Source organism: Labeo rohita, chromosome 6 (genome assembly GCF_022985175.1).
Source record: "Labeo rohita strain BAU-BD-2019 chromosome 6, IGBB_LRoh.1.0, whole genome shotgun sequence".
Classification (NCBI taxonomy): domain Eukaryota; kingdom Metazoa; phylum Chordata; class Actinopteri; order Cypriniformes; family Cyprinidae; genus Labeo; species Labeo rohita.
In genome coordinates this window covers 10,504,486-10,648,664 of record NC_066874.1, presented here as the reverse complement: position 1 = coordinate 10,648,664, position 144,179 = coordinate 10,504,486, and the positions used below count along the sequence as shown (strand labels likewise).

Below are 144,179 nucleotides of genomic sequence, written 5' to 3'. Positions count from 1 at the left end.
GGAGGTGTAGATTATGTACCCCAAGGATAAAGCTGACTGAAGTGACAACTGTTTACAGCTGTAAAACTGTTAATGTTCTGTGTTCACCATTATATATGTATATTTTTCTTATTATTTTGTTGTGGTATTATGTACAAGAACTTTAACCAGAAGTAATTACTCAGATATTTAATTTAGTTAAAAATGCCTGATAAATGAGTTAAATACTCAGGAATGTAAAAGTTTCCCCTTGCACAAGACAAGCACTCATGTTATTGTCCTTTATTTCTTTAGGGCACCGTGATGATGACACACAGAGCATGCCTGATGTGCGCAGTGAGTACACAAATACATTCATGGTGTTGCGAAGGAAACAACAGGAAAATATAGCTGGTGCTATCACAGAGCAAAACTGTGGGCAGTTGGCCAAGCTTTGTTAACATTTATCAGTATTGAAACTATGGAAACCCTTTATATAATATGCTTTATTTTTAGATGTGTATAATGGTCACGATGAGGAACATTTGGATGCATCTGAAGCTCAACGCTATAAGCAGGTAGACTAAATTTTGTAATGCTTTTGAATTTACATTTCATTTATGTATTTCAAAGGCTTTTTTGAGGCTTTCCCCTTGGTGAATGAATTTAGTGGCTCATTATTTTAATTCTGAGTCTGTTAGTCTAGTGGTACAGTTTTAGTGTAATTGGTAAAACATTAATCATAACATATTATGTTTATCATAACAAAAAATATGTTAATCATAACATAATTATGAAATAAAAAGTCAACTCTATAAGACATTAAGTCATAAATATAAGATAAAAATTCTAAACTATGACATGTCAAGTATTAGTTATGAAATAAAAGTTGAAATTATGACAAGTTAAGATATAATTATGAGATAAAAGTCAAAATAATATATTTTGAATTTATGAGATAAGTTTATAAGTATGACATAAAAAGCTAAAATTATGAAATAGACTATACTAATTCATAATTATGAGATAAGTCAAAATTATAAATAAATTAAACATATTAGGTCATAACGACATAAAAATTTAAAATACAAGTTGAAGCCATAACTATGACATAATAATTATGATTTACCAAAGCACATTTTTTTCTTATGTGGAAGAAATGGGATATACTATATTGACAACATACAGATTTTTTTCTTCCTAAAGCTTAAATCACCGAACCGTGCCACATCATTTAGACCAACACTTTTTCTTAATCTGCAGCTTAATTGAGTTTCATTTAAAATCCTCTACCCAACTGTACTCAAGTAAATGCACAAGTACTTATAGAAATAATTACTCACGTAAAAGTAACAATCCTAATAGTTGAGTAAAAATAATAATAAAAAGTAAAATCTAATCAAGTACTAGTTACTAGTTCTCTGCTGTGACAAATCAAACCACCTCTGATTGGATATTGCATTCATAAGCTTAGCAGAAACATGTGTGATTGGTTTTAATGCTCAACACTGCAGACCGTGCTCAAAAAGAAATCTGATGCAATGTAATAAATCAAATCTACTATAAATGAAATGCTGCTTTTCATTCATTTCACTTCACACATTTCACATGACAGTCGATTCAGCTTACTGTTACTTCAAAGTATTAAATGAAATCAAATGCATATCTGTGGAATCGTTCACAGTCACAGACAGCACACAGTGTTAAACTAATAAGATCCTCATCGCAGGCCAACAGTTAGCAGGTTTAACTTCAACTGACTGTAGGTCTTCATGTTCTCAGTGATCTTAAATTTCCTGGTTCAGTGCATGCAGGGAACTAAACAAGCCATATAAATTAATTTGAGAACCAATTCAGACCATTTCTTGAACAGAACTGACTCAAAAGAGTGATTCATTCGCGAATGGGCATCGTTCATGCCCTACATAAAAGAGATGGTGCGCTTGGAATAAATTACATGTTTCTTAAAGGAGAACTCCACTTCCTGAACAAAGATTTACAGATAATGTACACACCCGCTTGTCATTCCAAATGTGGTTGTGAACGATCCCAGCTGAGGAAGAAGGGTCTTATCTAGCAAAACGATCGGTTATTTTCGTAAAAAATATTATAATTTAAATACTTTTTAATCTCAAACGCTCGTCTTGCCTTTCTCTCCCTCAAGACAGTTAAGGTATGTCGAAAAACTCGTATTTTCTCCGTCCACTTCAAAAATCATTTAAAAAAATCAAAATCCTACACCGCTGCAGAAGTACCGACCCAGTCTATGCAAAGTGAACATGCAGAGAAGATCAAACACCCTTAAAAAAAAGGTAAAACAGTGATATAGGGCAATTTTAAAATTGACGGAGAGCATGAGATGGGAGTTTTTCGATATACCCTAACTGTCATGAACCGGAAAAAAAAAACAGTTCAGGCAGAGCAAGACGAGTGTTTGACATTAAAATGTATATAAATTCTATTATTTTTATGAAAATAACCAATCGTTTCACTAGATAACTTCTATAGTTCTACCTCGGCTGGGATCATTTACAACTGCATTTGGGATCGTTTGAAGCCACATTTAAACTGCATTTTGGAAGGTCCAACTAGGGGCACCATAGCAGTCCATTATATGGAGAAAAATGCTGTAATGTTTTCCTCAAAACCCTATTTCTTCACAACTGAAGAAAGAAAGGCATGAACATCTTGGATGACAAGTGGGTGAGTACATGTATTGAATAAAACTTAAATAATGAGAGGAACGTCAGCCAGTGTAGTGAAGTAAAAGTACAGTTTTTTTTTTTTCAGAAGAAATGTAGTACTCAAGTTAAAGTAAAATTACCCATCTTTAAATCTACTCTTAAAAGTATAAATTTTTCAAAACTTCACTCAAGTAAATGTAACAGAGTAAATGTACTTTGTTACTACCCACCTCTGTCAAACAACACTTTATATGTCCTTGTCACTTATATCTTATATGAGCTTAAATCATCTTCTCAGATGCGAAAGACCAAGCGTCTTCTCTCTGTCCACCCCATGGATCTTGACATGGATGACTATAGCACTCACTCTCGCAGACAGTCTGTCCAGGTATTGGATTGGCTCATATTGTTATAAACATACACTCTTTAAAAGGGCACTCAGGTATTTTAGACACATTTTCTCTTCTCCAGTACATCCATGAAGACAGAGGTCAACGGAATGATGTAGAATACAACGCTGACATGTACCATCACCATAATCATCGCATGAACCGTAGGAAAAGTCTTGACAGGTTCTCGCGTCCAGGTGAAGGAAACACATTCTGTTTATTCATTTTGGTTTTCATTTCTTTTGTTCTTTCTTTCTTGCTTTCCCTTCTTTTCACAAATGCACATTTTCCCACAAACTTATGCTGAATAGCGGTAAAAAAAGATCAATAATTGGGGTGTTATCTGTAACTGGAGTTTTAGATTTCAGTCTAATGGATTTGCATATGCAGAAAATTGTTAAGATTACACCGAAAAAGTTTACACAGTTTTAGTTTTAGTGTTTTTTAAAATTGTTTTCAGAGAATGTATTGCAAATATTTTAATGTTTTCAATGAATTTTACTTAAAAAATATTTTTGCTTATTTTAAAAAAAATATATTTAAAAATTTTGATGTATTTTAAATATATGAATATTATTCTCACTCCAACATACATTATTTTTAATTGTTTTAATATAAACAGAAACTACAATTATGTAATTTTGCACCATTTCATGAATGTTTTTACTGAAAAACATACTAAATGGGAAATTAGTTTTTGTGATGCGACATCAACAGATCACTGACCTTACATTTTGAAAAAAAAAAAAAAAAAAAAAAAATCATAATATACTAGGGTTATAATGTGGGTGAGCCGAGGTTAGTTGCATAATATAGGATACACTATTCTGGACAGTCACCAGGGGACCTTTGATAGATTTGCATTTTTAAACAGCATTAAACAGATTAACTAATTTGTCCCCTTTGTTTTTGTTTTAGATGATGGCATATACTCTGAACACAGAATGGTACGCACTCGCTCTCTGTCTAAAATCAACTCCTCTGTAGCCCCGCGTCAGATCTATCTGGATACTTCAGAGGAGGAGGATATGTTCCGTTACCCTGTCTACCAGCTGCCCCCACGACGCCGCAGTCGGGCATCATCTCAGGAAAACATTCATCAAGGTGCACCACCGGTATGATTAGAGATGAAGGGACTTTCTACACATTTGAAATATAATTATACAATATAAATATATAAGTACACAATCATTTTTTTTGTTGAGCTGCAATCGTAGCAATGTGCCATTCACAGTTAGAGTAAGTATTTAATGAGAGGAAGTTACTGAGGCAATATGAAGAGTTTTCAGCTTGTCATGAGATTTCAACAAGCAAACCCCTTGACTGATACTGATATTTTTATTGACTGATGATTTTTTTAATTAATATTTTTATTCAGCAAGGACACTAACTGATCAAAAGTAACTGTAAGAACTGATGCTGTTTGTTTGAACGTTCTATTCATTGAATAATCCTGAAATAAAAATGCATCTGATATTAATAAGAAAAGTTGGTAACACTTTATTTTAAGGTGTCCTTGTTACATGTTACATGTATTATAATAACAAATAATTAACCATAATTACTTGTAAGTAAAAAAATCAATCCCTAATCCTAACCATATAGTAAGTACATGTAGCTAACTAATATTACTCAGTACTTAAATGTATAATTACATTGTAACAAGTGCACCTTAAAATAAAGTGTTACCGAAAACCTACTGGAACACCATATCAGCTCATTACAATGATTTTTGGAGGATCTGCATGTAATTACATCTGAAATTAATTTCAGTTATTACATTTGTAATTACACTGTTGATCCATCCCTTCCACCTTAACCCACCCTAAAACATACTCATACAATCAAAACTGTCCCTAACCTTACCCATATCCCACCTCAGTAGTGCCAAAGGGTTTTTTTTTTTCCAATACAATACGAACAAAATAAGTACATTGTACTTTATTGTTATTATTATTATTTTATCTAAGTACATAGTAGATAAGGCCACCTAATATAAAGTGGGACCAAAAAATCTTACCAACCCCAGATTTTTGAACAGTGATGTTTTTTTTAAAAGCACTGTTTTCGTTGTACCTTTTAATAATTGTAGGTTAGAATATTTTGTGTTACCTTAAGTTTTGTCTGTTATTGTAGTATGAATTATGATGAATGATTCACATCTGAATGGTTTCTTTCTAAGTTGACATAAAGTAAAAAAAAAGTCAAGGTAGTCACAAGGTAGTCATAAAAGTCTGACTACCTTGTGTTCAGTTCAGTTTGATCAATCTGTAACTTTGTGTTTTTCCCCCCTTATCTTTTACCTGTTGCTGTGAGGTAGATAAATGAACTGACCAAGAGAATGTCTGCCATTGAGAGTCTCTTAAATCGACTGGAAGAGAAAATGACTTTGCCTCCCGATCAGGTATGAATAAAGTCTCAAAACAGGAACACTTTTATTTATTCCAGAATGCAATTATTAGGCTACAGCAGAACTGCCCTTCATATTACAAAGTTTGGGCTAAAGATTTTATAGGTCTGTCTCTTGATTATAATATTAAATGGATTAAACTGTAAGACCTGTAAGTTCCATTCATCTTCGGAACACAAATTAAGATATTTTTGATGAAATCTGAGAGCTTTCTGACCCTGCATAGACAGCAACACAACTACCACGTTCAAGGCCAAGAAAGGTAGTAAGGACATTTGTTAAAATAGTCCATGTGACATATTTACAAAATATAGACATGCGTTCAGGGCCACAATGCATGCCAGTGCTCTGATGTAGAACCTGGATGTGCTGCGTCTTATTAAAGGGGTCATTGGATGCCCATTTTCCACAAGTTGATGTGATTCTTTAGGGTCTTAATGAAAAGTCAATAATATACTTTGGTTAAAAATTCTCAATGGTAATGTAAAACAACACCCTTTTTTTACGAAAAAGCTCTCAAAAATGATCCCATTTTGATCGAGGCTGCTTTAAATGCAAATGAGCTCTGCTCGCCCCGCCCCTCTCTTCTCTCTGTGGAGTGACAAGCCTGTTTACTTTAGCTGCATTTAGCCGCTAAACTTGCTAACTAGCACATTATTAGGAAAGGCGATCGCAGAGATTCATAAAAAAACCCTTATACTCATTTCTGCTGTAAGTTAAGCTTGATCACGAATGATTTGCACGAACATAGACGGATATATGTAGATCGGGAGGCGCATTCCCTTCACAAACAAACATAGTCCACTGCATCTTCAGCAGCTCAGATGTCGGGAGTAAATGACGACCACTACGTTCATTATTACATCCAGCAACACAACATCACAATCGCTCAATTCTTGTCTAACTTACATCCCTGCTCCGGCATCAAAACATGGAGGTTGGACTGTTACAAATGAACTTAGGTAAGACGCTCATGTTAATCAACTATCTTGGGACCCCACAATGACAGGCATCTGAGAATGACTCGATTTGAAATAGGGAATATTATTTTTACAGATTAATTAAAAACCACTGCATGGATTTTTATCATTATAGGGTAGATTTGTACATACACTGCCAACACACATTAATGTTCAAACAACATGTAAAAGTGAACTTAGCATCCCATGACCCCTTTAAGAAGCAGAGAAATGCACACATGTGTGAAGACGGAAGAGAAGAAACTGTTAAATAAAGGTGTTACTTGTGTTTTCTTTGCACTCAAAAAGTATTCTCATATAGCGTTATAAAATTGTGGTTGAACCACTGATGACACATGGACTATTTTAACAATGTCCTTACTACCTTTTTGGGCCTTGAACATAGCAGTTCAGTTGCTGTCTATGCAGGGTCAGAAAGGTCTCAGATTTAATAATAATAATAAAAAAATCATAATTTATATTTTGAAGAAGAACGAAGGTCTTACGGGTTTGGAACGACATGACGGTGAGTAATAAATGACAGAATTTTCATTTTTAGGTGAACTATGCTTTTAAGTTTTAATTTTGTATGTCTGTAGCCTGTCCAGTCCACAGCAGGGCAGATGGAGGAGGAAAAGCTGAGGAGAAAACTAGATGAGCTGATGAGTGACAAGGCGCTTTCCTCTGACGAGGATGAGCCAAAGAGGCCCCCTCAGTCCAAAGGGTCTGCTATGAGGGGGGACCAGGCACCAATAGCCCCTGCAACCCAAGAACCCTTGAGCTCCTCCAGTGATGAGATGCCCACTGAAGCACAAAAGGTGAGAACTCAGACAACACACACATCCACATAGAGGTCAAAAAATACTATATTTGTCCAAGGTAAGGTTTTCCTTCTTTGTAGAACAATTAGTGCAAATTCAGGTATCTATTATCAGACTACTAAAAGTCAAGCATATTAACACAAGCTTCCCATATTATCCGTATAACATTTCATAGAATGCCAGAGCACAAATCAATAAAATCTTTATTAGCAAAGCCAAATAAACAGCTGAAAGAAGTTCGTAGTTCCCCTGGGTTATTTATATAACTAATCAATGTCTTATCTAAAGACCATGAAGCATTAGCAACACATGCCTCATTTAGCTATAACCTTAGCAGTGTTAATACCTGACTGCAGTCATTTTTAGGGTTTTATTGCTGATGAGGCTTTTCTCGGTTAATTGCTTTCAGAGATCCACCGCGGCGGCCCTATGCGACATCACAACTGAGATTCTAAGAACAATTAATGCCACTGAAAGCGCTATGAACGAGTTGGCCCCCTCAAATCCTAATGACAGACTTCAGTTAGAGGGCACAGATCTTAAGCAGGCTGATGATGCATACAGGGAACTTGAGGAAAATGTAAGGTTTTCCCTCTAATAGATGCTGTTATGTTTGTTTGAAGGAAAGAGATTAGACACTTGGAATATCGATGGCATGACCAAGTGGTTTTATTTCACTAAAGTTTACAAGCTATTTGTTCAGAACTCTGTATTTTCTTTCTTTCCTTTTTACTGCAGGTCTACATGACAGCAGGGAAGTCTTTCGATATGGCGAAAAAGTTGCAAATGATGGAGCAGAACGCCAAGAATCACTATGGCGGCCCGTTAACTGATTCAGAGCTCTCTGAACTGGAGGACCAGGTTGCTTTGGCAGCTGCCAAAGTTCAGAGCACAGAAAGTGAGGTAAGCTACTGTCTATTTGTCCATTTGTCTATCTATCTATCTATCTATCTATCTATCTATCTGTATATATTTTTATGTATTTATCTTATCAGGTCTCAGACATTGAGGGCAAGATAGCTGCTCTAAGTGCTAAAGGATTATCATTTGATAAAGCCAAGAAAAAGGTGATCTGAACTGAACAAAGTTTGTAAAATGTTATTTATTTTCTCAGTTTTCCTACAGATTTGAACTAATTGGATGTTTTTGTTAATATTTTCTTTCAGGCCCTGAGTATACAACAAAAAAGGAAGTTTTCTCAAGACAGAGTACACTTTTAAGTGTAAACAGGACATCATGTTAACTTCTTTAACATCTTACATATTCCCTATGGCAAAATATCTGTGCCTATATTTGACTATACTTGACAGTGTGCTTCATAATACGTGAAAGATTTTTGACACTGATCTTGAGTTAGAATCACTAAACTCTTTGTGTGTTGTGTAAATTGTATTAGGCAACTTCATCAAATCCCAATCTAACTAAAAAATTAATAGTTTACAGACAATAGATGTCAATCAAGTATTCATGCCAAGAAAAATAAGATTAACTTCTGTTAATGTATTACTTTTCCTCGCATGTTTTGTTCTTCAAATTGCCTTTCTAACTTTGAGATTTTAATAATAAAGTATATGACAAATAATGTTATCAATTTAATATTAATTAAATGAATAAAATAAAATTTATATTAACAATTATTAATAATTAATAATATTGTTATTTTTTTATTTTCCTTTAGTGCATTGTTTGTCTTTTTGGAGATACGCTAAATATGTCATTTTTTAAAGCTATAAATGTTAAATTATTAAAAAATCTGACACATCTACCCTTAGAAAATGCATTGTACAACAGAACATATTTGAGATACTTTCCCTACTTGAAGAAAAGAAAAGAAAAGAAAAGAAAAGAAAAGAAAAGAAAAGAAAAGAAAAGAAAAGAAAAAAGAAAACAAAAGATATTAAACTGCTCCAAACAGGTTTGCTGGTCTTAGCTGGTCTCCCAGTCTGGTCATCCGTTGGCTAGTTTTGAACATCAGTTTGGTGAGGCTGAGAGACCATCACATTTTCAGCAGAGTTTTAGTCTTTTAGTGAACATTAGCAGATGCTTTATTATAGATAATGCTACCCAAGAACGTCTATTATGCATGAAGAAAGTGATCCATTAGCATTGTCATAGAATCTCGCATTCAAGGCGGTGAAGTGGTACAGAGAAAGGCAGCAGAAAAGGAAAAGTTCATTTCAGGCTCCATTACAAGAAGGGGATAATTGTTGGATGCTAACGAGCCAAAACTAACCTTAACCCCCATAACGTCATATTTATCCTGTGAAATACGAATTTACCAGGGGAATCCAGACAAAAACGGGACCCCCTCGAAACGCCAGTGGCTAGTTTTGTCAGTTTTGTCATTTGGGTTTTGTTGTAAAAACCTGGCAACCCTGCTTGCTGTGTTCACGTTCCCCTTGGGATCAATTGTCGAGGAGTGTACTGCCCTCTAGTGGATATATAAAAAGGCTAACGAGTTTAATCAAATACTCCATGAACCTTGCCATTGTAGTTGGGAATATTTAATTCTTCCTAAAACTAGACTTAAAATGGCTATATTATAGTCAGAATTATGAGACTACATTATTAGACTGAATAAAGTGTTGAAACACAGCGATTGAGACAATAACTAATAATATATTTTTGAGGTTCAAAAAATAAACACATATAGTCAGATGTAAAAACGGTGTATACAATATTTTTACAACATTTTTACAATATTTTTTTACAACAACCGTTAAAGTTATGACATGAAACGCTGCACCAGCAGCAACATAAATTGTAGTTGTCTAATAAAGCCTCTTGATGGAGCTAATGCACTAGCCCAGACCACACTGTGATAAGTCGTTCCATCTAATAATTAAAATAGGAACAATGTGCAGTAGACAGACAGACAGAATGATAGACAGACAGACAGACAGACAGACAGACAGCTAGATAGATAGATAGATAGATAGATCCTTTTCACAATTATATTCTGAAGAAAAGTCCTAAAATGAAAGAAGACGGAAATAATTAAAATACAAAGGTCAGGTCCCGCCCACAGGCCCCGCCCACTTTTCGCGCAGCGTCCAGCACAGACTGAAATCAGACCGTGTGGCATTGGGCTGCTGTATACTCTCATCCCAGGGCCGCTTATCATCCGGGTTCGATTTGCCCTAGAAACAAATGTAGCTCTGGACCGATGACTTTATTCTTCATTTGCCTGGTTTGACGTACCGAACTAACGCAGGGAGGAATATTAAGGGATGACCGGCTATATTCTCAGGAGTGCCTATGGTCTTTCGAGCTCATGGCTAATCAGCAAACTGTCATCTAACATCCTATCCGTGATGTTTTGACATATCGATGTGTCGTTTGAATGTGCAACAGGCTCGCGCCATATATTCATGCGGTTTATGGAGACGATGGGGGATCAAAGGGATGATGTGTCCTAGTGCTCTACATATTTTTGCTTGTCGTTGCAATATAACCATTTATTAATATTGTTCACTTACGACCATGACACTTTGAATGGTGCTCTTTGATCTGTACACAACTGGACAGCACTTCAGTTTGGCGAGGTCATTTTTGTAGAGGTTTGTGCCAGAGTATAAGGGAATTTAAAATGGCAACGCAAGTAACAGGGAGGAAAAGAATTCCCAACCGGGAGAAACTATCGGCGGAGGATGATGCTCTCAGTCAAATAGCTCGAGAGGTAAGACAGATGACCAACATTTCACGTGCTCCCATAGACGTAGCTCTATCATGCTGCGCCAAATGTCGTCCTTCTGCTTAAAGTACTGGAGTTCTTAAAATGTAAGTCTTAATGGGAATCCCCAATGATTTTGCTGAATAATAAAAAGGGGTTTTGTCGGTTGTGCGGTCCTTACTCCCCATTTCCCGCATGCAGAAAAATGTACACGGATATGATGACGCTCGTGTCCTTTAATAATGTGAATGGGAAGCATTGTACCCCTTCCCCTCCCAATTATTAAGCGCTTGTGAATGACAAAACCACATTATTCGTCGCAGTCTGAATCAAGGCATTGTTGCTAGCATGACCTACATGTTTGAAAGACTTAAGTTGTAGGTTAATCAATCCACATACAAATAGCGTTAGTGCAGTTGAGCAACAGCATCTTCATGTTTGGATACCTGCACAGCGGCGTGACGTCACGAAGCAAAGATCAAACGAAAAAGCTGAGAGAAGTCGTCCCAGACTGCTGACGTCAGAAGCTGCTCTGATGCGGCACATCACACCCAGTAAATGGCCTGAATGGCCTCGGGGATGTATTTTAAAACACACAGAGCTCAAATTTTGCTGATCGCTTAAATACTCTGCCATATGTGATCCAGCATTGTCCTGCAATCGTTCGGTTTTCAGTTCTTAATGAAAAGCAGACAGGGACAGCTAGGTTTCTTATTGAAAGGAGAATGTGTGTCATAAATGCATAAAACAAATGGTGCATGGTTGTATTTGTACTCATCTATTATTATTAAACAGTTAATTGATATTGTTTTATTGGTAAGTGAAGTAATCTTATACCTTATGTTTCAAAAGGTTTGTGTTTAGTGGTACTAGTTCTTTACAACAATATTCAGGTTTTCTGGTTCACTTAAATTCCTCTGTGACCTTTTAGATTAACTGACCACAAGCATTTCCTCACTGAAGAATCCACACTTTTTACTAACACACTTCTTTCTTCTGCTTGACCTTGACATTATCTTGATGCTTAGCTGGTGCCCTTAATAGGGAAAGTCTTTGGGTGTGGTGTGGAAATGCATCATAGATATTTAGTCTCCAGCTCCAGCAAATGATGGAAAAATTAATGATACTTTGCATCATTTGCCCTCTGGTGCTTGTGTTCTTGTAAAACTCTGTACCCACCCACTATTAAACTCACCACCCCTCTTACAGGATGAATCAGTCCCTGAAGAGTAGAATAAACTCAACTTCCTCAAATGTTTTTCCTTTCTTCTTGTTCTGCTTCCTCATAGAAACTGCACAATCAGTCATGATGCTAAAGCTAGGGAGTAATAAGTCAAAGTTAAAGGAATAGGTTAACCAAAAATTAAAATTTAGTTATTATTTTCCCATCTTCGTGCCATTCCAAACTTACGTACGTTTTTTCTCTTCTGTTTAACACCAGAGGTGAGTTTTTGAAATATATACTGGCCACTATTTTCAAAATAATGAAAGCTCAACAGGCTCCATGTTGATTTGTGAACTTTTTTCCAATTACAGGCAGATATTTAAGCTGTCATTTATTGAAAAACATTACATACACATTGCCTATCCGATTTATGAACAACTGAAGCAATAATGCACGTCGGTTAAAGTTTTTATTGGCACTGAAATGATTTAAGAATGCATTGAAGTCTCATCTTTTCAGTGACTGACTTGATCCAGTTCACAAAACCTAAAGGGTGTCCTATTTGTTCACTAGACTGATCTGTGCTCCATTTCTCAAAAGCATTGTAAGCCTAAGTAGATCGTAGAAACCAATGGTGCAAATGGTTTCTATGATCTGCTTAGGCTTATGATGCTTTCGGGACATGCAGACTCAATGATCCAGTTGCAACAGCACACTTGAGACTATCAAAGATTTGCAATTGAAGCTTCCTCTCCACAGTCATTATAATTGATGGAAAAAAGTATGTTATTAAACATTTTTTTTTTGTGTTCCCTGGAGAAAAGTTCGGGTTTGGAAATAATGCTTGGGTGAACTAATCTTTTAAACATATACCTAAACACTTTGTATTTGACAGGAGAGACACGGTCACATAGCAACCTATTAGACAGCTGTGTTTAGGCATGAAGTAGGTGTGCAGTGTGATATGGAGTCATTAAGATGCTGGGCCAGTCAGATAGCTATGTAGCACTTACAAGGTTCGTCTGTAATGAGTATAATCAACATCTCTGCCAGCAGAGCTTTTTTTATACACCAGGCATTAGGGAACAACTATGCCAAGGAAAAAGCATTACAGAACAGCCAATCTCTGTAGAAACTTGACCACCTTTCTTTCCTCTGTTTGTTTGCAGCAGAAGCGGGGTTCTTTAGTACTTTATTTCAGTGTGATCGGAATGGAGCTTTCGTTTTTGCCTTGGCAATCATGTGAAAGTCTTTCCATAGTCTTTCCCACACATATTATAGTTAATTCAATGGTTTTATTTCCTTGGTATAATGTGTCAGTAGACTTTTTGGCTTCTTTGTAGCATGTGTCTCAGCTGCTCACTCTCTCTTTTAATGTACAGTGATGGTTTGGTCTGTTCATCACATTGCAGTCATAAAAATGGTACAAACTAGCGTGGGGAAGACGGCTGGCTCTAAAGTCATTTACTGGGCCCAGGGGAGACGGGCCCACCCATAAGAATTTGGGCTATGTGAATTTTAGCAACATTTGTGCCTATTGCTAATGTCTCAGTTGAACAAATCAGCAGTCCAGAAACAAAACTTTTTTTTTTCTTCTGGATAATTGCTGTACAATTACTAAATGTCAGTAAAGCTTTTATTGACGTTCCACAAATATCATTGACTTTTTTATTAAGTTTTGAGCCCCAACAAGTGAAATAAAACTGATGTTTCTTTCTAGTAATGAAAGATGGCAAATATGAGCAGTATCACACTTGTAGCAGTGCGATATGGCTGTATATTGGTGCAGCTGTGATTATGCTGTAATTATGTAGTAATCACAGCCTGCAAGTGTGATATTGCATTTATACAACAGTTCAAAGGCATGAGTATGTAAATACATAGGAAACAACAGCAGAGTGTTTTTAAAAAACCCTCTTTTGGGCAGAACTACTTCTGCCACAAATTCAAATCTAAGTTTGACAAGTTAACAGCTGAGCCCAATCCTCCATTACTAATTTTAAAACAAAAGAATGTTGAGTTGCTTTATTGAAAACTTATTGTATTACTGCATTAAAAGCTTACTGTATTATGTAGAGTATTAGCAGATGTACATGGACTGAGTGAGTGTCATTACCTGCATTTGATTCAGCATTCAACTTCAGATCAATCTCATATTCACAATAAAACATTAGTTAGAATGTCCACTGAAGAAAGCGATATCTTTGTTGTACTATCCTTTCATCTGTTAAGGGTGATTTCTGATGACAGCGCTGCTTAGTGCATTTTTTGGCTGCGTCGTACAAGCTGTTGTTGAAAGTAAAAATAACTTCCTTGTTTACAACCCTGTTTTAGTCTCTTTCAATATAAAAGTCTTTACTGCTGAGTCACACATAAAAACAGTCTCTTGTCGCCATCTAATGGTGGAATAATATAACTAAAATCAGCATAATAAAAGTTGCTAGGCAATTCAATCAAATTACAAAGGCAGCACTCTGATATACAGCATTAATGTTACATCAAATATAACGTGATGAGATTTTGCCCTCAGCCAAATCTATTTGCTCTGGAACAAATAATCGATTAATGAGACCTAAGACTGCTTGTTAGATTTACCCAAAACAAATTACATCTCATGTTTAATCACTATAGAGCAGAACATTTGCTCCGTTACACTTACTTGAGTAAATTTTTGGAAAATGTGTACTTTTAAGAGTAGATTTAAAGATAGGTACTTTTACTTTAACTCAAGTACATTTCTAATGAAAAACTATTACTTTTACTTTGCTACACTGGGTGGTGTTTTCTTTTTATTGCTTAATTTTTATGCAATACATCTAGAAATGCATAGTTTATTCCAAGCACGCTGTCTCTTTTATCTCGGGAATGAACGATGCTCCATTCATGAATGAATCACTCTTTTGAGTCGATTCTTTTCAAAGCCTTGAACAGACAAGCTTGCAAAACAGTCTGAATTGGTTCGCAAATCACTTTGAATGATGTGTTCAGTTCCCTGCATGTAATGAATCATCTGAAGTGGTTTCTCATTCGTTCCAGGTAATTTAAGAACACAGAGAACATAAAGATCTACAGTTCAATGAAGTAAAATCTGCAAATTATACTGTTGGCCTGCAATGAGGATCTTTATTAGTTGAACACCGCGTGTGCTGTCTATGAATGATTTCACAGGTATACATTTGATTTCATTTAAGTAATATTGTAGTAGTGGTAAGCTAGATAGACTGTCACCTGAAATGTATGAAGTGAAATAAATGAAAAGTGTCGATCCAAACGGATATCATGTATAATAGATTTGCTGTATTACATTGCAATCCTTTTTTGCAGCGTTGAGCATTATAACCAATCACACATGTTTCTGATGGGCTTATAAATGCAATATCCAATCAGAGACGTTTTGATTCGTCACTGCGGAGAACTCCGGAGTTTTTCAGTGTTCAGAGTTATGCGCATTCATTGACTGAGTTCTGATGAATATGTATTCACTAATTTTCTCATCAGCATAAACAACAAACTGCCATTGCATGACATTGCAGCTTCAACCTTTAATGAGTTACATGAGTTAAGGTAGTTATAAAATTGCCCTCAAGTAAGAAATGAAGAAATGCGCCTGTGGAAATCAGTTAATTTCTATATCCAAAGTAACTAGTAACTGGAGCTCACATCACTTAAAACTCTGAAGCAGATGTTCAAATAGACATTATCTTTATTAAAAAGCTGCATATATAAAGTCCAAACAAGTACGTTTTCACCTAAAAAAAAACTCATAAAACCACATTCCATGACACAAAAACAGTATTATTTTTAAAATTATAGTGGATTTGGGCATTTGCCAAAAAATAATAACACTAGTTACAAAATGCCACTTGAGGCCTTCTTTGCCAATATTGGTGTGGCTACTTACCCTGTCTTACCCCTCCAGAAGAATGGAGCAAAATGCATTTTGATTGCTGATAATCAAGTGGATGTTATTTGAACTCTATGACCAACCTCTTTCTAAGTGGAAGATCTTCCAAGTGGAAGACTGTGTCTTAGTTGCACAGAAGCAGAAATCACATCTCATGATCCAAATTTAACGTCTACCTCAGTCACAGCATGTGGAGTCCATTGGAACCTTGGACTCCATTCACATTCGTCTCTTTTTCCACTTACTGCCGTTGTATTTTCCGACTCCCGAGACAGGAAGCAGAAAGCCTTTAGGGCTGTACGTCTTAGGCTTTGTTCCAAATGGCGCTCTTGATATGTACTTATGGTCTTGCGGACCTGCCATGGCTCGTGTGCCTGTGAGACCGTGGAACGTCCAATTGGATATTTTAGGGATCTCACGACCGCCCACTTTGCAGAAGCACGATGCACACTCCAGCAAACTTTTACTGGACAGTTAATGCAGCGTTATATCAGCAATGTGTGGATTTGGAGGTAGACCACAAAGGTTTAGGATAGTATTTTTGACAGTTATTGTTGCAGAAAGGTGCGGTTTTTCGCTCACCAGGGGAGGGAATTTAGCTGACCTAGTAGCAGAGGAGTACTTAGCCCCTGCCCCACTGCAGCAACAGATTGGCCAGCCACCACCCACTGACCTGCATCCTTTAAGCCTTTCCACAACATCCTGTGTTAATCGCCCCTCGAGGAGCCTCACTACTGTGTATCATTTTGGCTGCTTTCATTGAAACTCCACAGTCATCCGAAATGTATTCCCTTTCAGGGCTACTGATGACAGTTTAACAGAGAGAGACCTCCAGTGTGAAGTGCCAGGAATGCACAGGCAGTTTTTTTGTTAGTCATGCAAGGTCATATATCAGCCTATTCTGCTCTCTGTGGTGCAGCGGGAGGCGAAGCTGATGTTGTAGGCCATTGCGAGTGAGCGTGTGAGGGGGGTTGCAGTAAGCCTGCGATTAAGTTGCTGGGTAGACTGAGGTGAGGAGCAGACAGGAAGTGATGTGTTATGAGCCTGCATTGCGCTCTAAAAGCAGATTAGTCTGGAGCTACTCTCCATGACCATCTAGTGTCCTGCACTGTCACCTGGAAAACAAAAACAACTCGTTACCTATAATTGTTTATTACATTTGCTCAGAATCTCTGTCAAACCAGTTTATGTGACCACATAGTTTAATGGTTGTTTATTTGCTAACTCTATTGTTTTAGAAGTTGATTTACCAACAGAATTATGCAAATCAGGTACTGCCACAGATAATCAGATGACTTTAGAGCTGTACGCAATTTACGCAGTGTAATTTCCCATTTTGCAGGCCAATTCTGAGTGCTTAGTTGCAGAGGACTACTGCTGTCCAGGCACCTTAGTAGGAATTTGTAGATATATTTTCTCATCAGTATTATTTGATGAACAGAGCTGGGCAGTAACTGATTAACCGCAATCTGGATTACATAATCATATTACAAAAAAAATAAAATAAAATAATCGTAATCAGACTACAGTTACTTTTTTATTACATGATTACATATTATTCACACATTAGTAGTCAATTATTCATAATTTATTGATTCTGTCTAATTCCTCTTTTTTATGTTTTAAATGTTCCTTTCTAAATAATCTTCCACTTATATACACTCAGAAAGTCATGTGTGTTGACATTCACACAGACTAGTCATTAGTCAGGTGGCTTTTGATCAGTGGATTTATAAAAATCATTTCCGGTTTAAGAAGTGTTTCAACATTGCATCAACTGCTGATGAAAACATTTATTTGTATTTGAATTATCATTCAGTAGATTATTTAACCATGTATTATTATGTATTATTGAAAGGCTTTTGTCTTTCAAACTCATTAAAATGCACAAATTCTCGTTATTTCTTATTTGCAGACATTCTTAAACTTTTTGTCATCTGAACCTCTTTCACCTAATATATTTACTTTAAAGGGGTGGTCAGTTAGCAATTCTGTAAAAGACAATATCTCCCTTTGCATTGAACTTTGAGCGTTGTAACTTTGCAGATGTTGTTTACGCTCCAACAGCAACATTACACACTAACTAAAGTTAAAAAAGTAAAATCATAATCAGTGACTCCTTTAAGGAACCCCTGAGATTTTAAAATACATATTTTAATAATTATGTATCACATTTGCATGTTCATGGTTCTCTGACCTTGGTTAATGGTCATATGGCTTGCAGATAAACATAAACTATATCTTTTTTATTAAGTGTATTATTCTGATTGTTATTTTAAAATGATTTATTTTAGTTTGACGTTTTTATGTTTTAATTGCTTGTTAGTCTTTCATTAAACTCACAAACCCCCTGCAGTTCCTTTACAAACCCCAGTTTATTTTTACATCATTATGGTACAAGATTATCCTGTTTAAATCAATGTGATAAACAAGTAAGGTCAAAAGTAGTCTCAGCCTCAGACATCACGCCCATGGACTGTTGGCTGAACGTCTGATGCATACGGCACACAAAAGTGGTAACACTTCAGGAGTTTCTGAATCGTCATCGGATTTGTTAGATTGTACAGGATTTCTGGAGACGTGTGTGTTGCGTTCTTTAGCGTTCCACCTGGAAACCAAAATGCTGTGGTGCCAAACTCCCTCATGAAGGAAGAAAGCTGTCGTGTTTACTACTGTGACAACAAGCACTTATCAGGATCCAACTAACGCTGGATTTTCAAAAGTATGTGAAAAATGTAAAGTTTGCGGCATAGAATCTTTCAAATATGTCCGAGAGTTTTACACACCAGTCTGTAATTTCCACGCCCCTAAACATGACGCGACTCAAAACAAACTGCGATTGGTTGTTTTACCTGGCCTCTTGGGCGGGCCTTGGCCATTCAAAGTGGCCAAAGTTCCCAGACCTTCTACCGTAAATCTGAAGGTCTGGCTACACGAGACTAGGTCAAATGTAATCTAAGAGTAATCTAAGAGTAGTCTGATTACATTACCTAGAATGTGTAATATAATGCATTACGTTAATGACTACAATTTTTGTCATGTAATTTGTAATCTGTAACGGATTACAATTTGTAAGTAATCTATCCAACTCTGTTGATAAATAACTGATTAAATAATCAGCTGAAAACAAGAACAAATGTTTGTCTTATAAATTTGAAAATATTTATATATATATGGATTTAGAGGCTTTTGCATCTGAAAATCTTCATATATACTTTTTGTATAAATGTATATATTTATACTTTTTTTACTGTTTAACACACACACACACACACACACACACACACACACACACACACATATATATATATATATATATATATATATATATGTATGTATATATATATATATATATATATATACATATATACACATTGTGACTTATGTCATTAATCTGTTATGTCAGTGTCTTCTAAAATAGGTGATATCTTAACTTTCTATGACATCACAGGGCTAGTTCATGTTGTAAAAATCATGAAACTTGTAAAAATGTCTTAGGAAAAGATTTGTTTTCAAAAAAAATATTTAAGATGTGTACGCTTACACCTACTCATGGTGTAAAGATGATGAAAAATGAAAAGGTGATGATAAAAAAATACTATTATAATATTAATATTATAAATATTTTTAATAATATATTTTTTTAATATTAATGGTTCAGCCATATGACAAGTTTAGAGTCATTAAATATTTTTGTCCTGAAATATGGCACACAAAATTCTTTATTATTTCCCCAGTCGTTTTTTTTTCTTCTTAATCTGCTTACATTTTCCTAGCAAATTACACACAGTATTATATCACACACACACACACGCACACATTTGTGATCTGGGTGAAGCATGAGTCAGCATGCTTGATATTCAAATTAACCCCTCCGCAAGACTGTGGAGGAGGAGGAACGCTCTTGTTGTTTGTTCCATCAGTCCCTATGCAAAGTTCATTTTGCAGTCTTGCACCGAGCCACATATGTTAAATATGGCTGTGACATGCAGGCTTGTTTGCTTTGGAGCCTAACGCTATGTGTGCTCATGGTCTCCAAAGACACCCGGAGTGTAAGTTAAAATGCTTGGGGCCTGAACCACAACTGCCTACTTCATTCTGCCATGTGGATTGTATATCAAACTGACTCAATGTTGCCATGCTAGGAGTTCTCTAGAAATAGATCAAGACTGTATCAGGGCTATGCGATTTTGTTATTGGATTGTCTAATTGAAAGAGAGTCTATTCTGAGCTGGTCTGCCCATGAGCGGATTGTGAGGTAAAGTTAATTCACATGCGGTTGCCAAAGCGTGAGTTTGATCTCAGATATTCAGGAGTTTCACTGTGGCAGTTTGAATCAATTTTACCTTTCTCCCTTCTTGGAGCTCTGTGAATGGTTGGAAGAGATTTGCACATGCAAATATACACACAGTCCCAAAAGTACATCTTGCAATTTAATGCCAAGTACAGGCTAAGTGCAAGTTGTCGAATGATTATTCCTTAATCTATGAAGATTAAACTCTTCCTATTTATGTGGTATGTTGGATTATGACAGACATCTTGCTTCACACAGCAAAACATGACAAGCAACTGAGTCAATTGTAATGTGTTTATTTAAACCACCCATTTACTAGTGAATGTTTTATTAAAAAAGACACAGCGCCCTATGTTTGCTCACTTTAAACATTATATTAAACTGATATATAAATACATAAATGAATATTTACTGAAACCGAGTGTGGATGCACACATTTCCCAACTAGATTTTAAACTCTTTTTATCTAGAAACTAGATTTCTTTTCTTTTTTTCCTGGCAAGAAATACATCATATTTATATTTTTTATTTTATTTAAATGTTCAAAAGTTTTATTAATGTTTTTAAAAGAAGTCTCTTATGCTTATCAAGTCTGCATTTATTTGATCAAAAATACAGTAAGGATTAATTTTGTGAAATACACTATATTACCAAAAAAAATTTGCTCACCTGCCTTGACTTAGGAGTGTGTTTATGGGAATTTTTGACCATTCTTCCAGAAGCGCATTTGTGAGGTCACACGCTGATGTTGGACGAGAAGGCCTGGCTCTCAGTCTCCGCTCTAATTTATACCAAAGGTGTTCTATCGGGTTAAGTTCAGGACTCTGTGCAGGCCAGTCAAGTTCATCCACACCAGACTCTGTCATCCATGTCTTTATGGACCTTGCTTTGTGCACTGGTGCACAGTCATGTTGGAAGAGGAAAGGGCCAGCTCCAAACTGTTCCCACAAAGTTGGGAGCATGGAATTGTCCAAAATGTCTTGGTATGCTGAAGCAATCAGGGTTTCTTTCACTGGAACTAAGGGGCCAAGCCCAGCTCCTGAAAAACAATCCCACACCCCACACCCCACACCCCAACCCCCCTCCACCAAACTTTACACTTGGCACAATGCAGTCAGACAAGTACCGTTCTCCTGGCAGCTGCCAAATCCAGACTCGTCCATCAGATTGCCAGATGGAGAAGCGCGATTCATCACTCCAGAGAACTCTAGAGTCCAGTGGCGGCATGCTTTACACCACTGCATCCGACGCTTTGCGTTGCACTTGGTGATGTATGGCTTGGATGCAGCTGCTTGGCCATGGAAACCCATTCCATGAAGCTCTCTGCGCACTGTTCTTGAGCTAATGTGAAGGCCACATGAAGTTTGGAGGTCTGTAGTGATTGACAGAAAGTTGGCGACCTCTTGGCACTATGCGCCTCAGCATCCGCTGACCCCGCTCCATCAGTTTACGTGGCCTACGACTTCGTGGCTGAGTTGCTGTCGTTCACAAACGCTTCCACGTTCTTATAATACAGCTGACAGTTGACTGTGGAATATTTAGGAGCGAGGAAATTTCACGACTGGACTTGTTGCATAGGTGGCATCCTATCACAGTTCCACGCTGGAATTCACTGAGCTCCTAAGAGCGACCCATTCTTTCACAAATGTTTGTAAAAACAGTCTGCATGCCTAGGTGCTTGATTTTATACACCTGTGGCCATGGAAGTGATTGGAACACCTGATTCTGATTATTTGGATGGGTGAGCGAATACTTTTGGCAATATAGTGTATAATTATAATAACTGTTTTCTATGGAAGCCCATTTCCGCAACTAAATAAACATTTTAAAAAGGTAATTGCGACTTTTTATCTCACAATTCACCCCCCCACCCCACCCCGAAATCGCAAGATATAAACTTGCAACTGTGAGTTATAAAGTCAGAATTGCGAGATATAAACTCAAAATTCTGAATTTGTTTCTCAAAATTGCTTGATATAAACTTGCAATTGCGAGAAATAAAATCAGAATTGTGAGATAAAGACAATTCTGACTTTATAACTTGCAACTGCGAGTTTATTTCATGCAGTTCTGACTTTATAACTTGCAATCGCTAGTTTATATCTTACAATTCTGAGAAAAAAGTCAGAATTACGAGTTTGTATCAAGCAGTTCTGAGCAAAAAATTCCATTCTAATATATTCTAAAGTTTTATTTATTCCTGTGATGGATGGCAAAACTGATATTTCAGTGAACATTACTCCAGTCTTTATCTAGTTTGCTGATTTTAATTATTTCTTATTATTATCAATGTTGATTTTTGTGGAAACCTTCATACATGAAGAGCAGCATTTATTTGAAATATATATATCACTGTCTTTACTACCACTTTCAGTTAATGTGAATCATCCTTTTTTAATAAAAGTTTTGATTTCTTTAAAACTGCTTTCAGTTTCTTCAACAACCCAAACTTTTAAATGGTACTGTAGCACTGAATTGTCCTTTTGCTCTTATGTGAGTTCGCAGAGTTGATCTCTTTCCTGGCGCAGAAAGAATCTAGTTCCTTATGGTTCCATAGGGAGGCCTGTGGGGTCCTGACACAGCTGAGGAGGAAAGGAACATCTGTCAGATTCTGCCACGCTCCTTCTTGATCTAGGACAGGCACTCTGTCTTCTCCTCACAGAACCTCAAATCCCTCTAATAGCAGTGACTTGTAGCCTGTTTTTACACAGCGGTGTTTAACGAAACCAGAAACTAAACATTAAAACTCAAAATTTAGCTCTCCCAGTGAGGGAATCCAGCCAGTGAAGAAAACGCAGATTGCACTGACTGCTTTCATTCTTCTTTTTGGTAGAGTATATCGGAGAGAAGATTTAGTGCGTTCAAAATCATTCATGTATGACAGCTGCGACAGTCAGTGAAGCTGGAGCCTTTTATAATTAAAGAAGCTGAATATTGCATTAGGAGTAATAATGTTATTTCTCTACAATTTAGCTCTGCACTAACACACAAAACCAACAAAAAGCACTGGAGAATGTACACAAGTCTGGGATGACTGATAAAGCACCAGTTTATCACATACACATGTGTCCCATGCTGAGTCACTGATGAAAGTGTTTTGACCTGTGCAGTCCTCTGGCATGTGGATGTGTTTAGAAGGTAACTACTCTTTATTGGTGCGGTATTTCAGCAGACAATCTGCCATGGAAACTTTTGGAATTACATTGCTCAGGCTATGGTTGGGATCTTTTGTTTCTTCTTTAATATTGGCTGTTAGATTCTTCAGCCTAAAACTGTCGTTTAACACACACCTGTTGACTAGCTAGGTTATTCATTTTCTGTTAATTTAGTTAATATTGATAATGAACATAATGTCCACATGGATTATTTACATGATTATATGAAAGCCTGTTTCCATCACTGAATATTACGACTTTTTATCTCCCAATTTTGACTAAAGTACAATTCTTTGAGTTTATATCTCACAATTCTGGCCTAACAATTCGCAATTGCATGTTATAAAGTCAAAAATTGACCCATCGGTAAACCCTGCCCCCCTTAGTTACTGTTGGTCACTCGGACAAACAAACAGAGTTGCAAACTGTCTTTCAATGACAGCTATCAGTACGAAAACCTTGTTCCAAGATGTTTTGATACATTTTGGACACAGAAGGTCCACCTCTTGGATTTAAATATGCCATGGAGTGATTTATAAATTGGAAAAAATGTAATTTGGAAACGAGGGTTTAGAGATCGCAATGCAAATGGGAGAAGCCTCATGTTACGGTCGTCACAATCACAGATGACAGCATCCAACATTGTTCATGTACCGCCGTGTAAAATTAAATTAATTTACATTTAACTAGTTTAATATTGAGAAACACTGAAATGTAGACCTTTGTTTATGTGTTTTTGACCTACACATGATGTAAGAACAGTTAGCTATTTAGGTTTCTACTTTAGCATGGACTCACTAACTTTAACATTAGCTAGTTTTAGCCAGAGATACATTAACATCCTGCTTAAGCAGATGAAAGTTGTAATTTAATCAGAGTATGACAACCAGAAAGTGAATATTGTATAATAAAATTAATAATCTGGATATCTGGAATCAGTGTTACAAGTATCCCAGGCACAACGTTTTACCATTTTTGTAGCATTAATGCCATCAAACTGATGAAAGCATTGGATCTTGCAGTGATTCTCTATGGCGCTGAAACCTGAAGATCTCTGAGTTTTGGTCCCCATACAACTAATTATCAGTTGAATTGTGGGATAAAAAGTCACAATTACCTTTATTTTTTATGGTTATACCACATAAATAAATGAAGAAATAACAAAAAAATAAATAATAAAAACTGGCTGATATTGTCAGGGTTTTGTTTAGTTCTTGTCCTTGTGTTCATTGAGTTTTCAGTTGGCTTATTCCCCTGTGACCTAGTTTTCCTTTGTTGATTGTTATTCTGTTCACCTGTGTTTAATTAACTTGTTAGTTCCTTTTATTGCTCCCCTTCTTAAACCTTCAGTTCTCCAGTAGTCTTCATCTGTTCTCAGTCATTATTAGTTGTGTGTACTCCCTGTTTCTCAGTTATTATTAAAATCATATTGTTTAAAGCTTCATTCTCCAATCATCATCTGCCTGCCTGCCTGCTACAACCGTGACAGATATATCATTGATTATTTGCAAATTTTTATTGGCGTCAGCTGATATGTTTTTCAGTTTGGCCAATGTATTGGAATGGGACTTTTATTTTGACAGCGCTGAGAACATCAGAGCCTAAACTTTAGCTCCCATTCTTCATTTTCATTAGTTTAGTGTCTCTCTGTTTTACCTGTTAAACAAGTAAACCTTTTACGAATTCTATTATTAGTCCTAAATGTCTATAAAACTTAATTATCTATTATCAATAAATATGCATTTCTATAATTTAAACAATTTATTTTGAACATCTAATTAACAAATTCACAAACCTTGCAATCTTTCAAACTGTGAGATCTGTGAAGCATGGATTTGTATACGTAAAAATGAGCATAATGGTCAGTTTGTGAGAAGTGGATATAGACGGTACTTCAGCCATCCCTCAACATACATGCTCATCAAACTGTTGCACTATGTACAGTGGGCCGATATTTTGTATTCTTGTCACATTCACTGTGTATTGTATGCAACATTAGTGCTACCTTGACTTTATAGCCATCACTCCTTGGCAATAAATTCACCATTGGCAAGTAATTTTTTGTTTTCACACACACACGTCTGGTCAGCTATCCTTGTAGGGATTCTCCATAAGGGTAAGTAAGGGTTAATCAACGGCTTGTTGTGCATTAAAGGATTTTAAATGCACGATGAGGGGGGAAATTACCACTCAACATGAATTGTATTTAAAATCATTTAATGCATGGCAAGCCATTGATTATCCCACTTATTCCATGGTCATTTGCCAAGTTACAGACAAGTTAAAACTAGTATTGCTCTTTGCAGTGCAATATTTGATCATATGTGTAAAAACGACAGTTTTAACTCTTGCATTCTGCCCGCTTCAAATCAGACACAAGGATTAAATAGTGCGGTAAGATCACATTTATTTGAACAAATTATAGCATTTATTTCAAATAATTATCAAACGATTGAGAGCGAGAGAGGGAGAGATGACAGTTGTGTGTGCATACCTACCTGCTGTGCATCATGCGCGTCTCTCTGCAAACAAATAATGAATTAAAAAACAGCGATTTTACCACTGCACTGTTGAGCAATATAATGTAGCGATCTAGTATCCCGGCTATTTTATTAATCAGAATCATGGGGAAGCGTTGACAACAAGCTTGCATGTTTGTATGTACGTAAGCAGCGCTATGTGATCTCTGACCTCTCTCTTTTTCGCTCTCTCTCTGTGTGTGCGCTTGTGTGCATCAATTAAAGCAACACATTAATATAGAACAGTGATTAAACTGACTTCGAACTACCTGTGCATTAAACAGTTTTACTGCATACCTGCCAGCCAATCAAAATCCAGTATTCTGACAGACCATGGAATAATGGTTTTTATACTGTACAAACCATATTTTCTATCACCCTACACCAGGGGTGCTCAACCCTGGTCCTGGAGATCGACTTTCCTGCAGAGTTCAGCTCCAACCCTGACCAAATACACCTGAACCAGCTAATTAGGATCTCAAGGAGCACTTGATAATTACAGACAGGTGTGTTTGATTAGGGTTGGAACTAAACTCTGCAGGAAAGTCGATCTCCAGGAACCGGTTTGGGCACCCCTGCCCTACACAAACCCTAAACCTAAACCTACCCATCAGGAAACTTTCTGCATTTTTACTTTCTCAAAAATACTCATTCTGTATGATTTAAAAGCTTTTGTAGCCATAGGGACCTCAATTTAGGTCCCCAACTTGACACAAGTCCCCGTGAGTGTGTGTGTATTTAGGTTTAAGTCCCCACCAAGAGATATAAACCAAACCCACACACACACACATTTTAAATTTAAATTTATTGCACATGTTTATTGAATTTATCAGGCCTTTATTGAAAGCAAAGCTGCTTCTCTCTTATCACACTGTGGACTCCTTCTTTCTAGATTGTGGTTAAAAATGACCTCAGGGGACTTCATTAGTAATATTACTGTAATATTATTGCAGTGTTTGTCTTGTTGCTAGGCAGACTATTTTGTGTATATCAAACTTTTTTCTCAGTGAAAGATAATTTACAAGTAAAATTGCACAGTTTATATTTCAGCAATGTTTTTTCTGTCATTACCATTGTTTTGATAATCTGTGATAGTCAGTAGCTTGTGGGAGTTGCTCTGCAGAGCAGTGTAAACTCTCCAGCTCTCTGCACGTTGTTGACAGGCCGTTGGACGTGGTTGGCAGGATCTAGGGCAGAGGCTTGTCTGAAGCCCCTTATTCAATGAGTTGTGACTTGTTCAGACAAAAGAACCAGAGCAGCTTTCTAACAGTCTGTTTGTTGCGCTTGGCAAGCTTGTTATTCTGACCAATGTGTCAGAGATTTAGCCAGACTTCATACAGTGCATTATACATGTTGTCTATATGGATGTACAGAGAAACTACAGACAACAAAGGTCAAACTCATTTTAGGTCAGATTAGAAAACATTCTCACATTTATTATTACAAATGTAACATACCAATATAATAAATGGACATTTTGACTAGGCTCTCAAACAATGATTATACTGTATATGAGTATTGACAGCAACTATATAGTGTACTAGTTTACCAGTGGTTAAACCAGTGTGAAGGAAATGCTTGAGTAATTTGTTCACTATCTTGTAATAGTGAATTGAAAACACTGCCCCCTAGTGAGTCATAAATTATCACATAGTTTCCATAGCAAAAACAAAGTTAACAACACCACCTCTGGTTGAGTGACTTGCAGAGAAATACTTACACCAGAACTCTACTAAAATCACTGGAAGTGTATTGTGCTTAAAATTGGAATTCCAAACAATTTTAGAATGTCAATAATGCTTTTTGTGCAGACTGAACACATTGAATGCAATTTCTCTTATGTTGCTTTTCTTTAGAAATTTGTTTGTGTTCTGTTTTCTGCACTTTGTTATTAAAAAAACAGCATCTGCTCTGTTTGGATAGGAGTTTGTTTAAAGTAAATATGACATTAAACAAAACTGACATGCATAATAACACTATTTAGGGAGGTTTGTATTTGTTAAAAATATTATGTAATAAAGCTTGCATTTGTTTGTGCCATTTGAGGGAAGAACACAGTTTAGTAAATATTAAGTAATATCTGGTAAACAAAGACCAATTTTAATTTCACATATTCAGACAAAGAACAAAGGGGAAAATCTTATATAATATAACCCAGGCACTCATTAAATATGGGTTCACTTGCAACAGCGATAAATATGGTTTGCGTTTTCTGAAGCAAATTATTGGCTGCCAAGAGCATGCTGACATTGAAATTCGCAACTTCAAGAGACATTTATAAACCATACACCATAGAAACCATGAAGGGAAGCCAATGTTGTGTTTACATTTCATGGTAATATTAGAAAGATTGTAATGTATTATTTTTAAGAACAGTTTTTGTTTTTGCACAAAAAACAAGAACCATAGCTGTAGATAACACATAGTAAGTGTAAGGACCTCTTAAAAGTGCCATTTTTATGATGATAGATAATAAAGCTTAACAACATGGTACGTCATTCGGGTTGCTGAGCAGCCTTTTTTCTGTTATGGTTTGGGTTTCACATGTTGACCGGAAATGGCAGCTTGGAGGCAGTGAGTGAGCTATTCCTTCCTGGCACTGGTACTGTTTTGTGCCTGCTTAACTACTGACATTAGCTCACTATCTGTCTTTGTGTTTACAGCTTACTATATTACAATCTGTTGATGACTCTTTTTATGGTTATATATATGGACTGTCATGTTTTTTTTTTTTTTTTTTTTTTAAAAAAAACATTTTCTTGATAGGGAGAATAATCATTTCTAATGGTTCTCAGTCTTCTAATGTTGCTGTTGATCAGTGCTCATTTCCATGGGCCACCCCCTCAAAACTGCCATTCATTTGCAGTTGAAGTCAATGATGAGATTAAAACCACATAATGGTTTAATCAATGAAAGCCTGTGAGCTTCATTTGATTAGACTCCAAGAACTCTCCTCAACTTCAGTTTTAGCTTTTGCTTTGCATAGAGCTCAAGCAGAATAGATTTCTCTTTCATAGTCTAGCCTTACCCACTCACAAATCGTGTATTGAACATAAAAAATGTAAATGCAAATGCATTTTGTACATTTTGTGCCATTTTATTTATTTATTTATTTATTTATTTATTTATTTTAGGTGCATTTTTCTCTATTTGATGGTTCTGACTCTGAATCTCTCTCTTTCTCTATGTCTTTCTGTCAGGCGGAGGCAAGACTGGCAGCTAAAAGGGCAGCCCGGGCAGAAGCTCGAGAAATCCGTATGAAGGAATTGGAGAGGCAACAGAAAGAGGTCAGGAAATAATCTGTTTGGCAGACTGTTACAGTTCTACTGTTTATTCTTAGAATCTAAGAAATAGCCTGAAAGGTGCTAAATAAGATGATAACTATTTCACACTGGCACAACATTTAGTTCACAAGCAAGAGTGCAATTACTAAATACTTAGTAATTATTCAATAATACTAAATAATTGTTTTACTGAACAGTATTCAGTATCTTGTGACTTGGGCCATGTTGATATTCAGAACAACAGCACTATTGCTTGTGTGATATTGCTTAAATAAACACTTACCTGATAATATTCCAGTATAAAAGTTCAAGAAATAAGAAATTAATATATATTGATTAACTTACTTTTTAAAAAACAATGTTGGAAGGTTTGTCTGTTTTTGCTCTGCCATTGGAAAAAAAAAAAAAGCCAAATGAAGTCTCTTTTGCTCACCAAGGCTGCATATATTTGATAAAAAACACAGTAAAATGATAATATTGTTAAATATTATTGTAACTAACTGCTTTATTTGAGTACATTTTATTCCTGCATTGGAAAAGCTGAATTTTCAGCTGACATTACTCCTCTCTTCAGTGCCACATGACACTTCAGAAATAATTTTAATATGCAAATTTGGTGCTCACGTGTCAGTTCTTCCTGAAATAAAACAGTTGTCCGTCTTAAATTACTTTTATTTTATTATTTATTTATTATTTATTTAATTTATTATTTATTAATTTTTTTTTTTTTTTTTTTTTTTTTTTTTGTGGAAACTGAGATACATTTTATATAGTTTTAGGTTTTATTAAATGTAAAATGTAATTTTTGATCAGTTTAATGCATCGTTGCTGAATAAAATATTTAGATTTTTTTTTCAAATAAATAATGCTAAAAAAATAAATAAATAAAAAATATTACTGACCCCCAGCTTTTTGTTGGTAGTATATGTGTTTATTAAACTCCAAAGACATTTTAAGTCTCTTAACCCAATTTTAACATTAACATATAAAAAAGAAAATAATTTTATGCTGTTACAATTTATATCTCCAATGAAAATGGCATGTAAAATACATCCCCCAAGATACTGAGACCATTAAGGGTTAATTTGTTTGTCATTTTAAATCAGTGTTTCGTTTTAAAGGCTGTTTTTGGTTTTGTAAATGGTGTACAGGCAATAAAAACGACAAAATATTTTCTATGTTAGATTTATTTTCTTTATACCTATCCTGATTTATCCACAAATGACCTTTATATTCTTCTTCAAGCTCTTTATATCTTTCTCTTCCTGTCTCACTTTCTTTCTTTCTTTTCATCCTGATCTCCCCGCTGTTAAATTAGATATATCAAGCGCAAAAGGTAAGATCTGTCCCTCCATACTCTTCATTTCTTTTTACCATTCCTCATATTTGGCCATTAGAAGTACAAGCTGCAGTATTTGTATTTTTTTTGTCTCTGTTCATTTTACAAAAGTGTAACCAAAGACTAAAGAACAAAAAATCAGGACCAGTCCCACATTCAAACCATGTTTTTTTTCACACCTGTTTTTAATATCCTCCTATTCTTTCCTTATACTTTCATAACCCTTCCTCATTTGATCGTCTTGCTCTCCTCCTCTCTGCACCAGAAATACTATGGGCTGGACAGCAAATGGGGCCATATTGAACAGTGGATGGTATGACCTGTCATTATACCACACTGCCGCATGCAGTAGACTACTAAAGATAGAGTTCGCATTAGAAGATGCACACAGCACAGGTCCCGAAAGCAGTTAATCATACCCTAACTATTATAATGTCCTTCAGAGAATGAAATGTGATTGGTTGGTGTTGCATGTCTCTTAGGCAGTCTGTGTCTGATCCTCATTTCACAGGCTTTACTGGAGCAGTGGGGGGCAGGAGGCCCATCTGACATGTTAGAGCTTAGCAGAGGTGGTCATAACATAGAGCAGGATTACAGGGCGGTCGCGTGACCCACATCTTAAAGCACTCAACCCTCCCCTCCCACCCCTCCAGACACCCTGTCTGAGCCCTGTAATAAACCGTGATATGACAGACAGCATAATCTCTAAGTGCATGCTTTGTTCAGTTTTTGCAGTGTTTGATAATCATGTGACCTTTTGACCTAAAACTTCCTGTTTTCTGTCCTCTTTTCCTGCTCTGCTTTTCAGGAGGACAGTGAGCGGTATTCCCGCCACTCTCGGAGACATACCTCGGTCTGTATCTCTCTCTCTGCTTTTCATCCTTCTGTTTTATTCACTTTTTATTTAATATGCTATTGCTCTCCTGTGTGCTCTAAAATTAAATTTGCCCCAGTCATTACTTTTCTAACTCTTTCTTTAGTCTCTGTCCTTTCCATTTTTCCTCATTCTGTCCTCCTCTTCATCCCTTTCTTCATATATTTCAGTTTAGCTGCAGGTCTGTAGTGTGCTGTTTAGACATCAGATGTACATCCTTCAAAAATTAAAGCCAGCTAATTCACCTTCATGATGTTAAAAAAGACTGTAAATTTCATTCTAATTTCTATGCGGTTACAATGAACTAAGGCTGTTCGATTCAGATGTTTTTTTTTTTTGTTTGTTTTTAACTCAGCTCTGTAATCAGTTCCTCACTTTGTTTTCAGCCTCCACCCCCTCTTTTTTTTTTTTTTTTTTTTTTTTACTAATGGTGATGTAACTAGATGATATGAAGGCTCACTTCCTTTTAAACATCTCTAATATTTGATTATCAGCATTTATTATCCCAGCATTTAAACTCTCCATCGTGGACAACAGAATAAGCCAGTTATATGATTTAGCCATGCTTAAAGCTCCAATTATTTAGCCACCATTTAAGCTAAATCACTGGAGTTTATGCGGCTGGTTTATTCTTTTTATATACTTTAAGCACCGAACATGTCCGTGTTTGTGCATCAGTGTCTGTACTGTAACTGTACCAAAACTTGTTCAAGGCATACCCTAGTGAAAAATAAACTAAAATGTGTTTGAAATACATTTATTTCATGCTAAGTTTGATACAAATGCATTTACGTATTTATGTACTTAATAAAAATACCATGCAGTTGTACTTTTAGTATACTAAACTGGTATATTTAAAGTCTGCTAAATTGGAGCAACAAATTTTGTACTTAATGTACTTTAATTGTGTGGAAGTAGTGCTGAAGTCCAACTAAAGGTATACTTAAGTATATTTGATTGTGCTAAAGTGGAACTATTACAAGTATACTTTAGGTACACTTTAAATATCTTGCATTCAAAGATCAATATTATTCAAAGATCATACAACCCTCATCAATACTGACATTAAAACACATTTTAGACTTAATATTAAGAAATGTGCATTGTGCACAAGTAGTACTCCAAATAAAAGTTAATTATTTTTAAGTTAATTTATTTTTTATTAAGTCTCAAGTGATATGTCAGTAAATATGCTAATAGATATGAACTATACTTAGTATCTAATAAATATATTTATTATCAGTATTCGTCAATTGTATTGCTGTTTGGGATGCAGGATCACAAAATGAAATGACAACATAAAAGAACATTTGCAATCATTTTTTTAACAATTTTTTTAAACAAACCATTTGAAAGAACCAGTTCACAGAAATGCATCAGACCTCCCATCACGACAAGGCTACTGAACTGAAACAGGCTATTAAGAAGGAGTCAAAACCCTTTGATGGAATTATTTCCAATCGATTTTTCATTCCCAGTGCCTTCTTTTTGAAATCATTTCCCAGCCCTACAATGAACAAAGGCCAAGTATTTCAGGCACCATAAAAGTCATATAAAAAATACTGCCTAAGGCATTTATATAATAATATGTACTAACTTTTTGTGAAAAACAGACAATATAGGAAAACACTGAAACATGCACATTAACTTAAAGGAGGCCTATTATGCCACTTTTTAGAATATGTAATTCAAGTCTCAGGCGTCTTGAGAATGTGTCTGTGAAGCTTCAGCTCAAAATACCCCACAGATCATTTATCTCATTTTGAAAAAATATTTTGAGTGGAAGCAGAAGATGCTGTTTTCGTGCATGTCTCTTTAAATGCAAATGAGCTGCTGCTCCCCGCCCTCTTTGCCAGAACAGGGCTGTGCCTTTACAGTCTAGTATCTAGTAACTCAGATACTCAGCCAAAAAGACATCTCTTTGGTTTTGATTATTATGTCTATCACGCTGAAATCATGTTTTTTTTTTAAACCGTATTAGTTTAAACTTCTGATATAGGGTTTTCTGAGTGCACAAATTCAAAGCATGCACACAGAAAGTGGCTGTGACACAGCATGTGAGTACTAAACTCTTTCATGTCTTATTGCTCTTAAACTGTCAAAAACACAAAAAGTTTATGTTAAAAATACAGGAGTTACAAAAAAAATCTCTCTTGTCTCCTCTGGTGCTGGGATGCTGTGCAGCCAATGACAGAACAGTTAGCATGCTTTGCTCCAACTTTTGCCATGGCATTTGAAGTGGTACACTGCTGTCGCTTCCGAAAAAAAATTGTGGCACCGTGGGTGGAAACGTGCAGATTAAGGGGTGAAATATTATAATAAGATCCCCTTACTATGTCACAAGGGGAGCAAAATCTGAGTGGTTCATTTTTTTTTTACATGCTTGCAGAAGAAGGCTTAACAAAACAAAGTTACTGGGTTTTTCATGTTTCCTGGATTGGTAGATGCACTGGGTACCCGATTATAGCACTTAAACATGGAGAAAGGCTTAAAGATACGTCACTTTTAACTATCCAAATTGGAACATAGATTTCTACTATTTTTATACACAGCAATTTATAAATGCCATAACCTAAACCTAAGCATACCCTAACAGAAAACTTTCTGCATTCTTACAAAAAAAAAGTGAATTTACTTTAATTTATACCATTTTCGCAAATGAAGGAGGTTTTGTCTCACTAAATTTGTTTAAAAATTTGTCCACAAAATGTAATAGGCACATTTGCTTTTAGCATGCTAAAAAAGCATTTTTACTCAAATCATAAACTCAACTCCCTGTTTTCTTTGTCTTCCTGTCTCAGATATCAGATGATGAAGAGCGGATGTCTGTTGGCAGTCGGGGCAGTTTGAGGGTTAGTATACTTGTGATGCCATTTTAAACAAAAACAATAAAACATTGGATATTTTATGCCAATTTCTAGTATTTACCACTCAGAAAGAAGGGTGGTAGTTTAGTGGTTATTAATCTGAAGGTTCCAGGTTCAAATAACGTGAAGGAAAATGACTGATTTCGTAGGCTTACTTTTTATAACATCATTTTATTTTTAACTATGTAACATGTCAAATGTGATCGAAGTGTGTCTTTGCTCAAAACACTGAAGTTATGTACAATTTTTAAATTCCAATTTGATTTTTAAAAATAAATGTATTAAATCAATAACTATTAATGATGGAATTGAATACTGATTAATGAATCACGATTGCATTTTGCACAAAGAACACTGTCACTGCTTCCTCCCTCTTTCATTCATTCAAAATCTGTCTTGCTGAATCACACTTGTGCGACAATCTGTCACTTCAGCTCTTTTTTTTTTCCATTTCTCATTCTCACATTGTCCTTTTGTCCTCCTCTGCTTACCGTAGGGCAACCACACAGATCTCTGCAGCAGCACCAGCAGTCTGCCTTCAGCCAGACTACAAAATGGACGGGTCTGTCCCTCTCACAATCCCTAACAATCCTTCTTTATTCCTTTCTTTAGAATTAGTTCTCTTCTTCATTGTTTTATCCTATAACCTTTTCTTCATTTTGACTGCTCATCTTTCCTCAGTCATCTCACAGGAGCGTTTATTTTCAAACAACTGTCATTACCCTGTTATAAAAACCAGCATATGCTGGTTAGGTAGGTTTTGAAACATGGCTGCTGGTCCTAAGCTGGTCCTAAGCAACTAGCCTGGTAACTAACCTGCTCAGGACCAGCTTAGGACCAATTACATGACCAGTATAAACCAGCACATGAGCAGCTTAAACCAGCTCATGACCAGCTAAGAACCACCTTAAACCAGCTCAAACCAACAGCCATGGTTCAAAACATACCTAACTAGCATATGCTGTTTTAGCATAGCCAAATTGAAAATAGCACTGCATTTTAAGGTGCAGCCACATTAGCTAAATTTCTGTGCATTTTCGCAGACAAAAGACGCAAATTCTCAATTTCAGCGATGAAAATCTGCGTAACAATGGTAAATGTGACCTTATAAATAGAATTAATAAATAGAATTCATAATTAGAATTAGTGAAACTCAAATCATACCATGTTGAACATCGTCAAATGTGGTAAATGCTAATAGTTACATACAAATGCAAATATTACAGTAACAAATATTTTAATATGCAGAATGATTTGATTATAACATTCTCAGTGTTTTATTGGATGGTATGAGGAGTGATTAGTACACAGTTTAAAATTTTCAGTCAAAATATTGTATAAAAATTTTGATTCATGTGGGAGCTGATTTATTTGGTTTAAGGATTGAAATTCTGTAGTGTAGATTTTTTTTTATTATTATTATTTTTTTTAATGGCTATTGAAAATGTAAATGGAAAATTGAATGAATGGAAAAAATAATCCCATAACCAAGTCCGCAAAAGTGAGCTGTTATTCTTATGGTCAAACTTGTTTTAAAATGTTATGCTTTATCTGGTGGGATTCAGTGTTGTCATTTAAAAAACAAATCTGATATTTATTTATTTAGAAGAGAGATTATTTATTTAGCTTGAAGAACATGTAGTATTGAAATGCAGTTGTTATGAGCATATATATTTCTTCCTCCTTTCTCTGTTTGTTTTTAGCCCTCTGCGCTTTTTAGTGAAACCCCCCGTTCAAGAAGTCACAGGGTTTGTTTCCAGTTGTCATCTGCATGCAACCTTACATGCAGATTATTTGTTCACTCCGTTTCATTTTGGTGAATATGTGACAAATACAGTGGCATGCGAAAGTTTGGGAACCCCTTGCAGAATGTGTGAAAATGTGAATAATTTTAACAAAATAGAGATCATACAAATTGCATGTTATTTTTTTATTTAGTACTGTCCTGGGTAAGATATTTTACATAAAAGATGTTTACATGTAGTCCAAAAAATAGCTGTAAACCCTGTTCAAATGTTTGGGAACACTTGGTTCTTAATGCTGTGTGTGGTTACCTGGATGATCTACGACTGTTTTTTTGTTTTTGTTTTGTGATGGTTGTTGAGTCACTTGTTTGTTCTGAACAGTTAAATTGAGCACTGTTCTCAGAAAAATCCTCCAGGCCCTGCAGATTCTTTAGTTTTCCAGCATTTTTTGCATATTTAAACCCTTTCCAGCAGTGTCTGTATGGTTTTGGGACTCATCTTTTCACACTGAGGACAACTGAGGGATTTAACTATTATATGCTTTAGATGGAAACACAATGCATTAAGCGCTGGGGTGAAAACTTTTGAACAGGATAAAGATGTCCAAATTTTTTTTTATTTTGTTGAAATATAATATTTTCCCATTTAGTACTGCCCTTTGGAAACAACAGAAGATACTTGCATGTTTCCCGGAAGTAAATTAAGTAAAATTTACCTTGATCTTCAGTTTCAAAAAGTTTTCCTTCTGGAGCATCAGTGAATGTTTGAACCTTTTTTAATAGTTGTGTTTGAGTCCCTCTATTGTCCTCAGTATAAAAAGATAGATCTCAGAATTATACAGTCACTGCTGGAAAGGGTTCAAATATGCAAAAGATGCTGGAAAACTGAAGAATCTGAAGGATTTTTTTTCTGAAGAACAGCGCTCAGTTTAACTGTTCAGAACAAACAAGGGACTCATGAGCAACAATCACAAAACAAACAAACAAACAAACAAAAAAACAGTTGTAGATCATCCAGGTAACCACACACAGTAATAAGAACCAAGGGTTCCCAAACTTTTGAAAGGGGTTATTTTTAATAATTTCAGATATATTTTTTTTCTTGTGGACTATATGTAAACATCTTTTATGTAAAATCTTTTACTAAGGACAATACTAAATAAAAAAAAAATAACATGCATTTTGTATGATCTCTCTTATTTTGTTAAAACTATTCACATTTTTGTAGATTCTGCAAGGGGTTCCCAAACTTTCGCATGCCACTGTATATGAATGAACATAAAGATACAGTTTATCCAAAAAAAGAAATTCTGTTGTCATTGAAACTCAAATGGCCTTCTTTTTTGTATGGAACACAAATGGAAAGATCTAGCAAAATGTTCAAGCTGTTCTTTTCTGTACAGTGAAAGTAAATGAAGAAAAATAAGTGTATTTTAAGTGTAAAATATTTTTCAAAAATAAGTGTTAACTACTTAACTGTATTAGATGTGTTCTTTTAGTATACTTTAAATCTTAATAGTATAATAAAAAAAAAATGTAATTGCAGATAATATTAATGAAATAAAAGGCCACTTTCATGACAGTTTCTCAAGTACACTTTAAAAGGTGTACTTTGTAACATAAAAATTGACATTATTACAATTTTTACTTTACCTTAAAGTACAATCATCATGTTTTATTAACCTTTTTCCTGCTTTAACGTACACTTATTTAACTGTAGTATGATATTCAATGTTAAATTGAAAGTTAACATTTTTAACTAAAAAAAAAATACAGCTTATTTATTAAAATGCAGTTAACAAGAAAACGTTTTTCACTATGACTTCCATTGTAGAAAAGAACTGCTTGGACATTCTACTAGATATCTCTGTCCGGAAGACTTTTGGAGCAAAATAATAACAGAATTTTCATTTTTGGTTAAACCAATTTAGGGATATTTGTTGTCTGTGTTCAATCCCTCATGTGACCTGCATGCAGTTTAGTAGCCTGATACACAGACTACTTTGGTTACACATGTGTTGACAAGTCTTTGGCTTCCAAAGCCTCTTACTCAAACATCTAACGCAGCACTCAATTCTTTATTTAGTCATTCCATAAGTGCTCAGAGTACATCAGAGTGCATTAAGGCTGATGGCTAATGTGTTAATGTTCTGTAAACACGCAAAGAAGCTGTCTTTGTGCCTCTTCTGTATGTAATGAGCATTTCCTGTTCTTGATGTGTTTAAAGTACATCTCCCCTGATTGTTAGCAGCCCTGTTAGATCACATTTCATGGTGGTGAACCATCTTGGATACATAAAAGCAGTCATTTAAGGGTCTTTATTGTCCTGTTTGTTGTATTTTCCATGGTTATGTCTGAGAGATATCAAGTGTGTGAGGTGAATGTAGTATGGTGAGGTGCTCTGTTCTGTCTGCAGGGGTCATTGCATGAAGAGAGTTCGTACTCTGCCACTAGGCGTTTCAGTGGCTCCAGCGCTAGAGGCGTAAGGCCCAATCTTTACCTATTCTTCTGACCGCGGCATGACTTGATACCCAGTGCCAGTCTGGGCTTGTTGAGCGTCTTGCATGGTTCTGTTTTCAGACCACAGGCTTGACTAGGTGTTGTTTGTGTCTTTATGTCATGAGGTTTCTCTGAGGAAAGTTTGGGAGCCTCCACTCTACTGTTTTTCTCCTAGTAATGAGAGTGGGACTGGTGGTGTATGTACTGTATGTAAAGCATGGTTAATCATCTTGGATTGAATTTCTTTCTGTCTGTTGTGTGGTCAAGTATAGTTGTTTACCAGTCAGACCGACTGACTCTCCTTTGCACAGAAACCCACTAATGCTGTGCGTATGTCAGTGTGTTCTGACCTACAGAATGAGCATGGTTTTACACTACTGTTCAAAAGGTTTTTTCAAAGAAACTACTTTTTTTTTAAGCAAGGATCAATTAAAATGATCAAAATAGACAGTAAAGACATTAATAATGCTGGAGTTTTTTTTTTTTAAACCTGTGTATCATCAAAAATATTAAGCAGCACAACTGTTTACAATATATTTAATATGTGACCCTGGGCCATGAACCAGTCTTAAGTAGCACAGGTATACAGTATTTATAGCAATAGCAAAAAATTAATTGTGTGGGTCAAAATTATCAATTTTTTAAAGGCAAAATTCATTAGGATATTAAGTAAAGATCATGTTCAATGATGATATTTTGTAAATTTCCTACCGTAAATATATATAATCTAATTTTTGATTAGTAATATGCATTGCTAAGAACTTCATTTGAACAACTTTAAAGGCGATTTTCTCATATTTAGATTTTTTTGCACCCTCAGATAAAAGATTTTCAAATAGTTGTATCTCGGCCAAATTTTGTGCTATTCTAACAAACCATACATCAACGGAAAGCTTAATTATTAAAAAAAATGTCCCCCTATGACTGGTTTTGTTGTCTAGGCCTACATACATTTTGTAATAATATTTAACGATAATTCTGTGTTTACTATATTTTTTTGTTCAAGCCTTGGAGAGCATAAGAGACTTCATTCAAAAACATTAAAAAATCTTACTAACCCCCAACTTTTGAATGGTAGTGTATATGGCACTGTAATTTTTTTTTAAACGTCTTTATACTTTTCACTTCTAATATATTTCCTTTAATGAATTCCTGCTAACATCTACTCCTCATCCCATTTTTCTCTATACCTGTATTCTGGTCAGCCTTCAGACTACAATGGCTTTCTGGGCTCCAGTTCCAGGGCCTCCTCTAGGGCGAGTTCAGCCCGGGCCAGTCCAGTGGTGAGCTTCCCTTTTCTATCACTGACCAAGCAAGGTCACGTCTGCCATCTTTGTAGCATATAACATGGCAACAGCTGACCTGCACTCTTGCTCCTCTGCATATCCTGTCCTCAAACTATCTTCAGTATCACGGATTTAGCAAGAATCTGTTGTGCCTTGCTCCCTCTAGTGGATAAAGTATGAAACGTATCTCTAAATGGCACAGTATTGTTTTAGATCATACGCATTTCTCATTTAATTTAGATTTATATGAGAGTTTTTCAATGTAGCTTCTACTGAACACATTTAATTTTTCACACAGGTGGAGGAAAGGTCAGATTTCCTGGAAAAGGTCAGTAGGATCATTTTTAGGGTGTTAAATAGATTCACAAAAACATGCATCACAGTAGATAATACCAAAAGTGATCCACCAAACCAAGTAAATATTTAAACTACATCATCAGGGGTCCAGGACAGCCTCCACCCTCTCTGCTGCAACTCTGGCATCTCTGGGAGGAGGTTTATCACGAAGAGGAAGCTGTGATACCTCGATTTCAGCTGACACTGAAGCCTCCATACGGGAAATGAAGGTAATTTTGAAGGTGTATTCATAATACTGTATTATAATGACCGTGATCTGTATGAATTTCCTCATTCTTGTTTGTCTTCTCTCAGGACTCCCTAGTGGAGGTGGAGGAGAAGTACCGTAAGGCAATGGTGTCCAATGCTCAGCTGGACAATGAGAAGACAAACCTGATGTATCAGGTGGACACGCTGAGAGACACTCTGATGGAGCTGGAGGAACTTCTGTGTGAGACACGCAGAGAGTGTGAGGAGAAAACCAGAGTAAGGACTGTCAATTTGACCCCCTTTGTGCATCCTAGGGTTAAGACTAATCATAACTAAACTGTGTGTCAATGTTTTATGTTAAAATATAGTATTTTATGAAGAGTTAGGGAAGGGTTTAATACTAAATTGGTTATCAGAGCACAAATATACAACTGTTAAAATACAAGAAATAAACTGAACACACAGTCATAAAGTCATAAATACGATTATTGTGCAGTCAGAGTATGCAATGGCTCTTTAATGATAAGATATCATAGAACGACTACTGTTTTGTCAAATAACTATGAAAGTGACTACTAATGATAAGGAATTCAAGCTATTATACTTCATCAGTGATGGATGTTTTCTTTTTCTAATGTTTGTTAGGATTTCGAGCGTGAACGTCATGCCCACAGTGTCCTGAAGTTCCAGAGTGAGGAGATGAAGGAAACACTGAAGCAGAGCGAGGAGTTGTTGACGGTAAGCATCATCTGCAAATCACGGAGTACTCAAAGCTCTTCTGACTCTTTGTCTTCCCGACATAGATATGTTATTCTGTTGTCTTCTCTCACATTTTCCTTTTAATATTCTTTGACCTGTCCATCTGTTTTCCTCTGCTCGCCCTCATGGCCGGGGCTTAGGAAGCCCAACAGTCTCGAGGAAAGCAGGCGGACTATATTAGAGAGATTGCTGACCTGCAAGAGACATTGGAATGGAAAGATAAAAAGATCCGGGTACAATTACCTTCCACGGCCATTTTCCATTAATCACATCAAATTAAACAATTCTTTCTTTTATATTTTAACACTTAAAACTCTTTTGATTCCCTAAATGCTCCTTAGCTTGTAACTTATTAACCTATTAACTTGAATGCTTGATACTGTGTCATATGACCCTTGTAGTCTTTCCAAACCTTACTTGTTTCCTTTACTCCTTTGTTCTTCCCTTCCTTGATTGTTCACTTTTGTGGACGGCTGCATTAAGGCCTTAGAGAGGCAGAAGGAATATTCAGACATTGTCCATGATGAACGGGAGGCACTCAGGGATGAGGTTTGCCGGCTTAGGGATGCTCTAAAGGTAGAGTTAGAAGGAATACTGGTAATCACTGCAAAGATATAGAAGTCATTATATTAGCATCATTATTTTGACTTCATGATAAAGTAATGGAATAAATGGGAGATCTGACATCAGATTGTATTCTTTCATAGAAACATGGCATTGTGCTGGGATCTGAGGTGACGCCCAATGGGGAAGTAGTAGACGGGGTGATCGATGGGCATGCTAATGCAGAAACAGCCTCCCGACTGAATCAAGACTCTCATACACCCACCATGATTGGAGACAGCATGTTAGGTAAGATAAAGGGTTGCCAGATTTTTTTTTTTAACTCACAGTCTAAACAAATAGGCTTTTTACAATTTTGCTTTTATGGCATTTTGTTGTTGCATATTTGTTTGCAATTGTAGAAAACATTAAAAATATGCTGCCATAAAAGTAAAATTAAAACATTTGAAATCTAAAACGCAGTAAAACAAATAAAACAAAACTAAGCAAAAATAAAAACATTTGTGTAAAATGAAATAAAGATTAAAAAAGGATAATAAACAAAAAAATAACTGTAAAATACTGAAACTAAATTATAATACATTTTCTTCTAAACTAACGAAAATAAAAATTTCCACAAATTAATTTTAGATTCACAGTATTTTATACATGGTAAACTACAAAATTTGAACCCAGCTGCATTAAACATGAAAATATCACTAGATAGCAATAACACTACACTTAATCTTTAATGCTATTAAACATTTTAATTACACTAGTTAACATCAACTTTGTCTGCATAAAAGTTACAGTAAACGTAATAAAAAAACTAGAAAACAAAACTAACATTGATGGAGTAAAAATGAATCCAAATAAAAAATGCAAAACTAATAACTCTGATTACAAGTTCTAACATCACAGTTTTTCTCAGTCGCTTTGTACATTTCTTAAATGAGAATTGAAATTATCAATACTGCTTGTTCAACCTCCACATCATCTAGTTGTATATAATAAAAGCAATTTCACATTTTTTTGAACAAACTGCATTTTACATCCTAAAGTAAAAATACTTTATACAGACAGACACGCACATAAATGTATACATACAGTATATACATTGTCAGTGTATAAATTGTATTAGTATACACTGATACATCCATATATATGGAGTTTTTTCAGCACAATCACTGCCATATTTGAACAAACATCACAAACAACAGCAGCTAGAGTAGTGCTATATAAATAAATTTATATTTGTACAGTACATTTATCTGTAGAAATGTGTTACATGTAAACTGAAAATTGAAAAAGTGCTGCTTGTGGAAGAGCAATAGAAAGATTTGTAAGAATGTGTGGTGGTTGTGGTGTTCGGGGAAAGTAATAGTGTGTAAAAATGAATAAGCAATGGTGAATTTTCATTTGACGTAACAAAAAAAAAAAAAAAAATCTTTTTGTGAACAGTGTTGATTTTTCCCCAATACATCAATACATTTTTCATCTAAAGGGCTCAGTGTGATACACAGACAAAAATGACATTCTTGTATACTATAGAAAGAGGTCTGACAACAAAAAAGTGGAAAAAATATTTATATGTAACAAATATGAAATGAAATTGCATATAACAAAATTTAATTTGCATATAACACAAAATTAATTTATATGAAATGCATATAGAAATATTTCCATGGTGATAAAAAAACAAAAACAAAAACAAAACAATTTTTGACCAGTTTGTTACATGATGACAAAAACATTTTTTTATTTTGGTGCCACTGGCTAATTCACTGACACAATAACTAGGCTCTGAAGCATAAATTAAAGGCAGCGGCTATTTGTAATAGATGCTATTTACACTAACTGCAAGTAAGGATGGATACTATTTACACTGAGTGCAAATAGCGGTGACCAATAGATGCTATTTACACTGCGTGCAAATAACAATGGATTCTAGGAATGGAACCCAAGTCGAAGACTACAGCACGCACTTTACCATCTACTCCACTGGAGCTGGTGATTCATGGCCGTCATTTGTTATGTTGACTAGCCCTATCACACATTGGTGGGTGGAGTTAGTGTAAATAGCCTCTGCCAACAAGGTGGGCTGTTTGCACTTAGAGTAAATAGACACTCCTTAAATGGCAATGTTTTGAGTGAGTTACTACATTTTGCAGACATGCAATAGAGTTCAGCAAGTAGTTGTGACAATTGCACTTACAGTTTAAAGAAGGTTAAGACTGATTCAAAAAAAGTGATTGAAAAAAAAAATGAAATCATCTCTGTTTCAACTACCTATTGAACAACAGAATCAATCTCTTTGTTTTTCCACATCTAAGGGTATCTCTGTTGGAATTCTCTCTCCACTGATCAGCCTTTAATTCAATCAAGATTTGAAGAACTCTGCCAGTTGCTTAACACACACACACACACACACACACACACACACAAATCTAATTAATCTTAGTGTCTTTCTGTTTTAATGGATTCGCTCTTTGAGTTCAGTCAAGAGGTGTTTTCCATCCAGCATCTCATCTCAATCATCAACATCTCATCTTAAGGTCACTGTTCTTGGAGGAGGATTCCAAGTCTCAAAATTAAAAAAATCACAAGCCCAAGTATGCTAATTGCTGATTTAACACATAACAGTGGCAGTTAATGTGAAGAACATATAACTGCTGTTAAAACCAAACAAAACAGGTCAGAGGATGAAAGATGCATTGATTCAAGTGCAGAAACTTTACCAGATGTGCCACTATAATTATTTAAACCTTAGAGTCAGATAATATCTGAAATTACAGTATATGAACCACAAGCCAGCCAAGCAGAGAAAAATAACTGCATAAAAATCAATGCTGGCATTAAAACCTCTAAAGATCTATGTTTGAACCCACAGAGTCTAATGAAGTGGATATTTTAAATACCACAGGAGACAATGATGCACAATCCAGGAACCAGCACGAGACAGAGACTGAGCCAGAGTTACAGTTGGAGGACACATATAGCATGCCAGTAGAGCACAAGGGCACAGCATTCCTTCTCGATAGTTGTGAGGAAGCTGCTGCGTTGGATGCTGATCTTTTAGTGCTGGATGTTGTAAATATGCATAGCAGTGAACCACTAAAAGAATTAATAGTCACTGTGAGTGGATCGAGTATAGAAAATGAAACACATACATTCTTAAAAACCGAGCTTAAGATGAAGAAGATGTTTAGCTGCTTTGTATCATAATTCTCCACAGACTCATTTTGATTTGCTGACTTTTATGACAATGTTAGTTTGATTTTTTTTTTCTTAAGAAATTGATCTTATGTTGTAATGTTGGATATGTTCTTTAAATCTTCAGTGCAAATGGGACTGATCAAGACATGCAATGATGATAATGTTGATGATAATAATAACAACAGCAACATCCCCATATACACATTTTATACAAAATTATATATTAATAATAAATAAAATATTGCTAATGCTTAAACATTTTTCACTAATAACATGATATGCTGATAATTAAATTAATAAATAATAAACCTTTAAAAAGACATTATAAAAATGGCTTTAGAAATCAATACACTGTTTATTTCCTTATTGTTACTTATTACCACAGGAATCTACTTTGTAATCTAGTCATGCATTAGACAGATATTTATGGTCATGTTAATTGCATGTTAACTGCATTTTTTTTTTTAAATTCATTGTAATAAATTAAAATGTTAAATCAACTGCTTCAATTTGTATACTTTGTGCTGCAAAATAAATTGTTTTTTAGCACCTACAATGTCTCACTGTATATTATATTGCCTGATTTTTTTGAGGTTCATGTCCTGTACAATTTTTTATTTGCAATTTTTTAGAGATCAGACTGAAGAAACTGGTGGAAGAGAGAGAGAGTTTGCTCGACCAAGTGAGTTAGCATTTAATTCTTTTCAAGTGATTCATTGTTCTGCGTATGATTGATGTTGTGGGAGAACATCTGATGAAAAACCTGTAATGCTTGTCATAAGGACTTTGTTAGAATGACAAAACTGCATGTAAATGTGCAGGTGCGCAAGTATAAATCCATTGCAGAGCAGAAACAAAAGAATGGGACAGAAGAAACAGGAAGCACAGATGATGATGACCTACAGAATGGCCTAGACCCTCATATTCTAGACCTGCAGAGTAAGATACACCATTCACCATTTATTCACTATCAGTTATGATTTAGGTTGGTTTGTAATTTAGAGTTTTCGTGTAAACCCTAAGTATCTCTCTAAGTAAACATTTTTTTTTCTACAGGAGATGCTAACAGGCAGATCAGTGACCTGAAATTCAAGTTGGTCAAGTCTGAGCAAGAAGTCACAGCACTTGAACAAAGTGTAAGTCATGGATAAAATTAACACAAGACTTTATATCCAAAGGCATAAATTGTGCTCTTGCATGCAATTTCATCTTCAGTGGTTAAAGGGATAGTTCACTCAAAAATTAAAATTCTGTCAGTAATTAATCACCCTTGTGTCGTTCCAAACCTGTAAGACCTTCGTTCATCTTCTGAACACAAATTGAAATATGTTGGATGAAATCCATGAGCTTTCTGACCCTGCATAGACAGCAATGTAACTACCACATTCATGACCCAGAGAGGTAGTATAGACATTGTTCAAATAGTCCATGTGACATCAGTGATTCAACCTTTTAATGTTTTGAAGATACGAGAATACTTTTTGTGTGCAAAGAAAACAAAAATAATGACTTTATTCAACAATTTCTTCTCTTCTGTATCAGTCTTCAATGCGTGTTCACAAGAGTACCACAATGCATGTGTGAATAATTTTAACAAAATAAGAGAGATCATGCAAAATGCATGTTATTCTTTATTTAGTACTGTCCTAAGTAGGATATTTTACATAAAAGATGTTTGCATATAGTCCACAAGACTAAAAAATATATATAGCTGAAATTATTAAAATAACCCCCTTAAAAAGTTTGGGAAACCTTGGATCCTAATACTGTGTGTGGTTACCTGGATGATCTACGACTGTTTTTTTTTTTTTTTTTTTTTTTTTTTTGTCCCTTGTTTTGTCTGAACAGTTAAACTGAGCGCTGTTCTTCAGAAAAATTCTAGATTCTTCAGTTTTCCAGCATCTTTTGCATATTTGAACCCCTTCTAGCAGTGACTGTATGATTTTGAGATCCATCTTTTCACACTGAGGACAATTGAGAGACTCAAACACAACTGTTAAAAAAGGTTCAAACATTTACTGATGCTCCAGAACAGGGGTGAAAACGTTTTGAATTTGAAAATCAAGGTAAATTTAACTTTATTTGTCTTCCGGGAAACATGCATATATCTTTTGTTGCTTCTGATGGACAGTACTAAATGGAAAAAAAAAAAAAAAAAAAAAAAAAAAAGATATTTCAACAAAATGAGAAAAATTTGGACATCTTTATCCTGTTCAAAAGTTTTCACCCCCCAGCTGTTAATGCATCATGTTTCCTTCTGGAGCATCAGTGAATGTTTGAACCTTTTTTAATAGTTGTGTTTGAGTCCCTCAGTTGTCCTCAGTGTAAAAAGATGGATCTCAAAATTATACAGTCACTGCTGGAAAGGGTTCAAATGTGCAAAAGATGCTGGAAAATGTATGGTCTCGGTTATGTATGGTAACAATCGTTCCCTGATTATTAATATTTTTATAGATTCTGAAAGGGGTTCCCAAACGTTCGTATGCCACTGTATTTGAATGATGTCCTTACTACCTTTCTGGGCCTTGAACGTAGTAATTGCATTGCAGTCTATGCAGGACAGGAGTTGATCCTCAGGGGCCAGTGTCCCTGCAGAGTTTAGCTCCAACCCTAATCAAACACACCTGAACAAGCTAATCAAGGTCTTCAGGATACAGGTTGGTATTTTTTTTCAGTGTTGGTGCTAAGTGTTGGACACCGGCCCTCCAGGATCAAAGTTCCCCACCACAGCTCTAGGATTTCATCAAAAATATCTTAATTTGTGTTCTGAAGATGAACAAAGGTATTCCAGGTTTGGAACGACACGAGGGTGAGTTATTAATGACTGAGTTTTTAGTTGTAAGTAAATTTTCCCTTTAATAATGTCCTCCATTTAAGGTTAATCTCCTGTTATGCACTGTTAATTCCTATTGTGGTACAACCAGTTAAACAGGAAATAATCTAACATTTCATGCGTAATCTGTAATCTTTCTCATGTGACAGATAATGAGGCTGGAGGGTCAGGTGAGCCGCTATAAGATGTCTGCTGAGGCTGCAGAGAAGGTGGAAGATGAACTAAAAGTGGAGAAACGCAAGTTGCAGAGAGAGGTACATTATTTAAAAAACCCACTAAACAACTAAACAAAAACCCCAAACATCTTAGCAGTAATTGCACTCTAATTTTATTGGTGAAACATTCTCACACTTAAAAATACTGAGTACATTTCATATCTGTGGAATTAATGAAATATACCTTATGAATTAAGTAAATGTAAGTAAAAAAAATTATCTGAACAACAACATTTGGCGCCATGACATATAAAACCGAGTAGACCCAAAAAGTTATGTTGAATATTTGCTGAAAATGTACTCACCCTCAGGTTATCCAAGATGTAGTTTTGCTTTTTTTAATTGAAACATATTTTAGGATTACGGTACTTGATCACAAATGGATCCTCTGCAGTGAATGGGTGCCATCAGAATGAGAGTCCAAACATCTGACAAAAGCATCACAATAATCCACAAGTAATATAAATGGTTTCAGTCAATTAAGTCAGTGGGTTTTTTTCTTATAGAAATCCATCGCTTTGTTTATGATGGATGAATGTGCTTTTTAGAGCTTCAAAAACTCAGGCACAATTCACTGCCATTACAAAGCTGGAAAAAGTCCAGATAGTAATTAATAAATCTATAACTGTGTTTATCTAAAATAAGACAGGCATATACACCCAGGCTGGCTTGAGGGCAAGAAAATGATAAGAAAATTGTCACTTTTGAGTGAACTACTCTATGAGCTCTCATTCTAACGACACCCATTCACAGTTTAGGAGTGTGATGTAACAAGTTCTGTGTTTATTTTTTAGCTGAGGTCTGCACTTGACCGTATCGATGAGCTGGAAGCAAGCAACAGCCACCTTACGAAGAGACTAGAGAAGATGAAGGCCAATCGGAGCGCCCTTTTGGCACAGCAGTGACGCCCACCCTGTGCTTACTCTGTAGTCAGGGCATGATTCCCATCACCCACTGGCACCAATGATCTGCCACCCATATTAAACTAAAACTTCTGTCAAAATCATATCAAATTAGCCCAATCATAATCATGCTAATTCAGACTTAAAAAGTAAATATGGCTTACAGGCATGAACGTCAACCTTTGTTTTGCTAGTGGGATTCCAAGCGGAGGACATATCAAAACTTTCTTAATGAGGCTCATTAAAGTGACCTTTGGTTTGGATTAGCAGAATTCAGGCCCTAAATGAGCTCTCAAAACTTTTTGACTGGTTACGGATCTCTGTGTCAGCCAACAAGCTCAGCACAGGCAGAGCAGCAGGTTAATTTAGTAATCCAGTAGTGAGGGACAATGACTTATCTTTGCAGACCATGCACTTTATCCCTGCGTCAGTATTCAAATTTTGTGTTACATGGAAACTGTAACATATGTACATGGAACTGTTTTGCTAAGTGACATAATGGAATTTGTGTAGTGCAGAGATGATATGATTGAATGTATGCTCTTATACAGAGACAGATTTTTCTTGCAATTTTTGTGCAGACGGGGAGTGTTGTTTAAACTTTCAACAAGTTATGGGGGAATTGCTATAATGTCCATTTTGTTTCACGCCAAATCTGTGTGTGAGCGCGCGTGTTTGCGTATTGGTCCAGGCTAAAGGTGGACTAGTACTTTGTAATGTTAATAATTTTTGTTTTTATGCTAATGTTGTGTCAACATCCTGAGGAACCTAGTTAAGACTACAAAAAAAAAAAAAAAATAATGCAATAACAATGTTAATATAACTTTATGGAGTATCGCTGGTGTAAGCCAGGCTTTGAAGGATTTGAATCAATGTCCTGTTGCAATGTTCTCAGTGGCTGCACATAGTTTTCTTTGTTGCTCTATAAAAGCACTCAATATTTTTTTCCTGTCATATACATTCAGCTAAAGTGGGCCAAACAATGATATTTTTAAATATTTTTGTTTTGTTTATTATTCAAGTTTTAGACCACCTACTTTGTGTGTAAAAAAAAAAACAAAAAACTGCAGAATTCTGGTCACTGTAATATGGTTAGTAGAATTAGACAGACAGTAAGCACAGCCGTTCATCAATACTACTTCATGTCCAGTTTAATCTCAGATCATGGTGCAACTATATCATCTGAGGGCTAAATGGACATATGAGATGTCACCAGCCTTTAAAGATACTGTAATCTGAGTCTTGCTTTTGAAAAGTCAACACAATAAATGGGAGTGCAGCTCTTTCTTTTTTAAAGCTGGTCATTGTAGCACTTTCACTAATGGTCTGCCATTTAACCCCATTTAGGTGTAACATTAATCTCAGTGCATTTGGGGTTTATAGAAATGAACATGGCTTTTTTAATAAAAAGAAAAAAGGAATTGTTTTGCAATAATGCTTTTAAGTGTAAATTGACCATTGCATTTACACAAAACGTTCAGATGTACATCATTATGAAAACAGCTATAATATTGATTGTCATGATGCTGTATCTGCTGGGTAAGATGATTCTTTTTTTGCTGATTGTGAGTTTCACTTGTATCCCTCCCCTGGGTTCTGCTACCACTGGAGACAATGCGCCACCTTGTTTACACAGTCAGTGAACATGAACATGCTGTCTCTAAAGAACTGATATGCTGAACTTTCGAAATAACAGACATAGACACATCAATTACATTGTTTACCTGTATCACAGCTCTTCTGTATGGCATACCAAGAAATAAAATCATGCAATAACACTGACGTTTAAGGGTTTTTAATTACGCTATTTGAATTTATTTATTATTTATTTACTTTATTTAGTCATGTCTTAAGAGCAAGCAAACAAGAATTGCAAAATTGACTAATACATTTTTTTTACATTAAAAACATAAATTTAAACAGCAGAGGGCAGCACTAATTTTCAGCTTAAGGTACGCATTCTGGTGATATTATATTTTACAAACACTGTAAATCTCACAGTAATAACTAACTAGCATAACTAACCCTAACCACAATATATATTAATAAGCCGTATTGTTGGCTGTTACCCTCTAGGCAATTTTTAAAATTTGTATTATTTATTTATGTTTTCCTTTATAGCCAAAATGCATTCAGTGTCACTTTTCTTAAAACTAATATAATAATTCCTTTGTGTTTTCTCTCCTAAACAAATCTGTTCAAGCAATGCCATGCAAAAACAAAATGAGGAAGAGAATGATAAAGAAGTACAATAAAGGAAATAAAAGGCCCAGATAGTCTTTTAGATATGCTGGCCTTCAAAAACAGACAGCTGAACACTGGCTGCAGAGATTTCACTTTTCTTTCATATAGCCAGTCTAGCTCTAACTGGCAGCTCTGAGCTCTGAGGAAAATTGCACAGCAGGCCTTTCCAGTGTGATAATAAATAATAATAGTGTGATAGTCAGTACTGTAGAATGTTGAGTGACATGTCATTCATACAACTATGATAACTATGATAAGACTTTGCAGGATGAAAAGTCACACACACAAATCAAACCAATGAAAGTGTAATACATCTTCTATTAGCGATATATATTATATTTACACTAGTCTATGTAAAAATAACATTTTTCTTGCAATAGGTTTTAAGTGTAAACAGTATACCTAGAGCAAAAAGCCCTCTCAGTATCGTAATAAATTATAAAACAATATGCAGTTATAACATATTGAGTGCAATTTATCATATTTCTTAAAATTACTAAATGGATGCTGCCTTTTATTGGGACAATAAAGCCTTCCCTACATCTACCCCTAAAGTTTTTCAAATATTTCCTTGATTTTTATTGATAAATGTCTTTGTCTGATATGTGATAGGAAAAGAGACAACAATTAGTTCGGAAAAAGGGGTCAATCGTGCCAAAAGATACCACCATGCGCTTAACGCCCTAACCCCGTGAGCCTGTTACGTGACCTGTGTTTTTAGTCATATTTTCTATGCCAACCATACATTTGTAAGTGGAGCTAGTGTAAATAACCTCTGCCAACAAAGCGGGCTATTTGCATTAAGTGTAAATATACACTCCATTGCATTTTTTTCCATTGCATAAGTGTTCTCTTATTTATAAAGTACATATACTTTGGCCTTGTTTATTTTTGCTATTTTTCTTTATTTTGTCCTTTTTTGTATATTCTTTATGTTTTTTGTCACTATCAGTAACAGAGAGAGAATGCAGGTGTATGGGTTTATTAGACTCAGGAAAAACAGCCCAAAATGGTCAAAACAATTCAACTTTAGCCAAGCAGCAGTCACAGGTAGGCAGGAAATACCTGGGAGGCAAAACCACAAGGGTTGTTGCTGAGTCAGGACAGGCAAGGGTCAAAACTAGTTGGACAGTCAGTACCAGAGGATAAAAGGTAAGTAGGCCAGGCCACTGGAAGGCCTCACTGTGGCAGAGGAGGCAATCTGAAGTCTCCAGGGAACAACCAGGTGTGCAGACTTGGAGGGCCAGAAGCAGGTGGGAGGGACATCCATTAGGCAAATCCAACAGAAGCAGGGTCCCAGACAGGCCAGAAGCATAGATCAGGTGAACAAAGCTATGCAGGAGGTAGACAGAGAAGAGAAGGATAGGCAGAGAGTCCTGGAGCCAACAAGAAAAATCAAGACTGGACAAACTGCAAACATCAAACAACAATCTGTGAGGCAAATGAACGAACAAAAAAGAAACAAGGGGCTGGAGACATAAAGACATGCCAAACAAAACAGAAGCCATGTGCTAGATGCACATGCCAGCTAAAAACAATTGTCAAAGTCCTGACAATTGTATACTTATTGTCTGTTACTTATTTTCTTATACTAACATATTTTCTTTTCCTCTTCTGCCCAGTGTCTCTTGTGTGGACATAACAAAATAAGAATTTCATTGTACCTAGTACATATGAAAATGAAGATGTTGAATTGACTTGAAATTAATAGTCACTTCACTTGCATTTAAAGGGGTCCTATTATGCTTTTTCACTTAGTAAGTGTGTGGTGTGTATGTTTATGCATAAAAAAGATCTACAAAGTTGCAAATCTCAAAGTCCACTCCAAAGGCTGATATTTAGTTTTAAAAAAATCCCTTTTTACAGAGCATCTTCTGAGACGCTTCAACGAGCCACAGCGCGGCGTGTATAAACACAAGCATTAACTAGAGTGGCCGTGTCGGAGCGCAGTTAGGACTTGTCGCTGCAGACGTGTGTAGTGTGTGGTAAGAGATGTATTCATCATATGTAAATAGCTTTACTTATAGACTATGCCAGGCTAATCAGTGATGATGTTCTTTGATAATATTAAAAATGCTTTTAACCTTATGCTGGAGCTGGTTTCTGGGAATGAAACTAAGTATGTAAATAATTAAATAAATTAGCAGGATAATATCATGTACTGGCGATCACGCAGGCTGACGATAGGACCCAACACTACTGTAGCGAATTATGTACTCACCCTCCATGCATCCAAGGTATATATGACTTCCTTCTTTCAGACGAATGCAACCAGAGTTATATTAAAAATGATCTTGGCACTCACAAGCTTTGGAACGGCATAGATGGGTGTTTCTCTTCATCAGTCCAAAACAAGTCCAATATAGTGCATCCATCCACTATATGTTCGCCAATCGCTACGCAGTGGGAGAGCTAACCAATTACAACACATTTCGTTTTTCGAAAGGTGGGCCCGAAACTAATCCGAACTAATCGAGCTGTAAATTCTGTGAAAAATAATGCGTTTTTCGAACCACCAAGCATGAACGCATGTTTTAGTACACCCCCAAAACAAAATCAAGACTTGATGTTTTCTGTGTATATAAAATCACTTAATATGGTCACTTAATATGATGTGGACAGCAAAATGGGATGTCTCTTCTGACCCATATATCATAGTGGAGTGGAGACAAAGAAAGTAAGGGTGAATATGTACACAAACTACTATAGCACACTACTAAAAAGCTTTTATTTAAAATCGCAACCTCCTTTGTGTGAAATTTAATCCCAGCAATTCTCATTAAATCTAATGAAAGAAATTTTCATTAGGAAATTATTAAAATATAGAGTTGGTCATTTATTTATTGAGAAAAATGGTCTAGTGTTAAACATTTGTGAGTTGCAAAAGTATGTGAATCTCTAGGATTAGCAGTTAATTTTAAGGTGAAATTAGAGTCCATTTGTTCAGATGTGTTTTCAATCAATCAGATGTCTATCAGGTGCCAGCGTATGCCCTGTTTTAATTAAAGAACAGGAATCTATCAAAGTCTGATCATGTTTGTGGAAGTGAATCATGGCATGAACAAAGTAATCTCTGAGAACCTCAGAAAAAGAGTTGTTGTTGCTCATCCCACTAGAAATGGTTACAAAACCATCTCTAAAGAGTCTGGACTCAAATCCACAGTCAGACAGATTGTTTACAAATGAAAGAAATTCAAAACCACTATTACCCTCCCTAGAAGTGGTCGACCAACAAAGATCACTCCAAAAAACAAGGTTGCAAAGGACCTCAGGGTAACTTTTAAGCACATAAAGGCCTTTCTCACATTGGTTAATATGAATGTTTATGAGTCCATTATCAGGGGAACACTGAACAACCATGAATGGCAGAGTTGCCCTGCTGTCGGTCTGCAGTTTGCTAAAGATCATGTGGACAAGTCAAAGGGGTTACTGGAGACCAAATAAAAATTTTGGGGTTTAAATGAGAAGTGTTATGTTTGGAAAAAGAAAAACGCTTTATTCCAGCATAAGTTCCTTATTCCATCTGTAAAACATGGTGGTGGTAGTATCATAGTTTGGGCCTGCTTTGCTGCATCTTGGCCAGAATGGCTTGATGGAACAATGAATTTTGAATTATACCAGCAAATTCTAAAGGAAAATGTCAGGACTGAACCTGTCCGAAAACTGAATCTTAGAAGAAAGTGGGTCATGCAGCAAGACAACATCACACCAGATACTGAAAGCATACTTCACATACTTTTGCAACACTGAATCATGTTTCTCAGTAAATAAATGACAAAGTATATTTTTGGTCTCGTTTGTTTGAAATTGAATAATAGATAACTGTATACCTGTGGTGAAGTAATGTATAGCCTATTTAAAATATAAGATATATAAGTCTATTTAAGTCAAACTAAACAGAATTAAAAGATTTGAATAAGGAACTCCAGCAAGTGATGTGACACAACACCAAAACAACTGAAGTGAAATTTGCTGCTGTATAGTAGGTAGGTGAACGTGATTTCGCCAAGTACACCATGTTCCTGGATCAACATCCTTGTTGATCCTGGAACAACATTTCAATCAGCCAATCAGAATTGAGGGATAACTTTTCAGGAAATATCACTTTTAGACTTAGAATAACAGTTTGATGCTTCTACACCTTTCTTAATTAGCTATCATTTCCTTCTGATTTTAGGAATAAATTGTGGTTATGGTTAGGTTTAGGGGTAGGGATTGGGTTAAGTCTATATTTTTGTACAGTAATGTTGATCCAGGATCAACAAAACATGTTGATCCAGGAACATGTCTTACTTGGCAAAATCATGGCGACCATAGTAGGTAATATGCATGTATAGTAAATGTGTCAAATTATCAAACTTTAAAAAACATGAAAATGTTCATTTTCATATTTAAACTGATGGTTTGATAATTAATTAATTAATTAATTAACGTAATAATTAATAATAATGCTGCCTTTATGCCATGCTGTAATTACCATAATTCCAAAATGACAACACGTGACATTTTCTCATAGCTTTCCATGTTGCCAGACTCAGAGGTAGCACATATGAAGTGCCAAAATGATATGTAAAAGTGAACAGCCTAAGGCATAACATATATATATATATATATATATATATATATATTTCCTTTTCCTAAAGAACAACATACTGAAAATATGTAGCCATACCTACAAGTAAATAATGTTATGCCTTAGGCTGTTCACTTTGTTTACCATTGAAGTTCTGTCTTCAGGGCCTATATATTTTTAGAGTCTACATATAATTTGAATAATGCAAGCAGATGTTTACCAGAACAGAAGGCCATGGAGGAGTATATTGAAGAGGCTTTACAACAAGGCTACATCCACCCTTCTACATCCCCTGCTGCTTCGAGTTTCTTCTTCGTGGCCAAGAAGGATGGGGGCTTGTGGCCTTGTATTGATTACCGGGCACTCAACAATATCACAGTGAGGTTCCGATATCCACTTCCCCTCACTCCAGTGGCACTTGAACATGTCCGTGGAGCCACTGTTTTCATCAAGTTGGACCTCCACAGTGCCTACAACCTCATCCAAATACGTGAGGGGGACGAGTGGAAGACTGCCTTTGTGACCCCTACTGGCCACTATGAATATATACTATTTATACTATTTATTATTCCGTATGGATGCCAGATGGATTGGTCAACGCCCCCTCCGTATTCCAGGATTTCATGCATGAGGTGCTCCGGGAGTATCTCCATCGATACTTCGTGGAGGAGGGGGTACTGTCACAGATTAACCAGGCTTACTCACCACCCAATGACAGCGCACACCCTCACCAGAGTACTGATTGCTCACACCTGCAATGCCAATCAATACACCTTCATAAACACACACTTCACCTCACTCCAGTGTCCAGTCTCGTTTATACGAAGAGGACTCGCTACACTATTCCTACCTGGAAATATTTGCAATATTTTGTGCTTGTCTACACTGATGATATCCTCATTTACACACTTACCTATCTCAGATGGCAACACATGTATCCTGATTGACTGTTTCTTCAAATCCTGTCGACTTCTTCCCTTCAAGGGTCTCCCCACAGTGACACACATGCTGAATTCATGTTCAATATAATCTTCAGATACTATGGAATTCCTGAAGACACTGTCTCAGACCGTGGACCACAGTTCATATCAAGGGTATGGAAAGCCTTCCTCAAACCTCTAGGTGTGACCGTAAGCCTCTCCTCCTGATACCATCCCCAGTCTAACGGGCAGATGGAAAGGAAATTTCCAAGAGATCGGGTGCTTCTTACGAATCTTCTGCCATTGCCACCAGAACTCTTGGACCCAGTTCCTAGGCTGGGCCGAGTTAGCACAGAACTCTCTCCACCAACCTTCCACTGGACTCACTCCCTTCCAGTGCATACTTTGTTACCAGCCACCACTGTGCCCCTGGTTTGGGGAACCATCCGATGTTCTGTCGACTACTGGTTCAAGAGAGCAAGAGGGTCTGGGACACAGCCGCAAGTTGACAGCAGACCTTCGAAGATCAGAAACTCCTACATACAGAAGCAGAAGGCAGAAGGTCTGGCTGTCAACACGGGACATTAGGATGCGTCTGCCCTGCAAGAAGCTCAGTCCCAGATATGTTGGCCCCTTCACCATCATCAAACAGATCAATCCTGTCACCTACCAACTCCCTTCTCACTACAGAATTCACTCATCTTTCTATGTATCTCTACTCAAGCCTTATCATTCTCCCGTTTCTGTCTCTACAGAGCCTGGCCTGACAGAGGAAGCCCCTCCTCCACTAATCCAGGAGGATGGAGCCATCTACAAGGTCAACGAGATCTTGGACCCCCGGCACCGTGGTGATCTCTTAGAATACCCGGTGGACTGGGACCTGTAGAACGGTCTTGGGTTCCTAGGGATGACATCCTCGATCCCATGCTACTGGAAGCCTTCCACTCCACTCATCCCAACCATCCTGCTCTCCGAGGAAGAGGTAGACCACCACAACATCAGGTTCCTCAGCCCTCAGGAGCGGGCCGTGGAGGAGGGGGTACTGTCACAGATCAGCCAGGCTCACTCACCACAGCACACACCCTCACCAGAGTACTGATTGCTCACACCTGCACTGCCAATAAAGAAACCTTCATAAATGCACACCTCACCTCACTCCAGTGTCCAGTCTCATTCATACGAAGAGGACTCTCTATACTACTCCTACCTAGAAAAAAATACCTTCCTCGTGTACTTACCTCTTGTGCTCGTCCCAAGTCTCTACTGTGTCTCTCAAATTATTCAGTGAGGTGTGTCTTTTTTTCTGAATAAATGTTATAATAGTGATCAATAAGTATACTGTCATCTATTTGTGTACACATTTTTATTATAACTGATTAAAATCAGTACACAAAGTCAGATCAAACTATGGTAAATTTTTGTTTTGGCCCTCCTGTAAAGTTGGTGAAATGTCACTTACGCCCTTCTGGTTTTCACCCCTTCATATACATTATAATTTCCTACCAATTTTCATAATACTGTAAATATATAATCATACCTACACAGTAAACCCCCCCCAGTGTTAAACTAACACTCCAGTGTTTATAATTCTCACTCAGTGTGTTAAAAAAAAAGTTAGCTTGTTAACAGGAGGTGTTAACATGCCGGGCCGATTTACCCGCCTCAGAAGGCGCCGTAACGAAAGGTGGATGAAGCCGCTGAAGGAAGCCGCTACCCCTCGTGCCGCGGACCTCGGCGGGGAGCAAGTGCGGCCGCCGGACTCTGCCCCTTACGTGGACCCTTCCCTTCTGAACACTGCTCCTCCTTCACGGAACCCCTGCACGTCGAGGACACCAGATTCCCTATTTATTTTGGACACTTTTATTCCCCCTTTTTGGACACTTTTGTTTATTGTTTAATAAAAGCCTCTCCGAGGCCTCCGATTGCTCCCCGGGCGAGACTCCCTCCCTGCCCAAAAATAATAGAAAATGTAATGGATTTAATGGTTCTAATGGGAATTGTATTGGTTTTAATGGTAAGTATAACAGTGTCTGCTGGTATATGATGGATTCTATTGGTGGGTGGGATGGTAAATCCTATTGGAAAAGTGTCCAAAACACACTACAATAAGGAATTTTGTAATAGTTTCACTGGAAAAAGTTAATGGTTCATAATGCTATTTAATAGAAACCATTAGAATTTCTGTGATGGTTTGTATATTAGGCTTTTATTGTGTTGTTTTAGCAAGGTAAGCATAGCAAGCATCATAGGCAAGAAGGCTAACAAACCTAAGAGTTAACGTTATACCACTAATTAACGTAATGACATGAATACCTTAATCATACAGAGAGAACATTGTTGCATACCTTTATCTTTTGCCCGTTTCTCCTCATCTTCTTTTCTTTTTTTCCTAAATTGGGCACCTGACAGCTTTGGCCTTTTTCTCTCCGTCGCTGTGTTTACTTTGTAATCGACAATCAACAGATTTCCCATCCCCCAACGCTGTCACTCACGACCAGAAGTCAAGACTAAACCAATTCACCTCCACATCATAATCGTTTTTTATTACCTATTTTTATTAGCAATTTCACACAATTAAATAAATTTTTTATTTTTCAAAGTAATATTTTGAATGAAATGTGCGTTATTTGTAATAAAGTCAGGTGTCACTGACATAGTTTAGCCCACCTCCTTGTCCGCTTCATTTGGGAGAGGTGAACTGTACTCTGCGCCATACACACACACATACACCAGTCAGAGGAACATATGCTTTAATGAAACAATAGTCTGTCCATGTTTAGAAACGCTCCCATGTTTGCAAGCAAACACAGTGACAGCTAAACGTATTTACACTGGCATTTCTTTAAGCATTCTTTTGGACTGTGATAATTGTGCGCTATAGAGAAACAGACGTCATAGATTAAAACTCATTAGAACTCATGCTTGTGTAGTAAACAAACAATGTTTCACATAACACAAGTTATGTATTTATGCTAGCATTTTCTCTCACAAACATTTATAGTAATTTCCCACAAATACTTTTTTTCACTCTTTAAAGGAACACTCCACTTTTTTTGAAAATAGGCTCATTTTCCAACTCCCCTAGAGTTAAACAGTTGAGTTTTACAGTTTTTAAATCCATTCAGACGATCGCTGGTCTGGCGGTAGCACTTTTAGCATAGCTTAGCATAGATCGTTAGCATCTCGTTAAAAAATGACCAAAGAGTTTCTTTTGTAGTTACATTGTGTACTAAGGCTGACAGAAAATGAAAAGTTGTGATTTTCTAGATCGATATGGCTAGGAACTATGCACGTCCTGATTTTTCTGAGTTAGATGTGTTCCTGGGTCAACATATTTTGTTGACCCTGGAACAACATTTTAATCCAAAAATTTTTAACTTGACCACATCCCTACACCTAAACCTAACCTTACCCATGAGTAATCCCTAAAATCAGAGGAAATGATAGATGAATGACACTGATGTACAAGCACCAAACACTGATTGTAAGCCTAAATTTCACAAAAACTATAAACTGTTTTTTCAAATCTGATTGGTTAATCACAATGTTGTTCCAGGGTCAACAAAGATATTGATCCACACTGTAAAAAGTTTTCACCAGTTTCAACTTAAAAACCTAAGTTTAGCAGCTGACTTAACATGTTAAGTTAAATCAACTTAAAAGTACAAGTCATTTCAACTCACAGGTTTAATCAACTTAAAAGTATTTTATTGTAATGAGTTAAAATGACTTGTAGTTTTAAGTTGATTTAACTTAAAATTTTAAGGCAGCTGCTGAACTTGTTTTTAAGTTGAAACTGGTGAAAGCTTTTTACAGTGCAGGAACATGTCGTACTTGGTAAAATCAGGTTCTGCTAGAAACTATACTCTCATTCTGGCGTAATAATCAAGGAACTTTGCTGCCGTATCATGGGTACAGCAGGCACAATGATATTACGCTGCGTAATATCAAGTTCCTTGATTATTACGCCAGAATGAGTGTATAGTTCTTAGCCATATCGATCTAGAAAATCACAACTTTTCATTTTCCGTCAGTCTTACACGACGTAACTACAAAAGAGTCAAAATGGGAAAAAAAATCTAAACTGTTTGGTCATTTTTGAGCGAGATGCTAACGGTCTAATCAGATTCAATGATCTATGCTAAGCTATGCTAAAAGTGCTACCGTCAGAACGGGCGATTGGCTGAATGGATTCAAAAACGGTAAAACTCAGCTGTTTAACTCTAGGGGAGTTGGTAATTTAGCCTATTTTCAAAAAGAGTGGAGAATTCCTTTAAACCAGATTGTCCAGTTAAGTCACAACATGTCTTTTAGATTACCGTCAACACATACCAAGGAACTTGTCTGTTTGGCATCCTGTTCTCTGTTTAGAACTACACGCATTCACAGTTAATCTGTTCAATAGTTTAATAAATACCTGAATATTTGAGCAAATATCCTGATACTGAGCAAAGAGTATCACACCTTTTTTTGAATTGAGCTTCTCTGCTTATACATAATGTAAACCTGCTATTGTAAGGTTAATGCTGTAAAAGGTTTGGAGATTTAATATTAGTATTAGAGAGAGTACTGGTATTAGATATGAATAAGATAATATTAATATTAGATTGATGGGATAAGCAAATAAAAATGTCAAACAAACAAAAAAAGTACTTTTAATCCTGCTGCTAAAGTCCTAAATAATCAGGACAGTGGAAGTATGGAATTAAATTTGTGCCAACATTTGGAAAGTAAACAAAATCAAAACAGTACATTCAAAAATTTTTTCCTGAGGACTTTTTCCCCTCCTTTTTTTAGAGTGATTTTCTGATTTCTCATTAAATAAACTTTTCTTACATTTTTCGTACATTTTTTTTTTTGGTACTTTTTGTCTTGTAATTGTGGCCCTACATCTCAATGTGACTTTATTACATTTTAAACATTATTTCACATCATATATATAAGGAATAATGCACGGCTAGCTGTACATTAAACAATTTTAATGCACGACATGCCAAGAACCACCCGCGCTCAGACATGAGATGAAATAGTGCTGTAAAAGCACATTTATTTGAATGAATGAATTATAACATTTATTTGAATTAATTATCGATCTATCGATTTATCAAGAGAGAAAGACAAAGAGAGATGACAGAGAGACAGATGACAGTATATCCAAACTTCTATGTAGTGTCAGGTACAAGTCTTGTTTGAAATAAACTGTCTGTTTTTTTTTTTTTTAGAGAACTTGTTTATTGTACATTGTTTATTACAGCCGGCCTAGACAGGTGGCATGTCTAATAAGAACAGGTCGTGATTGTGATGTATTCACGTAACTTTCATTTACTTTCATCTAATTTGAAACCCCATGTGTTCAAAGTAACAGCGCTTCACTTGAATCTTCATGCTCCATCAGATCCGACAGGAAAATTGCTCTGTGAGCAGACTATGGAAAAGCATGTCTGTGGCCTGATTTTAAAATTGGCAGAAAACAGAGTGTTCCTGACATGCTCTTTCTTTACAGCACTATTCAACTTTTGTTTGGAGAATTTGCATAATGGTTACACTCAAAATCCACCAAGCGGCACGTTGGCTGCAGGCGTGGACATGACCAACCAGATTCTGTAATTGGTCCAGTGAGGATTCAACAGTGCGCAGAGCCTTCAAAGCCATCATGGGGACTGTGGGCACCAGCTGTACTGACCCATTTGGATGACAGTAGGCAGAAAGAAAGCACATTCTGGTAGAGCATTGTTAATGAGCTGTACATGGTGGGTTGCACAGGACAGCTGTGTGCCACTCTCCCCAGAGCTCCCTTAATGCTGCCTGCCGAAACACCCTATTCTAGTTTCCTAATAAGCAGTTGAAAATGGAGAATATAACTTGGTACTTGGTTGAAATAGTTCACCCCAAAATGAAAATTCAAAAGCTTTTCTTCTGTGGCACATAAAAGATTATTATTATTTATTTATTTATTTTATTTAATTTTATTTTATTTTTTTGAGAAATGTCAGTTTTTGGCATTGACCATACAAAGGAAGTCAATAGTAAACCAGACAGGAACAGAAAACAGAACACAGGCTCTACATAAAATTTGACTAAATTTGCCTCTCTGTACTCATATGATCTGCTTTTAAATGTAGATTTTTTCAGTTGCATTGTAAACATGCATGGATGAACTGAGTAACATCTGTGCTTCATATCATTTGAAATAAATATTTTAACAGACAGCATTAACAATGACAGCCATCAAGTACCTGTTGTTCATGTTCAAAATGGCAAGTGCAATAGGCGGAATCTGGTATCTGATGTATTTTCTCAGAATCCACTGCAAGGTAGTGGTAATTACTGTGTATTCAAAGGCAGTGTCTATTTACAGTTGAATAGAGGGGTGTTCCCTTTGTGTTTGTGTGTGTTTCCTTGGCAGGTTTTGTTCTTGGCAGGTCAGTTTTCACTACTTGTTCTTGTTATGTAAATGTTTGCCTGAAGAATGATAAATTCTTCATTCATATTAATATTAATATTTACATTTAATTATTTGGCAGATGCTTTTATCCAAAGCAGCTTACAGCTGCGGGAAAAAAACAAGTCGTTCATCATAAGATGGCAATAAACTACTGACAGCAGTAGGCAGTAGTGTTTTACTTAATTTCTCACTTTTTAGGCTATTCGAAATATTCCCAGTAATTAAACTGTAGGCCTAAGTTAATGCATTTTGCATCTTTATATAGCTATCATGTTAGTTAATCTATATCGGGTGATGGGCAAATTAACCTAAAAAAACGACTTTGTATTTAATGTGAATTTAAAGGAACACACCACTTTTTTTTTTTTTTTTTTTTTTTTAAATAGGCCCATTTTCTAACTCCCCTAGAGTTTAACAGTTGAGTTTTACCATTTTTGAATCCATTCTGCCAATCTCCGGGTCTGACGGTAGCATTTTAGCATAGCTTAGCATAGATCATTGAATCTGATTAGACTGTTAGCATCTCGCTAAAAAATGACCAGAGTTTAGATATTTTTCCTATTTAAAACTTGACTCTTCTGTAGTTACATTGTGTACTAAGACTATATAGGGCGATATGGCTACGGACTATACTCTCATTAATAATCAAGGAACTTTGCTGCCATACCATGGGTGCAGCAGACGCAATGATATTACGCAGCGTTTGAACGTAGTCAGACGCAGACCCGGAGATTGGCTGAATCTAATCGAAAACAATAAAACTCAACTGTTTAACACAAGGGGAGTTGGAAAATGAGCCTAGAGTGTTCCTTTACTTTAATTTACTAATTATACTAGTTTCATTGTACAGAACACAGCAAAGGACATTTAAATGATCAAAGAACATTATCATTTCATTATCAAGACTTCAGTCTCAAAAACTCTTGGATCTCTTACCTCTCTTACCTACATCGTATGCACTTCTGCACTTAGTTGTTTCTAAACGCACTCTGAACAAAACACAGCGTTTCAGCGATGACTCATCTGAATGCCTCTGATTGGCCATTCCATTCATAAACTCAGCAGAATTGTGTGTGATTGGCTATAATGGGCAGCCCTGTAAAAACGCATCTGTCTCTGTCTCAGTGCCAGTCAGCGAACACAGATTTGAATTTAGCAGCTGGATGCACTGAACTGAGCATTCTAATCATGCCGATGTGATTGTATAAAATCTAAACAAAATCAAAATTTTTTTTTGCCTTTTGGAATCGGCATTCAAAAACCGATTGGGTCTAAAATCTGAGGCTACCTCTGAATACACAAATACATACAATACAGAACAAAGAAACTTTAAGAGGAAGTAAAACATTCTGTGTTCATAGGTTTACTGAGTATGCAGGAACTGTGATGGTGGGGGAAAAAGACAATCTAAAGTCAGGTTGATTTAGATCATAGACTGCTATTGCACTGGGCCAGTGCACATACATAAATACATCCATCATTTCAAGTTGTCATGACAACAGCCTAGTTCCAACTTCTATGAGGAATGGCGCACTGGCACTTTCAGTTTTAAACAAAACAAAGCACTCCGGCTTTGACAGACTCTGTATCACATTAAATATGCCAATGCTTCCCTAAGATCCTAGACAGCAGCCCTGAAAATAGCAGGTCACAGACAAAGACGGTAAATGTTTCATTGTAAACTAAAGTGTAAGTGTAAGTGTAAAGTGTAAAAGTGTAAAAAATGTGTGTGTGTGTGTGTGTGTGTGTGTGTGTGTGTTTTATTGTAACAAAAGCACTACTGAATTCTGGGCTCTCTGCCAACATCTGTGGTTGGCAGTTGTAACTGAAGAAGACAGTTAAAAGAACCAATCACATTTTAGAACAGAAGTCACGCTATAACAGTTAAAAGAGCTGAATACCTATTTGCTCGTTTTTAAATGCAGGAAAATGATCTGGGTTTTATTTTAATTAAAAATCACAATTTATCATAACATTGTTTTCAAATTATATTTTTTTATTATAAAACAATTGCGGTCCTGGATTATGATTTGTTGAGCCATGTTCAAAGCCATTATAATTTTCTCTAGAAACATAGACTAAACCTGTTCCTGTGGGCCATTATCCTGCAGAGTTTAGCTCCAATCACAACACACCTGAACCAGCTAATCAAGGTCAAAAGATTCATTAGAAACCTCCAGGCAAACATGTTGGAGCTGGTTGGATCTAAACTCTGCAGGATACTGGCCCTCCAGGAACAGGATTGGACTCCTCTGACCTATTACATGATTACATCAATATTACTACACCACTGCGTCTGTTTGTTGCTTGCCAAACATTCTGCTATCATTATTACTGTGCCAAAGAAAATGTCATATTTTGTTGTGAATTTTGACTTATTGGGTGGGCTAAGCACATGCCAACCAATTTATAAAAGCAATGGGGCATTGTTAGGCACACTGTCACACTTAGGTAGTAGTAATGGCTGCAAACAAGCACAATGATGAAGATGAGCAAGAATACCACAACAAATATAATCTTTATTTACCAAAACTACACCACAAGAGAGTGGATAACCACACAGTAAGCCAAAATAAATGTGAACAAGAAAGAAAAAAACAGGCTGCAAACAAAGGAACCTAGATGAGAAATAGTCAAGGAAACAGGAACTACACACAGATGAAAGCACAGGACATAAAGAAAACACAAACTTAACGTAATGGAGAAATGGAGCAGAACTGTTTTAAATTCATTGTAAACCATGGTATAACATGGCTTATTGCTTTATCTGACATTCCTGAGATTTCAGTTAGATTTAGAAACTGTACTTGCTTGACTGGAAAAACTGCCTGGGGGAGGGGATGGCCATTGGTTGACTGACATTCTGTCAGAGTGTTATGGTGTTGTTCTGCTCTTCGTTTCCCCAGGTTTTGGTTCTTTGTTCTTGTTTTTGATATTAAACTGTCTGCATTTAGATCCACATTCCCTGCCTGTTTCATCCTCCAGCACATAACAGAACAACTGACCTACTGTTATGGACCTAGCAGGTATGTGGCTCGTTGTCCTGTGCCACCTAATGAGCCACTTAAATCCCAACTTTCCTGTGCTGGTCCTCGAGGCACATTTTGTATGTGGTGCAAGCTACCTTTCCTCGCATCTTAGCTCAACCCCCCTTAGGACATGAGGGACGGATGCAAGGAAAGGAAATGAGGACGAGGGAATCAAAGGATAAACATTGGAATATTCTTGACCACTCAAGTGTAACTTAAAAGCATTATCAGCTGCACTAAAGGGATCTGCCCTTCTGTTGTTAAAGTTCGCTATTTAAGGCATTCATAGTAAATATTAATAAAGCAAGATGCCCTTTTTAAATATATGACATGTATGGTTTATGTAAAATGCAATGGTAAAATATAAATGTAAATTATTACGACAGATGAGAAGGGGGAGGAGAATTTATGTGTGTCAGTATTTTCACTAAAAAAGACTTCTGCATAGGATACGCCTATCAGTGTATCCTCTCTCATGACTCCTCAGGAAGCATCCTCGATCCTCACCTCCTTGCAGTGCAATTAGAGAATTGAGATGTCCTACAAGATGGCTGAGCTTGATTGATTATTGGGTCACAGGATGGAGGATGGAGGAGGGAGGCAGGAGGCAACAAGGAGGGATATTGAGAAGCACCCACTGAATCTCTTCACAAGATCGCTGCCAGTCCAGAGTCCCTTCGCAAGATGGCTGCCAACCCAGAGTCTCCTCACAAGATGGCCACCAGTCCTGAGCCTCTTCAAAAGATGGCCACCATGCCACAGTCTCCTGCTGCCATGGATGTCATGCCACAGTCTTCAGCCATCACGGATGCCACTACAGTGTTCCCAGTCATCATGCACGTCGAATTTGAAAACACTCAGGCATTCCAAAGACATTCAGTGCTGATCTCCAGTTTGGCAGATCCTCTGCTGATTTCAGCCAGAGCAGCTACTGTTCCAAGTGCCTCAACACTTGTCGTCACAGAGACCGTTACCCTTTCCTCAGTGCTCCCTGTAATGGCGGTTGCCATCCTGTGTGTTTGGGCTACTCACTGCTCTGATGCTCCTCCTGTGCTTGTTCCAGTCCACAACTCCTCCCAATTTGTTGGTGTTCACTCCAGCTCCACCTGAGGTGGCAGCTTCTGCTGCAGAGGCGGTGACACTACCTTCTGAACTCTTTGACCTCTTCATCTGCCCTGTCCTGGTCAAGGAGGCTGTCTCCGAGCTCTTTGCCTGTTCTGTCACGGCCAAGGAGGCCATTTATGAACTCTCTGCCTGTCCTGTTACAGTCAAGGGGACAGTCTGTGAACTCTTTAACTTTTCTGTCACAACTATGAAGGCCATCTATGAACTCTCTGCCTGCCTTGTTAAGGCTAAAGTGGCCGTTGTTAGCCTCTCTGTAGTCTCTATTCCAGTTCTACCTGATCCGCCTTGGTGGTCACCTGCCTTGTTAGCTCCACGTTGGTGGATTTCTGCTCTGCCGTGGGGATCTTTGCTCCTGTCTTCTCTGCTGTGGTGGTCATCTGCTGCTGTCTGGGAATCTTCGGACCCGTCTGCTCTGCTGTGGTGGTCCTCTGCTCCGCCCTGGTGGTCTTTAGCTCCTCTTGCTCTGCCCTGGTGGTCTCCAGCTCTAGCGTGGATCCCTGTTCCGTCAGCTCCGTCTTGGCTTCTTGCTCCGCCGGCCCTGTCTCAGTCTCCAGGCCCTCCTCCCACCCATTGACCTGATCCACCATCCCTCCCCCTGTTCCACCTCCGCTTCACCACCCTCCTGGACATTTTTGAAATGTTTGAAATCTGCTTCTTAGATGGGGTGCTGTGTGACATTTTCCTAGTGTGTGTTTTGCCCCTGTGAGCTGTGTGCCTTGTTTGTCTCCATAGCTACCTTCATTAGTTGCCATAAACACTCATTGGACCACACCCACTCCTTGTTAGTTTCCATAGTATCCTATTGGTTCCCTTTGTTCTCCTGTGTATAAATAGCCCTCTTGTTTAACTTGTGCTTTGTCAGTTTAATGTTATGGTGTTGTTTCTGTCCTTCTCTGGTATTTTGGCTCTTTGTTTGTTCTTGTTTTTGATATTAAACTGCCTGCAGTTAGATCCACTTTCCCTGTTCAGATGAAGGAACACACTCATCTCAAACATACAATAGTATGTCGGTTGATATTCCACTCATGCTGTCACGCCTTTGGATTATCATGTGTGTTTTGTTTTGAATTCCACATTCATGTCTCATGTGCTCCTTGTCCTTGTTTCCCTCTTTTTCTTTTTTCCTATATTTGGTAGTTCCTGTTTCCTGTTTTATTAAGTTCCATTTGTTTCAGCTGTGTTCTATTAATTATCCTTGTTTAGTCCTTATTACTTAAGCCCTGTGTTTCCTAGTGTCTAGCGACTGATCTCATTCGTCATATCCCTTTATTTCCCCATGGTTCTTTGGTTTCATTATAAAGTTTATTTTGTTGAAGTCATCTCCTCGTCTCAACATACCTGGCCAATGGCTCCGACCACCCACCCCCTCCTGTGCTTCCCAATAGGGCTCTGGCCATAGTGGCCAGACAGAGGGTCACACCTTTGGACTGTTTTGTTTTGAATTCCACGTGTCCTCTTTGTCCTCGTTTTCCCTCGTGTTTCTTTATGCCCATATTTGATAGTTCTATTAATTATCCTCATTTAGTCCTTACTACTTGTACCTTAATAGTACCTTATTACTATCCTGTATTTCCTAGTGTCTAGCATCTGGTCTCATTCGTCATATCCCTTTGTTTCCCCACGGTTGTTTGTATCCCCTTGGTTTCATTATTAAAAGTCTATTTTGTTGAGGTCATGTCGTGTCCTTGTTTCCCTCCTACGCACTTGACAAATGCATTCAAATGCCTACAATTCTTTCTACAATAAGAGGAGTTTCTTGTCATTGTTTTCCGCCTCTTTAAAGACTTTTAAAAAGGTAGGTAATTGTTTGTATATGCAAGTAAACCTATGAATCTAATCTAAGTGCTTTATAAAAAACGAGAAAAACAGTAGTCAAGGATTAATTTTGATGACATAAATATAGATTTGGATTTAAAAGAAGCAGTTGGCTGGGGAAATTAGAAGGGAAAGGACTCCTCTTTGCCAAACCTATTCTGATTAAACTGTTTCCCAACACTGTGTAAAAGGTATAAGCTGTATTTCCTACAATCACAGAAGGATAAGAAAACGTCTCGGGTTACTTGACTGTAACCCTGTTCCCTTAAAAAGCGAGAACAAGATGCTGCGTATCAATACACTAATGAGAACAATCTTTGTTCGACCGGTTGTGAAGCATGTGTGTCAAACACGCCATGAATTGGCCTAAATAACCTCGGCAGGTGACGTCATTTGATTACATGCACCTGAGGGTTATAAATAGGCGTGAGACGTACAAATCTTCAAGTTACAGCTTTGTCTGAAGAGACGTCCAGGCACGCCTACAGTGCGGCATTGAGACGCAGCATCTCGTTCCCGCTTTTTAAGGGAACAGGGTTACAGTCAAGTAACCCGAGACGTTCCCTACCAAAAGCTACACTCGATGCTGCGTATCAATACGCTAATGGGAACGAGAATACCAACGCCGCCGCACTGGAAGTGTCTGGACCCGTCAAGGTTGTGTAGTGTGTGCACTCAAACATCGAAGAGGTCTCAGACATGACTCTTGGATGTTGGCTCAAGGACATGAGAGCCCGGAGCATCATGGACATCCAAATTATAGAGTCTGCGAAATGTGTGCGGAGAGGCCTGCCGCACCACACACTTGCTGCAAGGGGACACTGTCAGAGCCTTAATATAGAATGCAACCCACCTGGTTGAATGGGCCCAACTCCTAGAGGGGAAGCTTGACCGTGCTCCTCGCAGGCTAGGGCAACAACATCCCTCACCCAGTGTGACATTGTTAGTCTAATGGCAGCCATAGCATATGAAAAGCTGCTCTGATTTACACCACTAGCTAGTGCGGTGGATGTAAATCTGAAAAGCATGTACTGGACACAGTAGGTGAAGTCCTTCTTGCTCCGGTGTCGTGAATGGTGGAGGGCAGAAGGCTTCAAGAATGGCTGGATAAAAGGGTGAGGATGCAAAATAGCTTTGACCAGCCCAGGGGCGAAGCCTAAGCAGGATGACAAGACTGACAGAGCCTGCAAATGCCCATTTCTCCTCAGAGAAGTAATAGTCATGAGAAAAACCATTTTCAGAGTCAGAAACCTGACAGGCACTGACTCTAGTGGTTCAAAATAGGGTCTCAACTAGACCCTTAGAGCACCAAGGCTAAAGTCCCATGACAGAACTGCCGCTCTGATGAGCGACCTCAACCGCTGAGCTCCACGATTGAAGTAGGCAACTAGAAGGTGCTTTCCCACAGAAACCCCATCAATCAGAGCTTGGCAGACTGAACCGGCAGCCACATAGACTCTGAAAGTACCAGAACATGTACCTGAGGACAGTTTTTTTCTTGCAGGAACTCCAGCACGGAAACACTCTGGCAGTGAACTGGGTCTGCATGGTGTGCCAAACACCAGTGTTCGAAAAAGCACCATCTGAGGGCATAACTTCTTCTAGTGGAGGGAGTCCTAGCAATCAGAATAGTCTGTAGTGTATCTGCTGGAAACCCAGCATCCCTTGTGGTCCCCCTCAGGGGCCAGAGATGAAGGTTCCAGAGCTCAGGCCGGGGATGATATACTGTCCCCTTTGCCTGAGATAAGACAACTCTCCCGACCGGAATCGCCGCAGCGAGCCGTCAAGGAGGGATATTAAATCTGGGAACCACACTCTTGTTGGCCAACAACGTGCTATAAATAAGTAGCAAAACCTTTGTTGACAACCATGGCCAGGACTCCTGGAAGCAGAATGATCAGGAGAATTTGTAACGACACAGCTTTGACCACATATAGGTCCTTGCGTCCAGGACCAGGGGAGCTGGAGAAGTCAGACAGTGGACATTGTGCTGTTTTCTGTGAAGCAAAGAGACCCATCTCTGCTTCATAAATTCTTCCAATGTGTCACAGCTTATCTGGACAGTGAGTCTGCTCCCACATTCATATGCCCCAGAATGTAAATCACCTTGATGGACAGTAACTTGTCCTGTTTCCCAAGCAGAACCTGCTGTGCTAGCCTGTTCCAGCAGCACAGAAGCAGTCTGCCCTGGTGACTTAAGTGGCTACCACAGTATAGTCCCCCCACACTAAGACATGGTAGCCCCTCCTGGAGGATGTATTTCAGGGCCTGAAATACAGCCATCATTCCGAGGCAATTGATGTGCCAATTGAGAAGATGACCTCTCCAGATCCCTTGGGCTGGACGGTCATCCAAGACCGCGCCCCAGCCCGTGAGGGAAGCGTCTGTCGTTAGCATCTTGCGACGACAACACGTGCCTAGAGTGGGACCCAAAGTCAAAAACCAGGGTCTGAACCACATAGAAAGGGTACGAAGCCCTTAGCGCGTAACCCTTGTATGCCTCTGGGGATTGGCCCTTAGATTAAATCCCCTGGCTCTGAGCCACAACTGCAGCGGTCTCACATGCATGGCATCCAAAAGGTTTACGTGGATGCAGTCACCATGAGACCTAAAACTTTCTGAAAGTATGTAGAGTAGCTTTCTGGCCTAGCCTGAAATTCCTCAGGGTGTTTAGAATGGATTCGACACATGTAGGAGACAGCTGTGCCCACAGTAGGATCGAATCCGTACAACCCCTAAATACATTGTTCCCTGGGCAATAGAGAAACATTTTTCTTGGTGTTGCGTCTCCATCCCAGAAAGTCAAGATGAGCGAGGATGACATCCCAATGTCAAAGCGGACGCTCTTAAGACTGGGCCAAATCAGCCAGTCGTCGATGCAAAAGCTGCATCCATGCATTTTGCATATGTGTGGGGTGATGAGGCTAGGCCGAATGGAAGAACCCGATACTGGTAAGCTTTACCCCCAAAGCGAACCTCAAGAACTTCCTGCATTGTGGCAAAATTTATGAAATGGAAAGTATGAGCCCTTGAGATCATTTGTCAATAACCAATCCCCTGATTGGATCGAAGAAAACAATCACTGATTGTCAGCATTCTGAACTTGTATGTTCTTAGAAAGCGGTTCAGCCCGCAAAGATCTAAAGTGGACGCAACCCCCCGTCATTTCTGAGAACCAGAAATATTAGCAGTGGTAGCTCGACTCTGTGTAGGAGGGGAGATTTTTTACGACCTCCTTGTTCAGCAGAGCTTATAATTGCAGTAACAACAAAAATGCTTGTTCTGGTTTCACGGTAGTGGAGACCACACCATTGAAATGCAGAGAACGATATGCAACTCGTATGCTGTAGCCCCTTTGTACAGCGCTGCTGAATTTTCTAAAAGGGACACTGTTTGTGACACTTTGTTTTGCCGGGGGTAATGTTAAATGTCTGGTGTCCTGAAACACGGCAGGACACAGCCAAACATGTAACATTTTACTGGAGATTGCTGACCCCCGAAACACCAGTGGTGGCGGAAGTTGAACAGTGATCCCCTAAGGATGCCGGGAAGGTGCTCTTACTCCCCGTTGGAGTTTACCACGGACCTCCCCCGAGGGGACACACCCATTGTCTTGGTGTCCATTTCCCCAGTCTTTACGAGGGAGCGTAAGACTCGCACACTGTCTCTTTATGCTTCTCGCCTCAGGGGAGCTGGACCCTGTTGGGACTGGGTGGCCGACAGCCCCGACACTAGAGCACGGTAGGGGAAAAACTTAAAAGCTTCTTCAAGCCTCTTTGCCTCCCTGCGCTCAGATCTTTATGAATGTCAGTCTGACATGCCTGCAAAACCGCTGTGGCGTGCAAGGCAGCACCAGCATGATTTGTTGCATGAAACGCTTCTCCTGTCAGTGTAGATGTAGCTCTACATAGCTTGGTAGGGAGCGTTTACTTTCGACTGATGATACGCTCCCAGAGGAGAGGTAGCCCACTAGCGTCTCCTCCACCTGGGGTATCATCATATAGCTCTGTGCCTTGAATCCACAATAACTGAATAATTCAAAATTGAGGACACAGAAAAACACAGGACAAATATGGCTTACTCCATGAGATCTCTCATCACGAAGGTAACCAAAGAAAGGGAGAGACCATCCCCCTGACCACCTGACAGAAAACTGTCATCTAGTTTGGAGTGTCTGGGGGTCTCTTGTTCCTATGGCCAAACCATCTTAAATCTGGTGCATGAGTCATCACCTCGAGTAACTCCTCATTCGCAAATATAATCGCGGGAGGAGCGCTCGAAGGCGGCGCTCTGAATTCCAATTCAACAAAAGCAAGAGTTGCAGCGTTCGCTGCCCGATCCAAAGAAATGCCGTGGCATGCTTTAGAAGCGGGCGCGAAAATCTCCCGATCTGGCGAGAGAACGAGAGGAAGGGGAGGACCCGCCTCTCGAGCCTCGAACAGATCAAAGTGCGTTCTTAACGAGGGCGCAACGGCTCGTGCTTCGTAAGGAAAACGAGCCGAACGTGAATCGCCCTTGAACGCAGGAGCCGCATGCTCTTACCCATACATAACACTTAAAAAAAATACTCATGCGAGTCATCTGCAGAGATGAGCCGTAACACGGAGGCACGCATCTCTCACAGATTAACTCGCTATGATGAGTAAGCTTTAACTTTTACTTTCACTTTCATGTATACTGCTTTAGCGTGACACACACACACACACACACACACACAGTCTGGTTTATTATCCTTGTGGGGACTCTCCATAGGTGCAACGGTTTTTATACTCTCCACACTGTATTTTCTATCCCCTTACCCTAACCCTACCCCTAAACCTAACCCTTACAGAAAACTTTATGCATTTTTACTTTCTCAAAATTCTCAAAACCTCAATTTAGGTCCCCAAGGTGACACTAATCCCCATGAGTCTGTGTGTATTCAGGTTTAGGTCCCCACAAGGATATAAAAACAAGTCCACACACACACACACAATGCGGTCTCTGAAGACAAAGAAACCTGAAGATTTGTACGTCTCACGCCTATTTATAACCCTCAGGTGCATGTATGGCCTCACCTGCCGAGGTTATTTAGGCCAATTCTAGGCTTGTCTGACACACATGCTTCACAACCGGTCGAACAAAGATTGTTCTTATTAGCGTATTGATACGCAGCATCAAGTGTAGCTTTTGGTAGGGAACTGCATATGTCAATATTATGTCAATAGTTATTTTAAAGTTTATTTTACAAAGCCCTGATGCAGATTTGCTGATAAACCAAGCAGAGAGTGTCAGACAGATCTTTGTCATTTATGATTTTGTTGATACTCATTTCATTTGATTGGCAAAAGTCTTATAGTATCGTATTATTCTAACTTAGTTTATTGATAAAATGTAAGGATTTGACATAAAAGATGATGCATACATTTAATAAATTTAATAAGTTCAGAGTGATTTACTTGATTCACATGTCAAACATGTCAAGGCTTCATTTTTGTCAGAGGTTTCTGTCAGTAGAAATTAACTGCTGTGAATTTATATACACTTATTTCCTTTTTACTTTATTCATCGAAGGCCACATAACCTTAAAATTGGATTTCTAAGAATAACATTTGTTTCTTAAGGAGATTTTTTTTTTTTAAAACATTCATAGTTGCATAGCTTGTTTTATTTAGTTATAAGCTGTTTGAGAAGTTGTGGGCTATGCTGCATTGCTATCAACACCAGATGAAATTCAATAAAACCATTAAACTATCTTCCATTTATCCAGGTAATAGGAGTGTGCAATATAGCTGTTATCTATAGCAATCTTAGAATGATTTGTATTTGTTTTCAGGTAAAATCAAGAAATGGACGGGCTTTTAGCAAAATGCTCCTTTATAGTGTACAGAGTTTATAGATACTGAATGACTTTTTTTTTAAGGTAAATGTAATGTTACTTTACATTCTTTATGAGCTGTTTTATTGATATCTACAGCTGAAACAGATTACACAGTACATTTCAGTAAATTGTATTTTAGTCATGTTTATTTTGTGGTACAACTAGTAGTGAAGAAGAGACAATTGGTTCTTATGTCACTTAAACTGAGCACTACAGCAATCTGTGATACCACATTAAAATCAGAAAGGCATATATTTTTAGTATATGATAATATATAATATAATTTACATTCGGTACATGATTGCATACATTGTAAAAAATGATTTGTCGACACAACTTGACTTAGTCAAGTCATTTTGTTGCACTGACTTAGTTAAATTTAGCAAACATTAGGTGTTAAGTTCACTCAACTTATATGTAGTTGTTGAAATAACTTGAAGTAAATTGAGCCAACGAACTGTATCAATTAAAGAGCATGTTGTAGCCAATTAGAACTCATTCATGGCTCCCATCATGCATTGTGGCAGTTATGAGCTGAATTGTCTTTGTAATTTCTTTTATTCTTACTATTTTCTTTTGTTTTTGTTGTTTTTATGTGACTTTTTAGTAGCTTGTTTTGTGATGTTTTGTGATGATCTGTGTGTGTCAAGAGCCCAACTAAAGCAAATACTGACCACTATAATGGTTGGTTTAAAAATTGTGTGATTCTGCTTGTTAACATCAGGTGTCTTCAATAATGGTCAGTTATCACTTAATTAATCACTAATTATCTGCGTCTGTCTCAACTTTGTTAAAAAAGTATGTCATCATGACATAGAGTATCTGGCACATGTGCATTACACAGCAAGTTGACAGAACCTATGTTTCGTTGTTATATGAACATGTTATTTTAAGTTTTCAATTTCTATTTAAGTTGGGGTTGTTCCAACTCGTCCTATTGTGTAGTGAGACACTGCAAGTTGACAGGACATGATTTAACTTGTCCACCTGACTAAAATTCTGAATCATTTTTTAGTGTACTGTTTTATACTGTACTACAAATTTGATGCAAATAAATGTGACTTGCACTAAGTAGGCCCTAGTATAAATAGCATCTAACCAATATTATTGTAAAGAAAATACTGCTATTTTTACATAGTGTAAATAGAATACAGTATGTCGTTATTTGCACACTGTAAATAGCAGCTATCACTTACACTTCATCTATCACTTTACACTTATAGCACTAAGCTTATTCTATTGAATATTACATTGTTCAGTTTGCAGCAGGAATGACCAAAAATGGCAAGTTTAACAAATCACAACAGAAAATCAAAACACTGCCTCAAACTCACTTAGAAGAAAGGCAGAGTGAAAAAAACAGTTTAGTGTCTAGTATGCAGTGTTTAGTGACAGAGGAACACCGGGAAAAGATGCTGGAGATCTGGCCTCAGGTAAGTGAGCAACATTAGGTATGAGTCATTCCACAAGGAAGACCAGACAGTGGCTGCGTTCAAAACCGCATACTTAATGAGTAGGTACTTAATTTCAATAAGTACTTACTTAACAAGCGCTAAAAGAGTACGTACTTTACAGCCAAATCTCGTCGAGTATGAATGTAATTCAGACGTCATCCGCCATGTTTACGTTATCATGTGATCTACGAGCTCATTAAGCTCAACAATTTAAAAGATACGAGCAGCAGGTTTGATCTATCTGTAAATATTTTGATGTTGATAATTTGCTAATTTTGTGGTCTTGTTAAAGAAACAATTTTACATTTTATTGTGATTGTAGTATAACCATTTTTTTTTTTTTATTTTATAAGAAAACTTTTAAGATGAAATCGTTCTCTTTAATATGTAGTTAATTTCTTCATTTTATGTGAATTTAACTGTCGTTTAATCCACGAGGCTTCTAAAAAAGCACCGTGGTGAATTATTTAGATATTTAACCTTGTTGTTATGTTGTTGTTGTTGTTTTCTGTGTAATCTCATACCATGATGCATTATGTTTGTTTGTTTTTTTTTTGTTTTGTTTTTGTCATTACAGTTGTCCATTGTTAGGTACAACCATATTTTCAGATCTTCTATGTAATTATAAGCAATAATAACAATAATAATGAAAAGAGTGACAGGTGCACTAACACCTCATAGCATCAGTAACTCAACAACCCGACCTACCAAGTACAGTTAAAATACACCTCCACGTTTGCATTGTCTGCACACAGGAGACATCAGGCAGCTGCTGGAACATCTCGCATTTGGAGACTGTTGCTTTTACATTTGAAAAATGTAAGTATTACTACTTAAAATTTAACATAAAAACCATAATGAACTGCATTGCTAGCCCACCCCAACATTTACACATAATAATAAAGATACATGCTAACTAATAATTAATTATATAACCTTTTTTTGACACAGCTATGCATGAATATACACTCGACAAATGCAGCTGATTTGAATCCATCAATTTTCAGTTAAGCAATGAATTAATGCATTAGTTAACAAAATATGTATATTTTATTTATTGAAAACAATAGGAAACATGAATAAATGAGTGAAAGAAGGAATAAAAGCATCATAATAAATACACAAATATACAAGTAAACAACAGATGAAACAGAGCTTTATTCAAACTTATTGCTCTAACAATCATGTATTTACAGTTGGTGAACCCCACATCCTATTGCCATCTCAATGCAGCTGTGCCAATTCTTCTGCTGTGCTGTGCTTCACAGTCTCACTCTTCTCAATATGGATGTTGTTGAGCCAGAGGATGAGAAAGACCATGAAGACACACCACTGAACCCCACAACCTTGAGGCGAGACTGGGAGAACATGTGCGGGACAATCTGGCCATCACCGTGTCTGCTCGACTACCTGTGAAACATTTAAACAGACCAAAACATTTTACAATCCATGTTGTCAGCATTCCATTTCTTGACAAATTTCATTTCATGTTTACACTTACATGAAGAGGCCACAGAAAAATCTGGCCCAGATGAGGCAGTAAGGGCAGGTGGAGTGATGGAGGGTCTCATCCATGGCACCGGACCATTTCCAGGATGCTGCTGTGGATTTCTCCTTTCTCACTGCTCACACCAGTCTGCAGACATTTCAGATCATACAAAGAAGCACAAATATAATACAAAAGCATTCATTTTAACTTTTTTTCCCCTTTATTTTTACAATCATTTTAAAAATTTTGATTTCTGTAAATTTTGATTAAGTAACAAAATGATCTTACTTTATATTTTTGTTTCAGGTCTTCCTTTCTTCCCACAAACGCTGCCAACACCTGTTCCACCACAAAAGGTCTGCAGAAAATGCACAGAATCACAAATCAAAAGTGCTGTAATAACTCTGTTTGATGTTACAATAAATAAAATAAAGTACAACTTAAGATTTAAAAAATGTTTTATTAATTTATTTAATGTATACTCACTGAAAGCCTTTGGCAGCATTCCTTCATCAGTCACTCTTCACCGGATAAACACACGTGTGTCTCATCTGTCCCTGTAACATCCAGACATGATTCAGTTCCCTCTGTGCTTCAATTCTGCATTTACATGTTGAGGTAGTTGCTGATTTGTTAACTGGCTTTTTATCCAACACAAATGCTCCTTAATTTATCAACAGTAATGGACAAATGAAACAGATGAACTCATGTTTAGTTATGTACACGTGTTTATTTACACTATTTACATTCAACTAAAGCAGTGTTGACAGCAGTGAATTCTACATAATAAGCACACATAACGTACACCACTCACACAGATGTCTGTTTCATGCTGTGATGTGCTAATCTGCAATTCTCTTACAAAACTTTACTGTCAGTTGTTAAATAAATATTTAGTAATCAAAGATGTATATGGCTTATGTAAATCCACTTTGTTGACGTACGTGTGCTTACTGGAGCTCTACTGTTTGCTATACACAATTAAACGTGTTTTTACAGCAACATTACAATACACTATAACGTTACTGTCTAGTCTTTGCACCTAAATATACAGTTTAGTAAGTCAGCAAATACGATTTTAACACAAGGAACCGTGTGTTGGTTTGTAATACTCACATTTGTAAACACCTTCGTCGCGGTTCTCAATCACGTTCGATTATGACGTATTGCTCTCCTGTGGATTCCTGGGATTGAAAAGTATCCATCGATGAACACTCCAGAATCTGGTCTGAAGCAGTAGGACATCCGGGGATTCCTCGCCTACTCTGTTAGGATTCGAACGTACTTCTTTCTTCACGTACTCTTTTTTCCTACTATATAGTAGGTAAGTAGGCATATTAGAACGCAAATTAAGTATACGTACGTCCAAATCTCGCGAGAATGAGTGCACTCGCCTACTAATTCTCGCCTACTCTTTTATGAATATGAAAGATTCAAACATACTTATTCGCTCGCCTACTGCTTTTTGCCTACTATATAGTAGGGAAGTATGCGGTTCCGAACGCAGCCAGTGTGACTGTGTGAACTGTTTTCTTATAGTGCTATGTAAATAAAGAGTGAATGACTGTCAGGTGAACTCTGGTAATCACTGATTGGTGGATGAGCCTGGTGTTTCCGTGACAATAATACTCTCTTTCTCTCTCTCTCTCTCTCTCTCTCTCTCTCTCTCTCTCTCTCTCTCTCTCTATTTCAAAAGTTGTGAAAACACTGTCATGGCATTTTTACTTTGTTATTTGAGCAATGGAAAAAAACAAACAAACAAACAAACAAACAACAACAACAAAAAAACTGTTTAGTGTTTTCTGCTAAAGGTTAATTCCTAATTCTGAAAATAGAAACATGATATGACTACATTTTCTTTTCACTGATTTTGTTGTGCTTATTATTGTTTCCATTAAAGAAAAACAAAGCTTTTTGGCCTATTTAAGGCCTATTCACCAAAAAAAAAAAAAAAGATAAATAATCATGCTTGCATGTCTGTCAGGATTCACAGGCTTGAACAAGGATGGAAGTACAGAGTAATGACTTTTTTAGTGAAGTCTATTTACCTATTTATTAACACAGAAAAAACAGACAGTAAATAGACAGAAGCGGTGGTGGAAAAGGAGTAATGAGCAGTCAAATGACAGTGAACAATCACACACATGGGCAGAATGTCATTAAAGACTTATCAATAATATATTCTTCTCTTACAGGAACGAGAAGAAAGATCCACTAGAGCAGGGGTGGCAAGCTCCGGTCCTGGAGAGCCACAGCCCTGCAGAGTTCAGCTCCAACCCTAATTAAAACTCACCTGCCTGTTGCTTTCTGGTAACCCTTCAGACCTTAATTAGCTTGTTCAGGTGCGTTTGATTAGGGTTGAAGCAAAACTATGCAGGGCTGCGGCTCTCCAGGATCAACGTTCGCCACCCTTGCACTAGAGCAAGAACAAGAAAGCATCACACAAAAGTGCATAAAAAACAGGAAGGCAGCATATCCAACACATTTGTTAGTCCTAGTCAAGACAACACTCTTTCTGTCTATGTGTGTGTGTTCTGGTATATATGGTTCATGAGGATACAAATGTGTGTCATGACATGGGTACTACAACGTAAACATGGTTTATGAGGGGACTTCCTGTGTCCCCATGAACCAAAAGGCTTAATTAACATATTAAATGGTGTTTTCTGAAAAACAGAATTACCATAGTTTCCTGTGAAGGACGTTTCAGATGTAGGGTTGGGTTAGGGCAATATAAAACACAGTTATAAAAACCACCTATGTTACGCCTATGGAAAATCTCGTAAACCACATATGCAAGAATGTGCATGTGTGTGTGTGTGTGTGTGTGTGGCTGAGTGACCTTAGGTGAGAACCAGGAGGTATACTGGGAAATGTAGTGCTGGTTGTGGATGAGGGAGTAAAGTCCTGAAGGAGGACTGGTGCACTTATGACAGTAGGTGCTTTTGATGCTGCCTTGTTTCCTCACTCCTTCATCCTCCAACCTATTACCCAGAAACCGATTAACCTCAGCCATCTTGAAGGGCATTTCAGTTCTTTTGAACCACAAGGCGGCAAGGAACTTGGAGTGAGGAAACTTTCTGAGGAGTCATGAGTGAGGATACACAGATGTACCCTTCCCTCGCATCCTAAGGAGGTGGAGCTACAAGGAAAGGAAGCTAGGCAAGGAAAAAATGATGCATGAGAAGCACCCAATGTCATTCCAAATACTATGAATGCATTATGTATTAGGATTCACTTATGTGTCATAATTTTATACCGTGATAAATAAGTTGAATGGTGTCATAAAGAGTTTGATCCCAGTGGGAGAGAAAAACAGGCTTATGGTGTACTACTGTACACCATAATTTAGAGAAAAAAAAAAAAAAGAAAGGAAAAGAAAAGAAAATTAACACATGAATTTACACTATTAGTTAATAAGGTATTAGTGAACTAATACAATATGTCACATTTAACTAATAACAATTTATTAATTACTTAATCTATGAATCATATATAATGTTTATTTGTTGCTGATGAAGTAATTATTAATAAATGGTTTAGTTCTTCATGAACTATATATTAACTCATTATTCTCGGTGCATTAGTTAAGCATGAATTAATGCATATTTGTGCACCTGTACTGTGAAGTGTTACCGAAATAATAATTCTTATTCATTAACTTTGTGCCGTGCCCCCAGTGAATGTGCATAAGAAACGCACGTCAACGATTATAATACTGTCAACAATACTAGTGAGCGTCTGACCGGCATTGCATGTGCTCAGTGAAAGACATCGCGCACTGTATAGACAGTCTAGATTTGGTTTAAAAAATGGCGTGGGAAAACACACTGAGGGCGGGCTGATTCAAGGCAAGCCGTCTCTCTTTCGTTGTCTGCACGCATTAGATCTCGTCCCAGAAGTTTTGAGAGCTCGATCGAGTAGAGCGTGACTTGAGATAACATCATCCGTCAGAAAAGATACTGATAGCGAAACTGACAAAGATGAATATAAAGATACAGAGGAAAAAACTGGCGTCTAGTTCTTTGGCGCGGAAACGGCACGATGGATTAATGTTTTAATGTAGTAAATATTCAGGTGTGGACGTTTATTACAGTTTATTTTGTGAACTACGAGCGCTTGCTGAACGGAGCGGACGCGAGGGGTTGAATGCAGCCGCTCAACGCGAGTAAGTACAGTACTCACTGGCTGTGGATTATTTGTGTCACAATACTGTATTCAGAAATTGCTCTTTGTAAGATTATTCTGTCTATGTGTTTATATATAAGTGGGCTTTTTAAATGAAAGAGTTTGCAGTTTTCATCCGAATGTGTTCCATGTAGCATACTTTCATATTGTCACTGTATCTGACCATTAGCGTTTCAGTTTTGTTGAGGACCTGAAGTCTGTTGAGTTGAGAAAGAAAATAACTGCATTTAAAAATATCTACCACCATGTTCAAAAGAACTGCTCATCACATGTAACTTACCGCAAAAAGATAAGATATTCAGTGATTAAACGCCTACTTTAATTGCTTTAGGGTGTAGGCTACATATAGGGCATCTTTCTCTACATCTGTCCTAAACAGCACACTACCACCATTAGCTACTAACATTAATTAATCAGCTTTTGTTTGCATCCTGTTTGTGCTATGCTTTTTATGGAAAAAATGTCAATATACAATAAATGGTCTGGAAACCATCTATCAGTAAATAAGACTGAAGAAATATTATAATAACTGGGAAATGTATCGCTTTGCTCATGAGTTTTATGCAGAGTACATTTTATGTAGACAATCTGTATTTGGTGTCTCACACAAGAGTTGAGTATGATTAGATGCTGGCAGATCGTACTTGGCAAGAGTGCTGATACAGGTTTAGTATGCTACTGTGGTTTTAGACAGACCATTGGATCAGCTGACTGGGTGCAGAAAAAAGAAGTAAAATTTGGAAAAAGAAGAACAACACTTCAGACCATACGTCCATTATGATAATATAATAATCTGAATTAGCAACACTTTTGCCCTTTGTACATGTTTTTATTTTTCTGTTTATTTGTTCCTCATGTGATGAGCACTTGTTTTGTTCCTCTGCATGCTACCTGTGTGCCCTTATTCTGTATCCATTTGTTAATTTTTCTTTTGGCAAAGATCTGTCACACACAAACCTTCTGTTTGGATTGAAAATGCTTTTCTTCCTCTTTTTTTTTTTTCTTGGCAGGTGTACTTAAGTGTGTTTAAAAGCTTGGCTGATTTAAAATTCTCCAGTGAATTGCCTTTGCTGGCGTAGGCGTTCGTTTCTCTCAGTGGTATTGGGCACTGGCCAAGTATGAAGGACTAAGAGACAGCAGGTGAAATTATTTATAATAATCTGCACCTGACTCCCACACTTTAAGTCTTTCTAAGCATGAAAGTGTTTGTATCTGTTTGTAGCATCTGTGTGTAGGCATCTTATCGAATGCTCTTGGGTGTCTAAATATATTATTAGAGAAGGCATTGAAAGGAAAAATATTTTAAGCAAAAGGTGATATATATGAATGAAAACATTGTCTTTTGTACGCTTAAAATTGAAGTATTTAGTAAAATCTACTAGTTAGGTAAAATTAGCAAAGGAAATAAGTAAATTTAATGTAGCCAGTTAGAGTTTGAGTAGTTTCTGCTGAATTATTTGAAGTGAAATCTGCAATGCTCAAGTACATTTCACTCAGTCACGGTTTATAACATTTACTCAGTCAATGTAGCACTGGAAAAAAGCACGCTATTAAAGCATGAGGTTCACTTACAAACATGTACGTAGACAGATCCTTGTTCTTTTTAAGGTAATATGTTAACTCAATGTATTTACTAACAAATGAACACAGAGACCTCAATACTTGGCACTTGATACACAATGACTGTAATGATCAGTGAATAGTGCTTGAGCATGGATGGGTAATTTTGAGTTGAAAATGAACTCTAGATGTCACAAAAGCAACCATAAAACAGTGAAAAATATTAGCCTTATTAATTATTCAAGCCAGAGTGCACGACGGGAGCAATGGGATCATGACTTTGATGTTTACTTCATCTTTGTAAAAATAACAAACAATTCTAAGTAAAATATACTTATAAGTTTAAACTTTAAATTCTACAAGCTTAAGTTAAGTACTAATATTGAGTTTACTATTTTTTTAAATTCTTGCCTGAACTAAATTATTGAATGTAGAAATTACATTTGTCTTTCTGTATTATTTACTTCACCACAAAATCATTTTTATCATGGTTGCTATTTTGTCTGTTTTGTGTGCAGTTACAATAAATAGGGATTGAAGCTTTAAACCCTATAAGGTATATAGCTTAAAAGCTTGGTATTGGTAAAACCACAGAAAATTACAGTACATAGAGGTATTCACTTATTTTAATGTTACTGATATTGTTTTGCAAGTAAACAACTAAAAGTGTTTTTCCCGTGCAGCGATTTCGTATGATTTCCTATCTGAATTGTATGGAATCATGAGGTTTTAAAAAAAAAAAAAAAAAAAAAAAAGCATGAAGGCCCATCCCTATGTTCACCGCTAAATATAAAATTCACTGGGGCATAAGAAGGTCGTACAAAAAAACCCCAAACAAACGATCAAAAAAACTAAAACAAAAAAAAAACTAAAACAAAAAAACCTACAAATGTGATTGTAGGATTCAGTATGATTTAGCCACCAATTTGTCAAAGCATAAAACAGTTGGTTAGGGTGCTCCTTTTGATGAAGCTGGTGTATTACTTTTTACTGTTGCAAAAACATTAAATTATTATAGTGTATCTCATTAACACATCATTCTAACCTAACCAAAGATTTCCATCCATAATGGCAATCCACCATCTAAAGTATTTCTGTGCCAAGCCCTGATTCATTTCTGTCTTTTATGACAATAAAGATAACACACTACACCAGGGGTGGTGAGCTCCGGTCCTGGAGAGCCGCAGCCCTGCAGAGTTCAGCTCCAACCCTAATTAAAACTCACCTGCCTGTTGCTTTCTAGTAACCCTTCAGACCTTAATTAGCTTGTTCAGGTGCGTTTGATTAGGGTTGAAGCAAAACTATGCAGGGCTGCGGCTCTCCAGGACCGACGTTCGCCACCCCTGCACTACACGTATATGCTGGGACATGGCAGTTAGAATAACAGCATCAATAATACCTCTGATTGGCTCATTTAAAACCACTGTTATTACTCCCTTCAATAGTAAATAGAGACTTTGACCTTAGGCAGATATACCTAGAATATGGAAACCTTTCTCCTTTTTCTCACTTACCACTGTCATTTAGATGAAACCTGTATTTCTGGTCTGGGGTTTAGAGTTGTGCCTTTCTGTATCTTACAATAGTTTATGTAAAAATCTTTTAAATATGTTTAAGAACTCATTTCAGTAAAATATTCTCTTTTTTTTTTCCTAAGAAAAATAACATTATTGAACTTACCTTCCCCAAATTGAGTATCAAAATTAAGCCTCTCTGAATATAAAATTATATAATTCTTCAAAATATTATCATTAATAGTCTGCAGCCTTAACTCTTCTCTGTGGTTTGCTGTTTTGTGTATAATGATGGTCAGGTCCCCTGCAGTGTAAAAACAGATTGCAGTGTCTGGCAGTCAGTTCTAAGAAAAAGCAGCAATTAGGAACTAGAACTGATCCAGAACCGCAGACATCTAGTTCCTACCACGAACCAGTGCCTGTGTATAAATATGTGTACATAAATGTGCTGACTAGATTGTAATTTAATCTCTGCTATTTATGATCTTGTGAGTTAGTGAGAGCTATTGTGCTTGTATTCTCAGTTGACTTTACCGGGATGAGCAGAGAACAGGTTATTGTTGCGAAATCTCTTGATGCAAGTTTAGCGAAAACTGTTTATACACACTATAGAGTATTAGCTCTCAAAAACATCCACCAATTAAGTGCTTAGGACATATGTTCTAGAAAAAAGGGGATTGAGTCTGGTATTCTGAAGATGTTTGGCTGTATCACTGTTATAATGACAGTTAGGTTACTCTGCTCTGTGTATTGCAGTGTTCTTTAACTCTGCTTTGAATATACTGAATACAACAGCAATTTTCATCGAAATCATCAAATTGATTCCTTCAATGTGTGAAGCAGATTTCTCTGAGAATGAGAGGGGTGTGATTTGACGGAAAATCCATGTAAAGTATATGGGAATCAATCAGCCCTGCAAAATCCCACAAGAGATTTAAATCTGCAGACATTAAATCTCACAAAGAGTCACAATCCTTAGTCATGAACGATTCTTTTTTTTAAAAAAACGGGCTCTGCTTCATTGTCAACATTTAGGCATGAGCACCAAGGCAGCCAGGAAAAGTGTTGTGAGGACATTCCATAGGCATACGTGATGAGAGATACATACGAAATATGCAGAGCGGTGGGGCACGAGAACTGGAATTGAGAACCTTTGCCCTACACCAACCTTACACTTAATAAATAAATAAATAAATAAATAAATAAATAAATAAATAAATAAATAAATCTGCGTTATAATTACAGAAAGAATATTAGGCTCAAGAAAAATCCTAAATATTTTGATTTAGCATCATTATCTTACATTTTTATTCATTTTTATTTTATTTTACTGCATCTGTCATGTAATTAAAAGTTCCAAAGATGAAGACGAGCCAAAGGTGTCGAAACGCAGGTAATCTGAATGAGAATAATCTACAAGTGTAACAGTGAGAGATGCTCACAATGATTAGAGTCACATTGTAGGTTGCATTTGCTTTACTAATTTTTTAAAGGATTAATTAACTTCTGGCAGTATATGCAGTAAAAATATATATATATATATATATATATATTCTGCTGGGGGGTAAATAGTGCTACATGTCAAGAGAATACAAAGAAAAACATTGAGAAAATCACCTTTAAAGTTGTCCAAATGAAGATCTTAGCAATGCATATTACTAATCAAAAATTATGTTTTATTGTATTTACAGTAGGAAAATTACAAACTATCTTCATGGAAATGTGATCTTTACTTAATATCCTAATGATTTTTGGCATAAAAAAATGATAATTTTATAATACAGATTGTTCATTTACTTATATCATATGCATTGTAATACAAAACTGGTTGAAAATTGATTTTGCTAATTTTGGCAAAACTTCCACAGTGACTCTCTGACAGTAGTGACACTTGATAATGAAAAACTCTGAACCAAATATGCACATATGCCGTGGGGGAAAAAATCTGGTTTTTAGACTTATTAGGATCACTTGCAGATGTTTAATTTTTACAGTGTATACAGCCATATTAAACACCTTTTTGTCTCCCTCCAGGGTGAGTGTTGTGGAACAGGGTGATGGGAGTCCAGGACTCTCTACTGCCGGGCTTACGGCATTTCATGAAGCAGTCGGCTCGACTTCTGCTGCTGGTCCTACTGCTGTGGATGCTGCTCCTCTTTGTTGTCTTTACCTACTTCACTGACCCCCAGGTGAACCAGCCTCATAGGGCAATTTTCCCTTTTAACTCGGAATCTTCACATGTAACTTATGTTCAACGTAGTACCCGGGTCATCATGGCATCCCAGAATTCCCGCTGGGGTCTGTATGCAGAGAGGAGGGGTCCTTTCCACCGCAGACAAGTGCTTCTACCTCTACGTGACAGAAAAGAGTTTAATTTCAGGAACAGTTTTTTCAGTGACTGGTCGGTGGTCCGTGGTCTGTGGAAAGGACAGGTTTCCTCCAAATTGCTAAGCAACCGGCTACAGCGAGTGATGAAGAACTATGTTCACTCTAATAAGCACAATGTGCTCTACCAAGGCCAACAAGAAGCAAGCAAGAGTGGACAGGAGATCCTGTGTCAGATGAAACAGCAAGCAAAACTCAGGACTCTGGATGGCTCTGAACAGCCCTTTGCTCACCTAGGTTTTCAACAGCTGGCTCCTCCTAAATTGCAGCAGATGTACACAACATGTGCTGTGGTGACTTCAGCAGGGGCAATACTTAACTCATCACTGGGACCTGAAATTGGTGAGTTGGGCAGGGATAATATGCGCATATATACACTAGTGGTCAAAAGTTTGGAATAAGATTTTTTTTTTTTTTTTGGAAAGAGGTCTCTTATGCTTTTTTTTATCAGGGGAACCCCACCAAAAACATGTTTTTTACCCCAATGAACACGATTTTTAACGGGGACCCTGCTTGAAATGCAACTGGGATAATTTTGGGCTAGTTTTGAGTAGCAATTGGTTGGGTTTTGTTGTGAAAACCTGGCAACCCTGGGCTGAATACCTCAAGCATGTAACGGAAATGTTACGCCTCTTACCATGTTGTGATACACTGTCCTGGCGCTGTTGTGTACTGTTGTGGAACAGTGTTGTAAATATAACTTATCCACTGTAGTAGTTCTAATATGCTGATTTGGTGCTAAAGAAACATTTCTTATTGCTATCATAGTTGAAAACAATGATTTTTTTTTTTTTCTGTGTAATACAGAATACATTCATGATACATTTACAATGTTACAAAAGATTTCTATTTCAAATAAATGTTTTTTTCTGTTAAAACAGAAAAAATAATATTACAGCTTTCACAAAATGAAGCAGTAAAAAGATTTCAGTATTGATGATAATAGTTCTTATTATCAATATTGAAAACGGTTTATTTCATTCATTCATTCATTCATTCATTTATTTATTTATTTATAATTGGGAACCAATAATAATTGATGATAACTGAGCACCAAATCAGCAAATTAGATTTCTGTAGGGCCCCATGAAATCTGTTTTACTTTTTCCCTATTTTTTTCCATATTCCGTTTTTTTCCATTTTCATTTTTCTGGATTCTGTTTTTTCCAGTTTTAATTTTTCTTAACTCCTTTTTAATGGTTAAATTAAATTTGATTAATCAAAGAGCATGTCTAATTAATTAAAATCATGAAACATACAATTTCACATCAATTTAATAAAGGTTTAACAAAAATGACGTTTAGGGCCCTATGAAATGTTTTATTTTTTCTCTCCATATGTTTTATTGTTATCAAATTCTGTGTTTTAGCATGTCTAATTATGCATACTTAATTTATTCTTAAAATAGCCTTATGAAAGTTTTTTTTTTTTATAGAAATTCTGTGTTGTGAATTTAAAATGTTCTGGTTATCAAATGAAGGCATAAAACATTAATTTAATTTATCTTTTAATTATTGAATATTAAGGAAACTTTTTTGGCAGACAAAGGGGAATTTACTATTAAAATTAAAACATGGAAGAAATGTTGTGTGATTATACCCTAAAAAATAATGTTTGTTTCATTTTTAGTAATATACATATGGCACAATTTAAACCGGACTTTTATTTTGACGGGTTGCCATGTCTAATTTTACATTTCTGTGTATATGATATAACGCTAGTTTTCCTAAAATGGAACGGTCAAATGCTCATAAAGTGTCTCTCAGCAGATATTATTCATGTATTTATGTCCTCATTTAGTGAGACGACAGACGCTAAAATCACGGCCAGCGTCACGCGCACTTCGGTGTGTGTAGTAAACAAAACCGTCTGCTCCATTCATTAAAACAGAGACACACAGAACATGCAGGACTCACATTTAAATGGTATTTTTGCGACGTAATATTTACAGATACTAGTCCATATTGCGGTTTGATTTAAGGGTAATGACCTACTTTTGATGAATTCATTCAAACTTTGACAAATTCCGTGACAATCCGCGTTATTCAGGATATTCCGTTTTTATGACTGGATTCTGCAATTCCGTCCTCGTTTTCCGCATCGCGGAAATCATAGGGCCCTAATTTCTGACAGATCATGTAATTCTACCTGACCCCACATTGATACATTGATGGACTGATGCATTTCTGCAACAATTAACACCATAAATCCAGCAATGTTTATTTTATTTTATTTTGTAATATAAATTAAAAGCAGAAAAAAATGAGTATTACTGCCATGAGGCTTCTAATATAGCTGCTGAGGGACAGTCATTTATCTCACTTTATTTTTCCCCTTTTAGAATATCATGGAAACACAAAAGTAATAATAATTATTTTATTTTTTTATCTTTTGCTGTTAGAGCATGGAAACACCTACCTATGTACCTCTATAATTTTATTTGTGATACAGTTATATATTGTCTATCATTGATGATAAAGCATAAAAAAATATTTTGCACTTCCACAGAGTGCTGCAGAGGTTATGTAATTTTGTAAATTAGCATCACCCAAATTCCCTATGGACTAAAACCATAGGGTTTTTCCATTGACTTTTGGATTATTGCTGACAATAAGCTCTGTGACAAAAAAATGTATTATACTGACACATTTTGTTCATCAAGATAATCTTCACAAGTTAACACAACTTTAATGAATTTTAAAGCTTAAATAAAATCAGCAGAAGTAAAAAGTTAAATGGTTTGCGAAAATAATAATAATAATTGCAATAATAGAGTGCGATAAGGAATTTTTAGGCCAATTCGAAAAAAACTATTGACTTCAGGACAATTTCTGGGTTTTAGGAGTCCTTCCTACAGCACTCAGTAGTTTACTTTGTGTTCAAAACCTGTAAATGAGAAAAGGGACACAACTTTTTTATGTCGATCTTCATGTTCAATATATTCTTTAGCCTATATACGCTTATATACAGAAGTCCTTCAGAGAAACATGCCGTGCCTGTAGGGTGCCGATTTATTTATTTTTAATGGTCACCCCCAACCACACATCTGCACATTTTGGATTCAGAATTCTGGCAAAAGGGGACATGATTGTGTTTGATAATATATTACTTATGATAATAAAATCATAGTATTTATTTGTTAAATATTTCAGTTAAAATATTTTTGTTTTTAGAAGTTGAATTTAAAATCTTAGCACAACAAATATCTATGCATAATGCTTCAAAGTAAACAAAATTGTTTGTGTAAAATTTTACTTTTTTATTTGTCTTGTCTTGTTGCACTTTCTTGTCTTGTTTTGATGGTTGCTCTCTCTTTCTCGCTCCGTTGCTTTTACTTTCATTCCCTCATTCCATTTCTTTCACTCAATTCATTGCCGCTCTTTTTTCTCCTCGTTAGACCTTGATTTAGTCTGCTTTTGAATAGAGACATTGAAGCACAAGGCCTAATTGTTGAATGTGTTGCAACATGAATACCAGCTGACAGCCAATGGCAGATAAGCAACAGAGCAGGGCTCCCTGTTCTCTAGAAGCCCTTGAATAACATTGCCCTGCTTCATTGTCAAAAAGATCGAACAGTCTGCTGCTGAAAACCACACAGTGTCTTTGCATGTTTTTGTTTATTTGTTGGAGTCTTACAGGACTTTTTATTAGACAAGTTTTGGAAACTGGACATTGAAACTTACGTCTTAGAAAACATACAGCTGTAGTGAACTCAAAATAGTGTACTTTTATAAATTCAAACCACTAAAATTTCTTTGTTGAAATGTTTATTTGATTATACTCATATTTTTATTTCCCACAAATGAAGCTGAAGTTTGGGAAGTGAGTCTAGATTAAATTGCTACTGTTGCTAGATGTTAGTGAATTGTGTTTTGCTACCTTCTAGTGGTGATTGGATGTTTTGCATGTAAAAAGACATTGATGGGTAAAGGTCATAATGAACAGTAGAGATGCTTTGATTATTCAGGTCAATAAACAAGGTATTATTCAGTTTGCTAGGGATATAGCATATAGCAGAGGTAAAATCCAATGTACCTGGACATCAGGCTCCTGTCTATTAGTTTATTCTGGTACCATTGGCCTTACAACACTAGAGGGAGCAATATCTTATAATATCAGCTTGGCCGTAACACCTTTTGGAGACTAATTTTTTTAATAATAATAATAATAATAATAATAATAATAATAATTTCAGAATTTTGTGTAAAACGTCTAAACACCTGCACTGAAAGAAAAAGAAAAGTGTAGGATACACTTTTACAATGCTCACTCAAAAATTACTAGAACGTGATGTAGAATGGCTGAGGTAGTATTTTCTTACAAAATGTACTCCTTTTTTTTATTTACAAGTTAAAAAATCACTAGTATTTTAAAAACAGTGTATAGTTAAATAATAATAATAAAAAAATAAAAACCTTTTAACAGAATGTTTGTGAAATTTATTAATATCATTTTTTAATAAATTTAGTCCAGAGTCAAGTACAGTATATAATGGAGGTGGATTTTTCCAAATTTGGGAAAGGTATTCATAATAGACTGGTCAGGGCAAGATCATTGTACAAATTAAGCAGATTTTTAAATATTTGTTGGTCAAAACAATGATTAGACAATTGTATGTTTTATAATTATTTTATGGTTTAAATTTAGCCAAAAAAGCTTACTCTTCTGTAAAATCATAGTTTATGACTACATAGGAGGACATTGGAGCATAGTGTTGCAAAAGGTCACCATGTGTTCTTCTTTTTAAAACTTGACTGGTCTTTTTGATTGACTGCTGTTTTTGCCATTCTAGATTCCCATGATGCTGTGCTGCGTTTCAATGCTGCACCCAGTGAGGGCTATGAACAAGATGTGGGCAACAAGACAACCATTCGAATCATCAACTCTCAGGTTAGGTAATTTGCAAGAATGCACACAGACACAAACCTCCATCCTGTCTCCCTGTGTGCAAGGACTAAATAGAGATGTTCTACTCTTTTATCAGATTCTAGCAAACCCCGAACACAAATTCAACAGAAGTTTGCTCTTTAAGAACATTACCTTGGTAGCCTGGGATCCTGCTCCTTATAACATTGACCTTTATAAGGTATGAAAATCGCATCATAGGAAATCTCTCATAAGTGTCATACCATTCAGCCCTGTTAAACCTTGCTTGTGTAGTTTTCCTTATTAGTTTTCCTTCCTGAGATATTCGGTGAGATAGAAGCGGTGTAAAGTTGAAGGTTTAGAGGTGACATTATCAACATACTGGCTCGCGTCTGTGCCTGTAGCCTAGTGGTTAGAACACTGGCATATACTGTAGCACAGCTGCGCCTCCTGCTGACCAGAGTTTGAATCTTGACCCAAGGTCTTTTGCCGATCCCGCTCCCCCAACTCGACCCAACACTTTACTGTCAGTCTCCACTGTCCTGTCATCTAAAAGCACAATAAGGCCAAAACAAACAAACAAACAAACAAAAAACATACTGGCTAGTAGAGGAATCATTTATAATGATTAGATCCAGGAGTCACGCTTCACTAAATTATGATGAATTCAGAAAGTATAGGCTGTAAGCAGAATGCCTGATATTTTTGGTATAATAGCAAATTTGTGAGGAATATAGAGATGAACGAAAGGGGTGGATGAATGAAAAAAAAGATCTCTAGTAAGACTGGGACTACTGTAGCAGAAGAATTTAGTCCCACCTTGTAGGGAAATTAACTAATACTACCCTGGAAGACTGAGCAATGGCAAGTTCTTAGTTCCCGCCCCAGTGCTTTTAGTCTCTGTATGCACACTCTGTATAGTACAACCTGGTCTCATGACAAAAACGTACCTCGGGGAACTTTGTCACAAGACACGAAATACGTACCAATAAGCACTTATCAATGCAGTTTCCAAAAAAAATGAACAGTAGAGGTGATAAAACAGCGAGCACTTTTAATTGTTTTTGTACAAAGTTATGATTACAGCTCCATATGTTTCGCTTTCCGGTTTTCTGTCAAATAATACTACCTACCTTATTGGTACGTATTTTGCGTCCTGCAAAAAAGTTCCCCCAGGTACGTTTTTGCCATGAGACCAGGTAGGTATAGTATGTTGTTTCCTGGAGGTTGTTGAGGTCCTGCATTTCTTTCCTTCTCCAACTAATGCATGTAGTGGCTTGGCTATCTGGGCAAACCTTGGGACAAATCTTCGGCAGTAGCTTATAAATCCAAGCACTTGTCTGACCTCTCCTACACTCCTGGGAACAGACCACATGTCCAAGGCTTTCTCATTATACACTTTTAAATGTGATGCCTTAAAAAACTTATTTCAGACCTTAGGAGAAAGAATGTACTTGGTTTTAACTTTAGAACATGTTGTTTCAGCCAGTTGAAGACAACTTCTAACCAGTGGCTCTCGAAGTCCAGGCACCATGTCCATAGGGTGCTGAAAGGTAGCCGGAGCATTACACAACCTGAATGGTATCCAAGTCCACCCAAACAGCCCAAATAGGGTGGTGAGCTATCTCACAGCTACCTGGAAGTACCCAGCAGTCAAGTCTAATGTTGAGAACAGTTATGTCATTACCCAAAGATTCCAAGGACTCTTCCACCCGTAAAACCGGATATGCATCCTTTCATGTCACTTGGTTAAACTTCCAGTGATCACAGCAGAAACCCACACTGCCACTTTCTTTCCTTGAGGATTCCATAGAACACCAGATCTTGAACATGTCTCTTGAACTTTTGAAAAATCTGTGGAGGTACTCTATGATGTTGCTCCTTTACAGGTGGGAAATATTGTGTAATTATAATCTTGGCCATCCTTGGAGAAAACATCTCTGTGCTTTCAACAACTCAGTGAGCCTCTCACATTGTGCTGTTGTGAGTCCTTTGTAGTTCACTTTGACAGGTACTAGTAATTGTGCAAATGAGTTCTTGTCAGCTTGAACCTGGTTTTGCATTAACTCCTTGACATGAAGTACACCATCATCTTCCTCAAATTCGAGTACATACTTTGTGATCATTTTCTTTTGGCTTATACACAGTAGCAACTCTGGATCTGGGTGCAAGTCTAACAGCCTTTCCATTTAAGTTTAACAAGTTCCACCCTCTGTTTTAGCAAGAACATGAGCCACCAGAAGTCCTTTTGGCAAACTTGTTCTAGCTGCAGGCTCCACTTGCACATGACTCTTTACCTTCGGTGACGATCTGCAGCGGCCTTTCTGTACCTTCTCATAGCATGGAGGAATAGTGACAGCCTTGTCTTCCAACATACTTGACATAACCAATCCTTCCGCAGGCTCTAGATATCCAGCTTTCTTTTCAACTCTTCCTTTTTAAGCACTCTCTGGACCTGGGCTTTGGCTCACTTATCATACTTGTCTGCCCTTTCCATCCCCTTTGCTGAAATGAACAGGGACTTTACTTCCTCAAGTACAATCATTCTGATGATCCCAGACACACCTATTATTTCCTTCACATCAGGACTTGTGTCAGTCAGAATGAATATAAACTTCTCAGGAAGTACTTCACCCAGACAATCTACATTGGCCTGCAAGCAACCCAAGACAGGAATGTCCAGTCCATAAGCTTAGTCCAGCATGCAGAGAAAACTTTAGGATAAGTGTGACTCTGAGATGGTGGAGACCTCTGACCCTGTATCCATAAGGAATTTGACACCAGCTGTCTTCACCTCAATGGTCAGGCAATACCCAAAAGCACTGTCCATCAGTTTTTCAGAAGTCTCATTAGCCAGCTATTCCGGTGTATCACATCTAATCAGTGAGGGTTCAGGTTCTGCCCTGCCCTGTTATTCTCTTTAACTTCAGCTGCCTCCACTGTACACTGTGGTGCAGCTGATACCCTACCCAACTTGCCACCTTGCTGACAATGGTAACTGGTGTGTCTGTGTTCTCCACATTAATAATGACCCTCAGTGTCTTTTAAAGGTTGTTTCCTTCGATGACTCTGCTGGGGCCTATTTCTTTATTTCCTATGAACAGCCTATGAGCAGACTTTTTTATTATTTTATCATATAGTCTTTCTGGTGACAGAGTAGAGGCAGTATCCTGTGCTGCAGCAGCATTCACAACTCCTCTGGCGTAGACTTTAACCTTATATTACTTCAATTCCTCCTCTTCTGCCTAGGGAAATACAGTGTGCATCAAGTGCACAAAACTCTAATCTAGCTCAGCCTTACTCAGCACTTCATCTTTTGTTGCCTCTTAGCATCTGCTAGTCTATTTAGCTATCTGCGCTGATTATGATTATGTTTCTTCCTAAAATCACATGCATAGTATATATATATATATATATATATATATATATATACAGTAGTCAGCATTTGAAGTGGATCAAAACCTTTCAAGTTGTCCTAAAACCAAATACCCATTCTTGTCTTAGGACAACTTTAACTTTTTTGATCAATATAATTTATATATATATATATATATCATAGAAGAAATGTATTCATTACACTGACTATGTCCTAATTTAACTAAGGCCTAATCCTGGCTTAATCTGAGACCTGTCTGTGAAACAAGGCCTAAGGCTCAGGACTTTATAGTTAACATAATATTTTCCTGTTTTTTCAATGTCCACAGTGGTACCGCTCACCTGATTATGACCTGTTTACTCCATACATACATCACAGAAAGAATTTCCCTGAACAGCCCTTTTATATCCTGCATCCTTCATTTATCTGGAAACTCTGGGATATTGTGCAAAGCAACACACAGGAGAACATTCAACGCAATCCTCCTTCCTCAGGTTTTATAGGTGAGTCTCTTCATCACTAACACAAACACATATATACACACAATCTGTCCACTTTTTGATCCTTGCGCTCAGGAAAATTGTTGTGCCACATGTTGTGACAGTAATTTTGGAGAGATTGGCCATGCTGTGCAGTTGACGCATATATTCGACCATAATTTAAGAAAGATCAAATGTTTGTCTGCCTACACTTTCAGTGTATCTTGCCTTGTGAGTTCATTGCTGAATTTTAACAACTGGTTTAGTCAAGATCTAAAAAAGACAAGCAAGCAAATGAACAAAAGTTGAGGACTTATGACAGTTTAATTGTAGGTAGTTGGTTTATTTATTTATTTGTTTATTTATTTATTTATTCATTTTTCGTACGGTTGACATATAATCAAGCTCTGTGTGAATCACAGCTGCTAATACAAGTTGATGGCTCTCAAAAACAATTAGCATTCCTAAACCTCAAACATTAAATGTGCTATCAAAGGCACAATCCAATATTTGCTACTATGAGGGCGTTACAACAACCTCTAGATTTTTACATTAAGTTCAAATAGCAAGAGATGGTATTTACACCAATGTAAATAGCAATTAGATGCTATTTAGTGATAGATTCGATTTACACTGTAAAAATAGCTGTATGTTCTGCTATTTATACTACTTATTGCAAATAGTGGCAAATATCTGCACCTCAGTATTGTAGTACATTATAGTATTTAATAATATTGTTCAGATACGATTTTCGATTATTTCTTTCATTTTTTTATTTATCTTTCCGATGTGATATGAAATGTGAAATGGCAGGAGAGCAGGTTCGGCAAAAGGAGGATTCGAACTTGGGTTGTTTGCATCAAAAAGACATTACATTACGCACTTTACCATATACGCCATTGAAACCGTCTTTTGTAATATTGTCTAGTCCAACCACATGTTGGTGGGCAACGTTAGTGTAAACAGCCTCTGCCAACAAGGCGGGCTATGTGCACTTAGTGTAAATAGACACTTTGTAATTTTTTTGGCATTCATTAGTTTGATTGTGGATTGTACTTTAAACACGCCATTATGGCTTTGACGTTTTGCGTGATGAGGTTTAATGTCCCTGACAACCTCTGTAGTCCCATTTTGTTACTTGTTAGCAGCCACCTTTTTCAAGACAAGTGAAAGACACAGTCTAGTAAGTCTCATTAAAATTTACACCTCAAGGTCACAGCACAAAATTACGATTAAAAATAATTTTGGAAAAATGCTTTATAATGAAAATCGTTATATTATTTATTTCATGAAATCATTATATTATGTTATGATTGATGGGAGGACATAAAGGATATAGTAGATGCATTCTTCAAAACACGCTGCATGACATATGAAATGGATGCTGCCTTCCAATGATCCTTAAAATTAAGATGGCATATAAGAGCGAGATAAGCAGCTTTACTAGGACGTAGCCCTCTGATTGACAACCCTCCACTGAATATATGTTTAGGTGTATTCAATACAGTGACAGTACATCACCACCTACTGGACTGGAGTGTGACATTCTGGATGGTGCACAGGAAAACAACAATGAATTTTTTTTTTACTTTTTCTTACCACATGAACTTTTGAATATACCACCAACATTGTTCTGAATTCACCCAACTGGATAGAACACTTAAATTAGTTAAATTATTAAGAGTTTGAAATGACATGAGGTTGAGTAAATGACAGAATTTTCATTTTTTGGTAAACTCTTCCTCTAACATTACCACTAGTGACCAAGTTTGGAAATACTGTCTTAGATCACTGGACTCCTTTGACGCAATGATGTGACTAATGATCCAAATGTCACCATGCTTGATCTCCAACAGATAATGGTGAGATTAGGAGCAGGGTAGAAAAAGAATACAAAGCAGTCATGTGTTGGGGATTTTACCAGTTTCCCAGCTTCCTTTAAATTCACAGATTTATTCAACTTCTTACTCAGACTTGGCCTTAAATGGGTTGGGAACATACAGACAACATGGGGGTAAGCACATTCAAAAGTAATGTACCAACACATGATCTAAACATCCATTTAAACAAGTCACAAGTGGATGTTTGCAACTGTCCCGCTCTTTGTAACATTTATCTTGACAAGTCACATACAAATACTTACTGAAAATGGTGTGTTAGGTCAGACAACAGTTTGTCATCACAAAGACGGCTATAAAGATCACTTTGATACAGTTCTGATTTTCAGCTTTTTATTTGTAGGCACTCAACAACACTACACAGATGATTTCTGTCTTGGCATTATTTGTAGATTTAGAATGGGGCAGGGTGGAGCTGGAACATCAAAGTGTGATTTTGTGTGAATTGTTTCAGCCCGAGACAGGGGTGCTGCACTCGTTTTGGAGACCAATGGATGGAGGTGCGTTGCCAGCCACTGTGTTGCTATAAGCCCTTCGGTTGAGCTGGATACCAGTAGTTCTTGAAGGCATAGAGGACTGTCCATTTTCTAGAGAGCTGTGTTTGCAATGAAACAGGATGAGGAAACACCTGTAAAACTGCACAAAACACAGTCAATTAGCACTCATATTTTCTGAAACACAAAAGATGCAGAATCATTTTGATTTTGCACATTTGTGTGAAAGATTGCCTAGCTTTAAAAGAATTTTGAAAGAATTTTAATTAATATTATTATTATTATTATTTAATGGCCAAATGAAGCGGGAGTATCTCAGTGGCACTTAAAAAGTATTTTAAAAATCTAGTGTAAAACGTGCCAGGTTTTTAGCAATGTACTTGTATATCCATGTTGATTTTTATATGGTTTTGGGAGAAAATTGCAGCATTTTAGAAAAATAAATTTTCTTTACACTTTACAAGAAATGCAAGTCCAGAAAGGCAAAGTCCTTTAAATATAATTTTACATAGATTATTAATTCATTAATTCATATCATGGATTATTGATTTATAAATGTTAATTATTAATTATTAATTAGTTGTTTGGAGTCACACCACATGACTCCTGATTTTACTTATACTAACCTTCTTATATTATAAAAGGTAAAATGATCTCATATTTATATTTTAGAAGAACCTTGAGCAGCAGTCTTGAGGGTCTGTCTTCCCTATTATATCATTTCCTGTTTTATGTTATTTTTTCCTTTGTGTTGGTTGTAGCAAATATTAGTTTTCTATAAAATAACAATGTAAAATAACAAAGCCAAACTTATTAAAGTCTTATTTTCAAGAATTTAAAAATTAATTTTAAATCAGAAGCAGATGGACTTGCTTCTTCATTCTGATGAGATGTCAGATGTTACACTCTTGGTGCTTTAAAGGTGATCTAAAGATGCCATAGAAGAACCTTTTTTGTCTAAATGGTTCCATAAAGAAACCTTCAACATCTGAAGAACCTTTCTGTTTCACAAAAGGTTTTTTGTGGCGATTCATATTATAAAAAGGTAAGAAAGAGATGGTTCTTTACAGAACCTTTGTCTGAATGGTTCTTCATGAAACCAAAACATTCTTCTGTGGCATCGCTGTGAAGAACCTTTTAAAGCACCTTTATTTTTAAGAATGTAGGTCACCTGTCAAGAAACAAATGTGTATGTGTATGTCATGAGATCATCTCTTTGCAGTTTCTGTAGTATGCTTAAGGATGCCAGTTAAATTCAATCCAGTCCACACAAAAGTCCCTGTGGCATGTCCTGAACTACAGTGAACAACATGAGATGCACACCCTGCTTGGTTCTTAAATGATAGCTGCTGGGTTGGTGTTAGTCAATACACTTGGTTCACTCTGTTGCCTTGACAACCTATAGATGTGGATACCAAACAAGCAAACTGTCTTAGGTGATTGGCTATCCCATAGGGTGGATGCCTTATTGTTCATCTCATGCGATTCCATGTCTGATTGGCTGAGTTGTCTCGGCCCATCCAGGCCCCTGATTGGCCTTCACATTGGCGTGTGACTATACTGCCAAGCATTTGATGCGTGTGTCCCCTGCATGTGTGCGTGTATGCAGTGAGACAACTCTGTGTCTGATCGTGGCAGGGTGCTGTCAGACTGTGTGTTGCAAGCCTGCGGGAAGAGTCTTGATGTAAAATAAATATACAACAATTCGGAGAGGTGGCCAACAATAGACCACATACACACAGCTGACAGAATGTGGGATGTGTACTAATGTCTTATCAGATTTAAACTTAATCTTTGAGGAGATTGTTTCATTTACTCACCATCATGTCAGTCCAGATCTGTATGACTTGCTTTCTTCTGTAAATGAACTGGTTATTTTTTTCCTTTTTTTCACTCTCTTACAATAAATGGCTTTTGGAACTTTCGAGTCTAACAAATTTATATAGGTTTACACTACCAGATAAAAGTCTGCAACCATTCATATTTTTATTTCTGTTACGCATACCAAGGCTGGAATTATTTTATTTGAAAAATACAATAAAAAATATCATATGTGACCCGGCACCACAAAAAAATAAAAATAAATAAATAAATCAGAATGCTGAGAAAATCACCTCTAAAGTTGTCCAAACTAAGCTCTCAGTAATGCATATTACTAATCAAAAACTAAGTTTTGATATATTTACAGTATGACACTTTACTTAATATCCTAATGATTTCTGGAATAAGAGAAAAATCTATAATTTTGACCCATACAATGTACAATGTACAATTTTGCTACAAATACACCCATGCTACTTAAGACTGGTTTTGTGGTCCAGAGCCACAAATTGTATAAAATTTTTACAATTTTAAATATGTTTCCTATTACAATATATATTTAAAACGTAAAAATACTTTAAAATGGTTAAAATGTATGTGAAGGCAAGCTGAATTTAGTGTCTTTAGTGTCTAGTTTACTGAGTTGGAACTCAGTTATTATCAGTTATCGTTAGAGTGCTATTATTAATAATGGTTCTTTTTGTTATCAATTTTGAAAACAGTTTTTGCTGCTTAATATTTTTGTGGAAAATGTGATACATTGTTTCCTGGATTCTTTGATAAATAGAAAGTTTAAAAGAACAGCATTCATTTGAAATGGAAATCTTTTGTAACATTATATGTGTTTACTGTTTCTTTTGATCAATTTAATGTGTCCATGGTGAATAAAAGTAGTATTTTTTCCCTTTACCCAAAACCTTTAAATGGTAGTGTATGACTGTTTCCACAAAAATATTAAACAGCAACTGTTTTCAATGATAAAAAGAAATGTTTCTTAAAAAATAATAAAATGATTTCTAAAGGATCATGTACACTAACGGCTGGAGTAATGGCTGCTAAAAATTCAGTTTTGCCAGCACAGGAATAAATTACAATTCAAAATATACAGTTGAGATGAAAAGTTTACAGACACCTTGCAGAATCTACAAAATGTTTATTAGTTTACCAAAATAATGAGTCATACAAAATGCTTGTTATTTTTAATACTGTGTTGTTACCTGAATTATCCACAGCTGTGTTCATTTTCTTTTAGTAATAGTTGTTCATGAGTCCCTTATTTGTAATGCCTGCTGTTCTTCAGAAAAATTCTTCAGGTCCCACAAATTCTTTGGTTTTTCAGCATTTTTGTGTATTTGAACCCTTTCCAACAATGACTGTATGATTTTGAGATCCATCTTTTCACACTGAGGACAACTATGGGACTCATATGCAACTATTACACAAGGTTCAAACACTCACTGATGCTCCAGAAGAAAAAAAACTATGCATTAAGAGCCAGGGGTGTAAACTTTTGAACAGAACAAGGATGTGTACATTTTCCTTATTTTGCCTAAATACCATATTTTTTTCATTTAGTACTGCCCTTCAGAAGCTACAGAAGATACTTACATGTTTCCCAGAAGACAAAATAAGTTAAATTTAACCTGATCTTCGATTTCTAAAAGTTTTCACCCCTGGCTCTTAACGCATTGTGTCCTTCTGAAGCGTCAGTGAACGGTTGAATCTTCTGTAATATTTGCATTGAAGTCTGTCAGTTGTCCTTGGTGTGAAAAGATGGATCTTCAGATCATGCAGTCATTGTTGGAAAGGGCTCAAATACACAAAAATGCTAAAAAAAAAAAACATTTTCTGAAGAACAGCAGGCAATTTAACTGTTTAGGACAAACAAGGAAGTTGTGATCAACTACCATTAAAAAAAAAATGCTGTGGATGTTTCAGGTAACAATGCAGTATTAATAATCAAGTGTATGTAAACTTTTGAACAGTCATTTTTACAAATTCAACTATTATTTTCTCTTGTGGATTATATGTAAGCGTCTTTTATGTGAAATATCTTATTGAGGTCAGTACTGAATAAAGAATAACATGCATTTTGTATGATCCCTCTTATTTTGGTAAAATAAATAACATTTTGCAGATTCTGCAAGGCATACGTAAAATTTTGATCCTAACTGTATTCAAATAGGAAACAGTTATTTAAAATTGTAGTAATATTTCACATTATTATTGTTTTTACTGTACTTTTGATTAAATAAATGCAGCCTTGGTAAGTATAAGAGTTTCTTTCAAAAACAATATCATAATTATTTCATTATTTTGTCTAGTAGTGTACAGTACAGTAGATTTTGTGAGGAGCAAAATTAAATGTAATTTAATTTAATTTAATGTAATTTAATTTTTTTGCTGATTATCTTCCCATCTGGAGAGATGCTAACAGCTGCTTATAGACAATTAAATTTTTTCTCATTTGAAGAATTAATGAATGAATCTTCTGGGTTCATTGAAAAGATTCAACTCAAAATAATGATTTATTCACAAATTGGGTTACTTCTCTTAAATTCTATAATTCTATAATACAGATAATACAGCAATTTTCGATTTAACTTGCAATAACAAATTTGAATCATTTCCTCACACAAGACCATTGTATGGCTTCAGAACACTTAATAGTAATAGTGGCTGGACTTGTGGGCTATTCAGTAATTATTGAATATGAATATGTCAACTATATCTGTGTGTGTATTTGACAGGTATAGTCATGATGATGAACGTCTGTGAGGAGGTCCATGTGTACGAGTACATTCCCTCTATGAGACAAACTAGTCTGTGCCATTACCATGAGAAGTATTACGATGCTGCCTGCACGTTTGGGGCATACCACCCTCTACTTTACGAGAAACTGCTTGTCAAGCGAATGAGCACATCTTCTGAGGAGGACCTCAAGAAAAAGGGAAAGGTCACACTGCCAGGATTCAGTAAGATCAACTGTCCGCTGTGATTTACAGACTCAAACGTACACTAGCATAAAAATGTGTATGGGTCTTCAAGACTGTACAGACCCTTCAACTTCCCCTTCAACTTAAACACAGACCATTATCATCTAATAGAGGTTTACCAATAGTCAGAAATGGCCTAATGACCTTAAAATGACCTTAATTTAGAGATTACAGATGCTGTACATACAAAACATGATTGTGATGCAGGACAAGAAGAGAGTTTCAAAGCAAATTTTTGATTTGAATGTTTAAATGTGGTAAGCTACAGTATGAAATGAGTCAAGATGGATTTTAAAGGTGTTTTATAAATTAATTATTTCATAATCTGTGAACTACTACTGACAAACCTCTCTGAGAAGACTACGTAAAGTTTACCATTGACTGTTGTGCATATTATTTCTATTAACCTTTTTACTACTTCTTGCGATTTAGTAAAAATTCTATGTATTTAAAAAACCTGTAATATATTTGGACAGAAAATGGTATCTTAAGCTGTACCAATACTTAACTGCTGTTACTTTTTAAAACACTCACATTTTGAGTAAAGAACTAAAGATGTTTAGTATTATTTATCATGTCCTGCAATCAGTTTTGTACTTGATATTGTTCCTTCTATAGACTGGTGATTTGTGTCATCATTATGGATGTTGGATTAAGACAATCAAATGTATTTGTGGAAGGAATGTTAATGTTTGTGCACCCATGGTGGCTCAGTGTATATGATAAGAAATCAAATCCCATGAATCAGTGCTAATTACAAAGTTGGAAGAGTCTAACCTGTTTGTTCATTAGGATGTAAATAACAGGGTTGATGACTGTGCTGCTTTTGGCAAGGAGGGACGGCACCACGCTCGCGATGGGTGTGATGATCCCGGGACGTCCAAACGTGGCCATCATTGCAACAACCCCATAGGGCATCCAGCACAAAAGGTAGCACACCACTGTAGTAATGACCATAAATAAAATGTGGTATTCTCTCCGCCGTGCTGCTGTCTTCCTGATACGCCCTACCTGAGGGAAAACATGTACATTAAATTTTTGTTTGTACCGGTATTTTTGGTTTGTACCAGATGATTCAGAACTTCAGTATATGCAAATCCCTTTTTGAATGGATTGCTGATTCACTATAGAAAGAGGCTACCATCTGGTTTAAGGGAACCACTGACTCATTAGGTTCAGGAATATAAATGATTGATATTTTTAAAGATTTCTAAAATCTGTGCATATGTGTGAAGTGCATGTGGAACAGATAAATTGAATTCCAAATATAATGCACTGCTTTTTTCATATTGGGTCTTATGTAATGCACAGTGTTTTTTAGAATCTAAATCCAGAAATTGAGTATTTCAGTTTTCAGAAACTATTTTTCATGAGGTCACATTGAGAGCATATTTTTTGTGACCTATTTCGAACAAGTGCATAATAGTGCTGACTTATCTAATTTTTCAGCATGGAGGAGAGTGTGGATTCCAGATATCGCCGGCTAAAACATCATTTGAGGCAACTTTATCTGGAGTCTGATCTAGTTTGAGCTTGAGTCAGAGAGTCACTGTATAGTTCCTGAGAGGATTGGAAACTGCACTGGAGGCAGTGGTTTTGAGTTCTGAAATCTGACTTGTTTAATCTCTTTTCCTTGTTGTGTTGAAATTATACACACATAATTACAGTGTAATATTTACACTGAATTGAGATGTTGTGACTGAATTTACCTGTTTGACAGCACAGAGGAGCCGGCTGTAACAGTACACCATGACCAGCACGGGGATTCCCAAACAGAAAATAAACAGGCAGATGATATACGAATGTGACTGTGGGGTGTTGGCCGTCCATGTAACCGAACAGCTGGTTCCTGCCCCTTCCAGTCCATAGCTACTCCAGCCCAGCAAGGGGGGAACCGTCCAGAACAGTGAGTAGAGCCAGGAACCCCCGACAGCCAACAAGGGTTTGCTGTAGTCTGGGGCCCTCTTGTTGTAAACAGTTAACGTGCTGTAACGTTCATGCGAAAGGACTGCCAGAGAGATCAATGATACAATCCCTGTTAAAAAAGAAAATATGAAATGAGAGATTAGTCTGTATGTTCATGCTCACTGTTAATCTACAGAGCCACTTATATAATCAACGATTCATTATGTCACTATTGTTATGTAAATGAACAGAATAAATGCAAATGAACCTGGGGAGATTTCCTTAAGCTTCATGAGTAAGTTGTATGTTTAGAAACATTAGGGTAAAGCTGTCCAGAGAAATTCATAAGAAAATGTATAATAACATGATTTTTTTATTGTTTGCTTTTGTACCGTTATTATTGGTCTCAGTTTAGCTCTTCAACATAGATTTTAACAGATTTGGCATACACAAACACAACTACACTAAATGGGAGTTTAATGGGAGGTTATTTGAGCAAAAAAAAAAAAATATTATTATTCACTCACTGGTGCTCCAGAAAGAAACACGATGCATTAAGAGCTGAGGGGGTGAAAACTTTTTGAATTTGAAGCTTAGGGTAAATTTAGCTTATTTTGTCTTCTGGAGAATGTAACTATCTCTGAAGGGCAGTACTACATGAAAAAAAAAAAAAAAAGAAAAAAGATATTTGGGAAAGATAAGAAAAATGCACACGTCTCCATTGTTCAAAAGTTTTTTTTTTTTTTTTTTCTGGAGCATCAGTGAGCATTTGAACCTTCTGTAATAGTTGCATATAAGTCCCTCAGTTGTCCTCAGTATGAAAAGATGGATCTCAAAATCATACAGTCATTGTTCAAAGTTCAAATACACAAAAATGCTGCAAAAACAAAGAATTTGTGGGACCTGAAGGATTTTTTTTCTGAAGAACTGCAGGCAGTTTAACTGTTCAGGACAAACAAGGAACTCATGAACAACTATATCTAAACAAAAAAAACACAGCTGTAGATCGTTCAGGTAACAACACAGTATTAAGAATCAAGGGGATATAAACTTTTGAACCAGGCCATTTTTATAAATGTAACTATTATTTTCTCTTGTGGACTATATGTAAACATATTTTATGTTAAATATCTTATTCAGGTCAGTACTAAATAAACAGTAACATGCATTTTGTATGATCTCTCTTATGTTGGTTAAAAAAATTAACACTTTTAATGATTTTGAAAGGGGAATGTAAAATTTTGACCTCAACTGTACATGCATTCATTGTCAGTTTTTTAAATGATTTATGAGGGAATAATTACTGAGAATAAAAATACAATCTGCCCTACTATTCACATTGGTTCCCAAAAGAAGCACTAAATGTCAAAGTGATGTTATGATTTTCAAAACAAAAAAATATAAATGACTCCCAGGTACATGGCTATTTCAAGAAACACAGCATGAAGTTGGAGAACCACCACAGCCACATTTTGTTGCTATTAAATATTAATGAAAATGCCTTTAAGCAACACTCATTTTCTGATGTTGTTTAAAGGGCAAACGTGGGAATTTTAAGACTGGTTGATGAAACATCCATTTCAAACATTTGCATGCAAGTAAGTTCATTCATATCATGCTAAAACAGATACGTCTCTAACATTCAGATATGAAAATTCATTATGGAAATTAATTTACCAGAATATGAATGGCACATAGATTCTTTCTTTGTTCTCTCCCCTTGCGTATGCAAAGGCCTGTGTTAATAAAGATATTTGTATATCTGCTAATCTTTGAGTCTGTCGACGGAATCTTAGGCTGTCGCATTTGTCACTGTGTACGCAAGAAACGGCACACAAGACTAGAGCCGAACATATTTGCACTGCAGAAACACACAGCAGGGGATTACAGGGTAATTTTCATATCTTGAGTGTGTTGTTTAGTAGAGTCAGACATTGCAGCTTTCCTTCTGCTCGGCTCTGGCGTCATACTTATGGCAAACCAATGAGACATTTTAAAAAAAAGTTGGCTGTCTATGCAGCAGAAACATTTTTAAAAAGTTTCGCTGTGGTAAAAAAGGTAAGAGAACTTCAACACTCACAATGCCCTGGACTCAATCAGAATATGAGTGAGCAGGCATACAAACACACAGAAGTATGGTAGTTTTTACAAAAGTCCAAAAGTCTGTCAAAAGGCCACCAAATGACAATTTTGTGACTTTTGCTGACAAATGAACAGGGATATATTGGTTCAGGTAACACAGAGTAATACACATTGTTAATTTACATTTATACTGACAATGTAAAAATACAAATTAGTCAACTTATTCTTGATACTGATTGTGGAGAAGTACTGTTCGAGGTAAATTTTTACCACACCAATTCAAAGCAGAATCAGCCATTGTGTGTTTCCAAGCAATACACAGCAGTGGAGTGTAAATTCAGTGTTTTTTGAGGAGTTAGTGAATGATTCAATGTCTTGCTGTATCACTTGTCGTCAACTACTGGTGTAATATAGTCACTGAAAAATCCCCACTGCTAATTTACACACTGACAGCTGTATGTGGAACATGCAGACACAGAAAAGCGGAGTGATACAAAGAATGAAAAGTCCTAGTCGTACTGGAATAAATATCAACACTCTTGGAATGCTGCTCGGCCAATCAGATTTAAAGAAACACTCTAAAAAATGCTGGGTTAAAAACAACCCAACTTGGGTCATTTGGCAACCCAACACTGGGCAAATATTGGACAGAACACATGGGTTGGGTTAAATGTTTTTACCAAACATGCTGGGTCATTTTATTTAAGTCAACTATTGTTAAAAATGCTTATATTGGTGGTTTAAAATGGACTGGAACTTATAAAAAACACACACAGAATTACTACAGGCAACAGCAATAATCAAAAGATGAACATTTATTAATCAAGAACACATGGACAAAATTGAAATTGAAGACAAAAGAGAAATTGAATTAATTTTGGTGAATACAGCATAGTTTACAATATTACATACATGTAAACTTGTTTGACAAGCATCTTAGACATAAAAAATGTAACATTTAAAAGTATAATTTTAATTTTTGTGTATTCAACCGCTCTCTGTAATCGTTTACTGAAATAGCACTAATTCTCATGCCAGTGTGTCGCCAGATTAACTGGGAACTTCAGACTCGCATTTCACTTGTAGCTGAAAGATGTCATGACTGACTCCAAAAACTGCCCATAAACAAACAGTACTGATATTAGAGAACGTATTTGTGACCCTGGACCACAAAATCAATCATAAGTGTCAATTTTTGGAAATCTGAATCTGAAATCTGAATAAATAAGCTTTCCATTGATGTATGGTTTGTTAGGAGAGGACAATATTTGGCAGAGTTACAGCAATTTGAAAATCTGGAATCTGAGGGTGCAAAAAAATCTAAATATTGAGAAAATCACCTTTAAGGTTTTCCAAAAGAAGTTCATAGCAATGCATAGTACTCATCAAAAATTAAGTTTTGATATATTTACAGAAGGAAATTTACAAAATTTCTTCATAGAACATGATCTTTACTTAATATACTAATGATTTTTGCCATAAAATCAAAAAAAAAAAAAAGAAAAAAAATGACCCATACAATGTATTTTTGACTATTACTACAAATATACCTGTGCTACTTAAGACTGGTTTTGTGGTCCAGGGTCACATTTTAAAATTAAACTCAGTACAATAACAAATAAAAAATCCATTTATTTTATGCAAGACAAAAGGCGTTTCCATCGTGCGAAACAACCGCTGCTGACGGAGCTGACTGACGGAGCTGACCGACATCTCGTCCGTATGTTGCGTTAAAATAATACAATTTACAGCACAGTAAAGACTTTATAAATTAAATAAAATGTATACAAACCTTAATTTCACCTGAAGAAGTGCAAATCGACGGCACAGAGAACCGCTCTCTCCTGTAGAGGTCTCCGAAAGCCCGAGCTCTAACTGTAACTCAGCAGCTGGGTTGTTTCTTCAAAGACAGGCGCAGCCCAGTGGTTGGGTAGAAAATGATAACTTAGTTACAAGAAAACTACCCAGCACCTGGGTAAAAAATATTAAAAATAACACAATAAAATGACCCAACAAGTTGAACCCAGCTTTTGGGTTAAAAAAAAAAAAAAACCCAGCACCTGGGTAAAAATATTAAAAATAACCCAATAAAATGACCCAATGGGCCGAACTCAGCATTGGGGTTAAAAAAAAAACCCAGGTGTTGTGACAGAGATTAACTTGTATCAAACTTAGAACATTTATATAAGCTCCAAGCACAAGTTCAAAGTTTGTAAACTCTGCAGTAAACCTTCCCAGAGAAATACATGAGAACATTTATAAAAATGTGTTTAGTTTCTTTATGTTTACGTTCTTGCTATTATTGGCTTTTCTTTAGCCCTTTGGGATTTTCAACATACTTACTTTCAGCATACATGAAGTCAGCTAAGAGGATAATAGCAACAGATTCAACAGACACACTATGACGGATGTGTGTTTGGTACGACTACTTCAGCATTTGCTTAGTTGAAGCAGTAAGTAGCGGTTTTAAACTTTGTAGAAAGTTGTAGAAGCTCTGCAAAATAAGTAGGATGACTGGATAACAAACATTGCACAGAGGACCTCATCTGATCACCAATACTGTGTTTCCTTAAAAAGGTGCTTAATAGTAAATAAAGGCTTATCTTATGTACCTGTTCGTGCCATTTTAAATAATATTTCCTTCACAAGGAACAAGATTTAGCTAGTCAGTTGGAAAGAGGCTCTGAAATGTCTTCTTGATTAGGACATGCTCATTAGAGCTAGCAGCACTTAGGGGGCTTTTTTTATTTTCAGACTAAAAAATGTTGTTGAAGGAAACCACATGCATATTTTCTGAAACAATGGAAAATATAAAAGATCTCTCGCTAATAATGCACAAACATCTTGAATCTTGATTTACTATTCAAGTTTTGGTTTTGCCTTAGAGAGCGATGTCGAGCTGAAATCTTAAAAAGTAATTCCACACCAATCCATGGCTCCGATTTTAAAGGACTGAGATGAAGATGAAATATTTTTCTCATCTCTCCAAGCCATGCATGTGTTTGATGTAGACCACCCTCAACTAGACTTATTTTTTATTAACAATTTCTCAGATTAATTAATCCTGCAGAGACATTTAACATGAGACATACAAAGGACTAAGGGTGCTCAGATGGGACTTCAGCTGCTGTAGGCCACCCACTTCAAGATTTGACATTCAGAGATGCTCTTCTGAACACCAGTGTGTGGCTATTTCAGTTACTGTTGCTTTCCTGTCTGCTTGAACTTGTCAAAATTCTCCTCTAATCTTATTACTATTTTTTTGGCACACCATTCTTGAAAACCAATGGTATGTGATGAATTAAACTGGTGGGCTATGACTGACTGACTTAGAGCGCTGAGATTTAGTATATCTGCAGGTTACACTGATGCACCACTAGCCTATTAGGATTATATTTAGCATTAGCATTTTACTGTTGTTATAGCATAAAAAACAACTGATATGACGCAATTTCATGTTTTCTTTTGTCTTTGGAGTGTTACAAGCTGTTTGTGCATTAGTGATGCGCAGATGGTCATTATATCCGCGGGCGCTGGGGATGCACGTCCTGATTTTGCTGAGTTAGATGTGTTCCTCGGTCAACATATTTTGTAGACCCTGGAACAACATTTTAATCCAAAAATTTAATCTTGACCACATCCCTACACCTAAACCTAACCTTACCCATGAGTAATCCCTAAAATCAGAGGAAATGATAGACGAATGACACTGATGTACATGCACCAAACACTGGTTGTAAGCCTAAACTACACAAAAATTATAAACTGTTTTTTAAAATCTGATTGGTTAATCACAATGTTGTTCCAGGGTCAACAAAGATGTTGATCCAGGAACATGTTGTACTTGGTAAAATCATGTCCTGCACTGGGGCATAATCCGCGGGTCGGGTAATAAAAAAATGCATTCTAATTATTTGCGGGTCGGTCGTGGGTGGATGAGATAAGTCAATAATGACGCGAATATTAACTATTTTCTAAAACAATGAACCTGTTTAAAATACTTTTTTCATCAGGCAAACGATTTCATTTGTGTGTGTGTGTTCGCCTGTTCGAGAAGTTGTGAATTGTGAACCTCAAAAATTATTTTTTTTTATTCTTAAAAAACACCATTATTTTATTTGAAAATATTAATTATTTTATTTTATTTACAAAATATTTTAGTTTCTCGTGTATATTTTTTTCATTCGATCAGATAACATTTTAAGCTGTACTAGACAAGTGTGAAATTAACATGGATAAAAAAAATATACTCCGAACCCCATGTGGATTTACACAAACTGAAAAATTCAAAACATTAAGTTGTACCCCGTGCTCCCCTATACCCACTTCTAAATCCCCTCTGATGCGTATCATTCAGTAGTGTCTTGCATTAGCCATAATCATAACAGGCCACCATTTCTAAATTTAGTTATATGTGAATAAATGCAAATATTCGCTCAAAACACCCTGTAAGATGGTAAGGACCGTGGCACTGGCTTCCTTTGAAATATGTTTGATGATTGCGCCTAATGCGCCTAATGCACCTGCTGCGCCTGATGCACCCGCGTCCGCACCAGATGTGCTGCCTGTTCATATGCCAGAGCATGTCAAGGGAGGCATGCCTAGTAGTAAAATAATAATTATTATTGATTACTAATTGGAATCAGTACATTATAACGAAAAAAATACCTTAAAAATGAAAAGAATTTGATTTTTACGATCAGAAATTTCTTAAACTGGGTGAACCCCTGTAAACATTATATTATTGTGTGCAGCGATGTGCAAATCAGCTGAATCAATCTGCTGTTAAAAATGAACCATCCATTCATCATATCATCATGCAAAACTAAGAATTGTTAATAGAATAGTTTGAATAATTGTAAATGACGATTGGGTGCGGGTCGGGTGCGGTTATCAAAATTAGAGAAAAATATAGGTGGGGGTGGGTGCCGGGCGGATAATTTATTTGAAACTGGGGTGCATATATAAGATCTGTAAAGTTGCAACGATTAAAGTCTCAAACCCTAAGAAATATTCTTTATAAAAGTTAAGGCTCAGCCACGCCTTCTTAAAATGACTCATTCAAACACGCCCCCATATCTCTACGTCACGGCGTGGGAAGATTTGCATAATACCACCAAAATGTATATCCAAAGAAAGAAGGCGTTACTTTCAATCTCGTTGTAGTAATGTTGAAATCATTGGTTAAGTTATATTTACAACACTGTTCCAGAACAGTACAACACATATATTCAAATCTGTGCAGCGCATTTTACGGAGGACTGTTTCCTGATCCTAGGAGAGTAGCCTACAATGCCGGCTGTGCACACTATAAAGTGGGGCAGTTCCAACTTTGGACAGTCTGGCCCTTCTGACTCACAGCCTGTAAATACGTTTTCATATTTAAAGAATTTGCTTCTGGCTATTCAAACGTGAGTTTTGAGCAGTGTAGAGTAGTGCTTGTTTGTCGTTTTACAGTCACAAATGGTGTTATGTTTACGCAGCGCAACGCAACACAACACAACACAACACGTAAACAGACAGTATGAGTTATTATAATCAGTAATTATGTCCTCAATGGATGCAACAAATGCCTCGTTTATAATGGATTTTATTGTTTTTGTCTTGTCGCGCCAGGACACGGCATCACAACATGGTAAGGGGCGTAACATTTCAGTCACACGGCCAATCACAAACCACTGAATAGCTGGCTAATCAGAGGGCACCTCGCTTGATGAGCTTTGTAAAAATCAATGCGTTTCAGAAAGGCAGAGCAGAGAAGAGCAACAATAATGTACAGTATGTGGAAAATAATGTGTTATTTGAACCCTAAACTCATTGCATTATGCCAAATACACAAAATAATGTTCTTTTTAGCAAAATCATATGACCCCTTTAACTACACCCCTACATTTATGATCAGGAAATATTCATGTGTCCCTCTCTCTCATAGCTACATAGTGAGTAGATAGGCCCCATCATTTTGAGGTAAATGTGTTCAAAAGTCTAAAAAATGTGTAACTTTAAGAAGCCAAACACCTTTTTTTTCTTGCAATTAAGCACACTTTTTTTTGAGTTATTCCATAACATTTTGTTTTTATATGTGTACCACTGTTCAGAACTGTGCTAGCTAACCATGTGCTGATTAGCATCTTTGAGCTAGGTTTAAAAGTACCTATAAACGTATCTAATTGCCACTACCAAAACGATCACGTTCCAGTAGTGGCATCTTTTTTGCGTATTTTTGAGTGTTATTTCATAAATTTGGCACTACGAAACAGTCATGACCAAAACATGTCATCATTTTTTCAGTAGTGACAAGAGGGAAAACATAATCCTTTATTTGGGTGAAATAAACTAAATTTTAGTACAGTTATGCAATTTTTTTTTGTGTGTTCTAGTATATTTTAGTAGTGTTTTACAATGCAAGTTAAAATTATGTAATATGTGACCCTAGACCACAAAACCAGTCATAAGGGTCAATTTTTCTGAATAAATAAGCTTTCAATTGATGTTTGGTTTGTTAGGATAAGACAATATTTGGCCAAGATACAACTATTTGAATATATGGAATCTGAGGGTGCAAAAAAATCAAAATATTGAGAAAATCGCCTTTAAAGTTGTCCAGATGTTCTTAGCAATGCATATTAGAAATCAAAAATTAAAAGTTTTAATATATTTACAGTAGAAATTTTACTAAATATCTTTTATGGAACATGATCTTTACTTAATTTCCTAATGATTTTTGTCATAAAAGAAAAATCAATAATTTTGACCCATACAATGTATTTTTGGCTATTGCTACAAATATACCCCAGCGACTTAAGACTGGTTTTGTGGTCCAGGGTCACATATGATGTGGTCACTATCAAAGCATTGCTGTCACTATCAAAAATGTGCGGTCACTACCAAAACATGGGATGTTTTGTCAAAAATAAAGTACATTGAATTATCAACTAACTTTAAAATCAGTATGATCAACTTTTGCCTTTTACAAAGACAAACTGGATCCAAAATACAACAAATCTCATAAATTACACTTGAAATATTGTTAAAAAAAGACGTTTCCAACTCTGACTTTAAACCAATTCTGTAGAATGGCCCATATAATGTACCTGAATATCAAACTTCATTCAGTGTGCAACCATGTATCCCTTCTTAGCTAAAACTGCCCACAATCACTTGCATTAGAGGACTTTATTTCCATTGGAAGATTGGATGATGAAGACATGGATCAGCTCAGTACCAAACAACTGCCTGCTCCTTTCACAGCAGACAGAAATACTGCTAATTACTGATAATAATCAGTGTCATCATAAGTGGATGCTTTTATGTTTATCTACTTATAAAATTATTGAAACTATTGCTAGTGTACTACTTGAGTATTCTTCTGTGCCCTTAAGAGCCTCCACAAAGAAAAGTGCCAGTACCATTGATTAAAAAATGGTGAAATCTCAAACAAGAAACAGAAGTTACAATATGAACATTCTCATTCAGTTCCTCATTCTCAGCTACATTTATATTTACCGTACTGTATATTCTCTAAATCTGTATTTTCAAGTTATATGAATCATCAGAATTGATCAAAAAATATTGTCTGCTATCCTTTACGCCATATTTAATATGCAACTTTTTGTGAACTTCACACATTACAAAGATCCAAAAAGGAAAACTGCAGGTTTGACGTGTATTATATATATATTTTTTTCATACATCACTATGCAGAAACACCAGCAGAGCTCTGCGCATGAAAGCTCCCTGGCTGTCTGATTTTCAGTGACGTGCTGTTGCTTCGTGTCTCACCAATGTGGCACAAAGCACTGTAGCGTAGCATAAATGAAATGGGGAATAATCAATGAGGAACGTGGGAGTGATGATGTGATGGGATGAGTGAGGGTTTACAAGGGCAGCATGCCTAAAACTATGCAACTCTTTTAATACATGCTCAAAAATATATAGTTCCCCATCACATAAAAACTACATTTATGTGACTATGGACCACAAAACCAGTCATAAGGGTCAGTTTTTCAAAACTGAGATTTATACATCATATGAAAGCTGAATAAGTAAGCTTTGTTAGAATAGGACAATATTTGGCAGAGATATAACTAATTGAATATCTGGAATCTGAGGGTGCAAAACAATCAAAATATTGAGAAAATCGCCTTAAAAGTTGTCCAAATTAAGTTCTTAATAATGATAAATATCTTCATGGAACATGATCTTTAATTAATTTCCTAATGATTTTTGTCATAAAAGAAAAATCTATAATTTTGACCCAATGTATTTTTGGCTATTGCTACAGATATACCCCAGCGACTTAAGACTGGTTTTGTGGTCTAGGGTCACATATTTGCATAATAAAAGTAGACCAATTGAGATGCACCCCAAACCAGTATGCTTTTATGCAACGTGTTGTTGCCACATGGTTAGCTGATTAGGCGCTGGTATTAACATGCAGGTACAGAGGAGTACATAATAAGATTGCTGTGCTATACTATATGATGGGTATATTCCAAAAAGCAATTTAAAAAACAAACTCATCTACATCTTGGGTGGCCTGAGGGTCAGGGTTCATTTTTGTGTGAACTATTCCTATGACTTCTGCTAAAGTCACACCTTATACTTACACATAATCAGCAATATCTCAATACAATACAAGTCAATCCTCTGGATACAAGCCATGATCCAAATGGTGGCTTGCTAGACACTACATAATATATACAATACGCAGGGATTGAGCAAAATAATGGGAACACCTGGGAAATTATGTAAGCATCTGGCAATATTACTTTATTAAGGTGTATTACTACCATTTGGCTTTAATACAGCTTTCATCATTCTAATAATAGATTCATACAACTTTTGAATTTCTCCAGTGGAATGTTGTTTATCGGAACATCTGCCAGTTGCTTCAGATATGCTGTAGGAGGGAATCATCCTCTCACGCTTCCTTTCAAAACTGTCCACAATGTTTTGATAATACTCATGTCAGATGATTGAGCTGGCTAGGAAGGATGCTGAAGTTTATTTTAATGCTCCATCTGCCCAGGGGCCAGTTGCATAAACTGCTTAGACTAGTCTTAAAAAGTTAGTCATCTAATTTGTTTAAAGTTAGTTACAAAAAGGTAGATTGGTCCTTTATGAATCAGAAAAGTAAGACTGATTATCTCTTGGCTAACTCCAAGTTGGTCAAGCTAGTTCTTAAGACACAGCTTTGTGAAATTCTCTATGGTCAGTTTTTGTGGAAACAGAGTTTTAAAGGTGAATATATTGGGGCTACCTGTCACTTTGCAGCAGTAGTTCTGAGTTGTTTGAACACAATCTTTCTACTGTGAGAGTTTGAGGGTCCCTATCATTCACCCATTTGCACCCCTTATTCTTTTTTGCTGATGAAGTCTTGCCATGCTTTGTGTACATAGCCATAATTGTAAAGACAGTTGTTCTTAAAACACCAAAAATGAACTACTGAGGCTAAAGACACTCCTGCTATTGCTATTATTTTTAGAAGTCTGACAAGTCACCCATTTCACTCATGCCTTGTACTAAACACAACTTATACTAGACTGATTTTAACCTAGAGAATATAGACAGTAAATTTTTTTTTTTTTTTTTTTAAATTGCTATGCTTTATTGTAACCCCTATGGATATTCAAATTATTTTGTCCAACTCCTGTATGTATTTTATATAAATATACATGATGTCTTATATACAAATATAGTGGGCCCCAAAACTATCTAGACTCCTAAGTAAAACTGTGTACAAATGCACAGTGCATAGCAGATGTACTTTAAATTATACTGTATATATAATGTGAAATGTTTTGTTTGAAAGGTTTTCTTCTGTTTCTGAATTCTGTCAAGTGAAGAGAACTGTTGCAGATATCTTCTGCTACAGTAAGTGTATAGGGAGGAGTGAACACAGTGTAGGTACCGTGTTAAGCGGAGTGTAGCCTACACTGTAAAAAAAAAAAAAAATATATATATATATATATATACCGTAAAATTTACAGTACAAAACCGACAGCTGTGGTTGCCAGAATATTACCGTAAAAAAGATGATAGTTTTACAGTTTTAACCTAAATTTACATTTAAATACCATAATTTCATTAACTGATAATGTTAATAGACCAACCTATTGAAAGTACTGAAATCTGTTTTGTACTTTTGTCATACACTGATAACCACCAAAAGCAGGTGGTAATGAGAAAGTCACATGATGAACCAAAGCCTATCACAGCTTTTAAATACTAACATATATAGAAGGTACACGGTGTCATTCACACAAACACTAAACACCATCATGGTAACAATAATGCAATAAACATTAATCTAACAACATTAGAAGTAAAATACAACCCTAGTGTACAAAACTGATGAGAAAAAACTAAGAAACATAGTTATTTCAACAAAAAAAACCATCAAATCTGAACTTTAAGGTAGGGAATTATGAGAATGTAAATTTACGGTTATTCAATGTAAATTTTTACGTTCTTTTTCCACTTCTGAAAATGGTATACTACCGTAAAATTACATGCAATGTCCAATACAGTTTTCCACCATATATAGTAGGGGAACTTACCATTAACCATTTAACAGGTAGCATTTTTTTCTGTAGCATTTTTAGAGTATTATTCCATTAAATTCACGGTCATTTTTTACAGTGTATGTGTCCACAGAAGTACATATCATGCATGTTCTAATGATCCGTTAATGTAAAACATTTGATCTGTCAGGCTTCAACAAGATTATACTCAATACTTGTTACTTGTGCAACAGGGTGAGCATGCTATTGGACTTTTGAGGAACATTAAAAAATATAGAATAAAATATATTTTGGTTTTCTAGGATATATAGTTTTCTGTGGCCTGTTGTTTCTTAAATCTGTGTTATTGAACTGAAACATCAAAGCATTTCCAGTGCAAATCAATATCTTGCTTATCCATTTCATATAAAAAACATAGATAACTAAAAGTTATGTTATTATTGCTGGAATTAGTTTTTGTCGCTAGGGACAGAAAATCATAAATACACTGGCTTGTGGAACATAGTGTTTTTCCATTTCTTCTTGCTATTCACCTGTAGAGAGTTTGACAGAGTTTGACTTTGTCATGTGTGGTCCAAGGAAGGCGATGAAGACGAAGGTAATCCACAAAAGGCTTTAATTATGAATCGCACGATACATGAAGAATAACAATTCAAGGCAACATAAACACATGTGACTCTAAACAATAACCGACATCAAAATGAACAGAAAGGAAACTTTAAAATAGGGTAGCTTAATGAGTGGATCCAGGTGATGGGAATTAACTAATAATGAACTAATGAGAACAGGAACATAACCAAATAAGGACAAACATGAACTGGAAGGAACCAACACAAAAGGACTAAACCATTATGTAGGACAAAACCTATGTAAAACAAAACACAAGAAAATAGTTCATAACTGTGACAGTTCACCCCCTCAAGGCTGGAGAAGGGCAGATCGGGAGGCCCAGAGATGACCAGGGTGGCTTTGATGGAGGGAGGAGCCAAGGAGGATTCCTGGAGGACCAGGTGCAGGAGGAGTCAGGCAAGGTCCGGGCCACAGTCATGGTGATGGCCCACGGTGGAGCCGATGGAGGGGGGAGCCATGGTGGAGGATGGGCTGATGACTCCAGGGGGCCAACTGACGGCGACAGAGCAGGTGGTGGTGGAGCCCGAGGTGGAGACGGAGAGCCAATAAGCCAGGGTGAAGCCGAGAATCCAGAGGGCCAAGGCGGAGCAGGTGGCTTCAGCAACCGAGGCATAGGCAGAGATCCGGAAGGTCGCGGCGGAGCCGGAGTGACAGGCGACTGAGGTGGAGCTGGAGGGAAGGAGGAGCCCAACAGAGCCGGAGGAACAAAAGGACGAGGCACAGCTGGAGGAGTGTAGTCCAGAGGTGGAGTTCGGGGGACAACTGACCAAGGTGGAGCCGGAAGGATGAGGAAGCTCGGTGGAGCTGGTGGACTGACAGGCTCCAGTGGAGAAGAAGGAGCTGGAAGCCATGGTGGGTCGCAGGACTGAGGCAGAATCTGGGCCTCGGAGGCGGAGTTGAGGGATCCACCAGACTCGACGCCAGTGGAGCTAGAGATTGGCAGACCTGTAGCCAGCCCATGCCACAAATGGTGAGCTGAGGGTGAGCAGAGGGGCTGATGGGATTCAGTGGAGAGGGCACTTTCCATTGCCTCCACGATCTCCATCATCATCATTTACCTTTTACCGTTTTCTTGTCAAATCTCTTTGTACAGTCAATCGCAAAGCTCGTTCTGGTTTTAGAGGTGTTTTGTGTGTTCTGTCGCAGCATTCACGTTCAAACCAATGCTACCACTCAGTATTTTTGCCACTCAGTGGGCAGAGCCGCACTCACTCCAGCTGACGGTGACGTTACATGCATACCCTCTAGAGGTACATGCCCCCTCAGCCGTACTAAGTGGCAAAAGAGCCTTCAGTATGAATGGATTAAATAGGGAAAATGCGAAAACGCATCAGTTTAAATTAAATGTTGCTGAACTTGATATAATGTTCCTAACAACTTCAAAATATCCAGTGGTCAATGGATATTGATTCAGCCAGAAATTGTGTTTTTTATAACACTTATATGTGTCTGATTTTGATGTCGGGAAAAATAAATAAAGCATATTTGCCTGTGAACTCATTTTGTAAATACAAAATAGGTTGGTCTAAACCCATGGTGATCACTTAAATCAATGTTATATATATAGTATGCAGATGAAAAACCTATATAGTTTTTGTCAGTGTTTATTTAAAAAAATCCAGTTATGCAGAATTTCTTAAATATTTAGTTGATGAGCTGTCAATACGATATACTATAATACAATATAAAGGTTATGATTTTACTGCACAATTCAACATATTAACATGAAATGATAACTGCAAATCTGTGTTTTGCTGCCTGGAGACCATTTGTTTATATGAATTGCAGCAATTTATTTTCCTTCTTTTTTCAGTAGCTTTCAGCAGTCTGTACAAACATACCTCAGGTTTCTTGTCAAATCTATTTGTACAGTCAATCGCACAGCTCGTTTCGGTTTTAGAGGTGTTTTGTGTGTTCTGTCACAGCATTCACGTTGAAACCAATGCTGCTATTCAGTATTTTTGCCACTCAGTGACCACTTTTAGCCACTCCAGCTGACGGTGATATCACATGCATACCCTCTATAGGGTATCTTAATGAGGGGAACCAGGTGATTGGAGTGAATTAATAATGAACTAATGAGAACAGGAACATAACCAAATAAGGACAAACAGGAACTAGAAGGAACCAACACAGAAGGACTAAACCAATATGTAGGACAGAACCTATGTAAAACAGACTTCTCATTGTGACAAGGGTACATTCTTTTATTATTAATCAGAGAAGGAGTAATTACAATGTTTTGCCAATTAAAATTGATACTCTGCCACATTACAGCTACTAATTGGAGAAACTGATCAGAAACGGAAATAAGGTGGGTGTCAGGATAATCATAAAATCATCTATTCAAGATGAGAGACTCTAATTGTCATTATTATAATTCTGGAAAGAAAATATTCTCTCAGCATCAATCATCTGATGATAATTTCTAATTAAAAGATAGATTCACATATTCTCTGAAAGCGGTTTTGTCACGAGGGCCGATCTTGAGGTTCTTCTTGGCCTCAGATCTGAAGTTCCTCAGCCCCGGCTTTACACTGTGTGCAGAATTATTAGGCATGTTGATATTCTGGTCATATTTTTTTTCCAAACACATTTTACCAATTCCAAACCACATCAGTCTTAGTAACTACTGTTAATTTTGTATTTAATCATTTATATGTGATGTATAATTGTCCGTGAAGGCTGGAAGTGAAAAACTCCTTATATTCAGGTGTGCAGGATTATTAGGCATGTTTTCGTTTACAGCTAAAATGAGCCAAAAAAGAGATTTAACCCAGACTGAAAAGTCCAAATTATTAAATGCCCATGAGAAGAATGCAATACTAATGCATTACAAGAATTTGCAAAGTTAAGGCTTGACCATTGGACAGAGAAATGCTTGTTGAGTCTGCATGGTCAGAAAAAACAGGTGGAGAAGAAAAGATGCATGTTAACTGCAAAAGAATTAGGAATTAAGGTGAAGAATTAGGTGTGACACCATCAGGAACCGTTTAGTCTCCAGCGCCACCATTTTCCAGAACTGCAACCTACCTGGAGTCTTCAGAAGTGCAATGTGTCAGGTTCTCAGAGACTTTGCTTGGTAAAAAATCCTAAAAAATGCCCCTTACTTAATAAGAATAACAAGCTGACGTGTTGTGAAATACATGAAGACAGTTTTTTTATATGCTTTAGAGACAGATAAGTTGAGAGTGACTCTTGAAGGACAAGCATCACATCCTCTTGTGCCTCTGATTCAAGAATTTATCTTCCAAAATCTGGCAGTAAGTTTTGGGAGTTCATGTTTAGTCTCTTATCCTGAAAAGTCTGACTTGCAGAGATGGACTAAAATGAACTCCCAAAACTTACTGCCAGATTTTAGAAGATAAATTCTTGAATCAGAGGTACAAGAGGATGTGATGCTTGTCCTTCAAGAGTCACTCTCAACTTATCTGTCTCTAAAGCATATAAAAAAAACTGTCTTCATGTATTTCACAAGACGTCAGCTTGTTATTCTTATTAAGTCAGGGGCATTTTTTAGATTTTTTACCAAGCAAAGTCTCTGAGAACCTGACACATTGTACTTCTGAAGACTCCAGGTAGGTTGCAGTTCTGGAAAATGGTGGCGCTGGAGAACTGGAAACGGTTCCTGATGGTGTCACACCTAATTCTTCACCTTAATTCCTAATTCTTTTGCAGTTAACATGCATCTTTTCTTCTCCACCTGTTTTTTCTGACCATGCAGACTGAACAAGCATTTCACTGTCCAATGGTCAAGCCTTAACTTTGCAAATTCTTGTAATGCATTAGTATTGCATTCTTCTCATGGGCATTTAATAATTTGGACTTTTCAGTCTGGGTTAAATCTCTTTTTTGGCTCATTTTAGCTGTAAACGAAAACATGCCTAATAATTCTGCACACCTGAATATAAGGAGTTTTTCACTTCCAGCCTTCACGGACAATTATACATCACATATAAATGATTAAATACAAAATTAACAGTAGTTACTAAGACTGATGTGGTTTGGAATTGGTAAAATGTGTTTGGAAAAAAAATATGACCAGAATATCAACATGCCTAATAATTCTGCACACAGTGTACGTGGGAAGAGGTGAGTTATGCAATCAATTCCCTAATGTTCCCAAATCACTCCTCAGGCCTCTCTTCTAACAGGACAGCATGTTCTTATCTTCAAAGCTGTTTAATCATGTTTATCTGCGCTTAAGAGGATATTCTGCTCATAAGGATTTAGTCCCAACATGCTTGAGTGAAGACAAGAAATAAGCTCAATTTGAGATGTATACACTGTATGCAGCTCTCTAACCTGGTCTCACACACATTCAAATGAGCATGCTCTCACAATATAAGAGCATATGACAGCTACTGGAATTTCTAATTCATGTTCCTTAATGAGGATGTAATGCAAGAATTGGACAGTCTCTATTAAGCTCCATGAAGAAATGGCCTCCAGTAAGGACAGGACTGAAAATGCAACATGGGGCAAATGTATTACTTAATAACTACATGCAATTCAAGTTGGATACACTTGGTTGAGTTTTACTGTTCTGAATGGAATGACATGAACAGCATCAGCATCTTGATGTTTAAAAACCTTTTCAGGGTCAGTTTGGAAGAAAAGTGGGGATACTGGTATGTGTATTTAACCGGTTATTCCACAACACACACACAAACACACACAATGTCACTATGTTATTTGCCTGCATATTTAATTCCATCTGCACTCTTGTGTTCCACATCTATACTTCAGCAGCTTTTTTCCCATGCATTAAAGCTTAACTTGCCCAACTTCCCAGGGACTGTGATGAAATTAAACATGCAGTACATTTTTCACCCTACAAAATAAATGCTTTATAGAATATTTATTGCACTGTAGGGATTATCTCCCTGTAGGTAATTTAAAATTTATTTGTTACTACATGATTTAAATGGCCTTATTAAGCTATCTAAAAATTTAAAAATACTTTTCAGCAATTATAGAATGATTTACTGAGGATAGTTCAGCAGTGATTTTCATCAAAGAATGTTCCAGAGTTCAAAAAGGTTACACAAAAAAAAAAAAAAAAAAAAAAAAAAAAAAAACTGCAGCATGTAGTTTTACAAAGAAAGTGTGTGGGGAAAAAAAGGGAGAGTTACTGTAACCATTTTTGGGGACAATTTTTACCCAGAAGTGAGCTAACTCAGACAAAACCTTATTTTGAGGATGTCCTCATTTTTAGATATATACAAGTAAATAAAGTTTTATGATAACAAGTCAGTTTTGGGACCAATTCTCACTAGTAACTAGTTGCTTATTAGTATGTATATTACTGGCATATTAGCTGTTTATTAATACTTAGAAGCACATATTAATGCCTTATTCTGCATGACCTTAACTTAACTACCTTATTACATATTAATAAGCAGCAAATTAGGAGTTTATTGAGGCAAAAGTTGTACTCAACAGTTGTACTGCCAATAGTGAGAATTGGTCCCCAAACTAAAATGTGACGGTAACACTTTATTTTACAGTTTCTTAACTAGTTGCTTAACTATTAATAAGCGGCAAATTAGGAATTTATTGAGGGAAAAGTCATAGTTAATAGTTAATAAGTGTACCCTATTCTAAAGTGTTACAAGTGAGACTCCCTTGCGTGTTCACTTTTACACATACAAACACACACAAAATGCTATTATCCTCCTAACAAGCCCATAACTTGTTTGCATTTTATGTGCATCATATGATCTTTCCAGTTCTCTACTGGAATACAATATTATAAATCATAAGTAGCTACATTTTTATTTTGTAGTGTTGTATGTTGTACATTACAGCTAGCTAAAGTTGTATGTAGCATTACTTCATTACCTGTACCATCACTGATTTTTTTATTTGTATTCATTTATTTATTTTTAATAAAGATAATCATCTCATTTTGCTGTGGTGATCAAAAACAATAAACCAACAAAATTACATTGTACCAAAACACAGTAGTAAAATGCAGAGCTTTTATAGAAAGTCATATTACATTTGACTACAGTAGCACTATTCTAGCTCATTCTTATTTATTGGTGCAGTGTGCTACTGTATGCTTTTTGAATGCAAATGCAAATGCAAAAAGAAAAACTAAACAAAACAATATAGCATTTTTTGAGCCTATGTGTTCAATTTTTCAAAGAAGTTTGTGATTTGACTCAAACAGCAGGTAGCAACAAGTTACTGTCACCATGAGGTTGTCACTAAATCAGTCATTCATCAAATTTGTTCAAAAACTAATTTCAGGAACAAAATAGCTGTCTGTATGATTGAACAATTAATTTAATCAATTTTGTCAAACATTTTATAAATATTTATATGTAAAACACTTCTGATTGGTTCTAGTTACATTTTTGACACATCATGAAAGTTTAAATCTGTTTTCCATACATATTTAGTTAGACATATTTTACTTTCACATACTATCTACTTTTTGTTTATTGCATTTTGAAATTATACTAAGACAAATAATGACAAACATTTTTAATTTAGAATGATGAGAGAATGGTAATCTCCACTCCAAGCAAAAAAGAAAAAAAAGTGATTCTTCATTTATTCATTATGTGGATCACATGCTGTCTGTAACCATTTTGATCATAAAAAAAAGCTTAAAATAAAAGATAGATACATAGATAGAGACCGGGGATGGTTGTAACATTTTTGACACTTCTTGCAAGCCAGTGTGCTCAAAATATGATTCAAACTAGTTACAACTATCTGCTATTAAATGGCATAGCTGTTATCTTTGCAGCACAAACAGAAAATGCATGGTTTAGTTTAAACCGTAATTGGTGTGTATGTGTTTTACTGAATAACGTGCATGTGTGTGTGTAGGCATGTTTGTTAATGTCAGAATATAGTAATAATAAAACTGAACTTGAACACCCTTCAGTTTGTCTTTCTATTCCAAGACCTAGGCATATTAATGAAAGAAAACACATTAATAAAGCACAAAAATCGCTTGGAGTAAGTTATAACATGTTTTGTTTATGTAGGCTACAACTAACCCTGGGTCTTGGGGTCATGAATAGCTCACCTTACAGCTAACAACCAAAACTTGCATGAAAAATATCTACACTGACACACAATAAACATAATTTAACTTTGATAAGTTTAACTACAAAGCAGGGATTGTTGTCACAAAAAAAAAGTATAAAAAGTTACTTTTTACCTCAAAATATTTTTTTCTCCTCTAAAATTTGCTGTGTCTGCCAGAGGGCTCTACTTCCTCACATGTGGAATAAGGACTAAACTGGGAATGTGTGAAGTGAATTAGGTGATTTGTAACTTGTTCCTTATTTGAGAAATTGGAAGTGTTACAACTGACCCGTGTTACAACCATCCCTGGTCTCCCCCCTGCGTAAAACCTACATACACACGTTGTATCTATCTATCTATCTATCTAACTGTCTATCTATATGCAAAGAATGCTTTATATATTACTCACCAAAGCATGAGTTGACGAACCCGTACCACATGCACCCGTGTTTCCCCACGAGCCACCGGCCACGGATACTGGCCGCAAAGCTGAGCGATGTGCCGAACAGACAAACGAGCATGTCACTCACACTGATGTTGAGCAGAAGCATGTTCACAGGAGTCCGCAGGGTCTTGAATTTACAAAACAGAACGAGGACGACGAAATTGTTCAGGATCCCGAATACCAGAATAGATCCCAAAATAACGGCGACCACATTATGTCCCGTCCTTGACAGTTTCTCAGCCGGAGTGTCGCTCCAGTCTTCATCTAGCGCAGATAACAAGTCCTCATCCGTGCCGTTTGAAGTGTAACTTAGATTAGCTTCGTCAGAAAACATCTTTGCTTATCACTGTTCAGCTGATGTTACTTTTATTGCATGCTCGATGCATGGAGGAAATTCTTTCGGAGCTTTCCCGCACCTGAGCGTGCACCATGATATTCACGGTAAGTTCTGTGAAGAGTCTCAATTCATGCTTCATCTAATGTTGTGGTCAAATCCTCACAAGCGTCTTAACAGCGTGAGAATAAAGTTGCAGGGCTCAGCAGTCCAAATAAAAAGACTCCCATCACAAACAAATTTGTAGGGTAAGCGTGGTTAAGCTTCATTTGTTGGTCATTTCCTACGATGCTGTCGCAGACTGCACATGTGCTATACATTCACACCTTCCACTATTAAATTTAAAACACAAGTCAACACGAAAATCAAACAGTTTTGCAGACACTCAAACTATACAGGTGAGCTAGTGAGTCAAAATCTCACCGACAGAAGTCGAATAAAGAAGGTTCATTTTATCTTAACATGATGCTTTGTAAATAATAGATACGCACATAAAATGTAACCGTAACCAAGAAGCATAATATCTGAGACAAATTCAGCTTTTGCTGCTGCAGATGTTTTCATCGACGAAGCATCTCGAGTTTGCCGCCTCTTCAGAGCACTTGAGAGCGGAGAAGCGCCTGTGTGTGTGGAACAAGCCTAGAGAGGACTATAATAAGTGACGTAGACACTCCATAAATGATCAGCAAGCGTAATGCTTTACGGTACCATGTTATACATGGCGGCTATTTGCACATGAAGTAGCCGCACAGCAAACACAGAACGTTCTCCTAACGTTCCCCTATGGTTCCCATTTGGTTATTTTTAGGAACCAAATGAGAACGTTCTAGGAACCTTCTATAAAGAACCTTCCCAGAACGTTTCCTGCAGGTTATTTTTTGTTTTTTTTTATACAACCTACAGAGAAAATTTCCAATCTGTTATTTATCAATTTGGATAGTTTAAGTTATTAATGCTTTGCAAAGCAGCGGAAGACACCAGTTTTAAATTCCAGTCGCACAGATGAGAAAGTTGTTACAATGCGTTACAATGTGCCATTAGTGATGTAATTTACACCATTTATTTTAATGTTCAGAAATTAATATTTCAAGAAATGTAAAGCATTTTGGCTCATTTATGTCTCGTGTTCTATGAGAGCTGTGTGTGGAGGGAGGGGAGTGTAGGCCTATGAATATCTGAATGTGTTTCATCTATATGCGCACATTGTTTTGAACTATATTGTATAGTCTAGCGTTCAGGGCCGTCCCAAGGTTGCGATGTGCTCATTGTCAAAGTCCAGAATTAGATTATTTTTAATTCTTAAAAAACGCCATTATTTTATTTGAGAAAACTAATAACTGTATTAATAATAATTAATGATTTTAAACAAATGAATAATTAATGATTTAAAACAAATTAATAATTTTATTCACAAAATATTTTAGTTTGTCATGTATGTTTTTTTTTTTTCATTCGTTCAGATAACATTTTAAGCTGTCATATGGCCATGTAACAATGTGACCCTACGATGCATGTTGTCACATTTCACTTCATTTCTTTTGAGGTAAATAACGAAAAATGTATAGGCTGTAGTTATGAAACAGTGCGACATATTTATACTAGACAAGTGTGAAATTAATGTGGATAAATATATACATATATATATATATATATATATATATATATATATATATATATACTATGAACCCCATGTAAATTTACACAAACTGAGAAATTCAGAAAGTGTTAAGCTGTGCCCTATGCTCCCCTGGGCATTCTGGTTATATTTGTTTTATTGTAATTATAACAGGAGAGAATTCACAAAAATGTATACTTATTTTTATTATTATTACTATTATTATTGACCTAGGTGTTTGAGATAAACATGCAATGTATTGGACAAAGACTCTCCAAGGATCGCAGCTGGAGAATTGCAGAAATTAGTTGTCTTGGGGTCAGAAAGCCTAAAAACATCAAATAGCCCCTACATCACCACATGTTTTTCAGGAGTGTTTCAAGAAAAATCCTTGCTCATCCAAAAACAAACTCCAGCATATTCAGTTGTCTGAATTTTTAAATGAAAAATCAAAAGGATAAACAATGCAAATTTATTTTCACAGCCACTTTTACTCATATTTATCAAGGGTGCACATATTAGTGAAGGGTACTGTAGCCCCTGTGACAAATAGCCCAGTTTCCCCTCATTTCCCTTTGCATGAATGCATCCCCCACAACCCTCCTGGCACCGGCCCTGTATGTGTTTTTATGTATGTATATAAGTATATTTTTCATTTATTGTGTGCATAATTATTAGAGCTTTTTCAAACATATATGCAAATTAGATGTTGAAGTTCCTTCTCAAACTGTACAACTTTGGAGACTCTAGATATTCTGTAGAAAAGGAAAGATGGATTCTGACTCAAGTTTGTAACCTTGTCCAGTCATTTCACCATGTACTAAATACTTTAATAAATGGATTTATGCTCACCATGACCCTGTCTGTTTAGTCATGCTCTGCCATTTTTTTTCCATACATAAGGCTAAACTGTTTTACTGAAGGCCTTTAAATTCATAATGCATTGATTATCCTTGTTATATGTCATCCCACTGTCTGACATCCAGACATCAGCCATACATATGTATAAACTACATCACCACAGATGACTGAGTCACATAGTGCCAATAAAATTAGTTTTGCCTCAATACAAAACAGGACTTTCTGTATCAGATATGTTAATTCAGTTATTTACCCAACCACAGATATTGTATTGTCGCAACATAATAAAAAAGCTCTCACATTAAGATCCAGTATTCTTTCACATTCACAGATGCATACTGCACATTACCAGGGTTTCTGCATGTGAAACCAAGCCCTTAAGATTCACAGCCATGACTGAAAGAGAAACAATATGACAATGATCTCATATTATAAGAAGTCTGACATTTGAGATGATCCAGAGGTCCATTAATGAGTTTCTCTGTTAGTGCTTATGATCGTATAGTGTGTGGAGTGAGTGACGACATGCAAAAGAAATGCAAAACAGACCAAAAGGTCACAACATCTAACATTATTTGAAAGCAAATGCTGTGAAACTGATGATAGGATCTTGTAGTAAGACACAGGGCTTTGAATTTAATTGGAAAAATAGTTTAAAAAGGTAAGAAATTGTCATACATATGCTCCAGGTCAATCAACTGACAGATTTAAAAGGATTTGCTTAATGTGCGAGCTTCTAATTTCTTCTCACATCATCAGTTTCATGCAGTTCAGCCTTATAATAATTATGTGTAAAATGAATGAACTAGTTTTCATTTTAACATGTTTTTATTGCCGGCTCATTGTAATTTTAATGAGTTTATCTCACAGCTGGCCACATTATCACATTGCAGTAAACACTTCATAAAACATAAAATTAAAAACTTTTTAACAAACCAAAGATCTCTACCTTTTTTCTGTTCTACATATTTTGTTTTTATTTTTTTCACTAATGGAAGTTTACTCTAAATAAAATAGGGTATTCTGACTTAGTTAGAAATAAAGTAACATTGTGAGATATAAAGTCACAGTTATTAAATTTAGACACAGTCACAAACCTGAGGTATCATGAATCTGGCTGGTGGCCTTTGGTCCGCTTACCACCAGATGTCATCCTCTCATTCCATTGACATTCACATTACACAGACTGTTGCACCACACCCTGGACTACGTTCCCCATCATCCATTGCGCTGATTACACACACACAGCTGCATCCAAACAGATACTCTATATAAGCCTTGGACTTCCTCTTGCTATTTGCAGAGTATTGTATGTTGCATTTAGCACTCTCCTAGTGTTAGCAATCATTACAGAGCCATTTCCTAGTTTCCTGTGTTTTGTCTGGCTTTCTGAGTTTTGTATTCTCGCCTAGTTATCTCGTCTAGTCTGTTCCGCTGCCTGCCCTGGATCTCTCGCATGTTTGTAGGATTATCCTTTTGCCTAGCCCCCTGGATTACTTTCGCCGTTGATCGACCCTCGCCTTTGTCACGGATTACTCTTGTGTCCTGTCCTAATATACCTGTTTGCTGATGTTTGATCCTGCCTGCTATTTTGACCCTGTCTCATGTCAATAAAATCTCTGCATATGGATCCGCCTGCTTCACGCATCTTTCACTCCGTTACAGAATACTCGGCCACAAAAGGATCCAGCAGCTCTTCCGAGAAACATTGTACAGGTATGGACACAACAAGAATATTGTTTAGACTTGTTTAGGCCCATGATCACTGGAGCAACATGTTCATGAGTTTTCTGGTCATCGCGAATTATTCAGATCTCCCGGACTATCTTTCGATTGAGATTTTCTGTGACTGTGTTAATCAACCTCTGAAGTCTAAGCTCAGACATGAGGGTCCGCATTCATCACTTGTTTTATTCATAGACTATGCTTTACTGTGTGTGGGCTTGTTGTTCACTGTGGGCGCCGCAGAGGAGGAACACGACAGCGCTGTAATGCCGGCCACAAAGTTTAGTCAACCGCAAACCCCGGGTCATTCTAATATATTGATCGAACCCGCTTGTGAAATGGCGGCCACACCGGAGCACGCTCACGTAATGGCGGCAACAGCGGAGCCTGTTCACAAAATGGCAGCTGTGTTTCCTGAGTCAAGTCAAGTCAGAGCTGCTCTTTCTGAGTCAAGTCAAGTTACAGCTGTTGTTCCTGAGTCAAGTATAAAGTCAAAGCTGTTTCTCCTGAGTCAAATCAAGTTACAGCTGTTGTTCCTGAACCAAATCAAGTCACAGCTGATCTTTATGAGCCAAGTCAAGTCACAGCTGATCATCCAGAGTCAAGTCACGTCTCAGCTGGTCGTCCAGGGTCAAGTCACGTCTCAGCTGGTCCTTCCAGAGTCAAGTCATGTCTCAGCTGGTCATCCAGAGACAAGTCATGTCTCGTCTGAGCTCCCAGAGCTTCGTCACATCATGTCTGACCTCTCAGAGTCCTGCCACGTCACAGCTGATGGTCTAGAGTCATGTCACGCCACAAAGGATCATCTAGAGTCCTGTCACGTCCGGTCTTCTGCACCCAGATCATTGAGATCAGTCCTCTGGTATCCTTGTTATGGAGCTATGGAGGCTGTCATTAAACTTTTTGCCCAGCCTGTCACAGCTATGTAGGCCGCTTATGAACATTTCTCCTGCTCTGAACCGGCCTTGGAGTCCGATTATGAACTGTCTGTCTTGCCAGTCTCTGTCTCTGAACTGTCTACCCATTCAGTTTCAACTAACACATCCATTGTTGAACTTTCTACCCTGTCTGTTGTGCTCACAGAGACTGCTAATAAGCCCACTGCTTTCTCTGCCTCTATCCTTGTTGCTCTGTCTCTTCTGTCTCTATTTTCTCCAGGTCCCAGTCTCTGCCGTGGGTCTGTGCTCCGTCTACTTTGTCCTGGTGGCCATCTGCTCAGCTGTGGTGGTCTGCTCAAGTCTGGTGGTCTCCTGCTCCGTCTTCTCTGCTGTGGAGGTCTTCTGCTCCGCCCTGGAGGGCTCCTGCTCCTGGTTTTCTAAGTTTTGTATTCTTACCTAGCTATTTCATCTAGTCTGTTTCGCTGCCTGCCCTAGATCTATCGTATGTCCATTGGATTACCCTTTTGCCTAGCCCCCTGGATTACGTTCGCCATTGATTGACCATCGCTTGTCTTGGATTACTCTTGTGTCTTGTCCTCATATACCTGTTTGCCGACGTTTGCCCCTGCCAGTTTATGACCGTGTCTCGGTCTCGTTCCAATAAAGTTTTGCATATGGATGCTTCACGTGTCTGTCACTCCGTTACATAGTCACAGTTATGAGAAATCACAATTCCAAAAAAACACAATCAAATAAAGTTATAATAAGCAGCAAAGACAAAACTGTGAGATATAAAGGCAGATTTTAGAGAAATAGCATTGCAATAGGAAGATTATTATTATTTTTACAGGCTAAAAGGGCTATTGTCTGACTTTTTACAAAATACCTTTACTAAAACACACAAAAAAAGCTAAGAACAGAAACAGAGCAGACTTTGAGCCAGTCAGTGGGATAAACACTATGTAGTGGACAGCACATTCCAGGGCCCGGTTTATGGCAAGGGGGCCCCTCCCTGACCACCATAGTGGACAGAGGTTTGCTACATTTTGATTGGATCTTGGTGAGCTAACATAAGCAAATTGTCCAACATCATCAGATAAAGATGCCAGGACAACAGCCAAACATCTCTTAGAGCACAAGAAGAAGACCTTTGGTACAAAGCCCGGGAAGTACAGAACTTCCTATTGGTCAAAATGCAGTTTGTGCCCTTCACCCACCTTGAGACTGATTCCTAAGGGTTTGGCCTGTGACCAACCATAAAAATTCCTTAGGACCTCCAGATGCAGCAGTATTGGGTGAAACAGAGGGAGATCACAAAGAGTCATCCAAATCCAATCATAACTAGGTTTTCAAACCTTAAAACTGATGCACACTACAACACACACATTTTATACTTATTCAGAGAAATAAGTATTCCTTGTGACAGCAACGTGTAGCGCAACATTTTACACAAACTCAGCTGTTAATGGACAAATTAACGCATGCATGACAGTTCAATCTTTTCCCATCATGTTTGGACTTAATGTGTTCGTAACATTGCCAAATGCATTCTGGCTATGGTTTGAGAAGTGAGAAATGCACCGGTAAAACTTTAGTGACACTTTTCTAGCTTTGTGTTTGGACTATGCAAATAAATTCCACAGGAGGAAAGAAGGGTGGGCCACCCCGTGTCCCCCCACTCTGATGGAACCAGCCAATCACAGCATGGAAATGGAGAAGCGCCAAATTGCAATCTCCTCCTTATCAGAAAGGGATAAAGGTACCCTTCCAAAAGACACTCCTTGTTCTGAGTCTCAGTCCTGTAAGGGAAGAGACAGAAACAGATCGCCTTCGTTTCTGAGTCTGCTACCCACGAGGGAAAGGACTATAGCAGGATACACAGTTCTGAGTCTGAGTCCCATAGAGAAAAGACACAAACAGGACAACCAAAGTTCTGAGTCTCCAACGTCCTGGGCACATTAACAGATACACAAATTTCTAAGTCTCCCGCCCGTCAGGGTGAGACAATAGCAGAAACACCTACGTTCTGAGTATCCGGCCTGCAAAGGTGAGACAATAACAGATACCAAGTCCAAGTCTCCAACTTTTGAGGCAGCAACAGATACGACCATGTTCTGAGCCTCCAGCATGCGAGGAAAGAGATAATCTACGTTCAAAGTCTTCGTCCAGTGAGACAACAACAGATGCAACGTCCTGAGTCTCCATCCTAGAAAGACAAAGCGGATTGACCAAGTTCTGAGTCTCTAGCCCAGAGAGGTAGAAGGCACACAGACATTTGCAACAAGGTTAAGCTCCGGCAAGCAAACCTTCATTTCAGGTACTTTTGCTTGCGTGTTCCAAGCTAAGGACCTTCAGCACCTACTCCAGGGCCACATCTGCGTGTTCCAGATCTTAGGACCTTTGGTGCTCCAGGAGATCAGCATCCTACAGCGCTTCACCTTCAAGGCTGTTGAAACGGATTCCTGCTCCTTTCCTCATTGTACTGCCACCAGCGCAACCAGTGGAAGAAGTCGCCGCCACCGGACTGCTCACTCAACCACAGCAAACTTAAATATCACTTCCAAACCTCTTCCAGAGACCTTGGCATTGTTGTATATTATCAGTATATGATTTTCTAATTTACATTATATAACTGACTGCAGTTGATAACAAATCTTACACGTATTTGTTTGATGCATAATAAGGTTCTTCACCTTATTTTTTACAGAGTAGCAACAGTTTATCTTTCTAGATAACATAGCTCTGACATAGCAACATCCAACATTACCACTTGCATTTTATCTGTCTTATGCACTTTATTCCTTCTTCATTCATGGTATTCATTTAGTAGTTGTTGATTACTCTTGTCTATCTTGTTAATAAAATGTATTTTATTACAACTTGTGTCTTCCTTGTTTTGATAATACAGAAGAGGTTCTACAAGTTAGAGATCCCACCAATCTTTATGTGATGTACTCATAACCACACATTAATTGACACGTGATCCAAGAATCATAACGTCAGCTGTGACATGAGTACCCATCACTACCCTATTTCACCTCCCTAGGTTGGTGAAAGTGAAATTTATTACAACTATAACCTTGTTTAGACATTTCCAAACAAGAAACATGCGTGATGACATAAAAAAAAGGTGTTATAAACCTGTTTTTTCTTTCTCATTCCCAAGTCTAACTTTTAGGTTATTTCATGTTATAAGCAGGAATGAAGGTTAAGGTTTTAAAGAGTTAGTTCACCCAAAAATAAAATTTTTGTCATTAATTACTCACCTTCATGTCGTTCCAAACTCATAAGACATTCATTCATCTTCATAAACACAATTTAAGATATTTTTGATGAAATCTGTGAGCTTTTGATCCTGCGTAGACAGCATCTTAACTACTACATTCAAGGCCCAGAAAGGTAGTAAGGACATTGTTAAAATAGTCCATGTGACATCAGTAATTCAACCTTAATTTTATGAAGCTACGAGAATGCGTTTTGTAATGTTGAGAGATGAACGTGGAGGCTAACGCGGAAGAGAAGAAATTGTTAACTACGTTTCTTGACCTTGAATGTGGTAGTTGCATTTCTGTCTATGCAGAGTCAGAAAGCTCTCTGATTTAATCAAAAATATCTTAATTTGTGTTCTGAAGATGAACAAAGGTTTTGCAGGTTTGGAACGATAGGAGGGGTAATTAATGACAGAATTTTCATTTTTGGGTGAACTATCCCTTTAATGGTTCACTATAGTAGCTTAAGAAGGGAAACAGAATCCAGCTACAATAATCATTTTTCCCATATTGTTGCTTAACCAAAGTGTATGAGGGGGTGGCTCATGGCAGAAATATTGTTTGCCTTGAGGGTACATTGGCAGCAGAACATGCAGTGACTCAAAAGAGAGAGGATATTGGGGTATTGACTCTTTAAGTGAACTGTGTATTGACATCTTCATTTATTTTCAGCAGTATTATGTTGAAGTCGATGGGAAGTGAAATATGAAGAGCTGGCAAATGTATTCCCTTACAGAGATCATTCCCTTTTCAGTTTCTGCTGGGTGACCAACACACTGGATATGGCACAGTAACAGTCCTTTTTTATACACAAAGACATAATGAATATTATGATTGTTCTTTATTCTGAGTGAACTAAAGGTATAGGCCATTGATTAAAATGTAACCTAATATGTTTATCTGAAAGGGGACATTCATGTATTATAATCAAGTTTAGATCTGAAATTATTCATGATTACAGACATTCAGCACATCTCTTTTAGATGACTATCTTTTTATATTGAATGAATGGAAGACCCATTTGTATCAAGATTATACGTAATCATTATTAGTTTGCATAGAATATCCCTATTGAGCAGGTCACCAAAGTTGGTACACAGCTGTTACATCTCAATGTGTAATTTGAAAGTTGTCTGATTAGCCAGCTGAACTCATCTTCTTAAGTCATGACATTCTTCTGATCCCTGAAGTCTCCTGCTTTGCCAAAAGTACAAAGGAATACAACAGTTCCTGAGGTTTACATCCAGAAACTCTATAACCCATGTGCTAAAGGCTGATTAAAACGAATCTCTTTGGGAGATTCGAAAGATTTCGAAAGCTCTGGGAGGGATCGGCCTACCATGAGAGATGCAAGTTCCTGTAAACAAACAAACATTCACACCACTAGAAAAAACAATGGGTCATCGTGTATACAGCCAGTCATTGATGACCATGAATTCCAGCTGACCCAACCATACTAAAAATGCTTTTGTAAAGAAGTGTTCCACCAGAAAGTCTGAACACCATTATATGTGACCCTGTACCACAAAACCAGTCATAAGAGTCACATATTACATTTTTAAGTGAATTTCCTAATAAGATGTAACTTCATGTCATGGTAAGATGACCCAGTTTTTTAATCATTTGAAAGCAGAGAAATTCTTTTCCTTTTAATAAAAGCCTCCTTTTCACTGCATAGTTAGGAAAAGACTGAAATCCAAGCTTTTTTTCCTAATAAAACACCTGAGATATTTGCCCTTAGGATACTTTTAGACTATTTATTTTTAGATATCCTTGAGGATAAAATAACGTCATAGTCACAGAAAAAAAAAAAAAATCATCCTGCTGATCATCTCCTCCTGTTTCAACTGTACAAATATGGGTAAACTTCCAAAATATATTTCCACCTTTACAGAAGATCAGAATAATTGCTTGATGTGTCTATAAATGTCACATTGCTTTTGGCAGGAAGCCATAGCCACCACATGGGATGGAAAGATATCAATCAGTTACTGTATGCTGGGATTTTCAGATGTTTCAGATGCCCTTCTGTAACTCATTATGATGTTTTCTGACACACACACACACACACACACACACACAATAATACCAGACACACTGATATGTCAGAGTCTAATGTAAGTCACCGCAATTATCTGAAGGCATACATATTACCAACAGATAATGGGCATAGAGATTTCAACAGAGAATCCTTATACAGTAGATGAAGTACAGAAGTAATATGTGACCCTGGACCACAAAACTAGTCTTAAGTAGCAGAGGTATATTTGCAGCAATAGCCAAAAATACATTGTATGGGTCAAAATGATACATTTTTCTTTTACGCCAAAAATCATTAGGACGTTCAGTAAAGATCATGCTCCATGAAGATATTTTGTAAATTTCCTTCCGTAAAATTATCAAAACCTAAGTTTTGATTAGTAATATGTATTGCTAAGAACTTTATTTTGACAACTTTAAAGGCAGTTTTCTCAGTATTTTTATTTTTTGCACCCTCAGATTCCAGATTTTCAAATAGTTGTATCTCAGCCAAATACTGTCCTATCCTAACAAACCATACATCAACGGAAAGCTTATTTATTCAGCTTTTAGAATTTTTTTTTTTTTTTAAATTGACCCTTATGACTGAATCTTTGGTCCTGGGTCACATATTATCTAAGATCAGATTATAAATTTTTATTATTATAACGTTTGAGGTTTTTACAGTTTGCTCAACTGTTATGGTGACACTTAGATTTATTAACATAATTCAAATAATTGTAGTAATCCAAAAATAACTTAATGGTTGGTACATCCAGAACTTAGACCTATAGGCTGAGTCTACATAAAATGAGACATTTGGAGGACCTGAGGCAGTACACTTGGCAGGATATTGAGAGTTGCCAGTGGGCAGAAAGGAAGATGCACATGTAGCGGTAACAGCAAGAGGTTATTTCAGGAAATAATTTTGTTCCTTTGATCCATGTTTTTAGGTCTATCAAAATAACTAAAGGGATAACTAGGTCACACCTGGTGGTCTTATCAAAACCACCTGGACAGCCCTGCAGAGCCATCATGATTTGTTGATACTGCATGTATTTAGATATTTCAGAGAGACATTTCTCTTGTAATACACTATAAAAGGAAATCAAGTCAATACTTATATCATACTGTGACTGTGCAGTTGGTTATTCTACATGTTTTATGAGGATCCCACGACAAGCCTTTGCTGTCCTACTTTTCAGAACACGGGCCGTGTGGTGTGTGCTTCAGGTTACAAGTATTTAGAGACACTTGTGAGTATCAGTCACTGACAAGGGTAACAAATCATCAATCATGTTAGTGTTTAATTAGCCATCACGAGGGAACTCCTTAGGGCAACACAGCTGAGGACACCAGCATTCACTTAATGGAGCTTTTTTGCATAAACGATTTTGAAAAGAATTTGTCTGTTTCCTATTAAGTTGTTTGTCAGTTTAACAAATGTTTGCTGTATTTTGCAGTTGTAGTACTGATGAGGGTTTAATGAAATTCCTTTGAATATTTTAGTCTTATTAAAATCTCCCTGTTTTCATGCATGAATCAGCGTAAATATTTTTCTGGTTTTGGCCATAATGTAATCAAGAGATTAATTATTTTACAGTTAATTAATATACAACAAAAAGATCAAGATGATGTAGGGATAGAATCATACAAGCATCATTCTGTGATCACATACCTAAAAATGCATTCTTGTTAATTTTCCTCAAACTTTGTACTTTCTTTGTTTGCACCCAGAATAAGTTTGTTTGTAGTCCACCTTGTGTTGCAGGCCGAGACGTGCAAAGACCTTTTCTTATTATATATGGTTGTTGCTTATCTATCTATCTAGCTATCTATCTATCTATGTATATCTGTAGAAAACTCTGAAAAATGTTCATTTTTACTTATATCTGTCAGTCTGAGATGTTGCATTGCTATAAATTGTGTGTATCTTAAACAAGCTCAAATTTTTTCTTACTCATAAACTGTTTATTTAGAAAAAGTTGCATTAATTGTAAGTAGTGTTTAATTTACTCCTATTTATGTTCTACATACTGATATACCATTTATCGTTTGATGAAACTGTCATTGTTGGTTAAATAAAGCCCAATTGCCAAAAACATCAGGCCTGTTATGTGAGGTGTAAGCAGCAGTTCAAGTTCAAGGACATTCAAAGGACTTTTTTTTTTATAATTATACATAGAAAAACTCTCTGCACACCCCATAAGTGAAATAATATCTCAGCAACAGGCGAGCGGAGAGAGTACTGACAGAGACAGAGAGACATCTGGAGTTAATTCTCATAAATAAACACACAGCTATGAGACATTCATTGTAATGTTTATGGGGAATTATTTAAATCAGAAGTTGTTATAGGATTGACCATGTTCTGTTTTTGTTATTAATGCTAAACCAAAACAGTAGTCTAATAATTTACAGTTTGCTTGTTAAATGTTAAAAATGTTTAGATATTTTTGAATGGTTAGAATTAGTTGTTTTATCCTCAGATTTTGAAAAAAGGTATTTGTATTGCCAATATGGGCAATACTAGCCATGGTACATGCCATTAAACAAATATCATTTTACTTCCTTGATTGTTGATGTTGATTCTACATTAAAGGAGAACTCCACTTCCAGAACAACAATTTACAAATAATTTACTCACCCCTTGTCATCCAAGATGTTCATGTCTTTCTGTCTTCAGTCATAAAGAAATTATGTTTTTTGAGGAAAACATTTCAGGATTTTTCTCCATATAATGGACTTCATTGGTGTTTAAATGCAGCTTCAAAGGGCTCTAAACGATCCCAGCCGAGGAAGAAGGGTCTTATCTAGTGAAACGATCTGTCATTTTTTTCAAAAAATAAAAATGTGTATACTTTTTAAGCACAAAAGCTTATGTAGCACAGGCTCTGGGATGCGCGTCCACGACATTACAATCATAAGTTCATCGTCTGTGTACTCTGGCTCAAAAAGGTAAAGTATGGCGAAAAACTCTTTTTATTTTATTTTCGACATACCTTTTTGTTTGTAAACAGCATTTGACTTACTTGCACTTCCTTAGTCTATGCTCTTTGTAAACACTGGGTCTGTAGTTCCACCTACGTTCCGTGTGACCTTTCGATGTGATTCAATAGTAAGTAGCGTTGTGGATGCACATCCCAGAGCTAGTGCTACACGAGCTTTTGTGCTTAAAAAGTATACAAATTTTTATTTTCAAAAAAAATGACAGATCGTTTTGCTAGATAAGACCCTTCTTCCTCGGCTGGGATTATTTAGAGCCCTTTGAAGCTGCATTTAAACTACATTTTGGAAGTTCAAAATCAGGGCACCAATGAAGTCCATTATATGGAGAAAAATCCTGAAATGCTTTCCTCAAAAACCATAGTTTCTTCACGACTGAAGACAGAAAGACATGAACATCTTGGATGACAAGGGGGTGAGTAAATTATTTGTAAATTGTTGTTCTGGAAGTGGAGTTCTTCTTTAATTGGGGGAATACTCACATAAATATGTTTGGTTGGGGATGGGTTTTTGTGAGCAAAACAGTCCAAAAGGCCAGAATCAACTGAATTTTCTAAACCCTGTGTGGCATGTTTGTGGTCAGTCATCTCATGGTGTGTGCTGCTATATCCAGTCTGTTTTGTAAAGTAGTATTTGTTGTTTCTTAGTAATACTGGTTGTGTTTTTCCATCTCAAGCTCTAATAGGTAGAACGAATTTTGCATCGAGACAAAGCACTGTGTGATAATAAGAAACACAAACTCTTTCTTTCTCTAATTACGATCAAGAGGATTTTTATTACTCATAAACACATTCTTCTTCAGGTTTCATTGCCAGGGGACCTTTTCCATCACTTCAGCACTATCATTAGTGCAGTATGATAATTTGACTGATGTTTTCTGGCATGGCTGTCCATCACATCATCGAGATGTGACCATGAGCAGAGCAGTTAGAGTCTGGCTGGCACTCAGCGGCTGATGCTTCCTGACATCTCCCCAGAACCCCGCTGAGTTCCAGACCCTCTGCATAGCAGGTCTCTCTCTTGTAATTTCTTTGAATTTTTTATGAATTTCGTTCTGGTGTCAATAGCGCAACATAACAAGACCAAATCTGGTGTGTCAGACAGTATAGTCACATCATGTTCACTAGTTTCAGTTGTTCCACAGCTGAACTAAATATTTAAACATTAGGTCCATTGATTGATGATACCAGGTCTGTCACAAAATTTAAATCTGAGACTGTGTCTGGCTGTCATGATTTTCTTCATACATACAGTACCATGCAGCATTGAATTGTCCTACTTTGTCTATTACTTTCCAGGGACTGCTTCCTGGGTCACCAAAGTTCAGTAAGTGCACAGAAAATATGCGTTCACGCCATATCAGAATTCCCGTAATTACAAGATTACAACTTGTAAAAAGCGTTCACGTCCTCATAGAACTCGTAACTACAACTTGTACCACATGACCGCTGTACCACCTGACCAACGTAGGCTCTGTTTAGGCATTGATGTTGCCATAAAATGTAGTGTTGCCATAAAAAAGCATAATTCCCAGTCTGAGGACGTGAACAGCTCCAAGTGGAACGTCACATGTTGTCATCTCGAAATTACGGTAATTACAATATGCCATGAACGCAGCATAGGTGCACTTGCTTTCACTCAAAGGAAATCACAGAAAAAGACCAAGAATAAAAAAAACATATGATAGAACAGGGCCAGTGACATTACTCCTCAGGAAATAGTGTGGGAAATCTGGCATAAACCTATACATAATTGAAGCATTACATAATCATTTAATACCATTTATGCAACTAAAATTGTCACATTATGTTACATTTACATTTATTCATTTGGCAGACGCTTTTATCCAAAGCGACTTACAGGTGGGGAATACATCAAGCGATTTGTCCTAAAGAGGCAAAACGACTTAGGAAGTGCTTCTAACAGTGCTTCTCCCGCTCATGTTTATCTATTACATTTATTTTTTTATTGTTACAAGTGGGTTTAAATATTTAAAATATCTAGGCTATATAATGGTAAATGTAACTATATAAATATATGTAAATATTAAGGATTTGTTAAGATTTTTACATTCCAACGTTTTTCTATTCTAAAGCTATGCAAATACTTTTACACTTCAGATGCTGTCAGTTTGTCTATATTGTATGTCTCAGTGGACATCCATACCAAACATATAAAAATGTACACATACTTTTCAGTCATTGACAACTTTCTGTTAGGTTTTACATGATCAGGCATAACATTATGACCACCCTCCTAATATTGTGTTGGTCCCCCTTTTGCTGCCCAAACAGCCCTGTCCCGTTAAGGCATGGACTCCACTAGAACCCTGAAGATGTGCTGTGGTATCTGGCGCCAAGATGTTAGCAGCAGATCCTTTAAGTCCTGTAAGTTGCGAGGTGGTGCCTCCATGGATTGGACTTGTTTGTTCAGCACATACCACAGATGCTCAATTAGACTAAAATCTGGGGAATTTGGAGGCCAAGTCAACACCTCAAACTTGTTGTTGTGCTCCTCAAACCATTTCTGAACCATTTTTACCACAGACACCAGGGAATGAAAGGATGTACATGGTCTGCAACAATGCTTATGTAGATGGTACATGTCAAAGTAACATACACATGGATGGCAAGACCCAAGGTTTCCCAGCAGAACATTGCCCAAAGCATGATTCTGGCTGCGTCCAAAACTGCCTACTTCTATACTATATAGTAGGGGAAAAGCAATAGGCAAGCGAATAAGTATGTTTGAATCCTTAGTATTCATAGAAAAAGAAGAGTGAGGTACTAATTTTTGCAAGATTCGGACGTACGTCTACTTAAAGTGCGTCCGAACATGCCTACTTACCTACTATATAGTAGAAAAAAAAAGAGTACATGAAGGAAGAAGTACGTTTGAAACCTAAAAGAGTAGGTGAAAAATCCCCGGATGTCATACTGCTTCAGCCCAGATTTTGGAGTGTTCATCGATGGATACTTTTCAATCCCAAGAGTCCACGGTAGATCAATACGTCATCATTGAACGTGATTAAGAACCCCGAGGAGGGTGTTTACAAATGCGAGTATTACATACCAAAACACGGTTCCTTGTGTTAAAATCGTATTTGTTGACCTACTGTATAGTAAGGCGTAAAGACATTAAACAGTATAGTATATTTGTGATTTTGCTGTGAAAAGATGATTTATTATGTATAGCGAACAGTAGAGCTCCAGTAAGCACATGTACCAAACCATATACATCTTAAAGGGGTCATTGGATGCTAAATTCACTTTTTCATGTTGTTTGAACATTAATGTGTGTTGGCAGTGTCTGTACAAATCTACCCTATAATGATAAAAATTCATGCAGTGGTTTTTAATTCATCTGTAAAAATAATATCCCCTTTTTCAAATCGAGCCGTTCACAGATGCCTGTCAGTGTGCCGTCACACCGACAGAGGCCGCTCCCACAATAGTTGATTGACATGAGCTCTTACCTTAGACCAGCTGTCACAGTCCAGTAACTTTCCTTGTTTTGATGCCAGAGCAGGGATGCAAGTTAGACAAGAATATCTCAGATTGAGCGATTGAGATGTTGTGTTGCTGGATGTAATAATGAACATAGTGGTCGTCATTTACTCCCAACATCTGAGCTGCTAAAGATGCAGTAGATTACGTTTGTTTGTGAAGGGAATGCACCTCCCAATCTACATATATCCATCTATGTTCACACGAATCATTTATGATCCAGCTTCACTTACAGCAGAAGTGTGTACAAGCATTTTTTAATGAATCTTTGCGATCGCCTTTCCTTATAACGTGGTAGTTAGGAAGTTTAGCGGCTAAACATGGCTAAATGCGGCTAAAGTAAACAAGATCGTCTTTCCACAGAGAGAGGAGAGGGGCGGGGTTAGCAGAGCTCATTTGCATTTAAAGGAACAACCCCTTAGAATGAGATGATTTTTGCAGAGCTGATTTTGGCAAGGTAAAAAGGGTGTTGTTTTACAAAACCATTGAGAATTTTTAATCAAAGTATATTAGAGACTTTTCATTAAGACCCTAAAGAATCATATTAACTTGTGGAAAATGGGCATCCGATGACCCCTTTAAAGAATTACTAAATGTCTATTTAACATCTTACAGGAAAATGTTCTAAAAGAATTGCAGATGAGCACATCACAACATAAAACATACATCTGAGTAAGTGATGTACGTTATGTGTGCTTATTATGTAGAATTCACTGTTGTCAATACTGCTTTAGTTGAACATAAGTAATGTAAATAAACATAGGTACATGAAGTAACTAAACACGAGTTATCTATTTCATCTGTCCATTAGTACTGTTGATATATTGAGGAGCAATTGTGTTGGATAAAAAGCCAGTTAACACATCAGCAACTACCCCAACATCTAAATGTAGTAGAAATCACAGAGGTAATTGAATCTTGTCTGAATGTTACAGGGACAGATGAGACACACGTCTGCT

The 144,179-nt window shown here is 36.8% G+C and overlaps 4 protein-coding genes and 1 long non-coding RNA gene across 26 annotated transcripts in view; 3 read left to right on the top strand and 2 right to left on the bottom strand.

Annotated features, from left to right (window-relative positions):
- Positions 1-8,789, top strand: part of mlpha (melanophilin a) — a 14,674-nt gene extending 5,885 nt beyond the window's left edge. For 2 of the 4 annotated variants that reach the window (XM_051112831.1, XM_051112833.1), the window contains exons 5-15: positions 274-315; positions 475-536; positions 2,941-3,030; positions 3,114-3,228; positions 3,950-4,146; positions 5,352-5,435; positions 7,000-7,218; positions 7,631-7,801; positions 7,960-8,124; positions 8,217-8,288; positions 8,388-8,789. In XM_051112831.1, the coding sequence (XP_050968788.1) occupies positions 274-315; positions 475-536; positions 2,941-3,030; positions 3,114-3,228; positions 3,950-4,146; positions 5,352-5,435; positions 7,000-7,218; positions 7,631-7,801; positions 7,960-8,124; positions 8,217-8,288; positions 8,388-8,441 (1,271 nt within the window). In that variant the 3' untranslated portion in view covers positions 8,442-8,789. The remainder of the gene's footprint in view (positions 1-273; positions 316-474; positions 537-2,940; positions 3,031-3,113; positions 3,229-3,949; positions 4,147-5,351; positions 5,436-6,999; positions 7,219-7,630; positions 7,802-7,959; positions 8,125-8,216; positions 8,289-8,387) is intronic. The other 2 variants (XM_051112834.1, XM_051112835.1) reach the window with 2 other exon arrangements.
- A 1,489-nt stretch (positions 8,790-10,278) lies between these two features.
- On the top strand, positions 10,279-49,639 carry lrrfip1b (leucine rich repeat (in FLII) interacting protein 1b). Of its 16 annotated transcripts, XM_051112784.1 has the most exons (22): positions 10,279-10,900; positions 29,132-29,218; positions 30,534-30,551; positions 30,820-30,867; positions 31,363-31,407; positions 34,230-34,280; positions 34,792-34,857; positions 35,999-36,043; positions 38,456-38,521; positions 39,744-39,821; positions 40,123-40,152; positions 40,265-40,390; positions 40,476-40,646; positions 41,016-41,108; positions 41,270-41,362; positions 41,613-41,705; positions 41,837-41,981; positions 45,521-45,570; positions 45,710-45,827; positions 45,945-46,024; positions 47,871-47,975; positions 48,731-49,639. In XM_051112784.1, exons 1-22 carry the CDS (start codon positions 10,811-10,813, stop codon positions 48,839-48,841), a joined length of 1,809 nt encoding a protein of 602 aa, XP_050968741.1. In that variant the 5' UTR covers positions 10,279-10,810; the 3' UTR covers positions 48,842-49,639. The 16 variants fall into 16 exon arrangements, with proteins under 16 accessions (XP_050968741.1, XP_050968743.1, XP_050968744.1 ...); XM_051112786.1 differs by lacking the exon at positions 30,820-30,867; XM_051112787.1 differs by lacking the exon at positions 34,792-34,857.
- Positions 49,640-77,442: 27,803 nt separating this feature from the next.
- LOC127167110 (uncharacterized) lies at positions 77,443-79,312 on the bottom strand. Of its 2 annotated transcripts, none has more exons than XR_007827954.1 (5): positions 78,909-79,312; positions 78,279-78,349; positions 78,081-78,150; positions 77,805-77,939; positions 77,443-77,713 (listed from the first exon to the last, which is right to left on the bottom strand). It is a non-coding gene; the product is annotated as an uncharacterized LOC127167110 (long non-coding RNA). The 2 variants fall into 2 exon arrangements; XR_007827955.1 differs by having other exon boundaries at positions 77,443-77,709.
- Positions 79,313-81,539: 2,227 nt separating this feature from the next.
- On the top strand, positions 81,540-104,140 carry st6gal2b (ST6 beta-galactosamide alpha-2,6-sialyltranferase 2b). Of its 2 annotated transcripts, XM_051113000.1 has the most exons (7): positions 81,540-81,960; positions 82,991-83,120; positions 87,089-87,781; positions 92,232-92,329; positions 92,424-92,525; positions 96,010-96,184; positions 103,124-104,140. In XM_051113000.1, exons 3-7 carry the CDS (start codon positions 87,112-87,114, stop codon positions 103,369-103,371), a joined length of 1,293 nt encoding a protein of 430 aa, XP_050968957.1. In that variant the 5' UTR covers positions 81,540-81,960; positions 82,991-83,120; positions 87,089-87,111; the 3' UTR covers positions 103,372-104,140. The 2 variants fall into 2 exon arrangements, with proteins under 2 accessions (XP_050968957.1, XP_050968958.1); XM_051113001.1 differs by lacking the exon at positions 82,991-83,120.
- Positions 96,519-126,949, bottom strand: tmtops2a (teleost multiple tissue opsin 2a). Of its 2 annotated transcripts, XM_051113003.1 has the most exons (5): positions 126,833-126,949; positions 125,972-126,673; positions 105,079-105,404; positions 104,147-104,380; positions 96,519-98,694 (listed from the first exon to the last, which is right to left on the bottom strand). In XM_051113003.1, the coding sequence occupies exons 2-5, from the start codon at positions 126,339-126,341 to the stop codon at positions 98,509-98,511; spliced, it is 1,116 nt and encodes a 371-aa protein (XP_050968960.1). In that variant the 5' UTR covers positions 126,342-126,673; positions 126,833-126,949; the 3' UTR covers positions 96,519-98,508. The 2 variants fall into 2 exon arrangements, with proteins under 2 accessions (XP_050968960.1, XP_050968959.1); XM_051113002.1 differs by having other exon boundaries at positions 125,972-126,949.
- Between the last annotated feature and the right edge of the window lie 17,230 nt (positions 126,950-144,179).

Bases quoted from the DNA above. Each gene is read 5' to 3' on its own strand.
- lrrfip1b (XM_051112784.1), top strand. From the start codon at position 10,811: ATGGCAACGCAAGTAACAGGGAGGAAAAGAATTCCCAACCGGGAGAAA. The intron at 36,044-38,455 runs GTTTGTTTCCAG...TTCTGTCTGCAG, and splicing joins CCCGTTCAAGAAGTCACAGG to GGGTCATTGCATGAAGAGAG. The intron at 41,706-41,836 runs GTAGAGTTAGAA...ATTCTTTCATAG, and splicing joins GGCTTAGGGATGCTCTAAAG to AAACATGGCATTGTGCTGGG.
- st6gal2b (XM_051113001.1), top strand. From the start codon at position 87,112: ATGGGAGTCCAGGACTCTCTACTGCCGGGCTTACGGCATTTCATGAAG. The intron at 92,330-92,423 runs GTTAGGTAATTT...CTCTTTTATCAG, and splicing joins TTCGAATCATCAACTCTCAG to ATTCTAGCAAACCCCGAACA. The intron at 96,185-103,123 runs GTGAGTCTCTTC...TGTATTTGACAG, and splicing joins TCCTTCCTCAGGTTTTATAG to GTATAGTCATGATGATGAAC.
- tmtops2a (XM_051113002.1), bottom strand. From the start codon at position 126,341: ATGTTTTCTGACGAAGCTAATCTAAGTTACACTTCAAACGGCACGGAT. The intron at 104,381-105,078 runs GTAAATTCAGTC...GTTTTCCCTCAG, and splicing joins TCCTCTGTGCTGTCAAACAG to GTAGGGCGTATCAGGAAGAC. The intron at 98,695-104,146 runs GTTAGACTCTTC...TGTTTTGTGCAG, and splicing joins ACATCCTAATGAACAAACAG to TTTTACAGGTGTTTCCTCAT.